The sequence below is a fragment of the Ambystoma mexicanum genome, chromosome 6p (genome assembly GCF_040938575.1).
Source record: "Ambystoma mexicanum isolate Mex_15411 chromosome 6p, UKY_AmexF1_1, whole genome shotgun sequence".
Taxonomy (NCBI): Eukaryota; Metazoa; Chordata; class Amphibia; order Caudata; family Ambystomatidae; genus Ambystoma; species Ambystoma mexicanum.
In genome coordinates this window covers 587,001,148-587,145,326 of record NC_090935.1, presented here as the reverse complement: position 1 = coordinate 587,145,326, position 144,179 = coordinate 587,001,148, and positions in this window count along the sequence as shown.

Genomic DNA, 144,179 nt, shown 5'->3' with positions numbered 1-144,179 from the left:
TTTGAGTGTGGCAGAGGCTAATATTCACAGCTCTATCCTAGTGTGGCACGTGGTAATAATCATAGTTCTCTCTTAGTGAGGCATAGGTCAATATTCACAGTTCAATTTTTGTGTGGGACAGACCAATATCCACAGTTCTACTTTTATGTGGCATAAGCTAATAATCAAAGTTATGTCTTAGTGTGGCATAGGCTTATATTCACAGTTCTCTCTTAGTGAGGCATAGGTCAATATCCACAGTTCTATTTTAGTATGGGGCAAGCTAATATTCATGGTTTTACTTTATTGTGGCACATGCTAATATTCACAGCTCTATCCTAGTGAGGCATAGGCCAATATCCACAGTTCTATTTATATGTGGGCCAGGCTAATATTCACAGTTCTATCCTAATATGGCATAGGCTAATAATCACAGTTCTGTCTTAGTGTGGCATAGGCTAATATTCACAGTTCTCTCTTAGTGAGGCAAAGGCCAATATTCACAGCTCTATCCTTGTGCAGGACAGGCTAATTGTGAGAGAAGGGCCTCAACGACCGGTGGGGGGTGTCTGTACTTCGCTCCCTATATGGTGGAGGAGAGGCACAGGAGACCCCAGCCAAGATTCTCTATTACGGTAGCAATGGTCGAGCAATCAAGGCCTAGCTTCTCAGGAGGTGATGCAGGCTGGTTCTTAAGTACAGTGTAGTCCCCAAGCCCCCACAAAGGAATATCCACACTCTGTATTGGTTAGAACACAGTCTTTATATAATCAATATTCAAGGTTATGTACACTTATCATAATAACTCATTTTGTACTCCGGAAAAATCAACAATGGCAAATATATACAATTCTAAAGTGGTACCACCCTTTGTATTAGATCTCTTTAAAGTGCATGAACAATACTGTACAATGTCACACAGACCAATAGAGTGAAACCAGCAATAGAGAGAGGAGAGAAAATAAGATGATTGAGCAATAGGCAGAATACTGGCCCCTACCACTAGGCACAGTTCTGTGTGGAAACCCCCCACCTGGGCAACCTGTAAAACAAGATATAGCGCACGCCCAGTCCATATATTGCTCTGCAAGTCTTATTCTCTCCTATAATGTTTTTACCCCCCCAATGTACCTGGTGGAGTCGAGCTCCTTGAAGAGGTGTCGACAAACGTCGAGGAACTCGCTGTTCGGCGACGGGGAATCGACGGCCCTTCTTGAATGCCTTCCCTTTCAAGCGGGAGGCACGGGGCGTCGAACGTCCGTCGGCAAACGAGGTAGAACGATGTCGGTGAGGCGGCAGCTTCGCCCGAGCGGTGCTCGTCGGCGTCGGAGCGTCGGCGTCCTGCAAGGCAGAGGCGTGCGGGGCACCTCGGTGACAATAGTTCTGGACCGCAAAGATTGTAGAGACGGAGGCCCAGCAAGGGCGTCGAGTCGGTCGAGTCTTTGGGGTCTTCGGGTGGCGGGAAACCCACCGGCAGGTTTCTCCTCGGCGCGTTGGTCGTCCTCGACTTTCTCCGGCAGGATAAGCGGTCGACGATGCGGTCGAGAGAGTCCTTCGATTGAATGTTCTTAGGCAATGGAGCGGACGGCTCCGGTCGTCGGCGGCACGGCGTCGAGTGGTTCCCACGGCTGGGCAACACAACTTCGACGGGCCTCCAGCGGTTACACAAACCTGCGAACCCTGGTCGACGGCGATGGACTTCGACGGCGGCGATGTCCGGGTGCTTCACTTCGATCTCCTCGGCGGTCCCGTCTCGGGTCGGCAGCCTTTTGAGGGTCTGTCTTCCAGGGCGCTTCGGCGAAGATGGAGCGGTGCTCGATGGTCCCTCGGAGCACGGGAAGAGGGCGCCTTACCAGGTCCTCTCTCGGGTCAGTCTTCGACGATTTCGGCAGCCTTCGGATCGGTCGAAGCAAATGCAACAGCAAGTCTTCTTCTTCCAGCTGGACGTCGAGGATCAGCAGTTCCAGTTACTCTTAGAGTGAAGACTCAGCTTCTGAACGCTTCTGAACACTTTTCCAGTGGTGAGAGGTCCCCAGATATACTATCCTGTCTCTCATCCACACTGCTGGCACACACTCAGCAGCCAATCGTACAGCAGGGCATTCATGCAGTCAGTCAGCCAATCAGGCACACAGTGCATTCAGGCCACACTCCTCCCTTCCAGACACTCACAACAAGAAATGTGGATTGGGACAAGTACCCAGCCATTCAACACTACACACTGCATTCAGGCAAGTTTCGGGCAGGGCTGTCTCAGTCTTTGTCTCTCATGCCAGAAACCAGACAACCACAACAAGAAGTGTATATTGGTCACACATTCCATTCACCCAGGTCCCACCCACAGGAGGTACCCACAACATACAGACACTGGGAAGGCTCCAGTCAGTCTAGCTGGGCCTTCACAACAATACCATATATGGAACTTCCACCCAACAGCCAGTCAGGGGGAAGGGACAGAGACAGGGCTTCCCAGGACTTTGGGAAAACCAGTTACCAGGCAATAGAAAGCAAGAGGCCACAGGGGCCATCTTGTTTCCTATCAGGAATCAACAGATCCCAATGGCAGGGCCTGGGTATCCCAAAATGGAGGACACCCGGAGCACCTGTCAATTTCAGCACGGAGCTGCCACCAGCCCATACCCTGCACTGGGGCCACCCACAGGTGCCCAAAAACATACACTAGGGGCACAGGGTTGTACCCCTACCCATGGGTGCCATAAGGGTATCCCATGGGTCTGTTCACCAAACCAAAAGAGAGAGCTGCACTGCCAGGAGTCCCACATGGACTCCGGGGCAGAAAACATGACAGAACACACGGTAAAAAGCAGTAAAAGGACAAGGATTCAGAGGCCCTGTCCCTCAGATGCATTTCCAGCATCACACTAATATTCACAGTTCTACCTTAGCGTGGTACAGGCTAATATTCACCGCACTATCCCAGTATTCGACAGGCTAATAATCACAGTTCTTTCTTAGTGTGGCATAGGCTAATACTCATAGTTCTATTTCAGTGTGGCACAGGCTAATATTCACAGTTCTATCTTAGTGTGGCCCAGGCAAATATTCACAGTTCTATATTAGTGTGGCACAGGCTAATATTCACAGCTCTATCCTAGTATGGCACAGGCTAATAATCACAGTTCCCTCTTAGTGAGGCATATGCCAATATTCACAGTTCTATTTTAGTGTGGGACAGGCCAATATTCACAGTTCTACCTTAGCGTGGTACAGGCTAATATTCACCGCGCTATCCCAGTATGGCACAGGCTAATAATCACAGTTCTTTCTTAGTGTGGCATAGGCTAATACTCACAGTTCTATTTCAGTGTCGCACAGGCTAATATTCACATTTCTATCTTAGTGTGGCCCAGGCAAATATTCACAGTTCTATATTAGTGTGGCACAGACTAATATTCACAGCTCTATCCTAGTATGGCACAGGCTAATAATCACAGTTCTCTCTTAGTGAGGCATATGCTAATATTCACGGTTCTATTTTAGTGTGCACAGGCTAATAATCACTGTTCTGTCTTAGTGTGGCATAGGCTAATAATCACAGTTCTATTTTAGTTTGGCACAGGCTAATATTCACAGTTCTAACTTAGTGTGGCCCAGGCCAATATTCACAGTTCTATTTTAGTGTGGCACAGGTCAATATTCACAGCTCTATCCTAGTGTGGCACAGGCTAATAATCACAGTTCTCTCTTAGTGAGGCATAGGCCGATATTCACAGTTCTGTTTTAGTGCGGGACAGGCCCATATCCACAGTTCTATTTTAGTGTGGGACAGGCCAATATCCACAGTTCTACCTTAGTGTGGCATAGGCTAATAATCAAAGTTATATCTTAGTGAGGCATAGGCCAATATTCACAGTTCTATTTTTGTGTGGGACAGTCTAATATTCACAGTTCTGTCTTGGTGTGGCACAGGTTAATGATCACAGTCCTCTCTAGATGCGACTCAAGGCAACATTCACATTAAAGGAAAACGTTCTTTCATCAGCAGAATTCTACATAGATTTAAAACCCAAAAAGACTAATATCCAAAGTTTGTTGAAGGGTAACAGTGCTCCTGGGTGTCATTTAGGGGTCGGGTGGGTGACAACTTAGAAAAGTGTATTCTCCCTGGGGAGTGTGGCAGAGTAGGATCCCATCTAGATTGGGGCCTACGCACTGATTAAATGAAGACACAGAGACTGTGGTGTTAAGCAACTCAGTCTCTGCGCTGACTGCAGGCGCAGCAAGGGTGGCTGCCTTTTATTACACCAGCCATGTGACCTAATTCCTCTACTTTCATAAACAAATGATGCAAATGACATTTTCACATAGGACCACAACAGGTGGGAATAAGTAACAAGTGTAACAGGACCTATACAGAATGACCAACTATGTCATACAATCTAACGGTGCATATCATGGACTATCGACTTCAAAGTCCTTCAGATATTCCGGTGGTCTGCAGTTATCTCTTGCAGGGTAGCGCCTTCATCACCCCATATCTTCTTCGCCCGGAGACATGCTGTCTCCTTGATCTGCTAGGCCATTTTTCGTTGTCGATGCACACGGGTTCCTCTATGTCAGACCCCTCGCTCTCAAGTCCTTGCCATGGTGGAGAAACTGTTGTTGGGGGACCAGACATTCTTTCTCCACTTCCTTCCGCTGTCGATCTCCCCATCTTCCGGAATAAACTGGCATTTCGCGTCACTGTGGCCCTACCATCAGCGGTGACCATAGTCCCTCATGTTTTTATCACTTCCATCGGTGTAGGCTCGTAGGTAGGTCTATTTTGCCTTTCGGCATCTGGCGCGTACTAGTTCCTTATCTCTGATCTCTAGATGTCGATCACGCATTCCTCTTCTGATATTTTCCCTTTCATATGCTCGGCTTCTCAGTTCAAGCACCAGTCCTTCATCAACCACCCCAGGGAGGCGACTTGAATGCTCTGGTGGCAGTCCCCTTGGGCATTGCTGGAATAGGGCTTCTGCGGGTCGCACCCGGTCGAGCAGTGGGGAGTAGAGCGGTATTCCGACCAAAATGGGTGAAAAAAAAATTCCCAGTTCTACCTTAGTCTGGCACAGGCTAATAATCACAGTTCTATCAGTGTGGCACAGGCTAATATTCACAGCTCTATTTTAGTGTGGCACAGGTTAATATTCACAGTCCTACCTTAGTGCGCCACAGGCTAATAATCACAGTTCTGTCTTAATGTGGCATAGGCCAATATTCACAGTTCTATTTTAGTGTGGGACAGGCTAATATTCACGGTTCTACTTTAGTGTGGCACAGGCTAATAGTCACAGTTCTGTCGCAGTGTGGCATAAGCTAATTTTCCCAGTTCTGTCTTAGTGTGGCACAGGCTAATGTTCACAGTTCTATCTTAGTGTGGCAGAGGCCAATATTCACAGCTCTATTTTAGTGTGGTACAGGCTAATACTCACAGCTTTCCCCTAGTGTGTCCCAGGCTAATAATCACAGTTCTCTCTCTGTGATGCATAGGCCAATATCCACAGTTCTATTTTAGTACAGGACAGGCTAATATTCACGCTTCTACTTTAGTGTGGCACAGGCTAATATTCACAGTTCTATTTTAGTGTGGGACAGACCAATATACACAGTTCTACTTTAGTGTGGTATAGGCTAATAATCAAAGTTATGTCTTAGTGTGGTATAGGCTAATACTCACAGTTCTGTCTTAGTGTGGCATAGGCTAATATTGGCAGTTCTCTCTTAGTGAGGCATAGGCTAATATTCATAGTTATATTTTAGTGTGGTACAGGCTACTATTCACAGCTCTATCCTAGAGAGGCACAGGCTAATAATCACAGTTCTGTCCTAATGTGGCATAGGCTAATATTCACAGTTCTCTCTTAGTGAGGCATAGGCCAATATTCACTATTCTATTATAGTGTGGGACAGGCTAATATTCACGGTTTAACTTTAGTGTGCCACAAGCTAATATTCACAGTTCTATCTTAGTGTGGCACAGGCCAATATTCCAGTTCTATTTTAGTGTGGGACAGGCTGATATTCACAGTTGTAGCTTAGTGTGGCACAGGCTAATAATCACAGTTCCAACTCAGTGCGGTGCAGGCTAATATTCACAGTTCTATCCTAGAATGGCACAGGCTAATAATCACAGTTCTGTCTTAGTGTGGCATAGGCTGATATTCACAGTTCTCTCTTAGTGAGGCATAGGCCAATATCCACAGTTCTATTTTAATATGGGACAGGCTAATATTTGCGGTTCTACTTTAGTGTGGCAGAGGCTTATAATCACAGTTCTGTCTTAGTGTGGCATAGTCTAATATTTACAGTTCTATTTTAGTGTGGGACAGACCAATCTACACAGTTCTACCTTAGTGTGGTATAGGCTAATAATCAAAGTTATGTCTTAGTGTGGCATAGGCTAATACAGTTCTGGTTTAGTGTGACATAGGATAATATTTGCAGCTCTCTCTTAGTGAGGCATAGGCTAATATTCACAGTTATATCTTAGTGTGGCACAGGCTAATAGTCACAGTTCTGTCGTACTGTGGCATATGCTAATATTCACAGTTCTGTCTTAGTGTGGCACAGGCTAATAGTCACAGTTCTGTCGTTGTGTGGCATATGCTAATATTCACAATTCTATCTTAGTGTGGCAGAGGCCAATATTCAAAGCTCTACTTTAGTGTGGCACATGCTAATATTCACAGCTTTCTCCTAGTGTTTCCCAGGCTAATAATCACAGTTCTCTCTCCGTGAGGCACAGAACAATATTCACAGTTCTATTTTAGTGTGGGACAGGCTGATATTCACAGTTGTACCTTATTGTAGCACATGTTAATAATCACAGATCTACCTCAGTGTGGTACAGGATAATATTCACAGTTCTATCCTAGTATGGCACAGGCTAATAATCACAGTTCTGTCTTAGTTTGGCATAGGCTAATATTCACGGTTCTAATTTAGTGTGGGACGGACCAATATACACAGTTCTACCTTAGTGTGGTATAGGCTAATAATCAACGTTATGGCTTAGTGTGGCATAGGCTAATACTCACACTTCTGTCTTAGTGTGGCATAGGCTAATATTTACAGTTCTCTCTTAGTGAGGCATAGGCTAATATTCACAGTTATATCTTAGTGTGGTACAGGCTACTATTCACAGCTCTATCCTAGCGTGGCACAGGCTAATAATCACAGTACTGTCTTATGTGGCATAGGCTAATATTCACAGTCTCTCTTAGTGAGGCATAGGAAAGGGCTATTGCTGTTTGGACCTGTTCGGACCAGGAGGATCCAGGGTCCGACCCCCTGCTAAGACAACAGGTAAGCATGCACCAACATGTGTTTACACCCTCTGTCCCAACAGGCCATCCCCACCCTCTCTGGTCCCCCCCGTGTTGTTCCCTTGTGCAACCCCCCCTTCCTGCACACAGGAGTCTGTCCTGATACATTCTGGTTTCACCATCACCGTCTTGTGGCCAATGCTGGATTTTACTTTTAGGGACTTCATTGATTCACGGTGCGTCATCCTTTCTCAACTCTCATGCTGGACTTTTTTGCATCTTGTACTCATGGTGGCCCTGAATCATGCATTTCCATCTTCATCTTGTATCCTGGCTTACAACATTATGTGTTACTACTGACGTCTGAAATTGTATTCACCCTCCTCTCTTGCTTCTCCACTCTTTTTGACTGCTTACTCTCTGTTCTCTCCTCCCCTCCCGTCTCCCTTTTCCCATCTCCTACCCTCCTCCCCTAACATTCTTCTATGCACTTACTCTATCAGAATTGTCCCTGGACCTACTATGATAGCAACCTCGTCTGTCGCTCCCCTATCCCCTTACTGTTGCCCCCCTCCCTCCAGCACTATCTGAAACGTTGTCAGGCCTAGTACGATAGTCACTTGTTTTGTTCCTCCCCTCCCTTTCTGCACCCCTCTCCCTCACCTTTTGTTTTTCTCCGGCTCTACCAGAAATGTTGTCAGGACTAGTACGGTAGTCGCCTGTCTGTTTCCATTTCCTTCCCACTCTCCCCCTCCCTTCCTTATCTATGTCTTAGCTCTTGCACTATCTAAAATGTCGTCAGGCCGAGTACGATAGTTAATTTCACATCCTTACTGTTCATGGCCTGTAAGAATGTTGTTGTATTTTCCCTTGTTCCCTTCCTTGCCTTGAAGCGCTTTGAAACACATTGTGTATAGGCGCTATATAAATAAACAATCATATCATATCATATTCAGTGTTCTATTATAGTGTGGGACACGCTAATATTCAAGGTTCTACTTTAGTGTGGCACAGGGTAATATTCACTGTTCTATCTTAGTGTGGCACAGGCCAATATTTGCAGCTCTATTTTAGTGTGGCACAGGCTAATATTCACAGCTCTATGCTATTGTTTCCCAGGCTAATAAGCACAGTTCTCTCTTCGTGGGACATAGAAAAATATTCACAGTTCTATTTTAGTGTGGGACAGGCTGATATTCACAGTTCTACCTTAGTGTTGCGCAGGCTAATAATCACAGTGCTGTCTTAGTGTGGCATAGGCTAATATTCACAGTTCTCTCTTAGAGAGGCATAGGCCAATATTGACAGTTCTATTTTAGTGCGGTACAGGGTAATATTCACAGCTCTATCCTAGTATGGCAGAGGCTAATAATCACAGTTCTGTCTTATTGTGGCATAGGCTAATATTCACCGTTCTCTCTTAGTGAGGCATAGGCCAATGTCCACAGTTCTATTTTAGTATGGGAGAGGCTAATATTCACGGTTCTACTTTAGTGTGGCACTAACTAATAATCACAGTTCTGTCTTAGTGTGGCATAGGCTAATAATCACAGTTCTATCTTAGTGTGGCACATTGTAAGTGATTTCAATCCGGCACTTCACCTAATTCAATGCCTAGCGTGTAATGCACAATTGAAACCCTTATTTATTTATTTGTGTCTAAAAGTTCTTTTATTCTGAACGATGTACCACTTATATCACGCCTCTCTCTTGGAACCCCCCAGTCACACTGAACCAGGAATCAGGCTGGTTTGCAAAGTTAAAATATTTATTTATATATTCACAATATAATCACACTATTTGTAATGGGGATACAATAATCACCAATGGGGTGATGTCACACTAAGCAATCTCTTTAATCACCAGGAGTAATAATGAGCAAAAACAATGCAGCACAGCAATAACACCTTTGTGGGTGTGAGTTCAAATCAAATAGCAATGTGGTTACTCTTTCCCCCTGCACGCCCCTCAACCCCCCAATATGCAATGTAGAGAGATAGGAGGAGAGAGAATAGGTTTCAGGAATGCAGAATTCAAATACAAGGTCAATCCCAATTTCCCCCCAGCAAACACAAGAGAGGAACAGAGTTGATTGGCAAACTGACGAAAATGGTTTTAAAGTTGGCTTTGAATGGAATGGGTAACACTAAAAATGGTTTAAATTACTGAAATGGTTTAAATTCTAATGGGAGCTGCTTTATCTGGTTGCAGACAAACACTAGCAATGATTTGACACTAATAAGCAATGAAAAAGCTTAATTTTGAGGTTGGGTGCAATTGAAAGCTGTTTTACATTTTATAGAAATTTCCTAAGACAAAATTCACGGGTGAACTTATCCGTGTGCAGTAATCGCGATCGCGGGAGAACTATAAGGATTTGAGATGCGGTTTTTGGTTCCATGGAAAGCTTAGGATGTTAGCTACCAGCAGACACTTCAACTTTTGTTTCTAGCATAAAATATGAAGAAGTTATGGACGTTTTCGTGGAGGTCGTTTTTTCAGATAGAGGCAAATTGGAAAACAAGGATGCGCTTTTAAAAGACAAACAGGATTTCTTTACACTAGGGATGGACTATGAAGAAGCAAATACTACACGACAGCACAGCTACCAGACCAGGACGTCTCTGGATCGGGTTTTGCCTGCCGAGACGCTTGCCTTCTTCAGATGAATCATATCAGCGCAAAAATCGGTTTAACACTAGTAGCACAGAAGAAGATAATAGGGATGAGATAGAGAGTTCAAAAATATTATAACAATGCAGTTCTGAGTATGATAAAGGATGGGTTTAGATAGGGATTGCTATGGACAGTACATAGGCTAGTGACAGTCCTATACTAAGGATACTCACTATATAGGTTTGAACAGAACCGTCAGGAATTCTGGTCAGAAATTCTGCTGGGCACACCGGACTGGGACAGGCTGCTGGGCACACCGGACTGGACAGGGTCGGCAATGGCTCTGGTTCACAGCTATCTAGTCCCAGCACGGCGCAGCACGGCTCCACTGGGTTGGGTGTTTGGATTCTGGTGATAATTCTTAGCAGGAAAGCAGTTACAGCACAGCCCGGCTGTTCTTTGGTTCCCCTTAGAGGTCTGGGGTAAATTCTTGTTTCTGGAATTTTAGGGCCTAGCTGAGAATGGTTCAGCTATGGAAATGGGCCCTTCTGCTTGCCAAGTTTCTGGAGTCTGGAGCAAGGAATATTGATGGATCTCCTTTAGGGTGCTTTGCCAGGATCAGGATAGTGGGTGGATCTGTGTGTGTTTCTAAGTCATCAGCTGTCTCTATTTATGCATTTGATAAAGGGGTGTGTATGCTGGATTATCCTAAGCGCGCCCCGTAGGTTGGCTATAGGCTAGAATTTTCCCTCTCCCTTGATTGGAGGAGAAAACAGGGTGTCACCATGATGATGTGGTTTTATGAGTCAGGGAATCCCCCCCTTGCCTTTTGAACATGAAATATACTTTTTGTATAATACTTATTTACAATTTTGCAGACTTTATAACAATAGCATATCTAGATCACATATTTTGTGGAGCAAGTGCTCTTCCAAGCCCCGTCTTTGTAGGATCTTGTGTCGGCTTTTTACAGAATTCTGCCCTTTTGGGCCAGAATACAATATCTGGTTTATCCCCAATTTTGTACAACTGTGCGCATTGCATATGGGTATAAGAGTGCGAAGTTTCATACTTTTGACATGAATACATTTGCTGTAAAACCACAATTTCAACAGTTACTTCCCAGAACATAGCACAGAGTTCTGGCTCCTCTTAAAATGCACAGCCAAAATGTAGGTTTAGAAGTCCAGGGTTTACATATTTTTTTACAATTGTCCACAGTAAATTATCAGTCTTTTTAGAAATATACTTTCTCTCCATTGTGAATCAACAAAAGTTGTCTGTCCGCGCCTCTTTCTCGTGCTTGCAGCTCAGCAACAATCTCCGCCCCTTCCTCTGGCCTAGGCTTTTTACTATCCTTCCTGATTAGCATCTCCTTGCCTGAGAGGAAGTCCAATGTGCCTTTCCCAGAGCAGCCCAAGTGCTCCTCCCCATTAATCAACACATGAATGTGAGTTCCTGGTCAAGAGACCAGAAGGGGGGGCATGGCTCTGTGGGGGAAGGTGTTTGTAGTTTTGGCTTGGAGACAGGCTGAATTTAAATGTCACTTTGTTACATTTTGCTTTGTTTAAAATAAACTTGCAATTTTAAAACAAACAGCTAGAACACTAATCCCAGACTGTAAACCATGAAGTTTAAATAGTTACAACCTAGTTTACTCTTGGTGACAGGTCACTTAGAATTTAGACATTAGATCTTAATGGTACAAGTTTACAGTTTTAAAACAGGCTTTTGAAACAGTCATTCAGGCCACCGCTGGTACTGCGCCCACATGTTGACAGATCCCACAGGCAGGCACCTTTTGCTGTGGGTGTTTAAATGATAATTCAGCTGTCCAGGATATTGCAATTTCACAGTGATTTCTTGAATTCAGTAAAATGTGACACCCAACAAGAAGATTGGATGTTTGTGGGTTTTTTAGACCAGCATTCTGTATTTTCAGCAACCAAGAAAAGATTTAAAAACAAGATTCCGGATTTCTTTCAATAAGGTCTGCTTTTCATCTGTGCTCCATTTTTACATGTTGGGCAGCCCAATGACATGTTTCAGAAGTGCGGTCTCCATTCCACCACTGACAACATGCATGGTAGATTTGGCAGCCATCTTTTCGTGCTTCAAAGCACAATTTCCATGGATGTTGGCGCGCCCAGAGGTTTTGCGGCCATTTTGATAATTCCTGCACCCCCAGGACACAGTGAAATGCGCAAGGCAGAGCAGAAGTGGGTCAATACATCCCACAAGCCCCCCTCACAACCGTCAACGGGAAGTCTGGAGATTGGGATGTCATTCTTTCTGTTTGGTCGAAGTGGAAAAATGTGTCTGCTTCTCCCATCAGTGATGGATCAACAGGTTCTCCTCGCCGGTTCCGGATGAGAGTATGGAGTGATACCCGGGCCCCTTGGGTCTTTCCTTCCGGTCCCCGAGTGGTCCTCCTTGATGCTTAGCATCCATGGTTTCAGTCCTAGGATGACAAAACAGAGCATATTTGTAGACATTTCCCCACCACTATTCATGTAGTGGGACAGACACATACATTTGACATATCATGACAATCTTTCCCGCTTATACTTATTACTGATTATACAGATGGAATAGTTTTTACAGTTGGAATTTTCTAGGGAGCTGGACTGGGTTTCCAGATGAATCCTCTAGTTGCTGCAGAGTGTGCCTAGGATGGCAACACTTTAGCTGGTTGATGTGGACCCACGTATCTTCCCCTTCTGCCAAACTGCCTTTGGGGATATGGATTTTGTAGGCAACTGGTGAGATTATGTCTACAATTTCAAAAGGGCCCCGCCAGTTAGGAAGAAATTTGCGCTGTTAGGCCTGGTTCCTTTGGAAATTGTACAAGTAGAACCGGTCTCCTACTTAGTATTCTTTTCTAGTTGTCTTGAGGTCATAGTGGGTCTTCATACTGTCTGCAGATGTTTCTAGATTCCGCTGAGCATAGGCAAAGCATGTTAAAGGTGTTTTCTCAGATTCTCAACATACTCATGAGTTGTGGAGGCATTTATCAAGGTCTGCTCTTGGGTTCTGTAGAGCAGATGCTGGGGAAGCACCATCCTTCATCCAGTCATCAGCTCAAACAGTGACATTTGAGTTGCAGAAGAAGGGGTCGATCTGATGGCCATCAGGACTAGGGGTAATCGAATGTCCCAACTTGGCCCAGAATCTGCCACAAACCTTTTTAATATGCTCACAATTGTCTTGTTGTATCTCTCAACTCCACCACTAGAGGCTCGCCGGTAGGCAATGTGTAGTTTCCTTTTGACCCCAAGTATCTCCCAGATCTTTGTCATCACTTTGCTAGTGAAGTGACTACCTCGGTCTGACTCGATCCTGTGGGGTAGTCCAAAACGCGAGAAGATGTGGTTGATCATCAGGGTGGCTGCTGTCTCTGCCTTGCAATTTGTGGCCGGGAGACATTCCACCCATTTAGTGAACAAGCATGTCACGGTCAACATGTACTTGTTCCCCCTAGAGGAGCGAATCACGGGCCCGATAAAATCAACTTGTAAATCTGATCAATGCAAGGTCATCCCCCTCTTTTGGAGAGGTGCACGGTGTGTGAGGGATGTTGGCTGAAATTGTGCACACACAAGACACCCCTTCAAGTATTGGTCGAGGTCCTGCCCTATGTGTGGCCAGTATGCAACCTCTCTCAAGATTTCCAGTTTCGTATGAAACCCCCGATGACGGCTGTGGCCGCATTATGGGCGTCACTTAGCATCAGGCTTCGGAATGAGGTAGGGACCACCCACTGGTCATGACAGGCTATGGATCTCCTTACCAACAAACCGTCTTGGATTCGGAACATTTTTGGACATTTCATAAACACTCTGAGGTCCTCTTTCCCTATGTAATCGGTATCCATCAGGGGAAAGTTCTCAGGGTCCTCACTGTGTTGATAAAATTGACCAATTATTGGATCCCCCTTTTGAGCCGTAATCAAATCAGCATCTGTGGTCTCCTTACTCCATTGTGCAGTTGAGAGTTCATTGTGAGCATTTGTCTGTGACCTAGTGATAGCAGTAACCTGGATTTCCCCTAACAGGGACTCGATCTCAAGTAGATCCCCTTGGATGGCTCTGGTTTTGGCCAGCTGATCAGCTAGGTCATTTCCAGTTTTGTCTGGCCCCTCTACTTTAGAATCACCCTTGATCTTTTTCCAGTAGATGGTCATCCCATTCGAGGTGAGCAGATCATCAATATTTTGAATTAATTTTCCATGTTTCAATGGTTTGTTATTAGCACATAGCATGCCTCTGGTTTTCCAGTTAACCAGGTGCTCCACTAACCCATTCTGTACATAATCCGAATCTGTGATTATGACCAGTTTGTGGAGTTGGTGTTGGACAGCAGTGAGGATGGCTTGATGCACAGCCATAAACTCTGCCACTTGACTACTTCGGGGACCGATTTTGTACCCAGTGGAGGGTTCTGGGGCATCATTCACCCATGCATTCCCTACGCTGGCCACAAGTTCTTTTTCCCCGTTGTTGTCAACATGGTAAGAACATCCATCCACATAGACAGTGGGTATTCCCTCACACTTGTCATCTTCAAAGACTTTGTGTGGGGAATTAAGGTATGCCTCCATGTTGTCCTTGATTTTAAGACTTTCGTCCTTGAGACAGTTTTCTCTGGCACAATCACACAAGTCAGCCAGACCTTGTGCGAGGGGACTCTTCTTGTTTTGTCCATATCTGACCTCCACAGGAAAGCCTTGCATTGACAGAATCCAGGAAGTAATTCGGGAATTACTCACATTTCCGGCCCGGATTCTGTCACTTTGGAGGCATTCCAGAGGCTGGTGTGGAGTCTCCACTATGATATGTTCCCCCTGGATAAACGAGCGGTAATTTTTCCATGCCCACACCGTTGCCAGGAGTGCCTTCTCACAATCGTTGAATTTTTCCTCCACAGAGGATAATGTCTTACTCGCATAGGAGATTACTTTATTGACCTTGTCATGCTTTTGATACTGGACTCGACTCCCACTTGACCCCCCCTTCAAAAGATGGATCAGGGGTCTTGTGGTCTCTGCATAGTACTCAATGAACTTTCTACTGTAATTAGTCAGTCCAAGGAGGCTCCTTAGTTCCAGCAGAGTTGTGGTGTCTTTTAATTTCTGGAGTGCTTCCACTTTCTTTTCCTGGGGACAGAGACCCTGAGGAGTAATCTCATGCCCCAAGAAATTTACACGGGTTGTGCACCACTGTGCCTTTTGAAAGGAGAGTTTTGCTCCAGCTGCCCTCAACTGTGTCAGAACATAACGGATCTCCGCTATGTGTTCCTCCACAGTTGAGCTTTTGACTAAAACATCATCTATCTGAAGGGAGTCCAGGTCCATGTGTACTGCTGCCACCTGAAGGTGAAAGCCAGCTTGTATTGGTCCTCCCTACTGCCAAGTACGTCCAGTACCCAAGTAAGTCCAGTACCCATTGGTCAGGTCTATTGCAGTGAATACCTGTGACCCCTGGATCTGGGCCAGCCCTTGGTCAATGTAGGGAAGAGGCCATCGGGAAGTATGGACCTGTTTGCTGAGCTCCCTAAGGTCGGCACAGAGTCTCCACTGGCCTTTTGGTTTCAAAATCCCCAGCACCGGATTATTGAATGTGCTGTGGACTGGATGAATTATCCCACGGGACTCAAGTTTCTTAATTATTTCAGTAAGGGACTCCACTGATGAGAGAGGCAAGCAATATTGCTTCACAAACACTGGAGTCATGCCAGGGTCCGTGGGAATTGTTGTGTGGAACTCGGTGCAACCACAGTCATATGATTCCACCGCAAAGAGATCTTGAAAATCTAAGAACACTTGTTTCAATTTTGGCTTTTGCTCCAGAGTCTCACAGACATCAGCTAGGTTGACTCTCTCTTCAACCATCTGCCTGAAGCCTGGAAAGACTTCCGGTTTTGTTATCTCAGCGGCCTCCTCCAGCTGGGTGGAGAAGTCCCTGGTCAAAGTGCTGATTTGGACTGGTGGCTTCAGGTGGGGAAGGCAGTCCTCGCTGACTTGGAATATCACCTCATCCCTCCTGAAGTCACAGGTCACATCTTCCTTACCATAAGGGCAGGAAGTGTACACCAGGAAATTCCCCCCATGCCGGGTGAAGATCCTGTCTGGTGTTGCGTCATCGTCACTATCGCTGTCAAAACAATCCTTGGGTATTGGTCCTAACAGTTCATTACCTAAATCCATGGACAAATGTCTGTCATCAACCACCATTCCAATAATGGTGCCTGCGGCTAGAGTGATACTCTTTAAGTCGCTGTTATCCACCTCTATTGGAATGGTGTCATGTTCTATGTTGACTAGTGGTGTTGGGTTTACCCCCAACCCTTGCTGTTGGAAGTGAGCTTTAAGATGAATATAGGCGTCAGGGTTTTTAAGTTTCTGTCCTCTTTTAACTTTCACTTCCAGTGAGAATTGTCAGGTCCGTTCTGGGATGGTGACTTCCTCGCCAATCTAGATTTCAACTGCGTAAGGCAGCAATTGAGCTCACCTAAATGCTTTCTCTAGGTCATCAAAGTCCATGGGATTACCCGCTAATCGGGACCAGGCTTTGAAGTTTATTAGGTCCAAAATAATGGCAAAGCGATTGAGAATGTCACTGCCTAAGTAAAATGCGGCAGGGACATCTCGCACGACCCAACAATTATGGACTATGCTCTTGTTGCCTATGGAAATTCTGAGCATACACCTGCTAGGCAGGAGATGTTTGGAATTGGGTGTTTCCAGATCCATTTCCCATTTGTTTATCAGTTTAAATGTGGGAATGGCTGGATCTTTTGGGAGTTTGCGGAACATGGCTTCGCTGTTGAAGCTCTTACCGTTGTTCACACACACTCGGGCGAGAACAGAGTCCTTCCCTTCATTTAACTGAATAGGGGTGCATAACTGCTGTCCAATTTTCTGAATATCAGCCAGGCTTTGAGCTGATTTCACATCTTTTTGGACTATAGGAGTTGGATTTTCTGATTGTGACTTTGTAAAGAATTTCAGAGTGCTTCCTTCCAGTGTGGAATGCCACCTTAGACTGGAAGGAAGGTTGATTTTCAGAAATAGAGAGTACTCCCCATCACCAGTTTGTTGTCCTACCTGCAATTACTGTCATGTCTGGGATTTGATTATTCTGGAAGTGAAATTCTATTTGGTCAGATTTTTGTTCAACCATGTGGCAGATGCCGTTTAAACTAACATGGTTGACACTCTGTTGAAATGTTATTGGTCGGTTAGTCTGGTTCCAGAGGACCTTGTTTATACAATCTATGAGGGGGGACAACCTACGCAGGATGTCATTCCCTAGTAAACAAGGGGTGCCCTCTGGAGTCACAACTATGACCAGGTGCTTCACCTTGTGTCGCCCAATTTTAATGTCCAAATTCGCAGTCCCCTCGATGGGAATTTCCTTCCCGTCGAAGTTCTGAAGTTGTCCAGGAAGAGGGGTGAGAGGAATTTGGTATTTCTCGCCCCTTTCCAAATTCAGTTGATCAAAGGTGCTTTTTGACAGAAGGGTGGCTTGGGATCCAGTGTCCACCAGTGCCAGAATTGTACACTGCCCCTGTATTTGGACCGGGGCATAGAATCTTCCCTCCTTCTCCTCAAGGGGGCACAGATAATTTACATTTTTGGACAACTGGTGGGTTAGTTTCTTGGTTTTGGACACTGACAGGGAGGTGATTTGGGCAGGATTCTGTTTGGAGTCTTGGGAATCTGAAAGAAAAAAGTGACAGCTAGCTATGGGGGAGGTTTTGGGTTCCTCTGGTTCTGATACTGGGCTGCCCCCCCTTTTTGGAGCCAGTCACCAGGATGGGTTTGAACCAGGGGATTTTCGTGCTGGTGATTTTGGGGTTGGATGATGGGCGGTGATAACTCGGTCCCCACATCTACCCAGTCTGGATTTGGATCCTTTGGGACCCATTTTTCTTTGGGAGGAGTTCCCCCATCCCTGAAGGAGAAGTTCCTTTTCCCAGAATCCTCTGAGGACCCCTCTCCTTCAAACTGGAAGATCTGTACCTCCTCCTCAAAATGGGTCTTTTTGGGCTCTTTATTTCTCCCACCCCCCCTCTGCTCCTTGGGTGGCATACTTTCGGGGGCAGGAGATTTTGGTTCCGGTTCCTGGGTTTCCAAAGGCTTTTTACAAGTAGGGAAGGAAGCTACCTCCCTGGGAACCAGTGGATTGTCGGGGTTCTTCCCCCGTCATTGCTCTGGAGCACCAGGTCCTGGATTTGAGGCATTCTGCGCCGCCATGCTCATCTGAGGGTTCTGTTGAGCCCTCAGCATGCGACCCAGATCCTGTGCCATGTTCTGGACCTGGCGCTCTAGTTGGGACGTGGCTGGTACGGGGTCCTCATGTCTCCCCTGGGCTGATCCAAGGAAGGATAGCTATCCCTTCTCCCTAAATACCCCGGATTAGGAAAGTTTGGGTACCCCTCCACCCTTGGCCTCCCCTCTCCTGGACTGGGCTGTCTGGGCTCGGGAAAGTGGAGAAAGAAGGATGGATTGTTTTGGGAGTTAAAAGTTTGTGGGTACCTTGGCAGAAAATTTGTCCAGTATTTAGGGGATTACTGCCCTCCTGGGGCAAGTGAGGAGGGAAGTTCCCTGGGTTAGCTGCTGTCTGGTTGGATCCCCCCTTGGGCTGAAAGAGTCCACACATAACCCAGGATGGGTCTATTGCCCTTGTAGTGTGGGCTGATGTAGTCAGGGGAGTCAGGGGGGTTAGGGGTCCCATTTGTGGGATTACCTCCATGGCTCCCTGTTTGTGATTGGCCCGAGGGCCCTCTGGGTTTGGGGTTGTTTTGATTCTGTACGGGAAGGTTTTTAGGCCCCCCATCTCTAAATCTAAAATGGGGGCAACCTTCACCTCCGCCACTTTAGCAGCAGCAGGGGTGTTGGTTGTTTTGGGACTTTTTGGATTATTTTTGTTTTCCACTGGCTTTTGCACCTCATAAATGCGCGTGGCTTGTTCAATGACCCAGTCTAGTGATCTTTTCTCGTGAAAGTCCCTCACTAGCTGGGTCATGATATATTTAGGGAGAGCATGGAAGAAAGTGTTTACAAACTCTTTGCTGTCAGTGCGCACCCTTCTAGTGGTCTGCGAAAAGGCACATTTTAACTCTTGAACAAACTCTTGGGGAGCCTGGTTTTCCCCACATTTGCAAGTTATAGGCTGCCTTGCGAGCCTCCTGAGGATTCCTGTGAATAGAAACAAGTTTCAAGATGGCCACCCTATAGGTGGACCATCTGGAATTATTCTGATCCTTCAGCCCCGCAAAGAAGCTGGAGTACTCGGGAGAAAATGTCCACTTTACTTATTGAATAAAGCTTTGGCTGTCCTTCAAATGGAAAGTGGCCATCATTTGTTCAAATAGCTCAAGGTGCTCCCAAACCGAATACTTTGCATTCTTGTGATAGGGCGTGATAACGCTCCTAATGGCTTTTATTTTCTTTAGGGGATCCTTGGGCAAGGCCCTCTTGACCTTGTTGGCTTTCTTAGTTTGGGTGACCCTGGTCCACTCATCCTCTGACTCAGAGGCACTGCTACCAGAGCTGCATGTCTGCTCTTCTAGGCTCTCCCGGATTCTGCGAGCTTGGGAATGGCTGGCAGAATGCGGAGGCCTAGTTTCTTGAGTCCTGTGGCGCTCAGAAGAGTCTTCTGATTCTTCCTTGCTCCCAGGATTGGCTGAGTACCCCCCACCCCCACTGCCCTAGCTGGAAAGAGGTTTTCAGGATGCCCTTAGGGGGCCTACTCTCATGGAGTTCCCCACTAAATTTTACCATCTGGTCTCTGGGTAAATTATATTTTTGAGGATCCATTTCTCTGACCCTCCCCTCATTGGAGTCTCCCTGGACAGAGAAAATGGCCCTAGCACTTGGGAACCCATACCCAGATGCCCGCCCATCCATTCCTGGAAGCGCTGATCTATAAGCCGCATATTTCCCATTGGATTGAAGTCTGCCATCCCCGTGGCCCTTGGCTCATGTGCGCCAGTGGACATAGGGGTGGCAGAATCCATGGAGTTGAAGAGACCTCTGGTACCAGGGTTCTTGAGGTTATGCTCAGGCGTTTCCCTCTCCCAGCGGACCTCATCTCTCTCAGGCCCTACTCCCTGTTGCCATGTAAGAATCTGGCCCTTTTGCTCTTCTATCAATGCTTACTAATCTTTATTAGTTGTTCCTGCATAGCCACCTGTCTATGGAGCCTGTCATTTTTCTCACAGAGAGCCTCATTGTCTCTCTGTGCTTCCTGGGTAATTTTATAATATTGGGCCAATCTTTGGTGCAGGAGGGTTTCCACCTGAGTCCTGTCCTTACTGGCCTGGTCCTTCTTTGCTAGAGCATCTTCCACCCTCCTGGCGTGCTCTAACAGTTTTCCGTGGTCTTTTTGGAGTTCACCCACTCCCTGAAGGGCCAGGTGATTTTCTTCCATTTTGGCTTTTAAATAACTGACCTCCTGGCCTAAGGTGTCCCTTTCCTGAATGAGAGTACCCCTCTGTACAGCCTGTAAGAGGATTCAATTCAACACTACAGCTAAATCAATGCCTAGTCTGGGATACTGAATGGAAACGCTTATTGATATATCTTTATGTCCAGTTCATGCATTCTGGATGACTACCCCTATATAACACCCCTCTCTTGGAATCCCCCTGACCCCACTGAGCCAAGAAGTAGTTCTGTTTTGCAAGTTTAAAAGGTTTATTTGATAATTTAAACAATAGATATATATATCACACTTTATGCTGAAATCCTATCAAGTTATTTTCTGTACTGCATTTCCTTCCACATTGCATCCATTTGAAACCATAAAAGTATTGTTGCTATCGTATCCATCCTATAACCACTCATCATTGATTATAAAGAAGTGTGCTAGTGCTGGACTATCCATTATTGATTACTGCTCAGATTAAGTGTGATATTCAATTATTAATTTATTATAAAGTGTGATATATATATATATATATATTGTTTAAATTATCAAATAAACCATTTAAACTTGCAAAACAGAACTACTTCGTGGCTCAGGGGGATTCCAAGAGAGGGGTGTTATATAGGGGTAGTCATCCAGAACGCATGAATTGGACGTAAAGATATATCAATAAGGGTTTCCATTCAGTATCCCAGACTAGGCATTGACTTAGCTGTAGTGTTGAATTGAATCCTCTTACAAATTGGGGGCTCAAACCGGACGTTTGGATTAGATCTATCACTTGTGCAGATTAATACAGCGTGCCAGCGGACCACATACACATATCCGGTCGGATCACCACGCTGTGTTACGCTGTAAAGCACTCCTCAAAGGAACGCTCTAAGGAAAAGGTCTGTTTTGCAAAAATAAAATACAAACTTCTGTAAGTCAGGACAGAGACCAATCTCTAGAATGACGACCTTGGTAGATATGAAAATAGCCAGAGAACACTTCTTACATAAGCTATTTGTGAGAGGTGAGTGGACTCATCAGGACCAAACGGTCTGGTTGCAGGCAATCGCGCAACAGGTCACTGAAACAGGGTCAGATATATGGGGAGATCAGGGTCCCCTACATGTGGCCCTGAGTGAACTATACATGGCCCAGAAGGCCAAGGATGAGCACCACAAGATTGCCAGGGTAGCGGCATATTTATATTTACATATGGGAGCCATGCAGGACAAATGTGCTGAAGGCAAAGATCTGGCGATTAGGCAACTGCTGGCATTACAGAAGGCCCAATCTGATCTGGACTCTTCTGAGCAGAGGCTGCTCAGGAGCCAGGAGTCAGAAAATGACAGCAGACGGTACATCACTAAAATAAAGGAGGATATGGATGTGCTGCAACAGGAAAAGGCGGACCAGGTTACCAGATTTCTGGCCTTGCAGAAGGAGTACCAAGAAGGTTTGGACTCCCTACTGCAGAGCCAGAAAAACTGGAGCAACAGTTAGACTTCAATAGGGCATGTGCTGAGCAGGTAGTCACCCTGCAAAGCCACCTAGATAGGGAGAAGGCAGAGAGCAATAAACTGATTTTGAAAGACCTGGATACCCAGGCAGAGTTTGACCAGGAGCGCCAGAAAACTGGTGCCTTCCAAAGGCAAAGGGACGACCTGGCGGCACAGATGCAGGCTCTTAGTCAGGAAAGGGATACCTTAGGCCAGGAAGTCTGCCACTTAAAAAGGAAAATGGAAGAAAATCACCTGGCCCTCCAGGGACTGGGTGACCTCCAAAAAGAACACCATAACTTGTTAGAGCACACCAGGAAGGTGGAGGATGCTCTGGCAAGAAAGGAGCAGGCCAATAGGGACACAGCTCAGGAGGTAACCCTCCTGCAGCAAAGACTGGCCCAGTGCTCCAGGACCAATCAGGAAACGCAGAGAGAGAATGAGGCTCTCTGCCAGCACAATGATAGGCTCCAACAACAGGTAGCGATGCAGGAGAGACTGATAGAGTCTAGTAAGGCCTTAACTGAGGAACTGAAGGCGCAGGCTCTTGCATTGCAACAGGGAGCAGGGGCGGATAGGGACCAGGTTCGCTGGGAAAGGGAAACTCCTGAGCATAACCTCAGGAGCCCTAGTACCAGAGGCATTTATCTCTCTCAGTCCCTGGACTCTGCCACCCCCCTGTCCCCTGGCGCACATGAGCACTGGGCCACAGGGATGGCAGATTACTATCCAGCCAGAAGCATGGGGCTCATAGGCCAGTACCTCCCAGGAATGGATGGGCGGGCATCCGGGTATGGGCACCCAAGCACAGTGCAATTTAGTGGGGAACCCCAGGAGAATAGGCCCATTAAGGGCATCCTGAAAACTTCTGCCCAGTTAGGTCAGTGGGGGGGGTACCCATCAAATCCTGGCAGCAAGGAGGAATCTGAAGACTCCTCTGAACGGCGCAGGACACAGGAGACCAGGTCCCCACATTCTGCCAGCCATTCCCAGGCTCGCAGAATCCGGGAAAACCTGGAAGATCAGACAGGAACCTCTGGGAGCAGTGCCTCTGAGTTAGAGGATGAATGGACAAGGGTTACCCGAACCAAAAAGGCCAATAAGGCAAAAAGGGCCTTGCTTAAGGACCCATTGAAACAGATTAAGGCAATCAGGAGTGTCATCACGCCTTATCATAAGAACGCCAAGTACTCTGTTTGGGAACACTTGGAGCTCTATGAGCAAATGATGGAGACTTTCCATTTGAAGGACAGCAGTAGCTGCATCCAGTACGTCAAATGGACATTCTCCCCAGAATACTCCAGTTTCATTGCGGGGCTGGAGGACCAAAATCATTTAAGATGGTCCACCTATAAGGCGGCCATCTTGAAACATTTTTCTGTTCACAGAAATCTTCAAGAGGCTCGCAAGGCAGCCTACAATTTGCAATGTGGGGAGGATCAGGCCCCACAAGAATTCGTGCAAGAACTGAAACGTGCCTTTGCGCAGACCACCAGAAGGGTGCGCACAGACAGCAGAGAATTTGTCAATACATTTTTCCATGCCTTGCCCAAATATATAATGACCCAGCTTGTGAGAGATTTTTATGAGAAAAGATCTTTAGACTGGGTCATTGAACAGGCTACCCGGATCTATGAGGTGCAGAAGCCCATAGAAAATAAAAGCAATAACCAGAAAAATCCCAAAACCAACAGCACCCCTGCTGCTGCCAAGGTGGCAGAGGTAAAGGTCACCCCCGTTTTGGATTTGGAGATGGGGGGGCCTAAAAACCTACCTGCACCTAATAATGCTAGGCCCAGAAGGTCCTCGGGCCAGTCACAGACAGGGAGTGAAAGAGGTAGTCCCACAAATGAGGTCCCTCGCTCTCCTGACTATGTAAGTCCCCGTTACAAGGGAAACAGACCAATCCTGGGTTATGTGTGGACTCCTCCAGCCCAAGGGGGGGGGATCCAGCCAAGCACCTGACCCGGGGAACTTCCCTCCTAACTTCCCCAAGGAGGGCAGAAATTCTCCAAATCCTGGGCAGAACTTTTTCCCCAGGTATCCACCCAATTTCCAGCCCCAAAATCATCCGTCCTTATTTCCCCAATTCCCTGAGCCCAGACAACCTAATCCGGGAGAGGGGAGGCCAAGGGTGGAGGGGTACCAAAATCTTCCCAACCAGGGGTACTACCAGAGAAGGGATAGCTACCCTTCCCGGGATCAGCCCAGGGGAGAAAATAGAGCCCCGTATCAGCCTGAGCGGGTTTCCCAGTTAGAGCGCCAGGTCCAAAATATGGCACGGGATCTGGGTCACATACTGAGGGCTCAACAGAACCCTCAGATGAGCATGCCACCGCAGAATGCCCCAAACTCTGGACCTGGTGCTCCAGAACAATGACGGGGGCAGCACCCCGATAACACACCGGTTCCCAGGGAGGAGGCACAAGGGGAAGGGGGGTGTAAAGCCTTGGAGGAAGCTTCCTTCCCAACTTGTAACCAGCCACTGGAATACAAGGAACCGGAAACAAAATCTCCTGTCCCTGAAAGCCCGCCTCCCAAGGAGCAGAGGGGGGGTAGGAGAAACAAAGGATCCAAACAGACCCACTTTGTGGAGGAGGTACAGGTCTTCCAATTTGAGGGAGAGGGATCCTCAGAGGATCCTGGGGAAAGGACCTTCTCCTTCAGAGATGGGGGAACTCCTCCCAAGGAAAAATGGGTCCCAAGGGATGCCAATTCAGACTGGGGAGATATGGAGACTGAGCTACCGCCGCCCATCATCTCATCCCAGAACCCACAATACCGAAATCACCTGGTTCAAACCCATCCTGATGACTGCCATGTTAGTTTAAACGGCACATGCCACATGGTTGAACAAAATTCTGACCAAGTAGAATTCCACTTCCAGAATAACCAAATTCCAGACGTGACAGTAATAGCAGTAGGACAACAGACTGGTGATGGGGGGTCCTCTCTATTTCTGAAAATCAACCTTCCTTCCAGTCTAAAGTGGTATTCCATGCTGGAAGGAAACACTCTGAAATTCTATACTAATCCACAATCAGAAACTCCCACTCCTATAGTCCAGAAAGATGTGAAATCGGCATCTTTCTGGACTCAGAGCCTGGCTGATATTCAGCAAATTGGAGAGCAGTTGTTCATCCCTGTTCAGTTAAACGATGGGAAGGACTCTGTTCTCGCCCGAGTGTGTGTGAGCAACGGTAAGAGCTTCATCAGCGAAGCCATGTTCCGCCAACTCCCAAAAGATCCAGCCATTCCCACATTCAAACTGATAGACAAATGGGAAATGGACCTGGAAGAGCCTAATTCCAAACATCTCCTGCCAAGCAGGTGTATGCTCAAAATCTCCATTGGCAACAAGAGCATAGTCCATAATTGTTGGGTCGTGCGAGACGTCACTGCCGCCTTTTACTTAGGCAGTGACATTCTCAATCGCTTTGCCATTAGTTTGGACCTAATAAACTTCAAAGCTTGGTCCCGATTAGTGGATAATCCCATGGGCTTTGATGATCCAGAAAAAGCATTTAGGTCAGCTCAATTGCTACCTTATGCAGTTGAAATTCAGATTAAAGAGGAAGTCACCATCCCAGAAAGGACCCGACAATTCTCCCTGGAAGTGAAAGTTAAAAGAGGACAACATTTGAAAAACCCTGATGCTTACATACATCTAAACGCTTCTCTCCAACAGCAAGGGTTGGGGGTAAACCCAACTCCATTAGTCAACATAGAACATGACACCATTCTAATAGAGGTGGCTAACAGCGACTTAAAGAGTATTACTCTAGCCGCAGGCACCATTATTGGAATGGCGGTTGATGACCGACATTTTTCCATCGATTTAGGAAATGAACTATTAGGACCAATCCCCAAGGACTGTTTTGACAGTGACAGTGAGGACAATACAACACCAGACAGGATTTTTACCCGGCATGGGGGGAACTTCCTGGTGTACACTTCCTGCCCTCATGGTAAGGAAGATGTGACTTGTGACTTCAGGAGGGATGAGGTGATTTTCCAGGTCCATGAGGGTTGCCTTTCCCACCTGAAGCCTCCAGTCCAAATCAGCACTCTGACCAGGGACTTCTCCACCCAGCTGGAGGAGGCCGCTGAAATAGCCAAACCAGAAGTCTTTCCAGGCTTCAGGCAGATGGTGGAAGAGAGAGTCAACCTAGCTGATGCCTGTGTGACTCTGGAACAAAAGCAAAAGTTGAAACAAGTTTTCCTGGATTTCCAAGATCTCTTTGCGGTAGACTCATATGACTGTGGTCGCACTAACATCCACACAACAACAATCCCCACGGACCCTGGCATGACTCCAGTGTTTGTGAAGCAATATCGCTTGCCTCTCGCATCAATGGAGTCCCTTACTGAAATAATTAAGAACCTTGAGTCCCGGGGAATAATCCGTCCAATACACAGCACCTTCAACAATCCGGTGCTGGGAATATTAAAGCCAAATGGCCAGGGAGACTCTGCGCCGACCTTAGGGAGCTCAACAAACGGGTCCATACTTCCCGATGGCCTCTGCCCTACATTGACCAAGGGCTGGCCCAGATCCAGGGGTCACAGGTATTTACTGCAATAGACCTGACCAATGGATACTGGACCGTGCCTGTCAGTAGGGAGGACCAATACAAGCTGGCTTTTACCTTTGGGGGCCAGCAGTACACATGGACCCGGACTCCCTTCGGATACCTCAACTCTGGCAATGAATTCAACATTTTCCTACACAAGGCCATGCCCGACCTGGGTGCAAGGGGTAACCTGGCTTATGTAGATGATGTCCTCATCAAAAGTTCATCTGTGGAGGAACACATAGCGGAGATCCGTTATGTTCTGACCCAGTTGAGGGCCGCCGGAGCAAAACTTTCCTTTCAGAAAGCACAGTGGTGTAGAACCCGTGTTAATTTCCTGGGGCATGAGATTACTCCTCAGGGTCTCTGTCCCCAGGAAAAGAAAGTGGAAGCACTTCAGAAACTGAAAGACCCCACAACTCTGCGGGAACTAAGGAGCCTCCTTGGACTGACTAATTACAGCAGAAAGTTAATTGAGGGCTACGCAGAGATCACCAGACCCCTGATTCATCTCCTGAAGGGGGGGGTCAAGTGGGAATGGGGTCCAGAACAAGCCGAGGCAGTAAGACAACTCAAAAGAAGCCTCTCACAAGCGCCCTGCCTAGCTTACCCTGTCAGAAACAAGGAGTTCTTCCTGGAGACGGGGTTCTCTAATACGTGCTTGACGGCAGTATTATACCAAAAGCATGACAAGGTCAATAAAGTAATCTCCTATGCGAGCAAAACTTTATCCTCTGTGGAGGAAAAATTCAACGATTGTGAGAAGGCACTCCTGGCAACGGTGTGGGCATTGAAGAATTACCGCCCTTTTATCCAGGGGGAACACATCATAGTGGAGACTCCACACCAGCCTCTGCAATATCTCCAAAGTGATAGAATCCGGGCCAGAAATGTGAGTAACTCCCGAATTACTTCCTGGATTCTGTCAATGCAAGGCTTTCCTGTGGAGGTCAGATATGGCCAAAACAAGAAGAGTCCCCTCGCGCAAGGTCTGGCTGACTTGCATGATTGTGCCAGAGAAAACTGTCTCGAGGACGAAAGTCTAAAAATCAAGGACAACATGGAGGCATACCTTAATTCCCCACACAAAGTCTTTGAAGAGGACAGGTGTGAGGGAATGCCCACTGTCTATGTGGATGGATGCTCTTACCATGTTGACAACAACAGGGAGAAAGAACTGGTGGCCGGTGTAGGGAATGCATGGGTGAATGAGTCCCCAGAACCCTCCGCTGGATACAAAATTGGTCCCCAAAGTAGTCAGGTGGCAGAATTGATGGCTGTGCATCAGGCCATCCTCACTGCTGTCCAGCATCAACTCCACGAACTGGTCATAATCACAGATTCGGATTATGTACGGAACGGGTTCGTGGAGCACCTGGTTAATTGGAAAACCAGAGGCATGTTATGTGCTAATAACAAACCCCTAAAACATGGGAAGTTGATCCAAAACATTGATGATCTGGTCACCTCGAATGAGATGACCATCTATTGGAAAAAGATCAAGGGTCATTCCAAAATAGAGGGACCAGACAAAACTGGAAATGACTTAGCTGATCAGCTGGCCAAAACCGGGGCCATCCAAGGGGATCTAATTGAGATTGAGTCCCTGTTGGGGGAAATCCAGGTCACTGCTATCACTAGGTCCCAGACAAATGCTCACAATGATCTTTCAACTGCCCAATGGAGCAAGGAGACCCCTGATGCTGATTTGATTACAGCTCAGAAGGGGGATCCAATTATTGGTAAGTTTTACCAACACCTTGAGGACCCTGAGAACTTTCCCCTGACGGATACCGATTACATTGGGAAAGAGGACCTAAGAGTGTTGATGAAATGTCCAAAAATGTTCCGGATCCAAGAGGGTTTGCTGGTAAGGAAATCCAAAGCTGGCCACGATCAGTGGGTGGTTCCTACCTCATTCCGAAGCCTGATGTTAAGTCACGCCCATGATGCGGCCACCGCCGGTCATAGGGGGTTTCACACAACACTGGAAATCTTAAGAGAGGTTGCATACTGGCCACACATGGGGCAGGACCTTGACCAATACTTGAAGGGGTGTCTTGTGTGTGCACAATTTCAGCCATCATCCCTCACGCACCGTGCGCCCCTCCAAAAGAGGGGGATGACACTGCCATGGTCAGATTTGCAAATCGACTTTGTAGGCCCTGTGATTCGCTCGTCTAGAGGAAACAAGTACATATTGACCGTTACATGCTTGTTTACAAAGTGGGTGGAATGTCTCCCAGCCCCAAATTGCAAGGCAGAAACAGCAGCTGCCCTGATGATTAACCACATCTTTTCCCGTTTTGGTCTACCTCAAAGGATTGAGTCAGACAGGGGTAGCCACTTCACCAGTGAAGTAATGACAAAGATGTGGGAGATACTGGGGGTTAAAAGGAAGCTACACATTGCTTACAGGCCAGCTTCTTCTGCAGCAGTGGAGAGATACAACCGAACCATTGTGAGCATATTAAAGAAGTTTGTGGCAGATTCTGGGCCAAGTTGGGATATCCGATTACCTCTGGTCCTAATGGCCATCAGATCTACCCCTTCATCTGCAACCAAAATGTCACCATTTGAGTTGATGACTGGACGCAAGATGGTGCTTCCTCAGCATTTGCTCTACAGGACCCAAGAGCAGACACTAATAAATGCCTCCACAACTCATGAGTATGTGGAGAATTTAAGGAAACACCTTCAACATGCTTTTGCCTATGCTCAGCGGAATCTAGAAAGATCAGCTGAGAGTATGAAGACCCACTAGGACCTGAAAACTTCCAGGAAGGAATATCAGGTGGGGGACCGGGTCTATCTATACAATTTCCAAAGGAACCAGGGCAAACAGCGAAAATTTTTGCCTACATGGAAGGGACCCTTTGAGATTATAGACAAGATCTCCCCTGTGGCCTACAAGATCCGCATCCCCAAAGGCGGTTTGGCAGAGGGGGAAGACAAGTGGGTACATATAAATCAGCTAAAGTGTTGCCATCCCAGGCACACTCTGCAACAACTGGAGGAATCCTCTGGAATCCTAGAGGGTACTGTCTCAGATTAATTCAGTTCTAACTTAAAATATCCTACATATCGCCTATCAAATTCTGAGTTTCTCAATGTGGGTGTTTTCGTTTTTGAATGCAAAAAGAAATGTGCATGTTCATATGTTTTGACTATAAATTTATATGCCACCCCACTTTATCAATGGTGGGGGAAAAATGTCTATGAATAGGTATTGCCGCTCTTCCTTTGTCGTCCTAGGAGAAAGAAAACCTTGAGACTGGCCAGGGAGGATGATCCGGAGACCGGGAGCAGAGACGCGAGGGGCCCAGGGTACCGCCCAATATTCCCATCAGGACCGGCGAGGAGAACCAATCGATCAGTACCGGATGGAGGAAAAGATGCTGAACTGTGCCATTTGCAGAATTTGAAGAAGATTATGCGGACAGACCAGTGCGTGGGTCAAAACCCTTGTGCACCCGACTCCCCATCGACTCAAATTCCAAGTGCAGTCGGGCGGGGGGGTTTGTTGGGTGTTCTGACCCACGTTTGGACTATTATGCTACAACATTTGGTGCTGTGGGCTTAGGAAATCCAAGATGGCCGAAAAAGCCCACATGTGCGCCAGAATCTATGAAAACCGCGCAGTTTGTGCGCACACCAAAATGGTCGCCTGACTTGCCACCCCCCGGTGCGGGTGTGCTGGGTCAGAAGAGCCATGAGTGAAATGGGGTGCCAAAGAGAAAAACAGCAGTGCCTGTTCGCTAGAAAGCACTTTAAAAATCACCCTTTGTTTATCTGAAGGCAAGCTCAGAATGCCCATTTCAAACATTGCAGAATATCCAACAATCTCACTGAACACCAGCAGACATTTGACAGAATAAAGTCTTGTGGGCATACAAAATCTGGAAAGAGGATGAGCCTCAAATAATGTTCATAGCAAAACTGGCTGAGCTGAGGATTTCAGCAGTTTAAGTACATTTGGACTGAAAGACACTAAAAATCTAAATGTTTAAAAGAAATGAGTGACCTACTTTTGAGTGTCACATAGGTTTCAATTGTTTAAATGTCATAGTTTTAAACTTAGAATCAGCATTCTAGCTGCATGTGTAAAAATTGTTAGTTTATTTGAATGCAGAAAACTAGGTAACTAGAAGTGACATTAGCTGGGGCCTGGCTTAAGGAACTGAATTCTGCCTGACATCTACCCCCACAGGAGTTAAAACCTTCTCAGCCACTCTTCCCCTTGCCAAAAGGAGTTGTCACCTCTCTGATTAGATTAGGGGTGGAGCAGCTACAGGGAGTTGAACAAAGGCCTGTCCTGGGCCCAGGCAGATGGTTTATTAGGGTAGTCGTAAATGGCTTCCTTTTGAACAATGGGCCTTCCAGGGCCCAGGCAGATGGTTTATTAGGGGGACCATAAAATAGCTTCCTCTTGGCAGAAGCTGGGAGGGGCAGGGTCTCTGAGCTTGGCAGAAACTGGATAAACTGGTTTCTACACCATGTGACCTGGGAACCACACCCCTTTGGGGCCAGAACATAAATCTAAAAAGATGATCATTCATAGAGCGGACTTGTGAAAATTTTATAAGTGATATCATTATTCTTGTGATTTTTCTGTGCACATTTGAAGACGTGTTAGGACCCGGTGGTATGTTCAGGGCTGTTTTTATTTTAGCGGAAAAGAGGATATTACTCTAAATGTATGTATGTTAAAAATCTGACACTCCACCACCTAATGCCCACATGCTTTGCGAACATTTGTGTAAATGCGAGGACAAATCCAATATTGGTAACCCGACCAAAAAGTGAAATATGTTGCCATTTTTGAACCCAAGCCCCCAGGGAGAGCAGAGTTTGAACAGGGTATACCTCATGTGATATGTGATGGGTGCATGTAATTTCAAACCACTGTGTATCTATGAAATATGGCTTTAGGTCAAATATAGATTGTGTGTAATTTGACAGGGGAGTGTCCTTTCTGCAAGCCATTAAATGACATCGCTCTGACACTCCACTTCTTTTCCCCAATCAAGAGAGAAAGGAAAGCTTGACCAATGGGCAGTTGAGAGAGGGGCTGGCTAGTGATGCTGCACACACACCCACTTTCAAAAGACATAAAAAGAGCCACTGGAAGCTAGAGAGGGGATTCTATTCCACCTGCTGCGGGACGCTCTGCCGGGAAAATCCATACTTTACCTCCATCAACCTCCAGAGAGCCAACATAGAGACTTCAATCTAACCGCCTTCAGAGACCAAGACTTTGCTTCAGTATTTGTAGCAGAGAGGTCAACTACAAGCTAAATCCCTCTTTAGCAGGCCTCAAATCATTGCCACTATTCACAGCCAGGCGAGCTGTTTGAATTCTTTGCAAGAGCTCTTGCCATTTGCCAGAGAGCAGTGTTGTATCCAGAGAGAGACCAGCTGAACCGGAGACCGCTGTATCCGGACCCACAGACCTGATCAGAACCAGAGACCCAGACCAGACCAGCAGAGTAGAGCTGACCCAGACGCTGTGTGCAGAAACCGTCCATGGCGAGTGAATAAAACCTGTTGACCAGATCCGTGGCGAGGCCCATTCCTTTTAAAATGATATTGTGAGTACCTAGCAGAACTGTGCAGAACCAATCTCTTAGTTAAAATAATATAATTCAATCTATTTTAATCTAACCAGAACTGCCTCCTAACTGTCACCTGTCATTTGCAAAGCTGTCACTTGTCATTTTCTAGCTGCAAGCTGTAACCTATCGCTTTGAACTTTTAAAATTTCAAATCCGAAAAACTACCTTTATTTAATCGTCCGTATCTCTGGAACCGTTTGGGAACTTGGTTTAACTTTCCTCTGAAGGCTTAGAATCTCAGCTTTTCAACAAGCCTAGAACCGACTTCCTACTCCTCATACTTTTGCCGTAATCACGATTCTCGCACTCGCGAATTTTACCGCGATTTGCAATTTGGTTAAAAATCCAGCCACGTGTGAAAACAGCAGCTTCATTGCTTTCCTTTGCCAAAAATTTGTTTAACCTGCTAGTTACTCCTAGATCCTTGCTAAAGTGAGCCTGAACTCATCCCAAGTATATTTCACTCACCCTGAACCTCCTAAAGGGAATTAAAACCATTTTCAGCATATTTCTCACTGCATTGTCACCATATTCAAAGCATTTTGCCTGTGTTTCAAAACTCCTATCTGTTGTATAAGCTGCTGGGGGGGAATTGAACTGAATTCTATTTGATTGCATTCCTAAGAACTGTCATCTTCATCTCCTTACAGTGCATAAAAGGGGGGGTGAATTGTCCAAGAAAGTGATTACATTGTCTTTTGCTGAAATCCTATCAAGTTATTTTCTGTACTGCATTTCCTTCCACATTGCATCCATTTGAAACCATAAAAGTATTGTTGCTATCGTATCCATCCTATAACCACTCATCATTGATTATAAAGAAGTGTGCTAGTGCCGTACTATCCATTATTGATTACTGCTCAGAATAAGTGTGATATTCAATTATTAATTTATTATAAAGTGTGATATATATATATATATTGTTTAAATTATCAAATAAACCGTTTAAACTTGCACAACAGAACTACTTCGTGGCTCAGTGGGGTCAGGGGGATTCCAAGAGAGGGGTGTTATATAGGGGTAGTCATCCAGAACGCATGAACTGGACGTAAAGATATATCAATAAGGGTTTCCATTCAGTATCCCAGACTAGGCATTGATTTAGCTGTAGTGTTGAATTGAATCCTCTTACAGGGGGTAGATGTCAGGCAGAATTCAGTTCCTTAAGCCAGGCCCCAGCTAATGTCACTTCTAGTTACCCAGTTTTCTGCATTCAAATAAACTAACAATTTTTACACATGCAGCTAGAATGCTGATTCTAAGTTTAAAACTATGACATTTAAACAATTGAAACCTATGTGACACTCAAAAGTAGGTCACTCATTTCTTTTAAACATTTAGATTTTTAGTGTCTTTCAGTCCAAATTTACTTAAACTGCTGAAATCCACAGCTCAGCCAGTTTTGCTATGAACATTATTTTAGGCTCATCCTCTTTCTAGATTTTGTATGCCCACAAGACTTTATTCTGTCAAATGTCTGCTGGTGTTCAGTGAGATTGTTGGATATTCTGCAATGTTTGAAATGGGCATTCTGAGCTTGCCTTCAGAGAAACAAAGGGTGATTTTTAAAGTGCTTTCTAGCGAACAGGGACTGCTTTTTTTCTCTTTGGCACCCCATTTCACTCATGGCTCTTCTGACCCAGCACACCCGCACCGGGAGGTGGCAAGTCAGGCGACCATTTTGGTGTGCGCACAAACTGTGCGGTTTTCATAGATTCTGGCGCACATGTGGGCTTTTTCGGCCATCTTGGATTTCCTAAGCCCACAGCACCAAATGTTGTAGCATAATAGTCCAAACGTGGGTCAGAACACCCAACAAACCCCCCCGCCCGACTGCACTTGGATTGAGTCGAGGGGATGTCGGGTGCTAAGGATGTTGACCCACGTGCTCGGAGGTCCGCATCATCTTCTTCCAATTCCGCAGATGACAAAGTTCAGCATCCTTTCCTCCATCAGGGGTGGATCAGTCGGTTCTCCTCGCCGGTCCTGATGGGAGTATTGGGCGGTACACTGGGCCCCTTGCGTCTCTGCTCCCGGTCTCCGGATCGTCCTCCTTGGCCAGTCTCCAGGTTTTCTTTCTCCTAGGACAACAAAGGAAGAGCGGCAATACCTATTCATGGACATTTCTCCCCCACCATTGATATAGTGGGGTGGCATATATATTTTAGAACTCAACAGATATGAACATGCACATTTTTTTTAAATTAAGAGACAGGAACACATAAACTTGAGAAACACAGAATTTGATAGGCTATAGGTAGGATCTTCTAGGGTTGGAATTGAATTACTCTGGAGCGGGACCCTCTGGGATTACCGAGGACTCCTCCAGTTGCTGCAAAGTGTGCCTGGGATGGCAACACTTCAACTGGTTTATGTGGACCCACTTGTCTTCCCCCTCTGCCAAACCGCCTTTGGGGATGCGGATCTTGTAGGCCACAGGGGAGATCTTGTCTATAATCTCATAGGGTCCCTTCCATGTAGGCAAAAATGTTCCCTGCTTGGCCTGGTTCCTTTGGAAATTGTATAGATAGACCCGGTCCCCCACCTGATATTCCTTCCTGGAAGTTTTCAGGTCATAGTGGGTCTTCATACTCTTAGCTGATCTTTCTAGATTCCGCTGAGCATAGGCAAAAGCATGCTGAAGGTGTTTCCTTAAATTCTCCACATACTCATGAGTTGTGGAGGCATTTATCAACGTTTGCTCTTGGGTTCTGTAGAGCAAATGCTGAGGAAGCACCATCTTGCGTCCAGTCATCAACTCAAATGGTGACATTTTGGTTGCAGATGAAGGGGTAGATCTGATGGCCATTAGGACCAGAGGTAATCGGATATCCCAACTTGGCCCAGAATCTGCCACAAACTTCTTTAATATGCTCACAATGGTTCGGTTGTATCTCTCCACTGCTCCAGAAGAAGCTGGCCTGTAAGCAATGTGTAGCTTTCTCTTGACCCCCAGTATCTCCCACATCTTTGTCATTACTTCACTGGTGAAGTGGCTACCTCTGTCTGGCTCAATCCTTTGAGGTAGACCAAAACGGGAAAAGATGTGGTTAATCATAAGGGCAGCTGCTGTTTCTGCCTTGCAATTTGGGGCTGGGAGACATTCCACCCACTTGGTAAACAAGCATGTCACAGTCAACATGTACTTATTTCCTCAAGACGAGCGAATCACAGGGCCTACAAAGTCGATTTGTAAATCTGACCATGGCAGTGTCATTCCCCTCTTTTGGAGAGGCGCCCGGTGTGTGAGGGATGTTGGCTGAAATTGTGCACACACAAGACAACCCTTCAAGTATTGGTTGAGGTCCTGGCCCATGTGTGGCCAGTATGCAACCTCTCTTAAGATTTCCAGTGTTGTGTGAAACCCCCTATGACCGGCGATGGCCGCATCATGGGCGTGACTTAACATCAGGCTTCGGAATGAGGTAGGAACCACCCACTGATCGTGGCCAGCTTTGGATTTCCTTACAAACAAACCGTCTTGGATCCGGAACATTTTTGGACATTCTCATGCCCCAAGAAATTAACACGGGTTCTACACCACTGTGCTTTCTGAAAGGAAAGTTTTGCTCCGGCGGCCCTCAACTGGGTCAGAACATAACGGATCTCCGCTATGTGTTCCTCCACAGATGAACTTTTGATGAGGACATCATCTACATAAGCCAGGTTACCCCTCGCACCCAGGTCGGGCATGGCCTTATGTAGGAAAATGTTGAATTAATTGCCGGAGTTGAGGTATCCGAAGGGAGTCCGGGTCCATGTATACTGCTGGCCCCCAAAGGTAAAAGCCAGCTTGTATTGGTCCTCCCTACTGACCGGCACGGTCCAGTATCCATTGGTCAGGTCTATTGCAGTGAATACCTGTGACCCCTGAATCTGGGCCAGCCCTTGGTCAATGTAGGGAAGAGGCCATCGGGAAGTATGTACCCGTTTGTTGAGCTCCCTAAGGTCAGCGCAGAGTCTCCACTGGCCATTTGGCTTTAATATTCCCAGCACCGGATTATTGAAGGTGCTGTGGACGGGACGGATTATTCCCCTGGACTCAAGGTTCTTAATTATTTCAGTAAGGGACTCCATTGATGCGAGAGGCAAGCGATATTGCTTCACAAACACTGGAGTCATGCCAGGGTCCGTGGGGATTGTTGTTGTGTGGATGTCGGTGTGACCACAGTCATATGAGTCTACCGCAAAGAGATCTTGGAAATCCAAGAAGACTTGTTTCAACTTTTGCTTCTGTTCCAGAGTCACACAGGCATCAGCTAGGTTGACTCTCTCTTCCACCATCTGCCTGAAGCCTGGAAAGACTTCTGGTTTGGCTATCTCAGCGGCCTCCTCCAGCTGGGTGGAGAAGTCCCTGGTCAGAGTGCTGATTTGGACTGGAGGCTTCAGGTGGGAAAGGCAGCCCTCATGGACCTGGAAAATCACCTCATCCCTCCTGAAGTCACAAGTCACATCTTCCTTACCATAAGGGCAAGAAGTGTACACCAGGAAGTTCCCCCCATGGCGGGTAAAAATCCTGTCTGGTGTTGTATTGTCCTCACTGTCACTGTCAAAACAGTCCTTGGGGATTGGTCCTAACAGTTCATTTCCTAAATCGATGGAAAAATGTCGGTCATCAACCGCCATTCCAATAATGGTGCCTGCGGCTAGAGTAATACTCTTTAAGTCGCTGTTATCCACCTCTATTAGAATGGTGTCATGTTCTATGTTGACTAATGGAGTTGGGTTTACCCCCAACCCTTGCTGTTGGAGAGAAGCATTTAGGTGTATATAAGCATCAGGGTTTTTCAAATGTTGTCCTCTTTTAACTTTCACTTCCAGGGAGAATTGTCGGGTCCTTTCTGGGATGGTGACTTCCTCTTTGATCTGAATCTCAACTGCATAAGGTAGCAATTGAGCTGACCTAAATGCTTTTTCTGGATCATCAAAGCCCATGGGATTATCCGCTAATCGGGACCAAGCTTTGAAGTTTATTAGGTCCAAACTAATGGCAAAGCGATTTGAGAATGTCACTGCCTAAGTAAAAAGCGGCAGTGACGTCTCGCACGACCCAACAATTGTGGACTATGCTCTTGTTGCCAATGGAGATTTTGAGCATACACCTGCTTGGCAGGAGATGTTTGGAATTGGGTGCTTCCAGGTCCATTTCCCATTTGTCTATCAGTTTGGATGTGGGAATGGCTGGATCTTTTGGGAGTTGGCGGAACATGGCTTCGCTGATGAAGCTCTTACCGTTGTTCACACACACTCGAGCGAGAACAGAGTCCTTCCCATCATTTAACTGAACAGGGATGAACAACTGCTCTCCAATTTGCTGAATATCAGCCAGGCTCTGAGCTGATTTCACATCTTTCTGGACTATAGGAGTGGGAGTTTCTGATTGTGGATTAGTAAAGAATTTCAGGGTGTTTCCTTCCAGTGTAGAATACCACCTTAAACTGGAAGGGAGGTTGATTTTCAGAAATAGAGAGGACCCCCCATCACCAGTCTGTTGTCCTACTGCTATTACTGTCACGTCTGGAATTTGGTTATTCTGGAAGTGGAATTCTACTTGGTCAGATTTTTGTTCAACCATGTGGCATGTGCCGTTTAAACTAACATGGTTGACACTCTGTTTTAATTTTATGGGTCGGCTAGTCTGGGTCCAGAGGACCTTGCTTATGCAATCTATTAGGGGTGACAACCTTCTCAGGAGGTCATTCCCTAGTAAACAAGGGGTGCCCTCTGGAGTCACAACTATGACCGGATGTTTCAACTTGTGTCGCCCAATTTTAATGTCCAAATCTGCCGTCCCCTCGACAGGAATTTCCTTCTCGTCAAAGTTCTGGAGTTGTCCAGGAAGTGAGGTGAGAGGAATTTGGTAATTCCCTCCCCTTCCTGCATTCAGTTCATCAAAGGCCCTTCTGGACAGAAGGGTAGCTTGAGATCCCGTGTCCACCAGCGCTGAAATCGTACCCTGCCCCTGTACTTGTACCGGGGCATAATATTTTCCCTCCTTCTCCTCAAGGGGACACAGATAATGCACATTTTTGGACAACTGGTGGGCTAACTTTCTGGTTTTGGACATTGCAAGAGAAGAAATTTGGGCAGAATTCTGTGGAGAGCCTTGGGAATCTGAAAGAAAAAGTTGGCAACTGGAGATCAGAGCCATTGTGGGTTCCACTGGTTCCGGTTCTGGGCTGCCCCCCCCTTTTTGGAGGCAGTCATCAGGATGGGTTTGAACCAGGGGATTTTGGTATTGTGGGTTCTGGGATGAGACGATGGGCGGCGGTAGCTCAGTCTCCATATCTCCCCAGTCTGAATTGGCATCCCTTGGGACCCATTTTTCCTTGGGAGGAGTTCCCCCATCTCTGAAGGAGAAGGTCCTTTCCCCAGGATCCTCTGAGGATCCCTCTCCCTCAAATTGGAAGACCTGTACCTCCTCCACAAAGTGGGTCTGTTTGGGTCCTTTGTTTCTCCTACCCCCCCTCTGCTCCTTGGGAGGCGGGCTTTCAGGGGCAGGAGATTTTGTTTCCGGTTCCTGGTTTTCCAGGGGCTGTTTACAAGTTGGGAAGGAAGCTTCCTCCAAGGCTTTACACCCCCCTTCCCCTTGTGCCTCCTCCCTGGGAACAGGTGTGTTATCGGGGTGCTGCCCCCATCATTGTTCTGGAGCACCAGGTCCAGAGTTTGGGGCATTCTGCGGTGGCATGCTCATCTGAGGGTTCTGTTGAGCCCTCAGTATGTGACCCAGATCCCGTGCCATATTTTGGACCTGGCGCTCTAACTGGGAAACCAGCTCAGGCTGATACGGGGCTCTATTTTCTCCCCTGGGCTGATCCCGGGAAGGGTAGCTATCCCTTCTCTGGTAGTATCTCTGGTTGGGAAGATTTTGGTACCCCTCCACCCTTGGCCTCCCCTCTCCCGGATTAGGTTGTCTGGGCTCAGGGAATTGGGGAAAGAAGGATGGATGATTTTGGGGCTGGAAATTGGGTGGATACCTGGGGAAAAAGTTCTGCCCAGGATTTGGAGAATTTCTGCCCTCCTTGGGGAAGTTAGGAAGGAAGTTCCCCGGGTCAGGTGCTTGGCTGGATCCCCCCCCTTGGGCTGGAGGAGTCCACAAATAACCCAGGATGGGTCGATTTCCCTTGTAACAGGGACTTACATAATCAGGAGAGCGAGGGACCCCATTTGTGGGGCTGCCTCCTTGGCTCCCTGTCTGTGACTGGCCCGAGGACCTTCTGGGCCTAGCATTATTAGGTGCAGGTAGGTTTTTAGGCCCCCCCATCTCCAAATCCAAAACGGGGGCAACCTTTACCTCTGCCACCTTGGCAGCAGCAGGGGTGCTGTTGGTTTTGGGGTTTTTGGGCTGGTTTTTGTTTTCCACCGGTTTCTGCACCTCGTAGATGCAGGTGGCTTGTTCAATGACCCATTCTAAAGATCTTTTCTCATGAAAATCTCTCACGAGCTGGGTCATTATGTATTTGGGCAAGGAATGGAAAAAAGTATTAACAAATTCTCTGCTGTCTGTGCGCACCCTTCTGGTGGTCTGCGCAAAGGCACGTTTCAGTTCTTGCACGAATTCCTGTGGGGCCTGATCCTCCCCACATTGCAAATTGTAGGCTGCCTTGCGAGCCTCTTGAGGATTTCTGTGAACAGAAAAATGTTTCAAGATGGCCGCCTTATAGGTGGACCATCTTAAATGATTTTGGTCCTCCAGCCCCGCAAAGAAACTGGAGTATTCTGGTGAGAAGGTCCACTTTACATATTGGATACAGCTTTGGCTGTCCTTCAAATGAAAAGTCTCCATCATTTGCTCATAGAGCTCCAAGTGTTCCCAAACAGAGTACTTGGCGTTCTTATGATAAGGCGTGATGACACTCCTGATTGCCTTAATCTGTTTCAATGGGTCCTTAAGCAAGGCCCTTTTTGCCTTATTGGCCTTTTTGGTTCGGGTAACCCTGGTCCATTCATCCTCTGGCTCAGAGGCACTGCTCCCAGAGGTTCCTGTCTGCTCTTCCAGGTTTTCCCGGATTCTGCGAGCCTGGGAGTGGCTGGCAGAATGTGGGGACCTGGTCTCCTGTGTCCTGCGCCGTTCAGAGGAGTCTTCAGATTCCTCCTTGCTGCCAGGATTTGATGGGTACCCCCCCCACTGACCTAACTGGGCAGAAGTTTTCAGGATGCCCTTAATGGGCCTATTCTCCTGGGGTTCCCCACTAAATTGCACTGTGCTTGGGTGCCCATACCCGGATGCCCGCCTATCCATTCCTGGGAGGTACTGGCCTATGAGCCCCATGCTTCTGGCTGGATAGTACTCTGCCATCCCTGTGGCCCGGTGCTCATGTGCGCCAGAGAACAGGGGGGTGGCAGAGTCCAGGACTGAGAGAGATAAATGCCTCTGGTACTAGGGCTCCTGAGGTTATGCTCAGGAGTTTCCCTTTCCCAGCGAACCTGGTCTCTATCCGCCCCTGCTCCCTGTTGCAATGCAAGAGCCTGCGCCTTCAGTTTCTCAGTTAAGGCCTTACTAGACTCTATCAGTCTCTCCTGCATCGCTACCTGTTGTTGGAGCCTATCATTGTGCTGGCAGAGAGCCTCATTCTCTCTCTGCGTTTCCTGATTGGTCCTGGAGCACTGGGCCAGTCTTTGCTGCAGGAGGGTTACCTCCTGAGCTGTGTCCCTATTGGCCTGCTCCTTTCTTGCCAGAGCATCCTCCACCTTCCTGGTGTGCTCTAACAAGTTATGGTGTTCTTTTTGGAGGTCACCCAGTCCCTGGAGGGCCAGGTGATTTTCTTCCATTTTCCTTTTTAAGTGGCAGACTTCCTGGCCTAAGGTATCCCTTTCCTGACTAAGAGCCTGCATCTGTGCCGCCAGGTCGTCCCTTTGCCTTTGGAAGGCACCAGTTTTCTGGCGCTCCTGGTCAAACTCTGCCTGGGTATCCTGGTCTTTCAAAATCAGTTTATAGCTCTCTGCCTTCTCCCTATCTAGGTGGCTTTGCAGGGTGACTACTCTGCTCAGCACATGCCCTATTGAAGTCTAACTGTTGCTCCAGCTTTTTCTGGCTCTGCAGTAGGGAGTCCAAACCTTCTTGGTGCTCCTTCTGCAAGGCCAGAATTCTGGTATCCTGGTCCGCCTTTTCCTGTTGCAGCACATCCATATCCTCCTTTATTTTAGTGATGTATCGTCTGCTGTCATTTTCTGACTCCTGGCTCCTGAGCAGCCTCTGCTCAGAAGAGTCCAGATCAGATTGGGCCTTCTGTAGTGCCAGCAGTTGCCTACTCGCCAGATCTTGGCCTTCAGCACATTTGTCCTGCATGGCTCCCATATGTAAATATAAATATGCCGCTACCCTGGCAATCTTGTGGTGCTCATCCTTGGCCTTCGGGGCCATGTATAGTTCACTCAGGGCCACATGTAGGGGACCCTGATCTCCCCATATATCTGACCCTGTTTCAGTGACCTGTTGCGCGATTGCCTGCAACCAGACCGTTTGGTCCTGATGATTCCACTCACCTCTCACAAATAGCTTATGTAAGAAGTGTTCTCTGGCTATTTTCATATCTACCAAGGTCGTCATTCTGGAATTTGAGTTCCTTCCCGACTTACAGAAGTTTATATTTTATTTTTGCAAAACAGACCTTTTCCTTAGAGCGTTCCTTTGAGGAGTGCTTTACAGCGTAACACAGCGTGGTGATCCGACCGGATATGTGTATCTGGTCAGCTGGCACACTGTATTAATCTGCACAAGTGATAGATCTAACCCAAACGTCCGGCTCGAGCCCCCAATTTGTAAGAGGATTCAATTCAACACTACAGCTAAATCAATGCCTAGTCTGGGATACTGAATGGAAACCCTTATTGATATATCTTTATGTCCAGTCCTATATAACACCCCTCTCTTGGAATCCCCCTGCCCCACTGAGCCAAGAAGTAGTTCTGTTTTGCAAGTTTAAAAGGTTTATTTGACATTTAAACAATAGATATATATATCACACTTTATAATAAATTAATAATTGAATATCGCACTTAATCTGAGCAGTAATCAATAATAGATAGTCCGGCACTAGCACACTTCTTTATAATCAATGATGAGTGGTTATAGGATGGATAAGATAGCAACAATACTTTTATGGTTTCAATGGATGCAATGTGGAATGAAATGCAGTACAGAAAATAACTTGATAGGATTTCAGCAAAAGACAATGTAATCACTTTCTTGGACAATTCACCCCCCCTTTTATGCACTGTAAGGAGATGAAGATGACACAGTTCTTAGGAATGCAATCAAATAGAATTCAGTTCAATTCCCCCCCAGCAGCTTATACAACAGATAGGAGTTTTGAAACACAGGCAAAATGCTTTGAATATGGTGACAATGCAGTGAGAAATATGCTGAAAATGGTTTTAATTCCCTTTAGGAGGTTCAGGGTGAGTGAAATATACTTGGGATGAGTTCAGGCTCACTTTAGCAAGGATCTAGGAGTAACTAGCAGGTTAAACACATTTTTGACAAAGGAAAGCAATGAAGCTGCTGTTTTCACACGTGGCTGGATTTTTAACCAAATTGCAAATCACGGTAAAATTCGCGAGTGCGAGAATCGTGATTACGGCAAAAGTATGAGGAATAGGAAGTCGGTTCTAGGCTTGTTGAAAAGCTGAGATTCTAAGCTTTCAGAGGAAAGTTAAACCAAGTTCCCAAACGGTTCCAGAGATACGGACGATTAAATAAAGGTAGTTTTTCGGATTTGAAATTTTAAAAGTTCAAAGCGACAGGTTACAGCTTGCAGCTAGAAAATGACAAGTGACAGCTTTGCAAATGACAGGTGACAGTTAGGAGGCAGTTCTGGTTAGATTAAAATAGATTGAATTATATTATTTTAACTAAGAGATTGGTTCTGCACAGTTCTGCTAGGTACTCACAATATAATTTTAAAAGGAATGGGCCTCGCCACGGATCTGGTCAACAGGGTTTCTTCACTCGCCACGGACGGTTTCTGCGCACAGCGTCTGGGTCAGCTCTACTCTGCTGGTCTGGTCTGGGTCTCTGGTTCTGATCAGGTCTGTGGGTCCGGATACAGCGGTCTCCGGTTCAGCTGGTCTCTCTCTGGATACAACACTGCTCTCTGGCAAATGGCAAGAGTTCTTGCAAAGAATTCAAACAGCTCGTCTGGCTGTGAATAGTGGCAATGATTTGAGGCCTGCTAAAGACGGATTTAGCTTGTAGTTGACCTCTCTGCTATAAATTCTGAAGTAAAGTCTTGGTCTCTGAAGGTGGATAGATTGAAGTCTCTATGTTGGCTCTCTGGAGGTTGATGGAGGTAAAGTATGGATTTTCCCGGCAGAGCGTCCCGCAGCAGGTGGAATAGAATGTCCTCTCTAGCTTCCAATGGCTCTTTTTATGTCTTTTGAAAGTGGGTGTGTGTGCAGCATCACTAGCCAGCCCCTCTCTCAACTGCCCATTGGTCAAGCTTTCCTTTCTCTCTTGATTGGGGAAAAGAAGTGGAGTGTCAGAGCGATGTCATTTAATGGCTTGCAGAAAGGACACTCCCCTGTCAAATTACACACAATCTATATTTGACCTAAAGACATATTTCATAGATACACAATGGTTTGAAATTGCATGCACCCATCACATATCACATGAGGTATACCCTGTTCAAACTCTGCTCTTCCTGGGGGCTTGGGTTCAAAAATGGCAACCTATTTCACTTTTTGGTCGGGTTACCAATATTGCATTTGTCCCCGCATTTACACAAATGTTCGCAAAGCATGTGGGCATTAGGTGGTGGAGTGTCAGATTTTTAACATACATACATTTAGAGTACTATCCTCTTTTCCGCTAAAACCCCCCCTGAACATACCACCGGGTCCTAACACGTCTTCAAATGTGCACAGAAAAATCACAAGAATAATGATATCACTTATAAAATTTTCACAAGTCCGCTCTATGAATGATCCATCTTTTTAGATTTATGTTCTGGCCCCAAAGGGGTGTGGTTTCCCAGGTCACATGGTGTAGAAACCAGTTTATCCAGTTTCTGCCAAGCTCAGAGACCCTGCCCCTCCCAGCTTCTGCCAAGAGGAAGCTATTTTACGGTCCCCCTAATAAACCATCTGCCTGGGCCCTGGAAGGCCCATTGTTCAAAAGGAAGCCATTTACGACTACCCTAATAAACCATCTGCCTGGGCCCAGGACAGGCCTTTGTTGAACTCCCTGTAGCTGCTCCACCCCTAATCTAATCAGAGAGGTGACAACTCCTTTTGGCAAGGGGAAGAGTGGCTGAGCAGGTTTTAACTCCTGTGGGGGTAGATGTCAGGCAGAATTCAGTTCCTTAAGCCAGGCCCCAGCTAATGTCACTTCTAGTTACCCAGTTTTCTGCATTCAAATAAACTAACAATGTTTACACATGCAGCTAGAATGCTGATTCTAAGTTTAAAACTATGACATTTAAACAATTGAAACCTATGTGACACTCAAAAGTAGGTCACTCATTTCTTTTAAACATTTAGATTTTTAGTGTCTTTCAGTCCAAATTTACTTAAACTGCTGAAATCCACAGCTCAGCCAGTTTTGCTATGAACATTATTTTAGGCTCATCCTCTTTCCAGATTTTGTATGCCCACAAGACTTTATTCTGTCAAATGTCTGCTGGTGTTCAGTGAGATTGTTGGATATTCTGCAATGTTTGAAATGGACATTCTGAGCTTGCCTTCAGAGAAACAAAGGGTGATTTTTAAAGTGCTTTCTAGCGAACAGGCACTGCTGTTTTTCTCTTTGGCACCCCATTTCACTCATGGCTCTTCTGACCCAGCACACCCGCACCGGGGGGTGGCAAGTCAGGCGACCATTTTGGTGTGCGCACAAACTGCGCGGTTTTCATAGATTCTGGCGCACATGTGGGCTTTTTCGGCCATCTTGGATTTCCTAAACCCACAGCACCAAATGTTGTAGCATAATAGTCCAAACGTGGGTCAGAACACCCAACAAGCCAGGTCGTCCCTTTGTTTTTGGACTGCACCAGCTTTCTGGCACTCTTCATCAAATTCTGTCTGGGTGTCAAGGTCTTTGAGAATTAATGTATTATTTTCTTCTTTTTCTTGGTCTAGGCGGTTTTGAAGGGTGGCTATCTGCTCTGCACATACTCTATTATAGTTCAATTGATGCTCCAGCTTTTGTTGGCTCCGTAGTAGTGAGTCCAAACTTTCTTGGCACTCTTTTTGCAGCACCAGTACTTTGGTATCCTGCTCTACCTTTTCCTGCTGCAGGATATCCAGATCTCCTTTTATTTTTATCGGTTACTGCCTGGTTTCATTTTCTGATTCTGGGCTCTTTTGTAGACTTTGCTCTGCAGAGTCCAGATCAGTTTGGGTTTTTTCTAATGATTGTACCCGCCTATTTGCCAGATCTAGGTTTTCGGCATATTTTTCCTGTATTGCTCCAATATGGAGGTACAGATGTGCCGCTATTCTGCCAATTTTACTTTGTTCTTCTTTTACCTTAGAGGCCATGTACATTTCACTCAGTGCCATGTGTAATGGACCCTGATCCTGCCATATGTCTAATCCTCTGGCAGTGGCCTGTTCTTTAATTTCCTGCAACCAAACATTCTGATCCTGTTCTGTCCATTCATCCCTGACCAATAATTTGTGCAGTAGGTGTTCCCTTGCCACATTCATTTCTACTAGGGTCGCCATTCCGGAAATATTAATTTCCTTTCTGACTTACAGGAATATTTGTTTTGCAAAACAGACCAAATTCCTTAGAGTATTTCCATTGAAGGGTGTTTTTCACAGTGTAGCACAGTGTGGTAGCCCACCAGGGTTTATGTACCCCGTCAGTTAGCACGCTGTATTAGACTGTCACAAGTGGTATGTCTAATTCAGAAATCTCGTGACGAGCCCCCAATCTGTAAGTGATTTCAATCTGGCACTTCACCTAAGTCAATGCCTAGCGTGTAATGCACAACTGAAACCCTTATTTATTTATTTGTGTCTAAAAGTTCTTTTATTCTGAACGATGTACCACTTATATCACGCCCCTCTCTTGGAACCCCCCCCCCCGGTCACACTGAATCAGGAATCAGGCTGGTTTGCAAAGTTAAAATATTTATTTATATATTCATAATATAATCACACTATTTTTAATGGCGATACAATAATCACCAATGGGGTGATGTCACACTAAGCAATCTCTTTAATCACCAGGAGTAATAATGAGCAAAAACAATGCAGCACAGCAATAATACTTTTGTGGGTGTGAGTTCAAATCAAATAGCAATGTGGTTACTCTTTCCCCCTGCACGTCCCTCAACCCCCCAATATGCAATGTAGAGAGATAGGAGGAGCGAGAACAGGTTTCAGGAATGCAGAATTGAAATACAAGGTTGATCCCAATTTCCCCACAGGAAACACAAGAGAGAAAAAGAGTTAATTGGCAAACTGACAAAAATGGTTTTAAAGTTGGCTTTGAATGGAATGGGTAACACTAAAAATGTTAAATTACTGAAATGGTTTAAATTGTAATGGGAGCCACTTTATCTGGTTGCAGACAAACACTAGCAATGATTTGACACTAATAAGCAATGTAAAAACTTAATTTTGAGGTCGGGTGAAATTGAAAGCTGTTTTACACGTTATAGAAATGTCCTAAGACAAAATTCGCGAAAAACCTTTCTGCGTGCGGTAATCGCAATAGCGGGAGAACTATAAGGATTTGAGATGCGGTTTTTGGTTCTATGGAAAGCTTAGGATGTTAGCTACCAGCAGCCACTTCAACCTTTGTTTCTAGCATAACATTTGAAGAAGTTATGGACGTTTTCGTGGAGGTCGCTTTTTCAGATAGAGGCAAATTGGAAAACAAGGATGCCCTTTTAAAAGACAAACAGAATTTCTTTACACTAGGGATGGACTATGAAGAAGCAAATACTACACGACAGCACAGTCACCAGACTAGGACATCTCTTGATCAGGTTTTGCCTGCCGAGACGCTTGCCTTTTTCAGATGAATTATATCAGCGCAAAAATCGGTATAACACTACGAGCACAGAAGACGATAATAGGGATGAGATAGAGAGTTCAGGCAGTTCAAAAATATTCTAACAATGCAGTTCTGAGTATAATAGAGGATGGGTTTAGATAGGGATTGCTATGGACAGTACATAGGCTAGTGACAGTCCTATACTAAGGATACTCACTATATAGGTTTGAACAGAACCGTCAGGATTTCTGGTCAGAAATTCTGCTGGGCACACCGGACTGGACAGGGTCGGCAATGGCTCTGGGTCAGAACTATCTGGTCACAGCATGGTGCAGCACGGCTCTACTGGGTTGGGTCTTCGGATTCTGGTGATAATTCTTAGCAGGAAGCAGTTACAGCACAGCCCGGCTGTTCTTTGGTTCCCCTTAGAGGTCTGGGGTAAATTCTGGTTTCTGGAATTTTAGGGCCTAGCTGAGAATGATTCAGCTATGGAAATGGGCCCTTCTGCTTGCCAAGTTTCTGGAGTCTGGAGCAAGGAATATTGATGGATCTCCTTCAGGGTGCTTCGCCAGGATCAGGATAGTGGGTCGATCTGTGTGTGTTTCTAAGTCCTCAGCTGTCTCTATTTATGCATTTGCCAAAGGGGTGTGTATGCTGGATTATCCTAAGTGCGCCTTCTACGTTGGCTATAGGCTAGAATCTTCCCTCGCCCTTGATTGGAGGAGAAAACAGGGTGTCACCATGATGATGTGGTTTTATGAGTCTGGGAATCCTCCCCTTGCCTTTTGAACATGAAATCTACTTTTCTTACAATACATATTTATAATTTTGCAGACTTTATAACAATAGCATATCTAGATCACATATTTTGTGGAGCAAGTGCTCTTCCAAGCCCTGTCTTTGTAGGATCTTGTGTCGGCTTTTGACAGAATTCTGCCCTTTTGGGCCAGAACACAATATCTGGTTTATCCCCAATTTTGTACAACTGTGCGCATAGCATATGGGCATAAATGTGTGAAGTTTCATACTTTTGACATGAATACATTTGCTGTAAAACCACAATTTCTACAGTTACTTCCCAGAACATAGCACAGAGTTCTGGCTCCTCTTAAAATGTACAGCCAAAATTTAGGTTTAGAAGTCCAGGGTTTACATATTTTTCTACAATTGTCCACAGTAAATTATCAGTCTTTTTAGAAATATACTTTCTGTCCATTGTGAATCAACAAAAGTTGGCTGTCCCCGCCTCCTTCTCCTGCTTGCAGCTCAGCAGCAATCTCCGCCCCCTTCCTCTGGCCGAGGCCTTTTACGATCCTTCCTGATTAGCATCTCCTTGCCTGAGAGGAAGTCCATTGTGCCTTTCCCAGAGCAGCCCAAGTGCTCCTCCCCTCTTAATCAACATATGAATGTGAGTTCCTGGTCTAGAGAGCAGAAGGGGGGTGCCTGGCTCTGTGGGGGAATTTGTTTGTAGTTTTGGCTTGGAGACAGGCTGAATTTAAATGTCACTTTGTTACATTTTTCTTTGTTTAAAATAAACTTACAATTTTAAAACAAACAGCTAGAACACTGATTCCAGACTCTAAACCATGAAGTTTAAATAGTTACAACCTAGTTTACTCTTGATGACAGGTCACTTAGATTTTAGACATTAGATCTTAATGGTACAAGTTTACAGTTTTAAAACAGGCTTTTGAAACAGTCATTCAGGCCGCCGCTGGTACTGCGCCCACATTTTGACAGATCCCACAGGCAGGCACCTTTTGCTGTGGGCGTTTAAATGATAATTCAGCTTTCCAGGATATTGCAATTTCACAGTGATTTCTTGAATTCAGTAAAATGTTACACCCAACAAGAAGATTGGATGTTTGTGGGTGCTTTAGACCAGCATTCTGTATTTTCAGCAACCAAGAAAAGATTTAAAAACAAGATTCAGGATTTATTTCAATAAGGACTGCTTTTCATCTGTGCTCCATTTTTACATGTTGGGCAGCCCAATGACATGTTTCAGAAGTGTGGTCTCCATTCCACCACTGACAACATGCATGGTAGATTTGGCAGCCATCTTTTCGTGCTTCAAAGCACAATTTCCATGGATTTTAGCACGCCCAGAGGTTTTGCGGCCATTTTTATAATTCCTGCACCCTCAGGATACAGGGAAGTCGCAGGGCAGAGCAGAAGTGGGTCAATACATCCCACAGCATGTCAATATTCACAGTTCTATTTTAGTGTGGCACAGGCTAATAGTCACAGTTCTACTTTAGTGTGCAGTTCTACTTCAGTGTGGTATAGGGTAATAATCAAAGTTATGTCTTATTGTGGCATAGGTTAATACTCACAGTTCTGTCTTAGTGTGGCATAGGCTAATATTCACAGTTCTCTCTTAGTGAGGCATAGCCCAATATTCACAGTTCTATTTTTGTGTGGGCCAGCTAATATTCACAGTTCTACCATAGTGTGGCACAGGTTAAAGATCACAGTCCTCTCTAGATGCGACTCAAGGCAACATTCACATTAAAGGAAAATGTTCTTTCATCAGCAGGATTCTACATAGATTTAAAACCCAGAAAGACTAATATCCAAAGTTTGTTAAAGGGTAACAGTCATCCTGGGTGTCATTTAGGGGTGAGGTGGGTGACAACTTAGAAAAGTGTGTTCTCCCTGGGGAGTGTGGATGTGTAAGATCCCATCTAGATTGGGGCCTAACCACCGATTAAATGAAGACACAGAGACTTTGGTGTTTAGCAACTTGGTCCCCGCGCTGACTGCCGGCGCAGCAAGGGTGGCCACCTTTTATTACATCAGCCCTGTGACCTGATTCCTCCAGTAAGTCTGCTTGATAGGGTCGATTTGAGTCTTCATGCAGGCTTTATCGCACTGCAAAAGGAAATAGGGCGCACAAGCACTCTAGTTTGGGAGCTGCAACCCTTATTTTGTGGTCCTCCTGGTCAGATAGTGCACTCATCCACTTGTGCTGCCTTTTGATAGATGTGCCATAATTTTTATTTTACTCTGACACTCACCAGGTCCAGCGACCGTGTGGGAGATTGGAGCGAGGCTCTTAACGATATTGCCTTGCAGGCAAACTGGAAATAGTGAGGACTTTGCCTGTACTCACCGTTGCTGTGCAGCAAACCTCAAGCCCTGACAGAATTGCTCCGATGGCAAACGGCTTGCGTGTGCAGTGAGTGAGGAGGTACTCTGCTTCCATCGGAGCAAAAGCGGGCTCACAACCATGTGGGCAATCCTAGTACGGCAACCGCCTCGTCCCCAGTGTGGTGGGGTAGGATCACATCTAGATTGTGGCCTAGCCACCAATTTAAATGAAGACATGGATACAGTGGTGTTTAGCAAATCAAGCCCCACACTGACTGCCTGCGCAGCACGAGTGGCCGCCTTTTATTACACCAGCCTTGGGACCTAACGCGTCGTGAGTGCTTAAAGAGGCACACACTACAGGGACCTCTAGGCCTGCTTATAAAATAATATCACTGATACCAGTAGATGTGGTTGCAGTATAAACATTATTAGTACTACTAACAGCATCAGAGATAGCATTACTACTACAAGTAGCTGTATTAGCACTACTCGCAGTATTGATTATGAATAATGCTAGCAGAAACTCTAGTAGCTAGTAGTACCAATACCACTACTGGATATAGTACCTGTAGTAGTACTATAGTAGAGGTTCAGGTATCAGTATTACCTTTGCTTCTTCTAGTAGTGATACAAGTGACATTAGTACTGGTAGTAGTACTAGTAGCCATAGTAACAGTAATATTACTGTCAGTAGTGTTAGTACTGGAAGTAGTGCCACTTCTATGGCTGCCAGAAGTTCCTGCTACTACTACTATTACTACTAATACTGCTGGTAGTAGAGGTACTATTACATCTGTCAGGAGTATCAGTGGCACTGCTGGTACTACTGTTGGTAGTAGGACTAGTTACTATTACTTCTGGTACTACTTCTGCGACTAAGCTCAACCCAGCCAAAACGGAAGTCATGATCTGCAGTGTGACGCCACCTAACCACTCACCACTCCCCTGGCTGGTTGGGATGGCCCCTGCCCTCTTCAGCTGGGAGGGACCTGAGAATCACAACGGGCAGTGACCCCGCACTAGAACTAAAGCAAAAGTCATTATAAGGACTTGTTTCTTCCAACTATGCACTTTCCAGTGCATTGTCCCCTACTTCAACGTCACGCAAAGGCCAATGACAGCTATCTCACTGGCCCTATTGAGAGTTGTCTACGCCAACAGCCTGTACTATGGACTCTCAGGATATCTACCTAACAGATCATAAGGAGCAGAAAATGTGACTGCCAGATTACTTCTAAGGGCAGAAATATTCAAACACATTGCCACACATTTCCACATACTTTGCTGGCTCTCAATCGAAACCAGGACCCACTTCAAAACCCTGTGCGCATCACTTCCTGTATATACAATAGAGGGTGCCTAGAATAAATCACAAGGTCATTTCTACACTACTTGCCATCAAGGTCAATCCGATTCAGCAACAACAGACTACTGATACCAAACTCCCATTGGAAATGGCATGGAGAGTCCTCTGTCTCCCTCTGAGGAGCCAGACTCTGGATCACTGTGCCCAAACACCTCCATAAAGAAGACAACTGTCTAAGCTTCTGAAAACAGCTAAAAACCTGGATATTCACCTAATTCCAAGACAAGACCAGCATCAGACCCTCCCCAACTACACACCTACTCGCCTGAACTTCAATCCAACAGACATCACTCATTAAATTATAGAAGTGCCTGGAACCCACATGCAACCTGCCGACAAAGAAATAACAGAAAACACACTCCTCCGGGTCATATCTCTCACAACCAAAACGGAAACAATCTAATACTACTACAAATAGCTAACAAACCATACCAACCAATTCTCCAGATGGTTTACACAGCCTCACAAATGCGGGGCACCCAAAGCTTTCTTATTCGCCACATCTCTTACCACATGTTTTTCTACTCTCCTCTTCTTGCCAACTGACTGGCTCCACAAATCTCCTAGAACACTAAGGGTAAATCTACTTGAACCTTAAACAAGGTTTCATTTCAATTCTTACCGAGAATTACAAAATCATTGTCACACTCAATCACGGTCTATAGAGGAAGTGATTTTTCAAAACACATTTTAATATGTATAAACATTTCATCAGGCTATTATAGCAGTAAAAAAGTTGTTCAGTATGTCAATGGTTCTTTCCAAAATCAGAGAAAAGTTCCACTTATTCACTTCCAACAATTAAAAATCAGTACCAAGTGTATAAATAAGAGCTGAAAAAACACATAAGGCATTTTACATTAGATAATGCCAATGTACTTGGAGTTTTCTAGTGCTATATCTGCAAACCAGTGTATGAATATTTAATGGCCACTAGGGTGTCAGCAACTAGAAAAATCCAACCACTTGTACCGATAACACACGAAGCTTGGATTGTAAAGACACCTCAATGGAAGGGTCCTTTTTTAGCATCTAAAAACTTGTATAGACAAAAGACACAATATAATGTCAAAATGTGTAACACCCTCTATGTAGGCAATTCTATACACAGATCTAAAAAAACACATGAGACCAGCTCATGCTGTATCAAGGTCGACCGGTTTCATAACCATATCTTATTCTGGTCATCTTCATCAGGACTTTGTTTTGTAAGGTCTTGACTCCCTGTCTGGGATCGCTGTCTTGCACCCTTACGTGTGTATTTCTATTCCTATAGGGTATGAATCAAAGAGCAACAGAAAGTGGAATGGTCACATTGTGTTCCATCCAAACTGCTACTGGTGTATACTACTATGCCTCTATTGCTTATCATAGGTGTATCTAAGGATATCACTAGGCTTACTTGCTATGGTGAACAAATTAATGTGTCCAAAGTAGTGCCTATTATTACATAAAACATAGGGGGGACATGGGTAAGGGGGGGGGTGGTTGTGTACATACATGCACGGAGGGACTCCAGAGTCTAAACCACCTTGCCTACAGGTTTAAAGGAAGTGGAATAACCTTATAGCCCCTTCAAGACTGTGCGTGATCTTACCGCACTGTACTGAGAAACGTCACTGCTCAGAAATGTCTGGGAACAGAGCGCACTAAGGCGCTGTGGATACTGAATATCACGCTGTCAACTTGAGCGTTGGCTGGTATAAAGTCTATAAACAATGGACAAACCAGCAGTCAAAAAAATGCGAGTGAGTCAAGAAGCGTTCATTATTTCTACAAACACAGCAGTTAATGTTATAAAGCTGTATTAGCAGCTTGAAAACAGCTCTTACCTAACTTGCTGTTATGGTGCATGGGACAGAGCATCAATGCGTCTGCGCGGTGCCTCAAAGCCTTGGAAATGCTTTCACTACTAAGCGCCATCCTGCTATGATGCCTATAAAGAAAAAAGTGCTTTCAGGAAGCACGGAAAAAACTCTGTTTGTTCGGCCATCTTTGCTCTGGTAACGTTTTCAGCCATCTTGGATCAGGCTGCGGGCGTGTGTATATATATACATCAGGCATGTATAAATTCGAAATGTCCTCTGATCTAAAAAAGGGGGGGTCGCCGGGGGGCACACTACTAAGTGATCCATGATTTATAAATAATTAAATCATTACATAAATTGTATCACAGACACAGTCAGGGCTAATGGTGTGTCGTGTCCTAAGTCGAGTGGTAACTAATTCGAATAAATAATTAAATCATTAAATAAATTGAATCACAGACACAGTCAGGGCTAATGGTGTGCCGTGTCCTAAGTCGAGTGGTAAATAATTTGAATTCAGGCATTCAAGAGTGGCGTAGATCGGCAAGGTGCTACGTGAGCCATACAAACTGCAAAAGCAGGAACAATCATCTATGCCCGTGTGTGAGCCTAACTATTCCTAATTCTTAATGTCCATGAATGATGACACATGCACTATTTTTGCTGTGCTTATGTTTATACATTGGTGTAGGGGCCAGCTTTTACTGCTATATTATTTTCTCAGTGAACGCACGAGGGACAATTCAACATTGGAAAAAAAGTTTTTCAAAAAATATATTTTAAAAAATATATTTTAAAAGGAATTTTGCATTTTTCTTATCAAAAACCCAATTATTAAACTGACGAAATCTTTATATATACATATGTATATAAAATTAAATAAATTACCACTTCCACGAAATCTGTTTTTACAAACTGCTGCAGCATTGTGGTTAATGATGGCAATACATATCATACATAGTAGTTACACAGAGAGAGAAGGCGAGGCTGTATTATATAAAAGACAAAGGATACCCAGGCTGAATAACAGACTTAGGCTAGATGGTACATCATAATCCTAAACAAGTACATACATGCATTGTATTTATTACATCATCTATTAATTAAGATCATACCTCAGGTGCATCCCCTTCCCCCTATTTATGTATGTAACCTCAATTCAGGAAAGCATTATTAGGGCTTATACACATGTACGGAAGGGTAAATATATGCGTTAGTCCCCTAGTTCTGTCATGCTACAGTGAGCTTATGCACTGTGTGGTGTTTTTAGGTAGGGAGAACGGCTAACTCGTTCCATTGAATAAATTCATTAAGCCCTTTCTTGTGTGTATTAAGCCTAAATATCCAGTTTTGTTCTCTCCTAAAGAGTATATTCTGGAAATTGCCACCTCGTTTAGGAATGTTAATTTTTTCAATTATTGTCCATTTGAATGCTTCTGGACTATGTCCTTTCATGATGAAGTGGTTTACCGTGGGTGCTGTCAGCTTTTTTGTCCTTAGACACGAACAGTGTTCAATCATCCGTTTCTTTATGGGTCTCATGGTCATCCCTACATATTTGAGATTGCAAGGGTATTTGATCAGATAGATCACTCCTGCAGTATTACAGTTGGTAAGTTGCCGTTGTATCCAGAGGGTACGAAGCCCCAAGTCTATTTCTTTTGTGCGCTCAGTTTGTGAGCACATGGAGCAGGATCCACATGGTGAGTGTCCTGTAGGGGCAGTACTTTGCCAAATAGTTGCAGGATTGTTGTCTCTTTTTTCTCTGAGAGTTTTAACTAGCTTGTCCTGGATATTGCTCCTCCTTTTAATGGCAAATTTAGGCTCCTCCAGGTGATGTTGTCCAGTATTTAGAATCGGCCATTGATACTTGATTTCCTTTTTCAACTTATTCAGCATAGGGGAATAACTCATAACTGCCATTATATTGTCTTGAGCAGGTGGTTTCGGGTGTTGTTGCAGAGTAACACTTCTAGGAATGTTTCGGGCTCTCCTGTATGTAGAATCAATTATCCTCTTCGGGTACCCTCTATGAGCCAGTTGTTTCTTGAGCGCTTTTCCTTGTTCTTCATAATCTGAAGTCTGGGTGCAGATTCTTCTATGTCGAAGGAATTGCCCGAATGGGAGATTATCTTTCAATGCCTGTGGGTGGTAACTCGAATATGTCAGGAGTGAATTCCTGTCAGTGGCCTTCTTATATACTCTTGAACATAATTTATCTTGTACCACCATGATGTTGAGGTCCAGAAAATGTATAGCTTTTTTATCAAAATCTAAGGTGAATTTCAGAAAAGGATTTAATGAATTGAGCCACGTATGGAATGTGTGTATTTCCGCTTCTGTGCCTCTGAAGATCATAAAAACATCATCTATATACCTCTTCCAAAGTTTTATTTGGTCCAGGAAGGGATTCGAGGAAGGGTAGATAGCATCACATTCAAAAGCATTGACAAAAAGATTAGCCAGACTCGGGGCAAAGGTGGCCCCCATAGCAGTCCCAGATATCTGTTGGTAAAAGATGTCATTACTGATGAAATAGTTTCTGGTAAGAGCTATTTCAGTGATTTGTATGATCAAACCAGGGGGGGTATTGTGTAGATCAATGCCTGATTCCAGGAGATGTTGCACCATGGAGAGTGTGGCTTGTTGTGGTATTTTCGTATACAGCGACTCTATGTCCATGGTGACTAGCCATTCTGTCTCTTGATTGAAGCTAATGGAATCCAAAAGGTTAAGCATTGCTGTAGAGTCCTTTACATATGCACGCATCTTCTGAACTTCATCTTTGATAAAGAAATCAACAAATTGTGAGAGAGGTTCTAAAACTGACTGAATGCCCGATACTATGGGTCTGCCGGGCGGTGGAGTTATGCCTTTAGGGATTTTCGGAGTGGCGTAAAAAGCTGGTATTCGAGGCTGCAATGGTGTTAGAAAGGCTGCTTCTTTTGCGCTTATATATCCCTCTGCCTCTGCTTCTTCAATTATAGTGTTGATTTGGTTTTGCAGTTGGTTGGTAGGATTGCCCGGAAGAATGCGGTAGCTGGTGCGGTCTTGTAAAAGCACCTGAACCATGTTGTCATAATCTATCTTATCCATCACAACAGTTGCTCCCCCCTTATCCGCCGGCTTAATGACGATGGATTCATTATCTGCCAGAGTTTTTAATGCTGCTGTTTGTTCTTTCGTACAATTAGAATGTGTAAAAGGAATATTTTCTTCTAATTTGCTAATTCTCTTGATCAAGGCTTGTTCAACAGTCGTGGACTTAACTGTGTTAGAAGCATAAGGAGGATGAAATTGAGATGATGGCTTCAAGCCTGTAGCATCTTGTATGCCTGGTGTACTTTCATCAAAAAATTGTTTCAATCTGATCTTTCTCATCAGTTGATTGACCTCTATTCTTGTTTGGAATGGGTCATAATATGCTGTTGGTACAAAGGACAGGCCTTTTTGCAAGACCTCATCTTCTGATTTCGTAAGTGTGTATGTAGATAAATTGACCACTAGCGAGACATTGGCTGTTGAAGGTCTCTTCGTCTGCTGCGGGTGACTACCGTAGGTTGTCCTTGCCACCACTGGTTGCCTCTGTTGCCTCCGCGTTGACCTAAAAAAGGAACATTAGTGGGAGCTACCGGGGCCTGATTTGAATTGAATCTAACTCTGGGATTGCCTGAACTGTTAGATGAACCAGATGAAGAGCCTGATCTGTTTCTGTTGTTTCCTCTCTGCATATTTTGGAATCTGAGCTGCGCTGCATCTCGTCTTGCCTGTATTGCATCATCTGAAAAGTAATCAACTCCCACATATGGATACATTTTTTCATGGGAAAATGCTGCCAGGTTTTGTCAATTTTTTATTCAGATTAAAGTCTTTAAACTCTTTTAAAGATGTTTCTAACGCCAACAGTTTAGCATTGTAAATGTCCAGGGAGATCTTGAGTTTCGTAGCGTCACTTTTATCATTAAGTTCTTTCATCAATTGTTCAGTGACTTTCTTGGCCGTGTTGATTATAAGAATTAGCCAGTCTCTGGTACACTTGTTCGCTATATATGACCAATCTTTTCTGAATGCTAAATTGTCCAAAAAAATCTGTGGTTCTATGTGTATAATGAGACCATTCGGGGCTGCATGAGCTCTTAGATATTCAATCATTAATGCCCCGTGTAATTCTGTGCGGATAATTTTCTTTCTAATGATTTCCATCTCATTCCATTCATCTGAGTTTGGGATGACATGGATAGCTAAATCTGCACTCAATAGAGATGGATTTGATAAGATGCCTTCAGCTAATTCTTCCGCATATGCGAGGTAGTTGTTTTCAGCCATTCTTTTATATGTGTATAGGACAAAGCCAAATGACTCGTCTAAAAAGTGACAACGAAAGTAGCTACAGGCTTTTTTTGAACCAATAGACAGATTGATGGCGCATTTCCCACATGCACTAACAAACAGGACTAGACAAAACACTTAAGCAATTTCTTTACTATGCTTCCTACAAATGAGGGTTATTTATTTATACACTTGGTACTGATTTTTAATTGTTGGAAGTGAATAAGTGGAACTTTTCTCTGATTTTGGAAAGAACCATTGACATACTGAATAACTTTTTTACTGCTATAATAGCCTGATGAAATGTTTATACATATTAAAATGTGTTTTGAAAAATCACTTCCTCTATAGACCGTGATTGAGTGTGACGTCCACAAATCTCCTACCATCTTACGTTACAAAGACAAATCCCCCAGAGACAGATGCCACAGGCCTAAACTGCTAACACATGATAATCAAGCTTTGTCTCCCCTACCTTGCCCTTTTACACACCCCATACCAGCGGGTAACAATACCCAAAGCCTTTTAGCCTTCAGATCTTGGGTCCTCCCATTCAGATAATATATCCCCAAGTACCTCCACCAAACCCATAGAATACACAGGACCCTGGCATTTCCAAACTGCATCTATCAACACAACAAGTTGCTCTGCCTCCCTTGCTATCCCAGTCACATCCCCCTCTTTCTTACAGAACCATGAACAATGAGGCCAACTAAAATGGTAGAAGGGCGGAGGCCACCAAGGGGCACGGACAAGATGGCAACCATCTGATCAAGCTCATCTGCCCCCTCCACTTACTTTGACGATAGTGGCATTATCTCGCCTTCCTGGCCCACATGCTTGAATAGGGAGCCTCACAAGGAGACCAGCTGATCACCCCAGTGTATGCGGACCAAACAGAAACATTGCCCTGGAATCGCAGGTGGCTTGGTTGGGGAACATGGGCCCACCGGGCTTGCCTCAGGCCCAGATGTATGGTGAGAGGAGGAGCAAGTAAAGGGTGCCTGGGGGAGGTCCCCCTGGCTGGGTCTTCCCGTTAGAGGTGTTCCTCAACATCCAAACCACATACATGGGCATGCATGTCCTGCAGTTGTTTGCCTCATACCTCTCCAATGGAGACCATCTTTTTCAGATGGGACCCCACAAATCATAGCACTGCTCATTAACCTGCAAAGTTCAACGAGGCTCCATCCAGTACCCTGTCATCTTCACCCTGTACATGTAACCTCCGGGATCTCCTCACCAACACTGACATTAAGATACACCAGCTGGAAGATGGCACACAGCTTTACCTAAAGATCAATTGCATTGTCAAACTGGATATTAAATTATGCCTCCTAGCATAAACAATTGTATGTATATTGGCCTACGCCAAGTCGCATAAAACTGTACGCGAATAACTCTCTATGGCACGGTCTTGACCTTAGAAATTGATGTAAGTCGCCATCTTGAATCAAACCGCCATTTTAGGTTCTCTTGCTGTTTAGAAGTCAACCTGAACATCAAAATGGTGGACAATGCCATTCCGAACAGAATCTGGTCGGCATGACCTCCGTACAGCTAATGTATAACTTGCCTGCAGGCCACTTGTTAGGGTCGTGAACTGAGACCTTGTCCTTCTGTTGACCTGCATGTAAATGGATTGCCTGTATCAACGGAACGGATCTATGCACATACAAATGAATAAATTAGAGTTGACCTGGCAGAGACCCTAGACCTGTTACACATTCATGGAATGGTTAACCCGTGAAGGGGTTGGACAACAGGCTGGAGAAATATATAAAAGCCTGAATGTCCCAATGTACAGTCTCTCACTGAATACATCGAACCCCGTTGAAGTTCGTTGTGTTGCACTGAGGGCCGATAGCTATCTGACCGTCATTTGACTTTGTTATTGCTTGACCTTAAAATAAAGTACTTTGTATGTTCCTTTGTAACCGGTGTTTGGTGTGTTTCCTTTGGGTTTCCCGGCCTCATATTATTTTTCTCTTTTCACAGCATCAATGTCATCCATCGGCTCTAGCACTGCATGTCCCTCATCGAAGCGTAGATGTCAAGTGTGTAACTGAAGCGCGACCTACAAAGACCGAATCTATTCTCCTAGGAAACCCCAACCCCACCAAGTAAACTGAGGTCGAGAATAGGGTGACTGACATGAATATCAATGGGTTCATGCCTCAACACCCACCATGTGCAAAATATTTCGGCCTTACCATAGACAGTGAACTCACATTCAAAGCACACATCACTAAGAAGACCCAAGCAGCATGGTAAGAGATTGCACTCCTCCGCAATGTCAAGACTTTCATCAGGTAGGTTGACAACTTCCTTCATTGTGATGCAGCAGGTAAGTAGCAGAAGAAGGCAAGTTCATGAGTGACAGTCAATAATCATGTCCTCCTCTAGCCAGCCTTTACCCCATCTGACCCAACTAACAAGGATGCACATCCATCAACATTCCACTGCTGGCATGCATGCATAAGATGTCACACACCCATCTTACCATAGGCGAGTAATACAAAATACCGCAAGGAGACAAACACTTTGCAGAATGAAAACGGTGCATGCTGGGATACCGAGCCTAACCCTCAGAGTGAATTAATATAAACCATTTGGTCAGTGAAAGTGTATTATATGCTGAATATAGGAGTCCCCTACTCCTCAAGCATCTGAGAAAGAGTCACTTGACAACCATATCGCATAGTGAATATGGGAGTCCCCTACTCAAGCAGCCGAGCATGAGACACTGTACTAGCATAGAGCACACACTGCATGCTGACTTCAGAAGTCACAATACCAAATACATATGAGTGATGACACGACCATGAAGACAGGGACCAACTTTGTCCCCTTCTCTCTACCCCTGCCTCCCCAAGAAATGTTCAAAATAAAGCTTTCTTTCGCTTGGTCTTTGGAGTCTGTCTTTTATGTCACTGAGTCGATCACATCTAGGTGAAGCAAATAAGTCTGAAGGAGCAGATCCTAAAGAGCAACAGCGTCATCATGTAAGTACTAAGGAGCAGGTGGAAGGGTTGAGACTAGGCAGAGGCTGCAGGTAATGGGTTTAGGCTATCAGGAGAATGGTAAGAATATTACCTAGGAGTAATCAGGAGTAAAGGAGGACCCTACCTTGAACTTCCAGGTCATTAGCCCATGTCACTAAGCCGTTCGGGGTGCTAATCAAATGTGCCCTATGGATCATGGAGGATGAGGATCCCAGTGCAATTGCGTCTGCTTATATTGTTGAGTTGGTTCAAGATTAAAGATGATTTAGTGCCTGGCACGAGTGAGAAACCTGCCACTGTGTTTCAAAATAGTTTAGGTTGATTGCAGGCAAAGTGCTCTGACAGGATAAGGGGGTGTGGATATTGGCTTCTACCTTGCTTGGTCTTCTTCTGTAGCAAAGCTTGACTATGCCTGTCTTGAGGAAAGTACTCCAAATAAAATGAGTGTCCAAAGCGTGACTATGCCTGTCTTGAGGAAAGTACTCCAAAGAAAATGAGTGTCCATGGCTTCAGGGATCAATCTAAGGAGATCCTACAAGGTAGACAGGGGATGTGAGTCCTGAGCGAAGACAGGTCTTCTGCTCAACTTGACCAGCTCTTTTAGTTGATGCTGCTCAATCGGTTAAAAGGAGATGAGCGTGGGATTCCGGCTGTCTTTGGGCAAGAGTACAGGGTTGGGTGCTCTGGAGTTGGTGCCGCTCAGTTGCACAATCTTTATGAGCATGGATAGTCATTGTTTTGGTGGGGAAGTGATATGCCAGATGTCTCTGTAGTAATCGGAATGGGATAGGGTAATATTGCATAGCATTGGGTTCTAGCTTGGGGTCGACAGAAAAACAATGAGGTGTTATGTGAGATGGGGAATTTCTGGAGGATGGACAGTCTGTTGTGGAGAAGTTTGGAAAACGATTAGCTGATATATATTTTTTTTAATAGGAGAGCAATGCTACCTGCATCACCCAGTCATCTGAGAGCCAGATTTCATGTAGGAATAGGATGCCAATGGTTCCTGGAAAAAGGTAATTGCACATGTCTGGGTGGTGTTTAGAGGCTGGGGCAGCAACTGTTAAGGTGCACATGGCGTATTTAGAAGTCTATACCTCTGACATGCTAAAAGCTGGTGAACCATTGTGTTTAAGTGATGGGCGGTGTATCGGTTCTGTTATTGGCTGTTGCCGTCTAGGGGAGTGATGCAGAGCTGTGCCTTTCAGATTGCGGTTAGAGGTTGTGCTCTTCCCTGAGTGCAACAGGGCATCTGATTGGTGCAGATGAGGGAGGTGGTAGTGGTGCGGCGTGTGTGCGGTAGATAAGGGGGGATGTCATTTATAGTGTTATGTATCAGAGAGCAAAGTCATTCTTGTATTTTGAACGGTTGCAGAGGCTGTGGTTAAGCTTGCCAGTGCAAGGAGGATGGGAAGCAATGAGGAGATATGGGGGTGGGTAACCAGGTCCCATAATGGAAATGTGCGAAGGTGGAAGGGTAACAGTGTTGGTTAACAGAGCTATTTGGTGAACAGTAGCTTTAAACGTGACTTAATTGGTAATAACATGATGATGGTAGGTGAAAATGGGCAATGGAGGGACAGGTTTGTGGGGCAGTGAGGACGGGGCATGGTCCTCCGACAGTGTTTGTGAGGGTAGCGGGCAGTGCCAGAAAGCTAAAACAGATTTTATTGATGCATAGGAAGGAGTGTGTAAGCACCAAGTCTGGTGGACGTTCAACATGATCCTTAAAAAAGTATCCAATCCACATATTGGGCATGTGTTAAAGTTAAAATGGTTAAGTCTAGCACAAATGTGTGAGCTGCAAAGCCATGGTAAGGAAAACCTTGCAGTGGCATTAGAGCTCACACATGTTTGTACTAATGGTAACCATTTTGATGCTTACACATATGAAAGCAAACCTTCCAAATAATCCTCCTTTCCGAATCAAATAGAAATGTACACGAGTGCAAATAACTCCTGTTTATGCATCATGACATGATAGCTAGATGTGCTTCACCTGATAAGTTCTTTTTAAGCTAAACGACCATCTGGTCGAAATGTAGGTATGCTATTTCCCCCCAAAAATTTTTTAGTCATTTTGTCAAGATAGAGGGTAACATATAAATAATAATAAACAACCACCCCTGTCCCTTCCGCCTGAATCCCCCTTCACTCCCACTTCCCTAATACAGCATCAAGAGGTCTCTTGGTAATACACCATGTCTATATTTGGCTAGTCAATGTTCAATCATTTTAGTCTTGCTGGGCACAATGGAATTTTGAAATCACCCTTCAGGAATGATAAAACTGGTCCCCGGGTTGTCCAGAGACCTGTTTTAGTGAGTTTGTCACCCACCCTAGTGCTTCCATATCCCATGATGAAAATTGGGGACTTCACCATCGTTGGGCAATCAACAGTAAAGCGTATGGTTAATGCTTCCCTAACTACTCTATCTGGTGGACTGGGTCCTCCCTCTGGCAACAACAGGCAGCCTGCACTGAAGAGTGGGAACACAGTGAAGTCTTTGTAGAAACCAGGAACAGATCTATTACAGGAAGAAGAGTAAACACATTGCTAGCAGGACAAATCAGACACACTAGACACAGGTGATGGCCTACACTGGGATGCGGGCACAAGGCAGGGATTTGATGACAGACACGCTAGCTAGGCACACCAGCTGGCATGGAACTTGTGGGCATGAGGAGTACCCTTGGATGCACAGGGGAGTAGAGACCTAAAGGGAAGGGTTGAAGAGTACGTGGGAGCAGGGGGTTGGTAGAGACAGAGGGCTGAGAGATGGAGGGCAAAAGAAAAAGGAAGCAAGAGAGAGGGGCGCCCAATGAGAAAGGGAGTGCCAAGTGAGAGTGTGCACACAGGGAGAAAGAGAGAAGGAGAAAGAGAAAGAGAGACACACATGGAGACACACACAGACACAGAGAAAGTGTGTAAGGAAATCAAAATATTGGGGGTGTTTTTCATTAATTACGCTGATGATTTCCAGTTTACCATGGAACTTAGTGGAATTTATGGTGACAATCAGGAAAAGCTAAACGAAATTCGTATGGCCATTAAAAAAGGGATGTCCAGTAACTGGTTATGCCTAAATGCCAGCAAAGCAGAGCTCATGGAATATGGGTCTAAGCATACCCGTGAGAGGTTACGACAGGGATTTTCAAGTTTCCATATTGATGGAGGCTTTGTCCCGGTGGCTGGTAAGGTCAGAACACTTGGTACTTTCAATGAGGCCTAGCTTAGTGCAGATGCCCATGTGTATTATATAGTCAGGAACTCTAAATACTATCTTAGAGTCTTGAGACTGATCTGTCCTATGATCATGAGGGACGCCCACGAGAAATTGGTGTGAGGCATTATTTTACTGTGACTTGACTATTGCAACTCCCTGCTAGGGGGAGGTAGCATGGAATGCATTTACAAACTGCAGAAGCTTCAAAATGAAGAAGTACACAAAACCTGCATTAGTACCCGGCACGCGCGGCTGAACAGGAATACTGTGTGATGATTGGCTCATTTGCCAGCCATACCACACGGTATTCCTGTCCATGCCGTGCGTGCCGGCTACTCTGTTCCCGGCGAGGGCCATGGCAGCCCCTCAGCCAATGAGGAGGCTCGAAACGGGGCAATCCCCGCTCCGAGCCTGCCCAGGTCTGGAGGCTTCCTTCGTCCCCCGCCGGGGACGCAGGTAAGATTTATTTCCTCCCTCCTCCCTTCCCACCCCACTTACCTTCTATCCCGCGGTCTCCGGTGGGGGACGATGGAAACCTCGAGCCGTGTGGAGACTCGGAGCGGGGCCATCCCCGCTCCAAGCCTCCACACGGCTGGAGGCTTCCATCGCCCCCCGCCGGAGACCGCGGTACATGTTTTTTTTTTCTTCCTCCCCATCCCCTCCCTTCCGCCCTCCCGACCCCACTTACCTTCTTTTTTCTTCTGGTCGTGGAAGCGAACGCGCTGCAAACACTTCTGTTCCCAGCGCGTCCACCACCGATGGCCGCCATGGAAAGGGAAAACGGACTACGTTTACCCTTTCCATGGCGGCGGCCATTTTTGTAAAAAAGAAATTCTGTTCCGAAACGTGTTTCGGAACAGAAAAAAAAGCAATTAGTACCCCGGTCTAATGGGCCGGGGTACTAATGGCAGTAAGCCACTCGGTGGTGGGCCAATACCGCCCCAGGTAATGCCCCCGTGGCATTACCTGGGGCGGTATTGGCCCGCCACCGAGTGGCTTATTGCCACAATATTGCACGCAGAGACTCAGCAACTATGGCCCGTAGAGAACTTCACTGGCTCCCGGTGGCAGTCAGATTTCTCTTAAAGATGTTGACGCTGGGACACAAATGTCTTTTTGGGATTGCTCCTCGATATCTAAAGGGGAAATTGGAGATTTACAAACCAAGTAGGAGTTTGTGCTCAACAGAGGCGTATATCCTCAAGGTTAACCGGTTCAAAAGAGTTTGTGGGAACGGTTGTTCCTTCCCTGTCCGGGTGGCACCGGCTTGGAATGAGCACCCTGAGTCACTAAAGAAAGAGAAAAAACACTCTACCTTCAGGAAACTCCTGAAGACCAGGCTGTGTGCTTAGATAGAATAAGCTCATCTGTTTTAGAATTTTGTCTTTGTCATGTTTTCTGTCTTCTATGTAGTGCCTGGATGACCAAGGGCTTTGGCGCTCTATAAATACATAGAAATAGAGATACACACACACACACACACACAGACACACGCACAGAGACACGCACACATAGAGACACACACACAGAAACACACACACACAGACACACGCACAGAGAGAGAGAGAGGTAGGGGGGAAGGATGCAGAGGGAAGACAAGGATACCTGTGGAAGGGGCCATCTGGGCTCTGGTGCCCCCTGTTAGATGGATTTCTGAACTCTGACCTGGTGGGCAGAGGTTCAGAAGGCCAGCCTAGTTTCTTGGAACAGGGTAACCTTCTGGACAAGGCAGACCAATCGAGGTAGCTTGGCGGTGGTCAAGACTAAGTTTCAGGAGTGGTGAGGGTGACTGAACGATCTCAACGAGAACACAGAGTAAAGGACACTTACAAATCACTCCAAGTCAGGTGTATATATATATATATATATATATATATTAAAAATACAAATACATTTATTTCAAGGCCTTTGAGTTTCAACACACAAATAAAATCAAAGTAATACTTTTAAGCCAACACAATCCTATCTAAATACATATATACAAGACCAATGGGGTCTAAAGGGTTAATGCACGAAATGGGTCCACAACCTACAAGGGGAAGGAAACGGGCAGTGCAAATAGTCTTTAGTCCCTTCTGCATCCAACACACTCCTAACTAAGAGGCAGTCCAATCCCTAAGAAGAGTGGAGCCTATTGCTCAAATGTACTTGCACTGCTGGCGCACATGGTAGTTCAACTGGGCAAAACGGGGTCTCTTCAAGGGTCTGTAGCAGCCCAGGAAGGTGGGTGAGGTGATGAAAAATAGGTTCCCACTATTTGACGAGCGTCTCCACTTGAAGGCAGAGTCGATTCCAAGAGTTGGGAATAGTTTGCTAGTTTGCACTAGCAGTGGAAAGGAGAGGGGACCTTAGGGGCCACTTGTGTGTAAAAATGGCTGGATGCGCTAGGGGCCACCAGTTAGGTTGCGATTACTCACCGAAACCCAGCGCACTCCGGACCAAACTTCGTCAGTCAAGTCCACTTTGGTTGCAGGTTCAAATGGGACAATCTCGCGGCTCTGCTGCTTTCAGCAACAAAGTTACAGCATTGATTCCCCTACGGGACCGTGGCGATTTCTCCACTCCTGGTGGATGAATCAGGCCAGTTCCCCTGCAGCAGGCTTCAGGGCACAGAGGACCACAACTACAATGAACCTGCAAAGTTTGTCACCACGGCTGGGTGACACAGCAACCACGTAAACTCCGGTTCGGGCGCACTCACTTTGCTCCAGATCTGGGAACGCCAAGTGTACGAAATTTGGTGTGAGATTGCAGTGAAAAGAGAGCTTTGCGATGTGCCAAGTTTCAAGGACCTCCCCGAAATGGCGGCAGTATCAGAGCCCAACGTCTGCCCAAGCTGGTCAGTCCACTGGATGGCCCAGGGACACTTCCGAAAAGGCTTACTTACAGGTTAAGATGAAGGTGCCGAGAATAGTTGGTCCCACTATTCGAATGGGTCGAAGCACCTTCGCAGACCTTCTAGGACAATCAGATGCAGAGGGGTCCAGCGGGATGACAGCAGGCTCAGGGTGCCAAAACCTTTCAGCGGGTCACCAGCGGTTCCTCGACTCGGCTTCTTAGTTTCAGGATATTTGAATCCTATCCTTCGTTCAGTGAGAACTCCAGAGATCGACATGGTATGGGTGTTTGGGGCCTTCTCTTATACAGAATCGCCTTCGCGCCAAAACGAAGAGGACCCAATGGGAGATCTGCTCACATACAGGCATACCATACGATGACCAATCATGGACAACAGTGGTCCCAGGCATTCACAGCACTCCAGACTCTCTGGCACCCAGGATGTGTATTGGGACCAGACGTTCCAGCCCACATACTGGAGGCACACACACAAGGCATGCAGAAGCCCGCGAGAGCTTGGCGCTTCACGGGAAAATGCATGCCCAAATAAGGACTGACCCTGGTCGGCTCGACCTGGGGAAGGTGAAGGGGCAAGATGGCCAAAGGACAGGACAAAAAACCTCGTGGCATAGCCATTTTGGAGCCAGGCCACCTAACCGTGCCAAAAGCGGTAATCGCGGTTTACCTGGCAAGAAAGGGTTAAAAATATGGGAAATGATAAGCTGCCACCAGCCCTGTCCAAGGCACATCTGCACTTCTCCTAAAAAATCATTCAAGAGTATCTAGGCCCTTTGGAAATGACTAGACCCAAGTGTACTGTACTGTAAGGTACATTGTACACTTGTTACATGTTGCAGAAAAGTTGCAAAATTGGAAAGGACTAAGGGAAACAAAGTCTCCCAGTACTGACGGTCTTAAGGGCATGCCAGTTTCCCCATGAAAAGTTAGCGAAAAGCCCAGGGGAGTGCAGCAGAAGGCTGTGCTCCTCTGGTAAATTCAGACTATGGTGTTCAGAAAATTACACATACATGGGAATCTTTCCTAAAACCCCCCCCATTAGCACACAACTGCCAGCAACCAAAGAGAGAAGAGTAAGTCCCCAGTCCTTTCTCCACAGGCTTATATAAGGCTGTGGCTCCACCCACTGCAGGGCCAGCCTCTCACCCAGGCAAGTGTTTGTTTGGGCATTGCCAGGATATGTTTTGTCGCTCCACCCCTTCCAGTCCAGCCTTCCTCACCCAGGCAAGTGTTTGTTTGGGCATTGCCAGGATATGTTTTGTCGCTCCACCCCCTCCAGACCAACCTTCCTCACCCAGGCAAGTGTTTGGGCATTGCCAGGATATGTTTTGTCGCTCCACCCCCTCCAGACCAGCCTTCCTCACCCAGGAAAGTGTTTGTTTGGGCACTGCCAGGATATGTTTTGTCGCTCCACCCCCTCCAGACCAGCCTTCCTCACCCAGGCAAGTGTTTGTTTGGGCATTGCCAGGATATGTTTTGTCGCTCCACCCCCTCCAGACCAGCCTTCCTCACACAGGAAAGTGTTTGTTTGGGCACTGCCAGGATATGTTTTGTCGCTCCACCCCCTCCAGACCAGCCTTCCTCACCCAGGCAAGTGTTTGTTTGGGCACTGCCAGGATATGTTTTGTCGCTCCACCCCCTCCAGACCAGCCTTCCTCACCCAGGAAAGTGTTTGTTTGGGCACTGCCAGGATATGCTTTGTCGCTCCACCCCCTCCAGACCAGCCTTCCTCACCCAGGCAAGTGTTTGTTTGGGCACTGCCAGGATATGTTTTGTCGCTCCACCGCCACCAGACCAGCCTTCCTCACCCAGGCAAATGTTTGTTTGTGCACTGCCAGGATATGTTTTGTCGCTCCACCCCCTCCAGACCAGCCTTCCTCACCCATGCAAGTGTTTGTTTGGGCATTGCCAGGATATGTTTTGTCGCTCCACCCCCTCCAGACCAGCCTTCCTCACCCAGGCAAGTGTTTGTTTGGGCATTGCCAGGATATGTTTTGTCGCTCCACCCCCTCCAGACCAGCCTTCCTCACACAGGGAAGTGTTTGTTTGGGCATTGCCAGGATATGTTTTGTCGCTCCACCCCCTCCAGACCAGCCTTCCTCACCCAGGCAAGTGTTTGTTTGGGCAAGTGTTGCCAGAGTCCTTTCCAGAGGCGATGGGATGCAGAGTGGGACACACACTTTCAGGTGTTCTGTGTGATTCCCAGGACAGGGGAGTTGGCATTTTGAGCCCAGAGGGGATGTTAATTGTAGGGCATAGGGAGAGTAAATTATACAGTGCAGGGCAGTTGGGGCCAAAGGGCACGCTAATTGTTGGGTGGGGAATTTATGTTCCCAGCAGGAGCTAGGTTGGTGACTTGCAGAGGGCAGGCCAACTATCACTGGTCAGTGGAGGAGGGTCGCATGGAAGGGGAGAAAAGATTCAGCCCTAGACGGCAGATTACACTGGGGCTGGTTTCTGGCTCAAGGAAGCTGCCGAACAGGTTTTCCGACACAGGGGTTGGCTAGGCCTTTGGGAGGAATGTGATTCCTTGGTTACTGGGTGTAGGCTGGTTGCTTGGGAGTGGAGTCTGCAAGTGAATAATGTCCAGTGGCCCAGAAACAAGCAACTATAGGGATTATGAAGGTACAAAGTATAATGATCAGGTAATGTTGGGGAACATGCAAGCACTTGACAGAAATAAACAGTTAGCATACACAGTGCAGTGAATATACAGTCATATGCAGTGCAAGGTGGAAAATACATTTGGGAAACATGAAAGTCACGCAATACATTGTAAAATGAAAACCCACAGTAAGCAAGTGACATATGAATAGTGCCATTTACACAGCAGAATCCCTGTATTTTCGGGTGACTCCACCAAATATGCATCCATAGCCCCCTCTCGCCACACCCTCTCCAACATCTTTCTGATGTATGTGGGTATACATCATGTAATTTCACTGGGGAATAATGCCATTTGATAATAATTTTATAACACAGTTCCCCGATTTTAATGGCTTGCGTCTGCTTGGGAATGCTCCTCCAAAGCCCTTCCCAGTGCTCTCGAGGGATGCCCTGGTTGAGATCCTTCCCCCCTTTTACCAATAATGTCCATTCTTCCCTAGGCTTCTGTTATAGGAATTTATTTTGAGCGCTGCTATTAATCCTTTGAATCCGAACGAGTTGTTAAGAACATTTCAAAGGGGGTCAAAGCCCTGGGCGTTGACTCCTTAATATTGGGATTGGATACCCAATGTCTCAGCTGAAAGTATTGCATTCACCCCTTTTCACTTAAACGAAGCCCTGTTTACATTTTATGAATGATCTGATAGCGATCCTTCCAATAGGTCCCTCGTTCTACAACATGCAGCACCTTGCCAACTAGCGAAAGCTCTTCCTTCCATTCCTTGGGAGAATTGTGATTTCCTGAACAGTGGAAGGTGGTCACACCATATTTCCTGCATACTGAGTCCCATATGCCCCTTACCAGCCATGCCACTTGACTTTTATGCATATTTCGGTTATGTGTGATCTTACCGAACACAATTACAGAGAGGTACATTTCATAGCGGACAAAAGACTGACTGAATACTTTTTTTAAAATTTGCCCCCCTGTTTTTTACCCTTAGTACGCCACCCCAACCCCATCCAGACCCATTTTAACCCCTTTTCCCCACTACCCTTTATTTATTTAATTAATGTTTGCTGTGTTTTTCGGTATTATGGTCCACTCTGAAATTTACCACCCTGTAATGTTTTAGATATATTGACTGGGTACCCATATTTCTTGGTCTGTCACCTTTAGGGAGCCATGGTACCTCATCTTGCCTACCACTGCTCTGTCCATCCTGGTACAGATATTTATATTATCATCCTTAACGAACCATTCCTTAATGATTCAGATCTGTGCAGCTTTGTAGTATGCCATAAAATCTGGGAAGGCTAGGCCCCCATATCGACTCTTGTGCGATACTCTCAGTTTCTTGCCTTTCCAGACAAATGTGAGTGCTATGCAAGAAATAGTTTTAAAAAAGTGTCTGGGAATTGGAACCGACAGTGTGTGGAATAAAAATAGCACCATCAGTAGGATTGCAATGACCCTACCTAACCAGGAGATCATAATTTGGGACCATCTAGAGACATCGGGCCTCTTTACACGGTAGGCGCTAAGGGATTACCGTCACCGGTAAAGTCCCCGGTAATCCCTTAGCGCCCTACTACGAGGTCCCTCAGCGGGTCCCGTCCTTAATGCCTGGTCTGACCAGGCGTTAAGGACGGGACCGCTGAGGGACTTCAGAGCTAATAACGGTACCGCAAATTGCGGTACCGTTATTAGCTCCTTCCCCATTCCCATTGAGCCCCCTGGGGGCTCAAATGGGAATGGGGAATGGTATTTGGAATGGGGACTTACCGGGTCCTACAGGGTCGGAATGACACGGTAAGTCCCCATACCGCCTACCCGGACCTGGTATGCGGTAAGGGAGTAGCCATGCCCTAATAGCGGCATGGTTACCTCCTACCGTGTAATGAGGCCCATCCTCTTTTATCTTTATTGGTATGACTGGGATGTTTGCGTCGTACAATTTTTCGATCGTCTTAGTGAGCATTTGTCAATGTGACTTCAAATAGAGTAATATTAGTGCATGCACAATGGATTGACCTGTTCAGAAGCAACAATACAGTGAAGAAATTAAGAATTTCCCCGCAATCTCTACCGACCCTTAATGTAAAAGCGTGGACAGAAAAAGCAGGGAAATCCTCTGGGAGGAAAAAACCCTGTTCTTGTCCGTTGGGAATGTGTTGTGGTTCTGGGCGTGTAGGCAGGCAATCTGCGGTAGGAATTAGCAATGAGAGCTGGGTAGACCCACTGGTATCTTGGCTCACAGCACTAGCCGGCTGCAGAGACAATGAGCAGGACAAGGTTCTGTGCCGCGTTTGCATGCCGATTCCGTTCCCGGAATGAATGGCAGAGTTACCTTCTGCTGGAGTTAGCGTTTCGGGAACCGGGAAAGTAGACATTCTTGAGGCATTCACGCTCTGGGTTTTCACACTGAGACTAGGAAACAGTAATGAGAATAGGGTCAAGGAAGGACAGGGAGGTATAGCAAGGAACAGAAAATAGGAGAAGAATAATTAACTTTTGAGCGTTAGTGCTGAGAAAGTAGCAACACGCTTTCTCTCCGGTTTCTTCTTGATGCCGGCGTAGCTGGGATTGCACACGGGTCCACCTCTTTCAGTAAGACTAGAGCTCCACTTGGCACTTTAGCCACCATGTTGGTTGGACTAAGAAATACTGCACCAATCCGCCTCCACCGGCTCAGAAACCAATACGGACAGCATTACCCCAAGATATGTTATACCTCTGGTCATCCACTCAAAGGGAGAGTTTGTCTTTTCAGTCTGTTCCTCTTTTTCTTGCAGTTTCAACTTGGGGATCTCTGATTTATCTAAATTTACTATCAGTCCTGCTACCTCTTGGAATGTAACTAACTCCCTCTGCACCATTGACAGAGATCTATTGTCACCAGCAAATGCAGACACTTTATGGTCCCCTCCACTAAAGGGAACCCCTTAAAAGTCATCTGTATTTTTCAAATGAAGCAGAAAGGGTTTGAGATGAACCTCACATGAAAGGTGGATTGGGCGGAAGCCTTGTTTGGTGCCCCTGTACAAACTTGTTTTATTGGATAGGCCCTCATGGACTGATTGAGGGGAAACATAGTTGGCCTGCACCATACATACGACTTCTTCCAATAAAATCCCATACCGTTTTAACGGAGGCAAAAATAAAGACCCATTGCACTCAATCGAATGCTTTCTCAAAATTCAATGAAAGCAAAATCACTCGAATGTTATTCCTCTTCACTTTTTCTATTTTATTCTTCACACATTGTCAAACATTTGGCAGTCCCATACAAATCCAGACTGATCTGGTGGAATCGTGGCCAGGATCAGAGGGCCCAATCTGTTGGCTAAATGTTTTGTATATATGCTTGCATCTATATTAATTAGTGCAATCGGTCGGTATGACCCACATTTAGAAGGATCTTTATTTGGATTTGGGATAAGTACTACCTTTGCCTTTTCCATTGTTGCTGTTATCATTAGTAGGTCTTTGGATTTCTTATAGTAAAGGGCCGGGCAGCTATCTGGCACAGGTGATTTGTTACTTGGTAGTTACTGTATGACTTCCCAAACTTTGTCTTACGTTATCACTGCCTGCAACCTTTCCCTGTCTTCAGAGCCAACCAGTGGCATAGGCACTGTCTTCAGATACTCCCTCTGTAACTCAGATCCTGGCACGTCGGATGCATATCCTGTTTCATACAACTTGGCCAATTCTCCAGCTATAGCTTCTGTGCAGGTAACTTTACCTCCTCTCTCGTTTGTCACCCACTTAATCATCTTGGCACCCCTCTGTCCTCTCAGAATCTTGGGCAAAATACTGTCTGCCTTATTCGCCTTCATATATTATTTCTGCTTAGTTTATAGTAACGCCCTCTCAGTGCTTCTAGTTGACCTGCAATGACCCTAACTGTTCCAGCAGTTTCTTTTGTTCCCGCAGTGCGTCTTCTAAGTCTCTATGAATCCCTCCCCTTATCTTCTAGTTTAGTTTAGTTTAGTTTATTTGCTAATATAGCGTGCTGAACCCAGGGGTATCTAGGTGCTTTTACTTAGGTGTACAACAAAAATTATTACATCTTTACAGGAACACACAGTGTTCTCATACAATCAAGAAACAGATTACAGAAGCTATAATATACCGAGGTTGGCCTTAGCCGTATGTTGCAAGACAAAATCACATGAGCTATGCAAAAATATAGAGATATATACAGTGTTGTATACATAGGTGAATATAGGTTTAGGCCGATTACTGCTAGAGGATATCGCTTAGTGTTATAGATCAAGACGAGGATCCTAGAAGGAGCATGTGGGGTCAGTCGTTAGGGTCCTGCATTAACTAAGCAGGGAGAAGAGCCATGATTTTACCTTGCTTCTGAAGGCCAGAAAGGATGGTTCAGCTCTGAGGGCAGGGCATAGAGAGTTCCAGGTCTTGGCAGACAGTACTGGGAAGCTTGCCCCGCTTGCTCTCTGCAGTTTGAATTTAGGGATGTTGAGGCAGTGTATGTAGTTGGTTCTGGTGGGTCTGGAGGACATCTTTCTAGAGAACTTGTCGGCTAGGTAATTGGGAGCCGAATTTGACAGACATTCATGTGTGATCATAAGGGAGTCAATCAAAATTACTTTCATAAGGGAAAGTAATTTTATTTTGTATTGGGAGCCAATTGGTTTTGCGTCTCACTTGTGATATATGATTAGATCGAGGTATGTTAAGAGCCACTGTGATGGCATTGTTTTGCAACACTTGCAGTTTATTTAGGTTACGTTTACAGCTGTCTAAATATATGGTCTTGCTGTAGTCCAATTTGGAAAGTATGAGTGCTCTAGCCAGCGTGACACAGCTGGTGGTGGACAGGAAGGGTCTGCATGCGTTTATTAATTTGGCGGTGTAGGCAATAGCTGAGGCTGTTGTGTTTACTTGTCTAGAAAGGGAGAGAGTTGAATCCAGATAGTATTGGTATCCTTGGATACTTGTTACTTCCACCAATGTTAAAGGGGGTGTAAAGGGGGTATAGTTTGTTGAGGCTTTGGCTAGAGCCTATAAGCAATAGCTCAGTCTTGTCATCATTTAGACAACAACCATGCTTGGCCATCCAGGCTTGTATTCTGAGGTAGATCACGTTAAGGAAGGCAGAGTCTTTGTCATATGACCCTGAGAGAGTGATGAGTATCTGAGAATCATCAGCGTAATTTGTATAGGATAGACCCGCTCAGTCAGAACCTTGTCTTTAAGGAGGTCCACATGGAAGTTCCATTTCCATAACTTCCTCTCTGTGGTAAGATAACCTTTATCATGAGCGGGGCATGGTCCGAGAGGGCCATTGTTCCTATTGCAACCTTCTGAACTCTGCCTAATAAAGTGTCTGAGACTCATATGTAGTATATTCATGCGTGTGTCTGATGGACGACAGTGAAGAAAGTACATTACTGCTCCTGTCCCCTTAACTGCCTCCAGATATCTCTGTTTCATCCCCTCCATTGCCTTTTTTAGTGCTCTGGGTTCTGCTCAACTCCCCTGTGCTCTACCTTGACTCCTGTCTAGATTTGGAGACCATACCAGGTTAAAGTCCCACATCATGATTATCTCACTTGCATTGCTATTAGATCTCTCCATGCCTTCTTCAGGGCTCTGGCATGATAAATCTGGATGCAATGTTTAAACTTCGCTTTATTTTTTTCATGTCTGAGAAGGTGGGTCTCCTGCAAGGCTATTATATCTGGCTTTTGGTGTCTCGAAGGAGGAGGTCCACCTTTTTCCTCTTAAATAGGGGGTTCAGACCTCTAATATTTAGAGTTAAGATCATGAATTGTCTTTGTTTGTTGGTGCCTTGTCTCTCCACTTTGTCCTTGGTAAAGCCAAATGAATGTGTCCTTTCCCCCTTGTCTTTGCTGTGCCTCTGATCCCTGCCCTCATTTTCATTAAAAACCCTAGAAACCATTAACAAAAAAACAAATAACCTTGAACGCCAAGGATCTGGTCATAATACCATGAAAGGCCTCTGAGCACACTAAAGCTCATGCAATGACCCAAATCTTGGTAGGGCACTCTAGGGCCTTTAGTGTGAAATCACAGAGTATCCACTGAAACCCCATAGCCCCCGGCTCATAGTTTGTCAGCTACCCTATATTCTGGAGTGTTACACACAATGTCTTATTATGCTCACTTTTAAGTTCAGTAGCTTTCCCCAACCCTCCCCAATTCATCTCATCTCTTGTCTGTCGACTCAGGCATCGGCCAGAATGTCATGCAAGAGCCAGCCATGAGGAGGAGGCCCTTCCTGTTTGGATTTGTTGATGTTGCCAACCATTCCCAATTTCTGCTCTTCCACACGGATCCACTGCTGAAGTCTCTCCCACCTTCGTCCTCCTCCACTCCTCCAGGCCAAATGTAAAGGTCCAGCTATATCTAATTGTTCTCCCCACAAGCTCCCTCACCAATGGGTCCATCTCTCTGCGCTTAGTGCCATGTCTCGGTACAGTTGGATTTCCTTACTATTAATTCGGAAGGTAGTCACCCTTTTTTGCTTCTGCCAGAATGTTTTCCTTTTGTGTATAGGAAGAGGATATCTCTTGGAGTGGGCTTGGTACCACTTTTACCTGGAGCAGTATGATGGACTTCATCTGGGGAGGTATCCCCTAGGCTCTTGCATGTCTTGAGGTCCTTGTCGGTCTCTACTTCTGGCAAGTTCCTAATGAATGCAGATGTTGGAATGCCTTGATTGATTATTCAAATCCTTGACTTTCATTTCCAGGTTGTGGGAAAGTCTGTGTATGTGTTGCAAGAGTTCAATGTTGGTGCGTGCGTCTCCTGCCAGGTCTTGCAGGCCTTTCTCATTGGTGTCCGTTCTCTCCTGAGCTTAGCCATTGCCCCTTGATCTCTGCTAGCAATCGTGTTAGGTCAGTTTTGAGGGAGTGAAATGTTAATGGAAGGAGGCCATAAATGTGCCCTGGAAGGATTTCAGGAATTGTTGAAGACCGTTTTTTGAGATGTTGTTGCTATTGGACAAAAGGTTTTCAAATCACGTAACATATGGTACTGAATCCATCATAAAACAGCATAAAAACAGACAATCAATATAGAATATGTACAGATAAAGTGCATGACAACCATTTAGGCTCCCTGCAATGCAGGATGAGTACAAAGTGCAATGTGCAATAGCCCCCCAGGGGGAAAGGAAAGAGAAGACCAATCTAGCGGGGAGGATCAGAGCAATTTGAAAAGGGGCAGTCCTAATACTGACCCAATCTCGAAATGCATGCACAGTCCAAAAGTTAATTCTGAAGCTAGCTGCAACTATTCCAACAATTAAGAATAGAAAATAAGGAAATGCAAAAATTACAAAATTATGACACCTCTCCAGTATCATATTCTAAAGTGACAAAAATTATTTGTACATCTTGATGGATGAGCTTGCAGTGCAAGATATGTAAGGAGTGCCACCTGCAACGCTTGTCACCATTTCGACCTAAACAGTCACTGCAGTGATCCCGCTGGAGGTTTCTCTCGCAGGTCTGGTGGAGGAGGCACTCCATTGGAATTGCCCTTCGGCATCCGATACTACTGCTTGCAGTGCTTGACACTGATGGTGAGTTGCTTCTGTACGGACTCCCAATAGAGTTACAATTACCTGAGGCAGTTATTGATTATGTAGGTCAGCAGGTGGGGGGGCATTGGGGGAAGTTATCCCAACCCCCATCTTTCTTGTGTTGTACACTTAGTTGTTATCATTGAAGTGGTGTATTTTACCAGGACCCATGAGAGTGCTGCTCTCGTACCCCTCACTGCAGATGATTTGTCCAATATGCCTCCATCACTTCAGCCCGATGAACCAGGGGTACTCCTCCTTGTCCCCTGCCCGATGTCACTCTAGATTAGGGGATATGCGCTGGTGTAGGGGAGACCAGGATTCGGGCCTCCTTATTTATTTGATCAGATACTCCCTCCTCCCTCTGTCTGAGAGCACCTCTCACATCATCCCTGATCACCCTCCACATACCGTAGCAGCTCAATCTCCCCCCTACATCATGAGGGTCTCGCCTTCAGCTTCAGGTGTCTAGTCTCAGTCCGGCTCTGGCCACCACCTTATTAATGCCTGGGCATTTCAATACATTTTTCAGCTTCTCCACGCTACAAATGTTTGCTAGGTATGATGGAAGGAGACGAGCCAGGAAGGATGTATTCGCCCGCCGCTCAGGCAGTCACATGTTTCGGCGGGTTGCACTCCTTTATTGGTTAGCCAGGTGGAGGAGCATTTAGCAAGTCTGCTCTGGGCGCGGCGCTATCTTGGATCCAAGTACGCTGTTATGAAGTGGTAAATGAAACTGGTTATAACGGGTGTTTTTTGGTCTTTGACTCCACACACAGGCCCATCTGGCAGTGTTTGCACTCTGAGGAATTGCTTTGTGCTGTCTTAGTGCGGCTGGCAGACGGAACCCCTCTGTCTGGGATTTATCACTTGTGATCCCAACAAATGCAGTGGAAACACTAGAGTTGTACACCTTACCTTCTGACTTGCTGGATTATGGAGTGAACAAACGTACCCGGAGAGAGGCACTGACAGTGACAGAGGATAAGATGCATGCAAGTAGGGCTCTGCAGAACTACAGGAACCCAGCTGTGAACCAGCTCAGCTTTACCAATAAGTAAACATGGCATTAAATACAAGCAGTGACACAAAACCACTGATCTGACTGGGCTTCAGCCCTCTGCTCCCCTCCCCCCAAAATGTTGGACTATGTTGACTCGACCGGGCTGACCTACAGAGCCGTTGCCGGACAGGACAGGACACAGATGTTAAACGGCACCTGGGTTTTGCTGTTAAAAAAGGCCCAGCAATTACTAACGTAAAGCATTTCACTGTTAGAACTTGCATTCAAATGCATACTTTTTTAGGCAATTGAAATCGTGATGTGGGTTTAGTACTTGCGTGCCAGGGGAGTGATTGGAAGGGTAGATGGAACAGGAGACCGCTTATTCTCAAAGCAGTCCATAAGTGGGTGCTTTCAGATTTAAATGCTTGTAACATTGAAGCTGCACTAAAATAGTTTCATTATAATGCGTAAAGAAATTAGATGACCCCACACAAATCAGTTTGCCCCTCTCCAACCACCCATGAAGTTAGTGCCTCTCCAAACATTTGAAGGGTAAGACTCCCCTGAAATGTAGGTGTCGTTGCACCCCTGAACACAAGCACACACACCATTCACCATACACACACACGCACACCCAGCCACCCATACATGTAAATGTGTACCCTTTCACCATACAGGCACACCAAGGCAGCCATCCATTCATTTAGGTGTGCAGTCCTTCACCATGCAGGTACACCCAGGCACCCACCCGTACATTTAAGTGTGCACCCTTTCACCATACACTCACACACGCACACCCAGCCAGATCCCAAGGGAGCAGATGGTGAAGACTGGATGGTGCTTGTGGTCCTAGGTTTAATCGACCTAACAGAGAGGATAATAGGCAGCAATTAGATAATAGGAGGTTTTCATGGGGAGCCACCAATTACTACTGTTTTGGGATTTCAAATGTAGAACATTTGGTGAGGGAAGGGTTCTCATGTAGGCCAGGAGAAACTTGAGCTGTGTAGACGAGGCAGCCAAGCCAACCAGATTTGCCTGTGGGTGGACCATCTGACCACGAGATATTCCTTTACATAGTGTGAAACAGCCTGGGTGTCTGTCGGAGTGGGAGAGGAGTCAGTTACCACTTGTGTTACTAGTGTTGAAAGTGATTGTACATAGATGGGAATATCAAGGATTATTGCACAATCATGGCTACAGTTTCTCCTGTACTGGGTCTTCATCCCTTATGGCAGAGTGCTGCAAGCAGCTAGACTTTATGATTGTGTACTTGCCACACTCCTGTCATCTTTCCACAAATGGGTGCTCCTGAGAGCCCCCCCAGACTCCTACCATCAGCAGCCTAAGCCTCGGATCTGTACACGTGCTGTGGTAGGGATCACAAGCGTCCAGGATTATTCTGAGTGTTGCTCCATTCACTAACTCTTAGATATTTTAAGCCAGAATGGAGCATTCTGAGCATATGAAATCTGCTCTTCAGAGGGTGCTAAATGTTCCTGGGCTATACAAGACACCTGGTAATTGACCTTCCAGATAATTACAGAGACAAACATCAACCCATAGTCTGTTACAGTTTATGCAGCATGTCCTTCCCTCAATCAATGCAAAGATCAGGTTTAGTAGGTGGAGCCCCTAGTGTCTTTATAAACCCTTTCTGGACCTCAGTGTCATAGCAACATGTCATTTCTTCCAGATCCTGGCTGCACTGAACCAGGGCTTTTTTTTGGTTCTGTGCTTTAGTCGGTTGGTACACTTGGCTGGTTTGTTCCTAATTAGAATGGCCTTTTTTTCAGGTTTCCTGTTTCTAACCTAAAGCATGCTTGCAAGATTTCGGCTGGTTGTTCCTTGATGCAATTTCTATAAGACCAAAAGTTTGGACTGAGCAAGCTGACGAGCAGGGGAGGAACTTTCCCCAAGCAGCACCTCTTTACCCTGGGGACCGTGTATACGTAAAGAAATATGTCAGGAAGTGGAAAGACCACCGATTCATTCCATTCACCATTGTCTACGCAGCTCCAACCACTGTTAAACTAGAGGGTCGCTGAGGATGGGTCCATCTCACTGATGCACGCAGGGACAAGAGCACTGGCTCCCCCGGAGAAGAGGGGCAGAGCGCAACGTGATGGGAAGTATACACCAACTTTCATTTACTTTTCTTTCAACAACAAGGTTTTATAGACGACCAACAAAGACGACCAACAAATGAGGATGGAGAAAGCAGTGTGCAGAAAAGATTTCTTATCAACAGACAACAAAAGATGTATGCCTTTTGGAGCGTGATCATATTAATATGCATTAGTATTGGACTGATATTAGTGTCAAGCTTTTTTAGAGAAAAAGGTAATTTACATGCAAATGTGGGTGTGAAAAGGGGGAAAAGAAATGTGCTAAATGAAGAAGAATTCCATCATGACACTGAACAAGGGCAGGGTACATCATCAGGGAACATCTGGTACGATTAAATGTTGCGGGTGGGAAGCGAAAGATCAAACAGCACATGTTACATGTGTTCTCTCATACCACACGTAAAAGGGGCACACAAGCTTTTCCTGCCACAGGCTGTACCATATGAAGAGGCAGGGTGCTTAATGCACTTGTCGCTCTGTAAGACTAGGGGTCTCTTTCAAGGAATAAGTGTCTCTGTCCCATGGGTGGATGAAGGGGAAGAGGTATACACTGATAATTATGTGCAAATGGACAGCATGGTGAAAAAAAAAGAAACAAAAAATATGGTAGTAGAAGATATAACAAATAGCTCTAAAAGGGGGGAGCATATAATAAGTGCAAACAACTTCAGTGCATAGAAAGAAGTGCACAGCATTCCCTGGTGTCACACAAGACCATTAATGAGAATGAAATAAGCAGTGCAGTACGGTGGCCAATGGGAGGGGGGAAATGCAATGTCGTGCTGAATGTTTGGTGGGGTTCGAACAAAAGGTGGTGTCAAAATTGAACGAAAGCTGCATGGCAGTGTGGGGAAAATATGTACATGCACTGACCTGGATAAGTGAAACTCATCAACCAGTTGACATAAAGAGCTTTATACGATTCCCTTTGTTTTTCAGGACCAGTGGGTCAATTAATTTGGGAACTAACACTGGCCATGGTGATGAAGAGTGAGGTGAGGTGCTGACACAGAGGACAACAGTCATTATGGATTAGTAGATCGAAGGCCTACGCCCAGCTTCCTCCAGATTGGAGTGGGGTTTGTGCAATCATTACACTGCACATCCCTGCCCTAGTTGTACCCCGAAACTGCAGCAACATTGGGCCCTTGTTAAAGGAGCAGTATACCGTGCTGAAGGAAAGGGGGGGTGCAACAAAGCAAGGAGAAAACACTGCCGAATAGAAAGAGAAGATCAATTAATTACTGGTCAAAACAATGTGCCGAAAATGTGGCTGCAATCCCGGATGAGTTCCGATTGTTCTCCAAGGCTGCTACCTTTTTCACATCTCTATTGCTTCCAAATGTGCAGGTTGCAGCTAATGCAAAGTGGTTGCAGTTGACATGCTATGAGTTACTGCAGCTGGCCAACTCAACAGCAACAGACCTGAATGCAGTAAAGGAAGAGTTAAGAGCCCTGTGTTTAGTGGCTCTTCAAAACAGATACGTTTTGGACTTTCTAAACGCTATTGAAGGAGGGGTATGTGCAAAGTTTGGCAGCAGTTGCTGCACCATCGTGCCCAATGGGGAAGCTTCAAATGGACCTTTCAAAGGAGCAATACGTGAAATACAAATACTTAACGAGAAGATGACAAATGAAGTTAGTGGGGTGCAGTCAAACAACTGGCTGGACATCATTTTCACTTTGGTGCCCTCTTGCCAGAGTATTTAGAGTGACTGTCCCCACGTTGTTCCTCATGCTCATCACCTTCTGCATTGCCAAAATCCTGTTTGGACTCTGTACTAAAAGGCAAAAACCTAAAAACCTACATATTAACCAAGGACGAAAAGATTGATTATGATGCTGACTGGGTAACAACACAACCTAAGGATCTATACAATTACACTGCATCCTGGATTTCATGCTATAAGGATGGACGGGGGTGTATAATAATAGAGGGACCCTTGAAAAACTGTGAAGATGATGGGGGTAGAGAAGACCAAACCAAAAAGCAGTGTGGATACCCAAAATGTGCGTTAGCTGAATGGGGACCGGTGGGAGAAGAAGAGTTAATTATTGATGGAGCAATATAATGGTGGAATAAAGTAGTGGGAATGCAGGTTCTGCACAGTAAAAAGGTGCAAACCTATCAGCTGCAGGAGTAGCCCACTCAAAGGGAAGGAGGACTTTAGTGATTGCCGCATAGGGTTATGCATCAGGCTGGAGATTGCCCCTCTTGATAGTGTTTTACTAAATAATGTATAGATAATAAGGCTCGAATTACAGGTGAGTATGTGGGACATTACGATAGATTTAGGCATTGCAAATAGGCCTGGGTGCTCACTATCACTAGAAAATAAATTCACATTTTTATCAATCTGCCTAAGCAGTGGTAGAAGCTGGCAGCGCATTGCAAATCACACATTCCCAGGCTTGTGCAGGCAGAACTAAACAACTCTTGATACATTTGAGGTCAGGAAGTGAAGCTCATGAATGCCAGGGGAAGGCAGAAACTGTACAATCGGTTTATGATTCAGCATGTTAGCTCTGGAAAATGGTCTACTGAAGGTTTCAAAATGCCCATGGTGGTTTCAAATCACCCCTTAGCACATTTAAGCCTGGGATGTGGATCAAAAAGTTCCTAAGCTGCAACATTAAGTCCATAACTTGTTAACATTTCATGGCTCTTGTAGTGTCATGATCGGTTGTGTTCTAATGGGAAGCAGGTGGAGAAGTCCAGTGGCCGATGAAGAAAGATCTGCCAGTCATCTCAGATGTCTCAATGCTTCGGCACCATGTTGTGGGAACTGTGGGTTGGACTGTGACATCACTGCAGGAGTTGAAGGTGGTGTGGTAAAATTTGCAGAACCAAATAATCTGTGGATAATGTATGTCCCGCTATAGTGGAATAACATAGTCCTGCAACTTAGCTTGATTTGAGGGATTGCCTTATTGTTGCAATGTGTTTTGATGCTAAATCGGTTTTGCTATTATAAAAGTTTTCATTTTCGGGGCGTAACTTTGACAGTGCTTTTCATGTATCTCTGTTCCGCATTGTGTTTGAAGTTCGCTTTCCCAGCTGTAAATGCGCCCAGAATAAATTGTGTTACTTCTTTCCTTGCGTACTCTCCTTGTTTGATTACCTTTGTAATTTTATCGGTGAGTTCCCAGGCAACCCGCAGTACACTTGTTTGCAGGACCTCCTCCTCTTACTTACTGTTAAGGATCATTTATACTGTGCACTATCACCACCGCATTGGTCCCCTGGCGTTCTGGCAGATCTGAAAGGAAAGAGTTTCGGGTGGGTTAATAGGGTATAACGGGAAGAGGTAGAGCGAGAGTTGTGATGTTCTGTTCACAGCTTCAGTTCGTTAGGAACCGTTCACCGAGTTTAGGTGCGATTTACTGCTCGGGAGACTCCCACCTACTGTTGGGCGGGACTATGGGCATCATTACGGCTTTGGCAATAGCCATGCCCTTAATAAGGGCATGGCTGCCACCAAAACCGGGTCTGGGTTCCCTGAATGGGGAATTACCGGGCCATTCCGAGTTTGGAGGGCTCAGTAATTCCTCCTACAGGGAACCCGGGCCCGGACCTTCCCCATTCCCATTTGAGCCCCCATAGGGCTCAAGGGGAATCGGATTGGGAGCTAACAACAGGCCGATTACGACCGGCCCGTTGTTAGCTCCCTGGTCCCCTCGCGGGACCCGGTAAGGACGTCTGGTAAAACCAGACATCCACATTGGGTCCGCGAGGGGACCTCGTAATGAGGCGGAATGGGTTTAACGGGTCTGCATCCATTAGCAGCACCCGTTAACCCATTCCACCAAGATTGTAATGAGGCCCAATGTCTTTGTGAAGGCAGAGTGACTACAAAAAGAAACTTTCTTTTTGAAGGCTGAGGGCTCCCCCCACCCCATGACATGGAAGACCCCAGTCTGGAGGCCTCCATGTCATGGGGTGGGGAAGCCCTATGACTTCAAAAAGAAATAGTTTATTTTTGAAGTCACTCTGCCTTCATAACAAAATTATTTCCGTTATGGTTTGGTCCTTAACGGAAATCATTTTTTTATGAAGTCAGAGTGATTACAAAAAGAAACAATGGGCCTCATTACGACCTTGGCAGTAGCCAGGCCGCTATTGGCGGCATGGCTGCTGCCGAAATCGTGTCTGGGTTCACAGAATGGGGAATTACCGGGCCATTCCGAGTTTGGAGGGCCCGGTAATTCCTCCCTCCAGGAACCCTGGTCCGGACCTTCCCCATTCCCATTTCAGCCCCCATAGGGCTGAATGGGAATGGGAGAGGGAGCAAACAACAGGCCGATTATGAGTGGCCCGTTGTTTGCTCCCTCTTCCCCTCGCGGGACCCGGTAAGGACGCCTGGTTGTACCAGGCGTCCTTACCGGGTCCCGCGAGGGGACCTCGTAATGTGGCAGAACAGGTTTAACGGGTCCGCCTCCTTTTGCGGAGCCCGTTAACCTGTTCCGCCAGGGTCGTAATGAGGCCCAATTTCTTTTTGCAGTATTAGGGTTCCCCTCAACCCCATGACGTGTGCGTGTGTGAGTGTATTGTGAAAGGGTCTACACTTAAATGTGTAGGTGGCTGCCTGTGTGAGTGTATGGTGAAAAGGTGCACACAAATGTATGGGTGACTCGGTGTGTGTGTGCGTTTACGGTGAAAGGGTGCACATTTAAATGCGCGAGTGGCTGCCTGGGTGTGCCTGTATGGTAAAAGGGTGACACTTAAATGTATGGATGGCTGGGTGTGCGTGTATATGGTGAATGGTGTTTGTGCTTGTGTTCAGGGGCTCAACAAAGCCTACATTTCGGGGGGCTGATCCTTCAAATGTTGGGAGAGGCGCTCACTTCACGGGCAGTGGGGGAGGTGCAAACTTATTGGTGTGGGGGCATCCAACTTCTTTATGCATTTTAATGAGACTATTCTAGCGCAGCTTCAATGTTACAAGCAGTTAACTCTCTCCTTTAAGTGTGAACGCACCCACTTATGAACTGCTGCGAAAATGAATGGTCTCCTGTTCCCTTTCTACCCTTTCAATCACTTCCCTGGCATGAAAGTACTAAACCCACATCACAATTTAAATTGCCTTAAACATTTGGCATTTGAATGCAGGTGCTAACAGTGAAATGCTTTACGTTAGTCATTGCTGGGCCCTTGTTAACAGCGAAACCCAGGTGATGTTTTACTTCTGTGTCCTGTTCTGTTTGGCAACTGCTCTGAAGGTCAGCCAGGTTGAGTCAACATAGCCCATCATTTATGGGGGTGAGTGCTGCAGCCCAGTCAACTCAATATTGCCCCTACTTGTGTTTAATGCCTTAATTACTTATTGGTAATCATCATTACTCCTAGCCCTATTCTTCCTTGTCCCAGTACTTGTGTATGAGGCAGTACTTCTGTATGAGGCACTATGCCTCATACACAAGTACTGGGATGAGGTAGAGGTACATGGAGGTAATGCCTGACTTAGCTACCTGTATCATCATTACTCCTAATTCCACTCTTCCTCATCCCAGTACTTGCCTATGAGGCAAGGAGCCTCAAACGTAAGCTCGGGGACAAGGAAGAGGGACATGAAGGTAATTCTGGGCCATGGAGCTGATTTTGGAGGTTGGGGTAGTGCATCGGCGGAAGAGGGGATGTGTGGGGGGTCGAGATTGTGCAATAAATCATAATAGTTCTCCATGTCCAGGCTAAACAGGCATGCTATGTGGTATTAGTGGCTACAGAGGCATTTTGGTGCAGCCATTCTAGTTATTCCTAAGTTTGGTATGACATTTTGTTAACTGTACATTTCTGATAAAGTAGTCCTGCTAAGTGTAATTACCTGGCTAGATTGGCATTTGGGTGCTGCCACTCTAGCCGTTTCTTACTGCAGCACTGTACATTTTTTTGGGCATCTGTGATAAAATGATATGATATAAGTCTATCATAACACATCTGTACACAAGTGTTTCTAGGCGCGACAAGCAAGGGAGGGAAGATAGAGGGAGGACAAGACAAATGATCTTACTAGGCCCTGTGTCATTCAGATAGTGCAAATGCGAGAATGAGAAATGCAAGGGGAAAGGAAGGCGGGAAGTATAAGGAAGAAGGGAGGGGAAAAAAGGGCAGAAATGTTCTGAGTAAGTGCAGCCAGGGCAGTGCGGCTCTGGGTATTGCAAGGCGAACAAGGGACTGTAAGGTTACAGTTACAGCCCCGAAGTGCGTGATAGGCCGGAGGCAGTGGAGGGTGACTGATCAAGAAAGAGCCTGGATTCAGTGAGACTCTGAGGGTAGCCAAGCAACCAGTCGGTACATCAGACAGGTAGGTCAGGTAGGTCAGCATAGGTGGGAGAGAGAGCAAAAGCAGAGGAGAAGAGGAAAGTTTAAAGCTGCTTCTGGAACATCAGGTGGTCTGCTAAAGTTTGAGAGGGGCAGGGAGGCCATTCCAGGGGGAGGCATCTGCAGAGGAGAGAGATCTTCCCCCCAATCTCTGCCTGCAGAAGCGTCTAGCCCTTAGAGAGTTGGAGGTAGCTGGGGGAAGGACTCGAGAAAGAAGGTATTTTGGAAGAGAGCATTGGATTTAGTGTGGGCCCAACCCCAGAAAGCCTTGTGGACAATGCAAAGGGTCTTGAGCTTGATTTGTGCAACCACCGGGAGCCAGTGGAGGGATTTCAGGCTCGCGAGATATGATCCCTGGGCTTGTGGCCAAGGATAAGTCTTGTAGTCCTGTTCTGGATTAGTTGCAGAGGGCGGATAGTAAAGGAAAGCGGCTTGAGAAAGAGGCTGTTGCAGTAGTCTAGCCTAGAGAAAAACAGGGCTCTGGAGAAAGTGAGCCTCTAGGGGAAAGTGAGAAAGGGAAGAGCACCTTTGAGGAGGAGCAGCTAGTAGGTATTGGGACTTCTTGGCAATTTCCAAGATGCAAGGAGAGAAATAGAGAGTGGCGTGGAAGATGACACAAAGGGTTTTTTACCTCGCAGGAAGGCGAAGAAAGAGGGGCCCAAGGTGGGTGGCTGTCATGACCCTTGCCCCTGGCCCTCACTGGCAAGTCAGCCTTCCAGTTAGGGCCAGGTCAAAGGCCTTAAAACCTCACCCAAATGAAGACCAACATTAGAATGGGACTATTTACTTGGAACTTGGGACTATTTAACTTGGGGGGGTTCAGCCAATATGGAGGCACACACACAGCTCAGTTACAAGGAACTGAGCTATGCGGTCTAGTCTTTTGGGTGTGACAGGCCCGGGACTACTCTACCTGGACTAATTTGGGTGTGGCAGGCCTGGGACTATTTTACCTGGACTACTTTACCTGAGACTATTTAAACCGCACCCAAACAGCAGAACATGCTTTGCGTTATTCTGCTGTGGGCAGCGTAACGCTCACCGTGTCCAGTTCTTTGATGCCAGTTTACCTGAAACCAAGGACCTGCAGAGAGAGAAAGAACACTACGAAACTTACCTGGAACAGTATCCTGTCCTCAATCCATCGCCGACTTCAGTTCCACTCACCTGAAGGTACGAACTCCATCATCCGGCACCACATGCATCCTGGAATACCATAACCTGGAAAGAGGAGAAAGAAAGACAGCATTAGTAAGCGTTTACTCACGTTTCCTCCCGAATGAAGAAAGCCACACAATTCTTACCTGGGTAGTCATCTCCTGGTAAGTATCATTGCTGGAACATTACGGCGCTCGGTGAGGAACATCGCAACCTGCAAGGAGAGAAAAGACACAGGTTAGCAATATAAAATGCGAAACAGCGCAGCGCATCGCGCATTACTCACTGGACAGCATCGCGCACATTGCGCTTTCGCCTACCGGCCCATGCTCATCTTCAAACTGCATGACAACACCAAAATACCTTTCCATACCTAAAAGGAAAGGAGCAAGACATTATTATTCGAACTAAGAGGAACATAAGAACTGCATATGAAGACCGTAAAGCAGCAAACCTACAGAGTCGCAGCAGGCCTGGATTCCCATAGGGGGGCTTGCACCAGTGAAGTAACTTAGTCAATGCTCGCCCCCCACATCTACACGCCCCTGACACGAGGAGCAGACGGAGAATCCACCTTTTACAATATTAAGGTGAGGAGAAGGCCCAAGGGGGAGGAAGGAGTTGAGGCCAATGGAGGTGGGAAAACATAAAGACAATCTGGTATTGAATCCAGCTCACCTATATTGCAGACCCATCTTTAACCAGAGGCCTTCCCAAGGGACGGGGAGAGGGTTTGAGAGTGCAAATCATCCAACCAGGGCTCGGTGGCGTCCCCGTGGATACCAGGTGAGCGTAACAGAATGCAAAGCCTCAATAATATTATCCACCTGGACGTCATGACGACTTCAGAGACTGACCAGTTAGTTCAGTTGTTGGGACAATTACGCGCTGAAGTACACTCAGCCAGGCAAGAAACCAACGCTCTTAGCAGGGATTTGATTGTTACTAAGGATTTTACCGACAAAATAAATAGACAATTGCTCCAATCATAGGCAGGCCAGACCCCATTGCCTGGTAACATTCCGCCAGCACCTGTACCAACTTCTTCCACCAATCCAGTACAAATAACCCTTCCTGGGGCAGTTCCTTTAGCTCCACCTGAGCGATTTACAGGGGACCCCAAGAAGTACGCAGCATTCATAAACCAGTGTCGTCTTCATTTCCTTTGCAGACCTGGGGCTTTTCCTAACGACCAAGCGCGGGTTGCTTTTGTCTTGTCATATCTGAGTGGCAGTGATGCAGATTGGTCGGTACCATTGGTAAGTCAGGATAACCCGTTGTTCCAAGACTTTGGGGGTTTCCAGATGGAAATGGAAAAACTCTTTGCTTGTCATACCCAAGGCCAAGCAATTGACAACAAACTTTTGTCACTTCGTCAAGGAAGTCAAGACTTGCTTACATATATAGCAACATTTAACATACTAGTCGTTGAAGCTGGGTGGCCTGAGGAAAAAAGGACCACACTATTTCATCGGGGTCTACGAGGGGAACTAAAGGATTGACTGATATTTTATTTCTATCGCGCTCGTACACAAGTGTCCTTGCTCAAGTGGTTAACCCACCTAAAGACTGTGGACAATTCATCCACCTTGTCATGCAATTAGATCACAGATTACAAGACCAAAAAAGCGGACCGGATGAGGTTAGACACTCGAGCTGTGTATGTCCAGTAAAAGTATAATGTTCCACGTACATTGGAAAACACGGTAGAACCCATGCAAATCGGAGGTGTACGGCCCCCTTTAACTAAAACTGAAAGAGACAAAAGAAGGCAACAGCAATTATGCTTATATTGCGGAAAATCAGACCACGCCCTCAAAGAATGTCCAGTGAAACCACCAAGGAGAACTGTTGGAGCCACAGAGAAGGAAGATAATAACAAGGAGTCAGAAAACTACCAAGCCCGGCAAGCGTAGAAGTCTGCTTGTTGAGCGAGAAGGATGAGCCACAGACCTCACACTTTGCATTACCAGTAATTTTGATCAATCACCAACAACTGTCTCGGATGCATGCTGTCGAAGCATACATAGACAGCGGAGCAGTTGGGAATTATGTAGACCAAGATCTGGAAGCAGAGATGCTCTAAATCAACTACTGAAAAAGTTACTACTGTTGATGGGACAGAAATAGCTTACTGAACAGTAACCCAATGTACAGCAGCACTAACCCTACTGTGCCAGGATGGACACTGAGAATCTATTGCATTCGATCTCATCAAAGCTCCTCAGTTGCGACTAATCTTAGGGATGCAATGGTTGGTAGCTCACAACCCTCTAATAGATTGGCGTGCAAAGAAGTCGGCCGTTTCCGATGATTGTGCTTGCACCTGTTTTTACCATGAAAAGGGGAAAACAGACTTATGTACATCTGCTACTCCCAGTACGGCAGCGATTGTACTAGGTGTGACTAGTACTCTACCAAATGAATACCAAGATTTTCAAGGCATGTTCCAGAAAGAACAAGCCAATACTCTACCACCGCACAGGCCCTACGATTGTCAGATCGACCTCATACCTGGTGCGCAAATTCCTTGTGGTCGAATCTATGCACTTACTGAACCAGAAAACCTCCATTTGAAATCTTATCTTGATCAGTACCTGGCAAATGGATTTATCCGCCCATCTAAATCACCGGCAGCCAGTCCCTTATTCTTCCTAACAAAGTAGGAAGGAGATTTGAGGACTTGCATCGACTATCGCGCATTAAACCAGATCACAGTAAAAAAACGTTATTCACTGCCCCTTACTCCCGAATTATTGGATCAAGTCAAAGACGCCCAAATCTATACCAAACTGGACCTTAGGGGGGCGTACCTTCTTGTTCGAGTGAAGAAAGGAGACAAATGGAAAACCGCCTTTCGTACCAAATACGGCTTGTATGAATACCAGGTAATGCCTTTTGGACTTTGAAACGCTCCTGCTGCATTCCAGTACTTTATGAATTATGTTTTGAGGGAGTTAATCGACGTTTGCGCCCTGGTTTACATTGATGACATCTTAGTGTATTCTGATACAAAAGAAGACCATGTCAGGCATGTGCGGTCTGTCCTTACTAAACTCTGCCAACATAAACTGTATGCTAAACCCGCAAAATGCTCTTTTCATGTCATCGAAGTGGAGTGCCTCGGTTTTATCCTCAGACCAAAGGTATCAGAATGGATAGGCACAAGGTAGATGCCATTCTTAACTGGCCGTCACCAACTTCATTTAAGGGAATCCAGAGTATGTTGGGCTTTGCAAACTTTTACCGCCGATTCATCCCAGATTTTTCCCAAATAGTGCATCCAATTACATCATTATTGAGAAAAAAACAATAAAAAGTTCCATTGGACCTAAGAAATGGAGAACCTAAGAAGCAGCGAAGGCCTTTCAAGAACTTAAGAGAAAAATCACTTCTGCTCCAGTTCTACGGCATCCTCGCCCAGACCTCCGTTATATAGTTGGGTAGTCATCGCCTGGTCAGTATCATTGCTGGGACATTATGGCGCTCGGCGAGGAACAACGCAACCTGCAAGGAGAGAAAAGACAAAGGTTAGCAACATAAAAGGCGAAACAGCGCCGCACATCGCGCATTATTCACCAGACAGCATCGCGCACACCGCGCTTTCGCCTACCGTCCCATGCTCATCTTCAAACTGCATGACAACACCAAAATACCTTTCCATACCTAAGAGGAAAGAAGCAAGACATTATTATTCGAACTAAGAGGAACATAAGAACTGCATATAAAGACTGTAAAGCAGCAAACCTACGGAGTTGCAGCAGGCCTGGATTCCCAAAGGGTGATTTGCACCAGTAAAGTGACTTGGTCGCTGCTCGCCCCCCACATCTACGCACCCCTGCCACGAGGAGCAGGACGGAGAATCCACCTTTTACAATATTAAGGTGAGGAGAAGGCCCAAGTGGGAGGAAGGAGTTGAGGCCAAGGGAGGTGGGAAAACATAAAGACAATCTGGTATTGAATCCAGCTCTCCTATATTGCAGACCCATCTTTAACCAGAGGCCTTCCCAAGGGACCGGGAGAGGGTTTGAGAGTGCAAATCATCCAACCAGGGCTGGGTGGCGTCCCCGTGGATACCAGGTGAGCATAATAGCGGCCAGAGTGAGAGAGGGAAAGCAGGGGCAGGGAATACCAATGAGACGGATCTCCATCTTGATGGCATTAAGGCAGAGAATGTTGAAGGCGCACCAATCCTGAATCACGGTTAGACAGTCAGGAATGAGCGAGAGATGAGTGGAGCCTCAAGGAAAGCGGAGTGCCATCCGCATAACACTGAAAGTTAGAGGAGAAGGTAGAGATCAGGTGGGCCAAAGGGGCCAAGAAGAGGTTGAAAAACCACAGTGAGAGGACAGAGCCCCGGGGAATGCCACAGGTAGAGAGAGAGGTGGCGTAGAGAAAGGGACCAAGTTGGACCTGGGAGGGCCAGTCCAAGAGAAAGGAGGTCAGCCACTCCCGGGCCTGATCTGTGATGCCCAGGTTCTCACATTGTCGATTGATCAGGATGGCGTGGTTACCGTGTCGAAAGTAGAGGAAAGATCAAGGAGGGCTACGACAGAAGGAATGCTGGAATCAAGGTCAGGGAGCAGATCTTCGCGGGTGTTCAGGAGAGCAGTTTCCGCGCCTTTGGCAGCTATGAAGCCAGACCGATGGTCATGGAGACAACCAAGAGATTCAATGATGAGAGTAAGCTGGGAGATGGCCAGCTTTTTTCCAAGAGTTTGCCCAGGAAAGGGGTGATGGAGATTGGGCAATAGTTTGCTAGACAGGTAGGATCAGCAGACGGCTTCTTGAGGAGTGGGTGCACAAGGGAGTGCTTAAGGGGTGAGGGGAACGTTCCAGTGGTGAAAGAGTGATAACAGAAATCGGCCAAGGCTGCAGCGAGGGTATCAATATAGTCCTTGATGGTTCTGGAGGAGCAGGGGAGCACCTGTTTGGATGACACTTTCATGGATCGGACTTGTCTAGAAACCTTGTCAGGTGTTGTCAGAGAGAAAGAGGAGAAAGGAGGAGGAGAGGTAGAGATGGCCAAAGGGGGGCCGAGAGAGGAAGAGGGAGAAGAAGAGGAGATATTGGACAGGATGTCCTGAGTTTTAACGGAGAAGTGAGAGGCCAGAGCCATTCAGAGGGCCTGGGAGGGAACAGTGGAGGTGGAGACCGCAACAGGATTTACCAGTTCCATGCAGATTTTAAAGAGTTTTGCTGTGTTGTTAGAGGACGCAGAGACCCAGGCTTCAATGTGTGCTCTCTTCTTGATGAGTGTTATTGCTTCAACTGGCCTTTTTGTGCAACCAGTCTAGGTATGTCTAAATGTGGCCTGGCATGCTTTCCTGTAATATGTTAATACGTGGCTACACTGGTCTACATTGTGCAGCCAGTGGGACAAGTTTTTCAATGTGGCATGGCATTTTTAACAGCAAAGCTTTAATGTTCCTGTGGACTGTTGGTGACTTGCATGTATTGGATTGGTGTTACCCTACAAAACAATTGCAAACACTCTGGCTTTTTAGCCAATTTTTCTCAGAAAGTGTGCTGTATATTGCATTAAAACACATATTTAATTCTTTCTCATAGTACAGTGTGTGGCATACCCCTTCAGCAGCATGTTCATACGTATTGTGCAAGCGTGATAATCAAGGTCGGCCCAGAGTGTACCACAACCCATGATTTGTTGCTGAGTTGGGGGGTCCCTCAGCATGGCTCGCAGGGGGGCCCCCACATTTTGTGTTACGTCACTGAGCCTGTCTCTGTGGCACAAGCAACTAATGCATACAGCTGGTCCCTGGGAGGTTGGGGGTTCGAACCCAACTTTGGATGACAACATTCTGAAAATAATAAAGTTTCTAAATTAAAAATACTTCTCTGGAGGACACAGGGCCCGAGCTACAACTTTGACAGCCATCACTCACGTTGGCATCAGACATATCACGAAGACTGTGTAAGCCCTTCTTGGAAAATAAAAATATGCAACCAAATAAGTAGCATATAAGTTGTAACAATGGGCAACCCTACGAATTGTCTGCTTTAATGGAAAAACTGGCAGTACTTCCGATTACTGCCTGTGCTCACTCTGAGTGCGTTCCTGCTTGCGGAAATCCCGCGTGTGGAGTGCTTTTAATTAAACAAGGCAGTGTTTGAACAAACCGCCCATGCGAATACTACCAGATGCTATGAATGGGAAAACACACACGCAATAAATAACACACGATTCAGGTTTAATGTCAATAAAACACCAACATTTATTTCCTGCTAAAAGTAGGTATTATACCCCTCAAAAGAAAACGTCTCCGAAACGTATGTGTGCCAAAAATGCAATTGGTCTTTAACTTGATTATGTAACAGATTGGAAGAAAACATTCTAACAAAATAATATGGAACCACAGCAGCTGCGATACCCACCGTGATTCAGTCACGTTTCCCCTAACCTGGAATATGTTCAGTGGGAGGAAACTCGCCCTTTAGTGCACAGTTTCAGAGGTAAACCCCAAGCCCGGTGTGTAGGCCCGCAGTATCCTGTTGAGTTGGGTCGTGTTTTTTGGCGGAACGTCAATAAAATGCCCCTCCTCAGTAGTCCTGCGCGGTTTTCTGGGCCTGTGCGAGTAGCCTGAATTCGGCAATCAATGTTGCCATTCCGCGCTGCTCCCTGCCCTTGCTCTAATGGCCGAGTTTACGCTCCATGATTGATGTCGGAGCCCGTGTCTCTATGACCCCCATTTATCTTCACTTCAAACGCACCTCCTCTTTAAACTCAGCTTTACTTCAAAGAGTGAACCGACGTCAAGGTTTAGGAGCTGGGAAAGCGGTGACGCAGGGCATATTCGCGAGCTTGAGCGTGTAACATGATGCCGAAGTGACGCAACAACGAAGCACTTTCACTTGAGAAAGTCGGCCTGACGAGGATAATCAAAAAGCGGAAAGATGACACAGATAGGTTTGAAAATTGAGAGGAAAACATATCCCCCAAAAAAGTATTGCCTTTTACCATTGAAATGTCTCCATTTCGCAATTTTGCTTTACTCTTCTGTGGATTTTTGATATAAAGGAGAGGGGTGCATAGCTCCCCCTAGGTTCTCCCTGTTTCACTATACTTGACTACGAGGCACGTTTGAACTTGCTTCAATAACTGCAATCCTGTCTGCTCCACCTGCACACACACCATCCTGCAACACCACCACACTTAGGCAAGAGGCAGCATGCGCCCAGCGGAAAACAACCTCACTGCCTCTCACTGGGCCCTCCTCTGAACCAAATGAATGGAACAAAGCCACTTCTTCTGATTGGCTGTTGCCAAGGCTTGGTGCAGCTGCGGTGTGCAGTCGTTCTGAGGCGATAGTCTGCCTTGGCTCTTTGTTGCTGGAAGGGGAGTGTTTTCCTACATTACCTAGGACACATCGCGGAGCGCGCTGAGGAGCTGTGCAGCTGAGGTGTACAGTCGTTGCAGTTTGTGCAGGCTGGGAAGCTGGGGGAAAGCCTGACAGACCGCATGCTCGCTATAACTAGGTTTTCTATTTGCAAGTTGAACCTCGGCCTAAGGTAACAACCGACGGAACAAGGATACGTCAGAAACATTTGAACTAAGCTTGTATGCCATTTTGCCTTTAGTGTTCTTGGCATCCACCCCCGCCCCCCCGAGTCTTCCCAAGTGGGTGAAGCAATATGCTACCGGCTGACCCCTATACGAGACAGCAGGGGAAGTTAAGGGAGGAGACGCTAAATGGCCTAATAGGCTCTGCCACCGAACACCAAACTAAATGAACCAAATTAACTGAATGAACTGTTATCCCATGAAAATCAGCAAGAAAATCAGCAAAATGGCGGCGAGGGAGATCAGGGGGAAATTGTCCAACATGACTCACTATCGGACCAAAAGGCTGCTGTGGGGGGCCCGGACACAAGATCTCCCCAAAAGGGAAGAGGATGGGGTTGCTTTGAGAATACAGACTCCATGCCCCCAGGTGCCGCCAATTATGTCACTTCTAATCAATCCTCAGAGTTTGGGATCCCATCCCCATTCACATCCCCTGACTCCCTCACTATTCCCTCCATGAACCTCACAGGATAACCCAGAGGCTGGGGCGGATCATACAAGAAACGTGGCCTTGGAGGACTACGACTACGAGGAAGATTCGTCTTATTTAGAGGTAGTATTCAACCGCACAGATCCCAGAGTATGCCGTGCTGCGGCCACACTGAGATTATATCGAAGCCCCCGCCCTTGGCTTTTTCTTTTTTGTAGCCAGACACTCTGGAGCGGCAGCACTCGGCTCTGGCGGTGTGGTTAGCCCAGGACATCGCTGAGCTTAACTCCAGAAGAATAAACCAACAAACACTCAGTGACTTGGTTAATACCACCTGCTCTACCTCGATCTCCATTGAACTCCCACATGAGGGGCAGCACATTATTAAAACCTCAATGCTAAGGCACAAACCAGCAAATGACCTAGTAAGGGGTAATACGGAGGTGACAGATTTTAATAATATTTCAAAATTGACCCTGTTTCAAGATTTGCCAAATTTAAGTATGGATAATTAATCTCTTTTATCCTCCTCATCCTCCCTTGAATCCTAAGGGAGCATAACCCCTAGGAGAAATGGACTGGTTAATATGCAGCAAGTGTTGCCTGTCGGAGGCATAGACCACATCCAACTCCAGAACCTGGTGATGACAGTCTTGAATGTGACAATTAATGCCTTTGTAAAACTGTACGATACTGAATGGAACACTAAAGGACCAGGCTAATATGTTAGCTATGATTCATACTAAATTCATCTTACTGGAAGCATTTTCAGGATCAGTACAGTGAAGGCTGGATAAGGAAGCAGAATTGTCAGAGCACTGGCAAGCCGACTTTTTGATCTAACTAGAGGCGAGGAGGCAGAGAAAAGCACTTTAATTACCTCTTGGAAATATTGAAATGGTCAAGACATCAGAAGGGAGTCCATGAAAGTGTGACGAACGTTTGATACTGGTTGTGCAGCAACCAAAAAAATAAAAAAAACTAGCAGTTGTCCAAAAAAGTTAAATCTAACAGCTCCAGAGCATTTACGAGAAAGCTTAATCTTCCGAGACCTCTGAACTCGGATAAGCATATCCCTGATAGCTCCAGGAAAGCAACCATGGCCCAGGTTGTGCCTCAAGAAAATACGGACATATGTAATGTAATGGATGAGAATACCCTCCTGTTGATGAATCTATCAACCTATTCAGAGGAGACGATTGAGGAGGTTGAAGACAGGAATGATCTAACATTTGAATTGGACCATAAGGTCTATGTCAGCGCAAAGGACCGGTTTAACTCAAGCCACATCTGCGAACCCTCGGCCCTGGTCAGTCAATCGGTTAAAACTGATGGTAGTGGGGGCACCCCTATCAAATGTTCGAACAAAAGAGACAAGCATTGATGGAGGGAAAAGAGTGAGCTATCCCATCTTCATCTATCATTATTGGGCAAAGAGATTAGGGCAACTCGAGGGGGTCGTCGAGTTTTCAGGCTCCAGTGCTAGAACAAGTTTCGATTGAGAGGCCGATCCCAGAGAGAGATGGCCTAATCATGAACAGGAAACATTTTCTAAAACAACTACATTGTGTGCCTAAACTCAGATTCATTCGCCCAGATGACATCAAGATTGTGGCATTTTTAAACGAAAGCCGCCTAGATTGGATGATCCAGCATCTTAACTGAATATTGGTGAGAAGCGCTCTTCTGGAAGCGTCTTTGGACTTCCTTCCTCTGGGGTTCGAGCTATCTGATGGCTCCCAGCTCAAGTCTCGGGTCTCTAGAAAGCCAGATGGTAGCCAAAGGAAAGGCTCGCTGAGAGATACTCTTGTAAACAAGCTAGATGTAAGTACTAGTGATGGCTCAAAAGTTCCCCATTTAAGATCAAGGAGGGATTCCAAAGACACAGGGTTGGCAGGGGATGTGGTAACAACCTTCAAGGTCACCTTTGATCGAGCTATAGGTCGAGACAGATCAGTGATGATGTCCGAGGAAAGATGTAGGCATACAGGGTCTCCGGCCAACTGGTCTTGGCTTGAAGGCTCATTGGCCCAAGCCCTGGGTCTATAACTATCAGAGCTGCAGGAAGATGTCTCCCTACGCTTGGCCTCATGGAACACTAGAGGTTTCATGCATCTCTTCAGCGAGGAAGCACTGGACTTCACAACCTATGACATATTATGCATGCAGGAAACCTGGTTGTCTTCTAGGCCGATTTCTGAGGGCTTCGAAGTTTGTCTCAACCCTGCCCAGACAAGACCAGCGGGAAGAACTTCGGTTGGCCTTTTGACACTGGTGAAACTGGGGCGCAACCTTAAGATCTTGGAAACGAGGTACCCAAATCCATTTGTTCAGATGGTGATATTGCACTGGGAGAGGGTGTTGGGTAAAAGCGCATGGTTATTAATATTGTTCATCCTGTATTGGAACCCTGCAGGGATAGGGGAAGATGAATTTGTGGGGACCATTACTCAACTTATAGAGGACTGTTGGGTGGAGATGAAGAACCCCCCTACAGTGATCTGTGGGGATCTTAATATAAGGTGTATGTACAAAACGGGGGCGAGATTGCCAAAGACCTCCTTATCTAAAAAAGCAGCGCTATGGGTATCAGAGTTAAAAGAGTGTGGCATTTGTATGGTGAATGGCCGACTTAAAGGTGATATTCCGTGTAGTGCTACATGGTCCCGTGGCCCCTAAAAAGCTCACCTCGACTACTACTTTGTATCAGGTGGTCTTTTCAATTGTCTACAGTCTTTAATGATTAAACCAATGGTAAATAGCGACTAGTATGTCTTAAGTCTTACCGTCAAAGGTTTGGAATGGGAAAGCAGTGATCTGAAGGGAAACAAATTGCACATAAATCAGGGTGGCAACCGCCCACGTATACCCCCAAGGGAGGTCCATAAGGTTACAGCGGTAGAATAAGTTATTCTCTCACTTAAGCCTTCTAACTTCCAGGGCGACCTCTGCCCAGCCCAGCTTATAAAGGATGCCGCAAGAGAACTTGCCCCTTTATTCCCCAAACTTATGAATGCCTCATTTGCATCCGGCACCATCCCCACTGACCTCAAACAATCATGGGTGCTCCCACTGCTAAAAAGGTCAAACCCTCGACCCACTCATAACAACTAACTACCGTCCTATTACGACAGTACCTTTTCTGTTAAAAATACTTTTCTCAGGCTTCCTCCACAGCCTATACCTGCAAATTAATCAGGGCCTGCAGACCCTACTTGTCCAAAACCAATTGTATCACACTAGCCAATGCCTTAGTAATGTCCAACTTGGACTACTGCAACGCTCTATATGCGGGCGCTAATAAAACTGTCACAAACAAATTGCAAATATTACAGAATAATGCTCTTAGAGCAGCCTTGGACATACCCCGTAGAGCACACATATCCAACATCAGGAAAGACCATTGGTTAAAAATCAGTGACAGTGTTCTCCTTAAAACGCTATGGCTCACACACAAAGGACTGAACAACACTGCGCCACCATACATCTCGGCTAGGCTGACCAGAAAATCCTCTACCCACCATACTAGAGCCTCTAACCGCTCCCTACTTCAAATTCCCAGATTTAGACCAACTAAAGCGGGTGGAGCAAGCTTCCCTGTTAGAGCTGCCCGTGCCTGGAATGCTCTCCCCACTGCACTGAGAGCTAATCTACCTTTCTCCAGATTCAGATGCAATGTGAAAGGTTGGCTTTGGAGCAATGACATCTAACTACTTTGACCCTCCCAACACCTGACTACAAACTATCTCATTGCCCTCAAGATGTGAGGGACACACATCTTGTACCTCTTGTATATTTGTATTGTATATATGTTAATAACACATATAATGCATCTTCTGTATGTATCCTCGGTATGTATGTAACCTAAGCTTAAGTATTCTTGTGATTGCTGCGCCCGGCTACCCCTGGGTTTGGAGCGCATTATCAAATAATAAACTAAACTAAACTTGACAAGGTTGCTTACCTTTAAATCTAATAATATCTGGAACTTCACCAACTCTTAGGAGCTCGACAATCAGGCTTCTGTCCCCAACACGGAACAGAGACTGCCCTTATCGACCTGAAGACCCAAGTCGATGAGCTAAGAGACAAGGGGAAAACAGCCCTCTTTCTCCTGCTTGACCTCTCGGCTGCATTCGACCTCGTGGACCACAAGGTCTTATGCAGCTACCTAGACTCAGCCACCCACTTCTCCAAAGAGGCCATAGTCTGGATTGAGTCTTTCCTAAGTGACAGGACCATGAGGGTCTTCTCCCCCTCAGCAGCGGCAGACCCCATCCCTATCACCTGCGGGGTGCCCTAGGGCTCCTGTGTCTCCCCCACATTGTACAATATATTCACTAAGCCCCTTTTCGACGATCTGGACCATCTTGGTATCACCTACACTGATTGTGCAGATGATACTCAGATTCTCCTCCCACTTTCTGGGGATTACGGTAAGGATTTGGCCTTGGTGAATAGAGTGTACCTCATCATCCAGGCATGAATAGCGACCCACGGTCTGGGCCTGAATGTTGACAAAACTGAGCTCATTATCCTGGGTACTTACACCAACCTCAATAAATTAGGCCAGGATTACTCATCCTTCATAATCAATGGTAACCTCATTAAAGTGGCCAAGGAGGTAAAGACTCTTGGTTTCTACCTCGATTTCACTCTCTCCTTTACCAAACAAGTGAACTCCATGGCCTCTGCTACCGCCTACACTTGTAAGCTTATTAGAACCGGCAAACCCTTTCTCTCTGACAACAGCTGCATTACCCTTGCCTAAGCCCTCCTCCTCAAAAAGGCTAGACTATTGTAACACCCTCTACATTGGTGCCAACAAATCGATTATCCAGAGGATACAAATCCTCCAAAATAATGCCCTCATAGCGGCCCTCGTTGTGGCTAGAAGGTCCCACATATCTGAGCTCAGGCGCCAAAGTAATTGGCTCTTGACCCATAACAAAATCCAGCTAAAAACGGCACCCCTTACCTATAAAGCACTGAACAACGCTGCCCCCAGCTATCTCACGGATAGATTCTGCAGAAGAAGATCCGTCAGACCCATGAGACTAGTCGACAGCAACTGCCTCACCATCCTCAGGTTTAGGCTTTCAAAAGTCGGTGGCTGCAGCTTCCCCGTCAAAGCAGACCAACTTTGGAACTCCCTGCCACCTTCAATCAGAAAAGATCAACCCTATCTGAACTTTAGACTTAACTACATCAACTGGCTCAAGTCTACCGATCATTAAGTCTACCGATTATTAAGGCCCGCTCGTCCCTCTTCCTGCTATACCGACTAGCCAATTTACCAACGGCTAATACACAGTTTGCCGATTTTCTGTTTGTTCCTCAGTGCATTCACTGATTTATAATTATGTACCGTACCTGTATATGCTCTTCATTGTATTTATTGACTCATACTTGTTTTGTACCTGTACTTCCTACTACTGTTCATCATGTGTAACTTCTTGTAATCTAAGCCATGCATATCCTTGTAACGTCTGCGCCCTGATACCTCTGAGTCTGGCACACATTACAAATTAATAAACAAACAAACAATCAAACAGCCCAGTATAAAAGCACCCTGGAATCTAGAAACTTGGGGATATACTACTGCAGTGTTTTTCCGAGCTTCCGTATGAAATCCAACACGGGTGGGAAACAAGAACTCAAGAGATTGCATTATCCAAATAAAGATCGGAGAGAGGTGAAGAAAATCTTTAGAACCGATCAACATAGAATAGATAATCTACAGATTGGTGACAAAATTGCCCTAAAAAAGTAAAGAAAGCAGCAATATAAGAATTGGCTGATGGCTACTAAAGCCCAATGCTTCCAAGTGGATGTGGAAATAATGAGGATAGTCTCTAATAAGAACACACAAGACCTCTGGGCACTGCTGAATAATAATGCAACATTCCAATTGGCTACAGTTATTCCAGCAGTCTCTGAGAAGGCATGGATTAGATTTTTCACCGATCTGTTTGCCTTCTAACCTCCAGCAGGCCCTGGCAGTCTGGGAAAAGGTTGGCATCCCATGGTCCATTGAGTTTGATCAACAGGACATAGAAACTGGACTTCTAGAGCTGCTGGTCTGAACAACACTGTGCTTAAGCGGAACATGGAGGACTGGGCTGATTTCTGCTGGGTCTGTTAAACCAAATTCTTCGTACCAGCGAGATCCCTCCCTCATGGAGGGGGCATTGATTGTACCTATCTTAAAGAAGGGCGATAAAGAAACCCCCCAAAATTATAGGCGCATCACCCTATTAGATACCCTTGGGAAGATCTTTCTGTCCATTTTGTTGAGACATCTAAAAAAGTGCCCAATTTGATAGAAAGCTAGTCAGGTTTTTCTCAGGGGTGGGTACTAACCTCAACCTATTTCTGCTAAACACTTTGAAGCTGAGGGCGATTAAGACCAAACAGAAATTATATCTAGCATTTATCGATCTGTAGTAAGCATTCGATAGTGTTAGCAGAAATAGGCTGTGGGAGAAATTGACGAACTGTCAGTGCCTGCGGGACCTGATGGAGGCAATTAAGGCCCTCCATTCGTCCACCACAGTCCAAATATGTCTGTCTGTCAAGGGTACATTCACAATAGCAATCCAAGCATTTAAGGGTTTGAAATAGGGTTGCCCTTTGGACCCCGAATTATTCAACCTCTGTATGTTAGATATGAAATCTAGTCAAGTGGGAGCTAATGCTTTCCCCCCTAAGCTAGTCAATCAAGCAATCCTGTGGGTTTTATACGCAGACGATTTGGTCCTGATTGACCAAACGCTGATAGGGCTACAACAGAGATTAAAGCAACTAGAAATATATCTAAAAGCAAATGAGTTGAGAATAAACATGGGAAAAAACAAAATTATGGTGCTCTCGAATGCTGATAGGAAAAAGAAACCCAAATTCACCTGGGTGGTGGGCTCCGTGAAGATAGAGTCTGTAGAATCTATTGTGTACTTAGGAGCCCCATTTAACTGTATCCTGAATGAGAAACCTTGGATGGAGTAGTTAGCAAAAAAAGAGATGGGAGGGTGGAGGAAGATGGCGCTGCAGGTCAGGGGAGGCAGCCGGTGGGTTCTGTGAAATGCAGGCTGAGATCAGAGGTTTCAGCACGCAATCTGTGTAACCTGATTGGCGGCATCCCCAGCCCCGGGTGCTAATGGAAATAAGCACAGAGTGAAAGCAAGTTTCAGGCTATGTTTATTTCTCAGTCACTGATGTCGACAGCAGAGTCCCCTAAAAGGGACACGTTGCGACAACTATGGCTGTTAAACAGAGAACAAAAAACGTAAGGGAGAGAAACAAACTGGAAAAGGGGTGAGAGGAGGTGAAAGAGCAGAGTATGATAAAAGTGAAGGGACAGAGGCAATGTATATGAATCAGGAGCACATACAAAGCTGAAGGGAGAAACAGAACCAAAAAGTTGAAATCCGACAGCCACATACATGTAAGGGGCGAAGGACAGGGGAGAGAGAAATTGAGACTGAGGGAACAGAGACAGGAAGAAAGGTCAAGGGAAACAGAGAGCCAGACTGAGAAATCGGTGAGCACTGGCATAACGGGCTCCCCAGCAGCCCCCGCACAACGGGGGGCCCCACCACCAGATGCCCAGGGAGGCAGGTTCCCCTGGACTGTAAAACAATAATAAAAAATATATATATATATTTTTCTTTTTGTAGTCACTCTGCCTTTTAAAGAAATTATTTCTGTGTAAAAGGACAATTTCTTTATGAAGGCAGAGTGACTACAAAAATAAACTATTTCTTTTTTAAATCTGATGACTCCCCCCACCCAATGACATAGAAACCTCTAGGCCTGAGATCTTCATTTCATGGGGTGATGGGAGCTCTATGACTTCAAAAAGAAACAATTTCTTTTTGAAGTCACTCTGCCTTCAGAAAGAAATTATTTCCATTATGGTTCGGTCCTTAACGGAAATGATTTCTTTATTAAGCCGGTGTGACTTCAAAAAGAAACCATTTCTTTTTTAAGTAATAGGGCGCCCCTCTACCCCATGACTTGTGCATGTGATATGATAGGTTATTTATAATGCGCTTAATACCCAGAGGTTTCTAAGCACGGACCCGGGGATCGAACCTGTGTTGCTCCGTGTCATCTTGCTGCCAAGGCGAACACGTTGCCGCTGAACTATCCTCCCGAGAGTGTATGGTGAGTGTATGGTGAAAGGGTGCACATATAAATTTATGGGTGGCTGCCTGGGTGTACCTGTATGGTGAAAGGCACGCACTTAAATGTATGGGTGGCTGTCTGGGTGTGCCTGTATGGTGAAAGGGTGCACACTTAAATGTATGGGTGGCTGCCTGGGTGTGCCTGTATGGTGAAAGGGTACACACTTAAATGCAGGCCTCCAGATAAGGTGCGTAAAGGCCTTTTTACGTATGGAAATCTTGTAAATACGACAGTTTTATTATTTCCCTGTGTACATTTACACACAGGTTTAGAGCAGAGGGCAGTGCAAAGGTCAGGCTACTTGACAGAAACCAGAAGGCTTCTTTGATTGTTATTTACATGGATGTATTTGCAAGCCACCTCTGAAACAGAATGTATTTCCTTGAAGCCTTTCAAAAAAAGAAACTGCACACTGATAAAAGGAGTGGTTTCTTTCCATTCAGCTTCTGTGTTGATGCTCATGGAGCAGACAGAAGCACTGTGCATATTTATTTTCCTAGAATTTTAGGATTGCATAATTAATAAGATGGAAAACTAAGTGGCAATTCTGAACTAATATTTTGTAACAAATTAAGCTTTTCCTCCAGTGAAAGCAAACCAGTATTGCACAATTGTATTTTTCAGAGTTTCGGTGCTGTGTGCATAATCATGCGGAGGCACATCATTTTTACACTTGTAATTTAATTTGTACTCTAATTATAAAAACAGTGTGTACAATGACGAGTATGCACAGTCTAGTTTACATCCATCCAACCTTGCAGTCAATGGGGTACATTACTGGAAATGGTCAGTGGCAGCAGAGTCTTTGCTCAAGGGTGAGTGATTGCCATTACACCAATTACAGTTATTCTAGCCTCTCAAATCTTCAAGACTACAATTAAAACATCCAAAACCTGACTCTCCAGGAAGTGCAAGCGCTGTTCAAAAATAAGCAAATGAAAGTTACATTGGTAATTGAAATAGAAACTCAGCAAAACCTGTCCCTGTGATAATCCAGATAGGTATTTAACTTTATGTAGCGCTTCATAAATGGTTCGTCCAACATCTAGGTACTGTGATTATTATACCTCAGTCGATACTCAGTTAATCGACCTCTGACGGATGTTAGCCAATTAGATAGCTCAACCGGTTGAGCACTCGTTGCTGCAATATGTGCCTGATCTGTAGGTTTCAGGTTCTAATCCTGGCAAGGCCAACGTAGCCTTTCATCCTTTCGATGTCGATAAAGGAGTACCGACTTTGGTTTGGTAATAATTGTGATAAAAATGTTCTATTTACAGCGCTTTGCCAAAAGGGCTATATATTCGACCATTAGATTAGATATAGAATTTAGAACGGTGACCTTGCCTCTCTGCACTTTCGTATCATAACATTGGCATACCATTAGGTAGCATGAGCTTCAGGAAATGAGGACTCATTAAACATCAAAAGACAATTCTGCTATCGAACCTCACAACACACAATACAATTCATGCTTGCTTTACTATGTAATTGGCTAGGTTTTTGTGATTTCAACATTTAAACATATACAGGAGACATCGAATGGCTAGACCTTAGAGAAATAATGAAAGGTGTATTCTGTGACAATGCAGAAAGCTGCCGCATAGTAATGATTTCCATACAGTGTTTGCGCATATCCGCTGGATGTCATACATTTTACTCTCTTGCAAAGGAGAAAAGTCACTTTTACTCTCTTAAAATCACATTTACTCTCAAAGTTTAAAAATAAGGAGTAAAATACTCCTACCTCAAAATCTTATCTGGAACACTGCTTAAATATATGGGTGGCTGGGTGTGTGTGTGTGTGTATGGTGAATGGTGTGTGTGCTTGTGTTCAGCAGTGCATCAAAACCTACATTTCGGGGGGCTAACACTTAAAATGTTGGGAGAGGTGCTAACCAACCTATTTGTGTGGGGGCATCTAACTTCTTTATGTATTCTAATGAGACTATTGAGACTATTCTAGTGCAGATTCAATGTTACAAGCAGTTAACTATCTCCTTTAAGTCTGAAAGCACCCACTTATGGACGGCTGTGAGAATAAGCGGCCTCCTGTCCCCTCTCTACCCTTCCAATCACTTCCATGGCATGCAAGTACTAAACCCACATCAAAATTTCAATTGCCTAAAATATTACGCATTTGAATGCAGGTACTTACAGTGTAATGCCTTACGTTAGTTATTGCCGGACCTTTGTTAAAAGCGAAACCCAGGTGCCGTTTAAAATCTGTGTCCTGTTCTGTCCGGCAAAGGCTCTGTAGGTCAGACAGGTTGAATCAGCATAACCCAAAATTTCTGAAGCCCAGTCAGCTCAATGGTGTTGCGCCACTACTTGTGTTTAATCACTTGGTTTCTTATTGGTAATCTTCATTACTCAAAGCCCTATTCTTCCTCTTCACTTTGCCTCATACCAAAGTACTAGGATGAGGTAGAGGGACATGGAGGTAATGCCTCGCTAAATTACCTGTAATCCTCATTACTCCTATCTCCACTCTTCCTCATCCCAGTACTTACCTATGAGGCAAGGAGCTTCATACGTAAGCACTGGGACAAGGAAAAAGGATATGGAGGTAATTCTGGGGAGGCGAGAAGCTGATTTTGGGGGTTAGGGTAGGGGGTGGGAGGGAGAGGGGATGTGTGGTGGGTGGGGTGGGACAGGGATTGTGTGATAAATCGTAATGGTCATACATGTCCAGGCTAAGCAGACATGACACGTGGTATTAGTGGCATTTTGGGGCAAACAGTCTAGTCATTTCTTAGTTTGGCTTGACTTTTACTGGTTACCTCTGATAAAGCAGTGCTGCTAAGTGGAATTACCTGGCTAGACTGGCATTTGAGTGCTGCCAATCTAGCCGTTTCTTACTGCAGCATTGTATATTTTTCTGGGCAGCTGTGATAAAATAACCTTATTAAGGGTTATTGCTTCGACTGGCAATTTGGTGCAACCAGTCTAGGTATGTCTAAATGTGGCCTGGCATGCTTTACTGTAATATGTTATTGCGTGTCTAGACTGGTCTACATTGTGCAGTAAGTTGGACATGTTTTCATTGTGGCATTAATTAAAGCATTAATGTTCCTGTGCACTGTTGGTGACGTGCATGTATTGGATTTTTGGATTGGTGTTACCCTACAAAACAATTGCAAACGCTCTGGGCTTTTAGACAATTTTTCTCAGAAAGTGTGCTGTATAATGCATTAAAAGACATATTTATATCTTTCTCCTGGTGCAGTGTGCGGCGTACCCCTGCAACAGCATGTTTGTGCGTATTGAGCAAGCGTGGTAATCTAGGTCGGCCCGAGTCTTATGTGACCTGTGAATTGTTGCTGAGTTGGGGGGGTGGCTCGGCATGACTCGCAAGGGGGCCCCCACTTTTTGTGTTACGCCACTGGCAGTGAGAGACAGAGAGAGAGCGGCACATAGAGAGAGAGAGATGAGATTAAAGTGAAAAGGTGGAATTAAGAATGATAGAGGATATATGAGTAAAAGTGAGCACAAAGCAAGAGAATGCGAGTGTGAGGGAAGCAAGAGATTGAATGAGTGAGGCAGAGGAAAAGGGGCAGATAGAGGGGAAGGGAAAGTGAGAGAGAGAAATAGGTATTTAGCAGGATGGATAGTTAGAGAGGGAGAGAGAGAAAGAGGGAGAGAGAGAGACAGACACAGATCTATAGAATTTGCCCATGAGGTATATATATAACAGGGTCATCCAGTGCAGGCTTTATTCTTTGCATACTGGGCTTGCTGGGAAGGAGACACCAGGACTGAATGGCCTACTCATGGATGGCATGGGGCAACTTCAATGCTCAGGAGAAGGGGAGTAAGAGAGACAAAATACAAAATGGAAGGTGAAAATAGAGCATACCAAAAAGAGGCGAAAGGAGAGACAGAATGGTAGGAAGAGAAGAGGGAACAAAAGGGAGTAAAAGAGAAAGAACATGAGCAAGGGTAAGAAATGGAATGCAAAGGAGGACAATCCAATCGACTGAACGCAACAAAGAGTGAGTGAGGAGACAGAATGGAAGTGAGGGAGAACCAGGAGACTGCAGGAGAGGGAGAGCTAAGAGAATAGAAGGCATACAGGGAAGAAACTAAACAAAATGTAAAGTCAGGATGGGAGGAAAGGAAGAGATACAGAAGGAACAGAAAGGAGTGACAAAGACAAAGGACACTAAATTGTAAGGGAATGAAGGAGAACATTGATCAAGAATGCAAGAGGGAATATGAGAACACAAAAGGGAGTGTGAAAGAGTAAGAGTACAGACCAGACATCCAAAGGAGGGAGAGTGTGAATGGGTCTTTGTGAGGAATTCAAGCATCCACACGGGGAGTGTGCACTCGTCTGGGATTTTTTGATTTTTTGATAAATGAAAAGGAATGATGGGAGATCAACCTCTGAGAAATGTGTGAGGCCATTCTGCACACTTTTTGTCTGCTCACCGCATGAACTGCATAGTCACGTGTACTCTAGGAAGACACAGCTGTAACTCTCACCTGATATCCACGGGGATGCCACTCAGCCTGACTGGACCACTTGCGATCTCAAACCTCTCCCTTGGAATCTGTTCGGCTGAGGATTGGGCCTGAAATACAGGAATTTCAGATTTAATCTTACTGTCTCTTGTTGCTTAGTACCCACGTCCCTTGAGGACCAAACTTTCCCCTTAAATCCTCTCCTCACCTTGCTTTCTTGTATGATGCGCTCTCCGTCCTGCTTCTCGGTGCAGTGGTGCGTTGTTGATGTGGGCGTGCCGCAACCTAGTTGCTTCACTGGTGCTGGCCCTTAGAGTCCAGACGTGCAGTAACTCCAGTCCTTCAAGGTAAGTTTGTTGGTTTTGCAGTTTTGATGCCTTGCCCTTTTCTTTTTCAATTGCCCCTGTTAATGTCTCTTCTTCTTCCTCTAGGTGCAGGAAGAGGTCATTAGTGATGTTGTGCTGCTTGGGGATGAGCACGAGACGGTGAGTGAAAGCGCGATGTGCAGCGCTATTTGCCTTTACTTGTGCTGACCTGTCTCTCTCTTTTTCTTGCAGGCCGCTGCAATGTCCCAGAATGGATGCTGGCTGAGAGAGTATTAAGTGGTGAGTAATGCGCAGTACGTGGTGCCTTCTTGACTTTTCGGGTGCTAACCTGTGTTTCCTCTCTTTTGTAGGTCGTTGTTATGTCCCGGAACGGATGTTGACCAAGAGCAGCTCGAACCCAGGTAAGCGTTTGATTGTTCTTGCTATTTTTGGAATTGGAATATGAAGGCTTACTAATGCTGTTTTCGTTCTCTTCTTCCCAGGTTGCAGCGTTTACGAAGATGGAGGAGCAGTCGCTGAGATGCTGTTTTCTGGACCAAAGGAGCGATGGATGGCGAACAGGTTTCCACTCACAGGTAAGTGTTTGTGCTGATGATGTTCTTGTTTTTTCAGGTATGCGGTTGCGGGAAGGCAGGCGAAGATCCGAGCAGAACGTGGTGAGCGTCACGCTGCCGAGCGCAGAGTAACGCAAAGTGTGTTTCTCTGCCCAGCCTTGGCTTATATAGCCACCAGGTATCCCAGGTATCCCTAGGCCTGACCACACCCAAAACACTAGACCGCATAGCACGGTTCGTAGAACTGAGCTATACGGGGGCATCCATATTGCACAAACGTTCATTACCAAGACCAGTTCTCAAGTCTTCCTCACATTATGTATGAGCCTGGCACCAAAGGTGCCACGACTGACTCCAGGAGAGTCTCAGAAGAGATGGGAAGGCCTTTAAGGCCATTATGGAGGATCGTAGCCTGGCTCCAGTGCCTTGCCGATGAGGGTTGGGGCAGGGGTCATGACAGCACTCCCCCTCCCAAGGCTCCTCTCAGGGTAGTTCTTCTGTCTGGTCCTGGTTTGGTTGGATGATTTTAATGGAACCGCCTTATCAAACATGGTGCATGGATTTATGTCCATGCATCGCAAGGTTCCCATGTTCTGTCCTGCGGACCATACCCTTTCCAGTCTACTAGATAATATAGTTTACATCTGACATACTTTGAGTCCAAAATGTCCTTAACCTCAAAGTCCGGTTCTCCATTAATCATTACTAGTTTTGGTGGTGTGTTGTAACACGAGTTCCAGGTTGGACAGGTTTCAGAAGAGATACGTGGAACACAGGGTGAATTTGCATGTTGGATGGTAAGTCCATCTTAACAGCTACTGGATATATTACAGATTCAATGGTAAAAGGACCTAAATATCGTGGGCGAAATGTCGAGGTTCCTTTTATAGGCACGTGTTTCGATGCCAGCCAGACTTCGTCTCCAACCCGGTAATTGGGAGCCTTTCCACGACGCTGGTCATCGAATTTCTTTTGACGGTTCTTAGCTTGGAGTAAATGTTCGACTGCCTTTTGGAAGGTTTGAGAAATAATCATGTGTAAGGTCTTAATTGCTGGCATTTCCAGGGTAGTAGGAACATCTAGTTTGGAAGTGCGTGGATGTCTGCCGTATATTGTATAAAAAGGAGTCTGCCCCGTACTGGTGCGTAAAGAATTATTATAGGCATATTCAGCTATCCATAGCAAGTCCTTCCAACTTTCTTCCACTTGATGTAGCATACAGCGTAGGTATTGCTCGAGTGTTTGGTTCGTTCTTTCTGTTTGGCCATCCGTTTGGGGATGGTGGCTAGTGGATAGTCGGATATCGATTTGGGCCATAGAACAGCACTTCCTCTAGAAGTTGGACACGAATTGGGTACCTCGGTCTGAGATCAGTACCGAAGGAAACCCAAGGAGCCGTACGATATGTTTAAGAAAAACCTTTGCCAGGCTGGATGCATTTGGGAGACCTTTAAAAGGAAGGAAGTGTGCCATTTTTGAAAATAAGTCTACGACCACTAGAATGGTGTTGAATCCTTGACTGGGTGGTAAATCGGTGATGAAATCGAGAGATAATGTATGCCAGGCAGCCGGTGGAATTTCTAATGGTCGAAGGAGTCCAGCTGGTTTTTGCTTTGATGGTTTATTTTGCGCACAAACTCCGCAGGATAGGATGAATTGAATAACGTCCTTACGCCAAGTGGGCCACCAGTAGTTTCGTTTTACCTTGGCTAGAGTCTTAGCAATTCCAGGGTGACCCTCAATTAAAGAGTCGTGATAGCCAGAGATGACTTGTTCTTGTAATTCCTTACTTGGCAGGAATAAACGATTCCTGAAATATGGTAGTTGGTCTCTAATTGTATGGTGTTCTCCTTGTGTATTCCACTCTTGTAACAGCTCAGGACTCATCAAGCGTTGAATCTCTTCTTGTAGTTCATTCTGAGTCATTGTTGCTGTAATGCCCAGGAGCTTGTCACTAGGAATAATGGCCACTGGATCGGGTGTCGTGTATACCTGCTCATCAATACCCATACGGGAAAGGGCATCAGCCTTTCCGTTTCTGACTCCTGGTCGAAATGTGATCATGTAATCATATTCCGCGAAGAAAAGGGCCCAGCGTAGTTGTCGTGAAGATTGAGCCTTCGCTGTTTTTAGGTATTGTAGGTTTCAATGGTCAGTTATTACGGTGATTGTATGCCTGGCACCTAGGAGATAATGTCGCCAGGCCTTCAAGGCTGACTTGATGGCTAGGAGTTCTTTATCTGTGATAGCGTAGTTGAGTTCAGGTGGTGAGAATTTACGTGACCAGAAGGCTACAGGGTGCAATTGACCAGTTTCTGGGTCCCTTTGCGAGAGAACAGCTCCCATTGCCATGCTTGAGGCGTCCGTTTCCACCACGTAAGGAAGATCTGGGCGAGGATGTCGTAGGATCGGAGCGGAAGTGAACCTCACCTTGAGTTCTTGGAAGGCTTTCTCTGCTTCTTCTGTCCATTGGAATTTCTTATTGCTTATTCTTAATAGTGATGTGATCGGATGCACGATTTGAGAAAACCCTGGGTTTAATCGGCGGTAGAGGTTTGCAAAACCCAACATGCTCTGGATTCCCTTGAACGAATTTGGCGACGGCCAATTTTGAATGGCATCTACCTTGTGCACATCCATTCGGATTCCTTTTGGGTTGAGGGCGAAACCGAGGAACTCCACTTCAGTGACATGAAATGAGAATTTTTCAAGTTTGGCATAGAGCTGATGTTGGCAGAGTTTTGCAAGAATGGAGCGAACATGCTTGACGTGGTCCTGTTTTGAAGCTGAATATACTAGGATATCATCAATATAGACTAGGGCACAGACGTCGATTAGTTCTCTCAAGACATCGTTCATGAAGTACTGGAATGCAGTGGCAGCGTTGCAAAGCCGAAAGGGCATTACCTGGTATTCGTATAGGCCATATTTGGTACGAAAGGCGGTTTTCCATTTGTCACCCTTTTTCACTCAAACGAGATGGTACGCTCCTCTGAGGTACAATTTAGTGTAGATTTGGGCGTCTTTAACTTGATCTAAAAGTTCCGGAATAAGCGGTAGGGGGTAGCGATTCTTTATGGTTATTTGGTTTAAAGCGCGGTTGTCGATGCAAGTCCTCAAATCTCCTTCCTTCTTCGGCACGAAGAATAGAGGAGAGGCTGCTGGTGACTTCGAAAGGTGGATGAAACCCTCTGCCAGTTATTGATCTAAATAGGACTTCAAATGCTGGTTTTCTGGTTCTGTGAGTGCATAGATTCGACCACAAGGGATTTGTGCACCGGGTACCAGGTCGATCTGGCAATCATATGGCCTGTGCGGCGGTAAGGTATTAGCTTGTTCTTTCTGAAATACATCTTGAGAGTCCTGGTATTCACTTTGTAGGGTACCAGGTACACCCAGAATTATTGCCGCTGTTCCATGAGCAGAAGTACTTGTATCTGTTGGCTGCTTTTCTTTGTGGTAATAAGTGCGACATACTGGACCGGAAGCTATTTCTGTACCATCAACGGTGGTGACTGTTTCAGTGGTCAATTTAGGGCATAAAGGAAGCCCCATCTTTGCTGTGAGATCCTGGTCCATATAGTTTCCCACTGCTCCACTGTCTATGTATGCTTCTACGGTATGCATCCGAGATTGTTGCTGGTGGTTGATCAAGATCACTGGCAACGCAAAATGGGAGGTCTGTAGTTCACTTTCTTCGCTCGACAAATGGACCCCTACACTTGCCGGGCTTGGTAGTTTTCCGACTCTTCGTTCGCATCTTCTTTGTCAGTTGCTCCTATGGTTCACCTCAGCGGTTTCACTGGACACTCTTTAAGGAAATGGCCTGATTTTCTGCAATATAAACATAACTGCTGCTGCCTTCTCTTGTCCCTTTCAGCCTTGGTTAAAGGGCCCCTTACCGCTCCGATCTGCATTGGTTCCACCAAACTTTCTGTTGCTCGTGGGGTATTGTCCTTTGATCGTACGTACATACATAGGGCGGGTGTCCAGTCTGATCCGATCTGCTCTTCAGTCTTGCAACCTATGATCTAGCTGAACAACAAGACTAATGAACTCTGCACAGTCTTTTGGTGGATCGACCACTTGAGCAAGAACATCTTTTAGCTCCCATCGTAGGCCCCGATGGAATATCGTGGTTCTTTTCTCCTCAGGCCACCCTGCTTTGACCACGAGCCTGTTGAAGGTTGCAATATATGTTAATAAGTCTTGGTTTCCTTGACAAAGGGACAAAAGTTCGTTGTCTAATGCCTGTCCATGGGTATGACGAGCGAAGAGCTTCTCCATCTCCTGCTGAAAAACCTTGAAGTCATGTAGCAGAGGATCATCCTGACTAACAAAGGGTACAGACCAGTCTGCAGCACTGCCACTCAAATATGATAGCACAAAAGCAACCCGTGACTGATCGTTAGGGAAGGCCCCAGGCCTACAAAGGAAATGAAGGCGACATTGGTTCATAAATGTTGCATACTTCTTGGGATCTCCCGTGAATCGTTCAGGTGGGGCCAAAGGAACTGCCCCAGGAAGGGTTATTTGTACCGGATTGGCTGATGGTGTTGGCACTGATGAGACGTTACCAGGTAGTGGAGCTTGTCCCACCTGTGACTGGAGAAGTTACCTGCTGAAATCGTCATTGCGTTCTTTAGCGACTATCAATTCCCTCCTCAGGGCGTTGGTCTCCTGCCTGGCTGAATGTACCTCAGCACGTAACTGCCCCAGCATTTCAGCTCACTGGTCGATTTATGACATTTCCATGACGTCCAGGTGGATTATGGTATTAACTGCTTTGCATTCTGTAACGCTCACCTGATATCCACGGGGACGCCACTCAGCCTGACTGGACCACTTGCGATCTCGACCCCCTCCCTTGGAATCTGTTCGGCTGAGGATTGGACATGAAATACAGGAATTTCAGATTTAATCTTACTGTCTCTTTTTGCTTGGTTCCCACCTCCCTTGAGGACCAAACGTTCCTCTTAAGTCCTCTCCTCACCTTGCTTTCTTGCATGATGCGCCCTCCGTCCTGCTTCTTGGTGCAGGGGTGCGTTGTTGCTGTAGGTGCGCTGCGACCTAGTTGCTTCACTGGTGCGGGCCCTAAGAGTCCAGACCTGCTGTAACTCCAGTCCGTCAAGGTATGTTTGTTGGTTTTGCAGTTTTGATGCCTTGTCCTTTTCTTTTTCAATTGCCCCTGTTAATGTCTCTTCTTCTTCCTCTAGGTGCAGGAAGAGGTCATTAGTGATGTCGTGCTGCTTGGGGCTGAGCACGAGACGGTGAGTGAAAGCACGATGCGCAGCGCTATTTGCCTTTTCTTGTGCTGACCTGTCTCTCTCTTTTTCTTGCAGGCCGCTGCAATGTCCTAGAATGGATGCTGGCTGAGAGAGTATTAGGCGGTGAGTAATGCGCAGTATGCGGCGCCTTCTTGACTTTTTGTGTGCTAACCTGTGTTTCCTCTCTTTTGTAGGTCGTCGTTATGTCCCGGAACGGATGTTGACCAAGAGCGGCTCAAACCCAGGTAAGCTTGTGATTGTTCTTGCTATTTTCGGAATTGGAATATGAACGCTTACTAATGCTGTTTTCGTTCTCTTCTTCCCAGGTTGCGATGTTCCCAAAGATGGAGGAGGAGTCGCCGAGATGCTGTATTCTCTGGACCAAAGGAGCGATGGATGACGAACAGGATTCCACTCACAGGTAAGTGTTGTGCTGATGATGTTCTTGTTCTTTCAGGTACGCGGTTCTGGGAAGGCAGGCGAAGATATGAACAGAACGTGGTGAGCATCACGCTGCAGAGTGCAGAGTAACGCAAAGCGTGTTTCTCTGCCCGGGCGTGGCTTATATAGCCCCCAGGTATCCCTAGGCCTGACCACACCCAAAACACTAGGCCACATTGCACGGTTTGTAGAATTGAGCTATGCGGGGGCATCCATATTGCACAAAAGTTCATTACCAACACCACTTCTCAAGTCTTCCTCACATTATGTATGAGCCTGGCACCAAAGGCGCCAGGAATGACTCCAGGAGAGTCTCAGATGAGATGGGAAGGCCTTTAAGGTCATTATGGAGGATCGTAGCCTGGCTCCAGTGCCTTGCCTATGGGGGTTAGGGGCAGGGGTCATGTCAACAGCCTACAGGCGCCATCTTCCCCTGTCATATTCAGCTGGAATGTGACAGCCATGGGTACATCAACGCATCTCAAGACGGGGGAAGGCACACCTTCCTCTAGCCATGGGCAGCCTAATTTTAATACCAAAAGCTCCATGGATCTGCTTTCCCTTCGTCTAATCGGGCTGGTGGCAGTGCATACTATTGAGAGATAATTGAGGGAAGCCTTGAAGTGGCTTGGTTGCTGGAACAGGCAACAAGAAAAACGGGACTGACACCCCTTTGATATACAATGTGTCAACTTGAAGCTAGTTCCCACCCCTCTGTATGAAAGGCAGTGAAATGCATGTCTGGGTCCACTATTTACTGTAGGCAAACCCCTGCAGAGCTGACCCCTTTAAGAGGGGAGAATTATGTGATTTGGCGGAGACAGCAAGTCTGCTCTCACCACATACTTCAGGGGAGACCTGCACAGAGGGCTTAGTTAACCAGAGAGACACTTTGATCTACAACAGACAGGAAGATGGGTGGTCTTAGGTATGTGTTGTCACCCCTTACCTTTTCCTGTTGCAGAGCACTGGGCTCCTGACTACATGCAGAACAGAAGACTGTTGGTGGGGACCCAGGATTGGTTCATTAAGGTAGGCCTAGCCTGCACCAATCACTGGGGCCAGTTTGGCTTTAAAAGAGGGCTGAACCGCCCACTTAGCATATCATACGATGACTTTGAAAGGAGGAAGAAGAAGGACTCATTTGGTCCCAGGCTGAAGGTACAGTCTACCTTACATCTTTCACCAGTGAAGAAAGGCCAGGAGTTCCGAGAGGGAGGCAAGATCCCTCCCCTAAACATCTCCCAGGGAACAGAGGGAGATATCGGACTCAGAGGACCCGGCCAGCAGCTCCAGAACCGGTACCCAGCCAGCACACAGCGTGCCCTGCTAGGTTCTGCCAGCAAGCTCACTAGGTGGGAAGTGCCGGAGGGTATCTGAACTAAGGACAAGGACAAGGCTGTTGCCTGCAAACACTCTCCTAAGCTTGGGGCCATCTGCCTTGAAAGGATGCCATGAGCCCTGTGAAGAAGCTAGGAGGAGTGCCACACAAGCATCAACCAGCGTCCATGTTTTAAGGACATTTTCGAGACAGTTGAATCCTCGAACCGCAACCGGCTGCACCGCTGACCGGTGTCACGCTGCAGTCGCCATAGCTGTCTGAGACGCCACGACCAGCGCCCCAGATCCGCCAACCAGCACAGAGACAAAGATTCTTGACCCCGAACCGCTATGTAGGCCAACCTGCAGCTATCTACCCAGCCTCGCTTGCCGAACTGCCTGCCGCCTGATACCTAGCACACAAAGGGGAGTCCCCCAAATGAACCACTTAGGAAACTGATTCATTAGCCTGGCTTTTGTATAAACCTGGCCATATTTAATGGGCTTTATTTGGGGGACTCCCCTTTGGGTGCTAGGTTTATTACTCATTCGTCCCCTGGATGCCTTTTGAGTGTTTATCCCATGTGTGTAACATGCCGTCTGATACCTGCAGCTGTCCAGAACCATCGAAGAAGAGATTAACCTTCAAGTTCTGGCCTACATGGACATGCTGTAACTAAAAGAATGGCGAAAGCAAGTGATGTCATCCCACTTCAGACACATCTAGATGCACTAGACACGAAGCAGATAATTCATCACGAAGTTACACGAACATAAGATCAACCTGCATTTATACATGAAGAATATACATTGCACTCAATAGACACTTGAAAACATGTACTCAAATATATCCACTGAACCACAAGATGCATGAGAATACACATAATGCTTGCCTAATGCAGTAGAGCAGCAGTGAAAAGCAGACATTTTGGATAAAAATGGATGGCACTGCCATGCTTAAATGAATGGGAAAGATTGAAGGCGCTTTGAAGATGCAGGAAAAGCAAATCTGCTGAATTAGCTAAAAGGCACAGAGATCAACAAGCCGAACAGTAGCTGGACAGTGCACCAAGTTTTTTTAAGGAAAGGGAGGATTGGGCTGTCACAGAGGAGATGAACAGATCCCAAGCATAAGAAATATTTTTCTTAGATTAAATAAAGAAACAGACAACAATCAAGGACCAGCTGCTCATTAATTAAGACTAATACCAGGAGAAAAGTAGTTTGAACAAGCCTCCAGTGGACAGAGAGGGTAACAGCACCCATAGTAAAATAGGGTGAAATCCTGATAAAAGTAAAGCATAATCATTCAAAATACGGTCTCCTCACACGTGACTTAGGGTTGGAGGACAAGGGCCTCATTACGAGGTTGCCGCCAACCCCATAACACCGAATCCAGCACCTGTCTTCCTGGTGCCACCGGACATTACAAGTCCCGGCGGCGCCGGAAGTCAGGTGCCTGATTTTGTAACTCCCCATTCCCATAGACTCCGGAGTGGGGAGACGGTGGCAGTGCTTCCTGTGAAAAGTCTGCCTAATGGGGCTTTTGCGCCCAGCAGGTCAGACCAGTCGGGCGCGACGGCCACAGCAGGCAAACTCGTAGTGTGGCGGTCCAGAAACAAGGGTGCAGGTAAGCTTACCGGTACCCTTGTTTCCGGACTACCACACTTGTAATGAGGCCACTCCCTCCGAATTCTCAGAATAAAAAATACAAGATAGATCCCAGTTCAAAGCTGATGCCCTGGCTCGTGGCCTAGGAAATCAGAGATGGTGGGTTATAATTGGGAAAGGTGGCACCTGGATGTCATCCCACTGCCATAAAATGTTGCTCATGTGCTGATGTCTTGCCAAGTAACCAAGGTTGGGGAAGCCAATGCCAACCAATCATTGCTCTCAACATGGTGTCGTTGTGCAACAGTTGCATGAACCAATCCAAAGGTTTAAAGATGACATGCAGCTACCATTATCAATTGAGAGGTGGTCCCAAGTGGCGCCATCAGATAGAGCAAAACCAATCAGAATGGTGACTCTTATAGATTATATACTTATATGCTACAATTAACCCAATCCCACCTTCCCATAGGTTTTACTAACCCAGATATTGTTGTGGCTTTGTAAGTGACTTATTTTTGGCTTTTCATCCGTTGTTTTGCATTATGAAATTAGAGAGCTTTGGCACTTGTGCACTTAACTGCTTCCCCTGTTTTACAATTGTTGAATAAAAGAGGCCTTTGTCATTTACACTGCCTCTTCCATTTTTGTGCCCAGGATTTCCCGGCCAACCTGGTCTGCGTGGGGCTGGGATTTCCCACCGTGCCATTGAACCTCCTTATCCGCCTTAGATTTACCCTCACTAAAGGTAACATTTCTCCCAATCATAATGCCCACCCCCTTATTCTTCTTAGCGGGCGTAAAGAATTGGTCCGGGAAGTGCTTAGACTTGAACCTCCCATTATCCTTCCTTAAGTGCTTCTCCTGGAAGCATGTAACATCCACCTGCTTCCTCCTTAGCCCAGAGGGTAACTTCCATTTCTGTCCCCTTACATAATATGACAGTGCCTTAAATGGCCACTCCCATGTTTATCCAGCTCCTAAAAAATAGCACTGGACCATCCCCTCCTCTGGGGACTGCCCCCCTCCTCCCTTTGATTCCATATACTTATGGCCTCTCCCGGTGTCAGGACTCCAAATGGCAATCTTTGTGGATGAACAATATGAACTCCCCTAACTGCATAACAAACCCAGCCAACTGAACTTCCGTTCCCTCCACCCTACCAGATAGGCGTGTAAGAGAGGTCCAACCCACCCTCCTCCGAACAGACCAGAACCCAGTCAGAGTGGATCAACGCCCTTTCATTTGGTCCCATAGGGAGCAACCGCGCCCCCTCATTCACCAGTATTAGGTCAAATGACCTTTAAAAAATAAACAAAAAACAAAGATTTAGAAAGACCGCTCTGTGACCGCACAGAGCAGCCTTTCTAAATCGAACTGTCAGCCCCTGCGATGCACACGAGTGTGCGCAGGGGCTGACAGGCAGGGCCAGGACCCAGAAGTGGCCACGAGGGAGAACGGGTACATTGATGTGTGCGTGTGTGTTTGTGTGTGTGTGTTGGGTGTACGTGTTTGTGGTTTTTCTTTTGTGTGTGTAACGGTGCAGGGGAGTCTTGGGAGGGGCGAGATGGGGCAGGGCTTGAGGAAGTGGGGTACAGGGGAGAAACTCCCAGATTTATAACAAGAGGGTGGGGTGTAGGGAGGGGGGTGGTGTTGAGGGTCGAAGAAATTTCCTTTTTTCTATTTTTGTATGCTGCCTAAAATCGGTTGGGAAAAGAAGGTCTTTTGGTTAGGCGACCTACAAAAATTGAATTAATTACATAGAGCCCATTCACCAAAGCCCATGAAATACCCTTATTAATGTTGTATGCTGTCACTGTTGTTCCGACTCTGTTTCGGAACCCTTTGTTCCTTTGGGTTTCCTCCGACCTGGTACTCTTGCCAAAAGTCTGCTTCCTGAGTCTACAGAGTCATCTGCCTACTGAATCCCCAGTATCTGCGCAGATTCTTCTGGGGATGTGCATCTCATTTCCTTTCCATTCCAACTGGACACCAGGCCAAAAGGAAATGTCGACCTATATCGCACAGCTTCCTTCTGGAGCTTTTCAGTGATCTGACAAAAGGCCTGATGTTTCGGCAATGTTAGCACTGCTATATCTTGGAATATCAGGAGTGACTGACCTTGAAAGGAGATGGGACCCAAGCCCTTAGAAGCTTGAAGGATCTCTTCTTTGGTCGTGTAGGAGTACGATTTCATGATAATATCCCTTGGCTGGGATTTCGCCCCCCTCCTCAGCTGACCCACTCTGTGGACCCTGTCAATACTATTGCCAGCTTTGCTACCTCGGGAAATGCAGAGGAAAACACTTGTTGCACCCAGCGCCTTAATTCTGTTCCTTCCACGCCCTCCTAGGCCGCTCTGATTTGCAGATTATTGTGGCGATGCCTGTTTTCAAAATCTTCCATTGTCGATACCAGCAATGACATATTGTTTTGGGCATTTGTGAGCTCATCCTGCCTGCAGATGCATCACATCATCCTGAAGAGACTGCACTGATGTTTCGATATCTTCCAGCCTACTATTCGACTGCTTAATGTCTTTATTCAGTTCCGCTATGGACCCCTGAAACTCCTCTATGGCCGACTGGATTTCTGCCCTGATCAATTGAGTGATTTCCTCTTTCAAGGACTGTAGACACTCCTTCAGATTACTCTTAGTGAAACCCAGGGATGATTCTGGGGGGCTTGTGGCACCGGACTTGACTCGGGTCTCCTCCCCCCTCATGGCCCTATGCTCCATTGTTGTTAGATGTTGTCGGGTTGGGGACCACAAGGAGCTGAAAGTCTTACTTCGGAACATTGGTTTGCATCTCGGCATCCGTCTCCGGCACCCTCCAAAACAGCCCCTTGCCTCTTCACCAGCAAAATCTTCCTCTCCAGGGGCATGTAAAAGTGCTTTATTTACACCTTGCTCCCCCTGCCTGGCCCCTAGCAATCAGTGCTGTAGGGCTCTACGTAGTGTGAGACACCTGAGGGCGTCCTCACATCTACTCCCCATGGGTCCTCTTCTCAGGTGGTATGGGAAAGGCCATCACTTTTGGATCCTGGGGGGGGGAAGAGAAGTGAGGGAGGATCACCTGGGTAGAGGATCTTGGGGATTGGGGAAGGACATCCCTGGGGGAGATAAGGTAATTTCCCTTCCTATTACATGATGAACCTGTAATCCCAGGCAAATTTATGGGTTATTATTAACCCTTTCCCTCTAGCCCAGATAACATCAGAGGACATTATCAATTTAGAAGTCACAGAATGAGGATGTAAAGGAGGGGGCTTAATAGTGGGACGTGGTATCCCCCTTTCCCTTATGAGAACCAATCTAACCCTCTCCCGGCCTTTATGAGCTATTGCAAGACATCTCCCCTCATTTCCCCTCATTCAACTATAGTACTGGGACCAACCTACTATGGTACTGGGATGAGGAAGATGGGACTAGGAGTATTGAACACTACTAAGTCATTTCACCACTCTAGTACTGAGACGAAGAAGAGGCCTGCAGAGTGTTGCAAAGGTCAGGCATGTCTCAAGTTCTCCTCTAATTGCAACCCTTGGCAATTACACTTGGGAACTCACACCTGCAACCTGTGAAGTGGTTTGCAGGTGTATAAGAAGGGATGAGACCAACAGCAAACGGACCAGCAGGAGCTCCTGTGTACAATGAAGCAGCTGTGGTGGGTCCTGCAGGAGAGCCAGGATTCCGGCAGATGACCTCAGAGAACTGTGGTGCCCAGGGCCACGCGGGCCTCTAGATGACCACAGGTGAGGGAGCCTCCATGGTCAGAGATACGCAGCCGGGGTTGTGGGCAAGGAAAAGGAAGCAAAGTGACAGACAGCTTCAGTGGAGAGGAAGCAGAGCTGCTGGCGAGAACAGGCGACAAACCAAAGTGCGAGCAGGGCTCTCGGGTGAAGGAAAACCAGCAGGCGGAGCAGACAAGCGAAGGGACAGCTGCCCAGAAATAACGCCATGGACCAGTGAGTGAAGAGAGAATGTCACTCTAGCCACGGAGCTCCCGGGGGCTGTGGGGAAGCAAGGTGAATGCCGAATGAATGAAGCAACATGTGCATGATGAAATAAACCAGATGCCAGGGGTTGGGAGCAAATTAAGGGAAATGTAATGTGCAAGCGGCAAAGTAAATAATTACAAACATTGAATACCAAACTGAATAAGATCTTTTTGGCAAAGCTACGATCTGATAACAAATGAATGTGAAATGTGAATTTCACGTGTGAATGTGAAATTCAGATATTGCCTAATTGAAAGCAAAGTACGAAACAAGAGAGCAAGTATGGAGGATTGCGGGAGAGCATGATAGCAAGGTGGTGGAGGAACAGAGCCACCACGAAGTGAACTATATGTACGAATACAGTGTTGCAAGGCCAAAGACTGGCAAAAGATATGTGATACATTGTGGCAAAGCCACGAGGCTGACAAAGAGAAGCCAAGTGAGAGCAAACTTTCACATAAAGCCAAGAGGCTGACAAGGAGAAGCCAAGTGCGTGTGACCATTCACACAGGGGCAGATACAGAAGAACCTGTGTCTGCTAGAAAGCCTAGGGTTCCTGGTTGCACAGTCTGTAATGGGTGGACCGTGTAGTCTGACAACTTTGACTAGACCAGGGAACCCTCAATTGTGAAAACCAGACATTGCTGGAGTGAACTAAGAAGAAGCAATCTGAATGAACTGTTAACCAAATCCAGAGAGAGTGTAAAGTTGGCCAAAAGACTGAGAGTAAGTGCAGGTTGACTGTCTTGAACTTGGGGAAGCGAACCCTGAGGATTTGTGGAACTGTCTTGAACTTGGGGAAGGGAACCCCGAGGATTTTTGGAACTGTCTTGAACTTGGGGAAGGGAAGCCCGAGGATTTGTGGAACTGTCTTGAACTTGGGAAAGGTAATCCCGAGACTTTAGTGGAACTTTCTTGAACTTGGGGAAGGTTAGCTGAAAAGTAAGCTAGAAGCTGGAACTTTATTTCGATCACTATTTCTGTTGTTACTGACAGCCCTACACATTGTTTAGCTTCAGTTTTGAGGGCAAGACTTTTAAGTTGAACTTTCTGACTCAGGCTTTCCTTAGTTTCTTTAAGGTAGGGAAATCCCACCTTAGTATTGGGCAAGTTTGGTCTTCATCCATCCTGACATTTGATTTAATTTAGCAATTCTGTTGGGACTTTGAATCTGTTGTCTGTGTCTTGCTTCATGATGCCTTCACAGTAGGCACTTGCCATCCACCATCACCATTCTTTTCACTACCTTACCATCAAAGTTCCTGTCCCTATAGCAAGGCTCCGCTGAGGTTTATTATCCTTTTGTTTTTTGTTTGCTTTTTTGCTATAATGACAGCACTACATCTCACGCTCCAGCCTCTCTTCTTCACTTATGTGGACCGCTCTCTGACTCTCCTCCTCCCCTGGGGACCTGCGCTCCTAAGCAATCCAGGCAGTATTGTCCCTGCTGGCAACAAGTCTTCCCAGCTGTCTGCCTCAGGGATGGACCCGCTGGCCTTCTTGCTCCAATCTAAGCTGCTTGTTATCCAGATAGGGACACCGCTGCAGCTGACGTAGCTCAGGCAGTTAACCAGTGAGGGCCCAAGCATCAGACCCATCTGCGTCCAAGCAGCATCAGAAGTCGGCTGTTTCTTCATGCTCGCACCATAACACTACTCCCTTCCACCCACTGCGTTCCACTATCCAGACATTCATTATTGATGTGCCCCTCGTCACGTGGGCTGTGGCTTCACTCTCAACACTGCCATCCCGCTGAGTCCGCCCGCCTCACCAAACGCTCCCCAGGGGGAGCCTTTGATCAGGCCCCACACAGGCCACCCCCCGGCAGCAATCAGGAGGAACTTTCTCCTGCTCTGCTCCTCAGATCCAGGGCACCATCCACTCCAAGCATGCTCCGGTGAAGCCTCAGTCATCCCTCTTCGCCTTGTGGATTCGATTTGGGTACAAGTGCAGCAGTCTATCCGCATTGCTCTCCTAGGGCCCAGGCAGGCCTCCTCCATGCGCGCTCCAGCTTGCGGCAACAGTTCTCTACCAGACCTGCACAAACCAACCTCCGGGTGCTCCACTCCTCACATCTCGTTGGGGGACTCATACGGGCGCTCCGAAACCTGTGCTCGGGCTGTTTCTTTCCAGGGCTGGTGAAGCTGCCAATTCAAGCAGCCATGTTGGGCGCCGGTGGCCACGTCTCCATCTTGTCCCTTTTTAACCATCCTCGAATGCTCTGCCGAAACACCATCCCTACAATCCCAATATGAACTGGCTGATCACGTGGTGTAAAGGTCCTGTTGATAGTACAGGTAATTATGCTGGGGTTCAGCACTTCTCTGGGGCTCTGTAAGTGGTGCTGCCGACAGTGCTCTGCTTGCATGTTCTTGTTACTGATACGCTTTGCTCTTGCTGTTATAAATGCTTCAGCCTAGTAGCAGCTTCACATTCTCATAGGATTTGCTCCTGCTTTGGTGTTGTTCCTAATGAGGCACAAATCTGCACCTTCTTAGTTGTGATGTGGAGCCTGCAATTTTGAGTCAGTGCATATGCATGCGTGTCGTGGCCTCTAGAGATTGGTTAGTCAATTTGTTTTGCTTCTTTTAGTCTACCTAGCACAATGTGTTCCCCACAGGTTTCAAATACTTTGGTATAACATAACGTAACCTGCCAACTCGTGCTGTATTGAGATTGGGCATTCCAGAGGCCACATGTGACAATAGTTGATGGAGAGGATGGTCCGGTATGCGGGAGAGGTTCTGAAGGAGAGAAAGGAGTGGTTGTTAACATGGCAAGGTGTCTATTTATATTCCATTATCACTCAGATGACTTGACTTTCATAGAAAATCGATCAGCCCACTGGCTTTCATTGCCTTTGTGCCTAGAGTGTAATCCTACATCATGAAACACGTGTTCATGGTTTGTCTGCTGAACACTCCTCCCCTGCCAGGTGACTGCATGGCATCGAAGAGATCATGCTTCCAGTCATGGTGTTCCATTTAATTCCTTAATGCATTATGGGATTTGCATTTTTGGTTGAGATCAATGGAACCAAGTGGACTAGACTGTGGTTTTTATTAGCAGATACATGGATGGTAATGGGAATATTCAGGAGATATCAGGCCACATAAACTATAGCCTGACCATATTCTTCACTATCACAGACCTTTTGGGGGTATCCCGTCAAAATATCTGAAACAAAACAGAGTGGTAAATTTCAGAGTGGACATAAACACAAGAAAGACACTGTGACCATTAATTAAATAAATAAATAAAGGGTAGTCAGGTAAATGGGTTAAAATGGGTTGGGATGGGGTTGGGGTGGCAGGTTAAGGATTTTAAAAAAACAGGTGGTTTGTGGGATCCACCAAATGAAAAAGACTAAAAACAAAAAAGTGGCGTGCAGCTGCTCGCCATGCTGATACTTGCATACCTTGTGTGAACTACATCATCTAGGATACTGGCGCATAGTACAGGGAAGGGATTACGATGGGGAAGGGCAGGAAAAGAGCAGTAGAGAAGTGACAGGCTGTGACAAACTTGGAATCCCCATGGGAAAGAAAGAGAGAAAACTGTGAGAGCAGGGGAGTATCCAGCATTGCAAGAGTGGTGGGGCAACCAACAAATAAAGTCCTGCTACTTTCGCCTCAAATGCAGTGCGCGCAATTCCATATGGTCTCATTCGCACCCACAAACCGCCCACCCCCGCCCCAATCTACTTTTGTTGGTGACATTAGTGGCAGATGGCATTTTAACACAACAAAAAATAAAACTGCAGAATCATTACAGGTGCAGGGAACTCATCTATTGGAGCTCTGTCCAGGCTCTGTGGGGGCAAAATACATACAAACGTTCTAATTTGCATATAGACTGCACCAACATAAATGACGTCACAGAATAGGACATTGCAAGAAGCATCATCAGTCTTTGATACTTGGAGGCACCATGGAGGTGACTTAGAATACGTTTCCATAAGTAAGCCAAATGGCAAATAACTGTGATGCAACATACTTAAATTGCACTATTGTTATATATCGATCAACACTATAGTCAGGCTTTTTAAAACAAATAACAGTATGATACATTTACATAAGCGCTGAAGTGAATCACTTACAGAGCTGCAGATACGACACAGTGTGATTAAATGATTTTCCTAGGATCGCACACTTTGGTTAAATGGTGAAACAGGGATGTGGGATGTGGACAATTTAAGCAACTGAGCATCTCTTCAAAGGTTTAGTTGATATAGATATTTATTAAGGATTCCCTTTGCATTTCATGAGCTCAAATAATATTGGCGATGCCTTGGAAGCAAAGCACATTACATAATAAATGACCCATTCATAATTAACTTAACACTATATACATCATCATAGAAATATGTTTAGCAATAAGAGGATGGTTTTCGTTTTATTCTCCCCATCCTGCGTGCAAAGTCATAATAGCATCATGCAGATTAAGGTGAGCCTAACAACTCCCCTTGGGTAAAGCCATAGTCATTACTTCAAGCATGCAGCTTTATGCACCCTTTTCACTGTGGACCACTCTCTCCCATGCACATTTCTAAAGGGAAAACAAAGAGGTGATGGCTGGAAGGTTTAGACTTAATCTTAACCACTGGCAATGCTCTGGGCAACCCTCCAGACCACCGTTCTTCGCCTGCCAAGCCATTACAGAAGGGAAAGACCATATGCAAATCAGGCTTGGCCCCACCCCAAAAGGGGCAGTCCAGCCCGAACTGCTAGGCCACATCCCTTCTGCACGAGACCACAAGCATCCCCAAACATGTTTTGCCCTTGTTGGGGCTCATCAGTGAGGAGTAGCTTGGGTCTCTAGGCCCAGCAGGCACGGGACCCACGTCTGGGCATACCCGTCCCACTCGGGGTGACATAGCAAAAACAAAGAGGTGATGGCTGGAAGGTTTAGACTTAATCTTAACCACTGGCAATGCTCTGGGCAACCCTCCAGACCACCGTTCTTCGCCTGCCATGCCATTACAGAAGGGAAAGACCATATGCAAATCAGGCTTGGCCCCACCCCAAAAGGGGCAGTCCAGCCCGAACTGCTAGGCCGCATCCCTTCTGCACGAGACCACAAGCATCCCCAAACATGTTTCGCCCTTGTTGGGGCTCATCAGTGAGGAGTAGCTTGGGTCTCTAGGCCCAGCAGGCACGGGACCCACGTCTGGGCATACCCGTCCCACTCGGGGTGACATAGCAAAAACAAAGAGGTGATGGCTGGAAGGTTTAGACTTAATCTTAACCACTGGCAATGCTCTGGGCAACCCTCCAGACCACCGTTCTTCGCCTGCCATGCCATTACAGAAGGGAAAGACCATATGCAAATCAGGCTTGGCCCCACCCCAAAAGGGGCAGTCCAGCCCGAACTGCTAGGCCGCATCCCTTCTGCACGAGACCACAAGCATCCCCAAACATGTTTCGCCCTTGTTGGGGCTCATCAGTGAGGAGTAGCTTGGGTCTCTAGGCCCAGCAGGCACGGGACCCACGTCTGGGCATACCCGTCCCACTCGGGGTGACATAGCAAAAACAAAGAGGTGATGGCTGGAAGGTTTAGACTTAATCTTAACCACTGGCAATGCTCTGGGCAACCCTCCAGACCACCGTTCTTCGCCTGCCAAGCCATTACAGAAGGGAAAGACCATATGCAAATCAGGCTTGGCCCCACCCCAAAAGGGGCAGTCCAGCCCGAACTGCTAGGCCACATCCCTTCTGCACGAGACCACAAGCATACCCAAACATGTTTCGCCCTTGTTGGGGCTCATCAGTGAGGAGTAGCTTGGGTCTCTAGGCCCAGCAGGCACGGGACCCACGTCTGGGCATACCCGTCCCACTCGGGGTGACATAGCAAAAACAAAGAGGTGATGGCTGGAAGGTTTAGACTTAATCTTAACCACTGGCAATGCTCTGGGCAACCCTCCAGACCACTGTTCTTCGCCTGCCAAGCCATTACAGAAGGGAAAGACCATATGCAAATCAGGCTTGGCCCCACCCCAAAAGGGGCAGTCCAGCCCGAACTGCTAGGCCACATCCCTTCTGCACGAGACCACAAGCATCCCCAAACATGTTTCGCCCTTGTTGGGGCTCATCAGTGAGGAGTAGCTTGGGTCTCTAGGCCCAGCAGGCACGGGACCCACGTCTGGGCATACCCGTCCCACTCGGGGTGACATAGCAAAAACAAAGAGGTGATAGCTGGAAGGTTTAGACTTAATCTTAATGCTGTTGGTACTCTTGTTCAGAGGAGAATTGCCTAGCATTTCGGTGCTGGACTGCCCCAGGGCAGGACAAAGACTGATATGTTTGGGATATTTCTTCTCTGTGAAAGATAGTGAGCTAAAGACCCTGGGTAAGTCTCTCGTACCCAGGACTAATGTCTGGCAGAGAGACTCCCAGGACCGCCCTTGTCAATTTGCATATTTAAGTAACTTTGGGTCTCACCCTAAGTTACTAGGGGAATCCAGACGTGGACCCCTTGCTCACTATTCTTAGAGAGGCACAGCTCCTCCCTACTGATGAGGTCCAACCAGACCGAAACACGTGTCTGGGGATGCTGTTGGTACTCTTGTTCAGAGGAGAATTGCCTAGCATTTCGGTGCCGGACTGCCCCAGGGCAGGACAAAGACTGATATGTTTGGGATATTTCTTCTCTGTGAAAGATAGTGAGCTAAAGACCCTGGGTAAGTCTCTCGTACCCAGGACTAATGTCTGGCAGAGAGACTCCCAGGACCCCCCTTGTCAATTTGCATATTTAAGTAACTTTGGGTCTCACCCTAAGTTACTAGGGGAATCCAGACGTGGACCCCTTGCTCACTATTCTTAGAGAGGCACAGCTCCTCCCTACTGATGAGGTCCAACCAGACCGAAACACTTGTCTGGGGATGCTGTTGGTACTCTTGTTCAGAGGAGAATTGCCTAGCATTTCGGTGCTGGACTGCCCCAGGGCAGGACAAAGACTGATATGTTTGGGATATTTCTTCTCTGTGAAAGATAGTGAGCTAAAGACCCTGGGTAAGTCTCTCGTACCCAGGACTAATGTCTGGCAGAGAGACTCCCAGGACCCCCCTTGTCAATTTGCATATTTAAGTAACTTTGGGTCTCACCCTAAGTTACTAGGGGAATCCAGACGTGGACCCCTTGCTCACTATTCTTAGAGAGGCACAGCTCCTCCCTACTGATGAGGTCCAACCAGACCGAAACACGTGTCTGGGGATGCTGTTGGTACTCTTGTTCATAGGAGAATTGCCTAGCATTTCGGTGCTGGACTGCCCCAGGGCAGGACAAAGACTGATATGTTTGGGATATTTCTCCTCTGTGAAAGATAGTGAGCTAAAGACCCTGGGTAAGTCTCTCGTACCCAGGACTAATGTCTGGCAGAGAGACTCCCAGGTCCCCCCTTGTCAATTTGCATATTTAAGTAACTTTGGGTCTCACCCTAAGTTACTAGGGGAATCCAGACGTGGACCCCTTGCTCACTATTCTTAGGCACAGCTCCTCCCTACTGATGAGGTCCAACCAGACCGAAACACGTGTCTGGGGATGCTGTTGGTACTCTTGTTCAGAGGAGAATTGCCTAGCATTTCGGTGCTGGACTGCCCCAGGGCAGGACAAAGACTGATATGTTTGGGATATTTCTTCTCTGTGAAAGATAGTGAGCTAAAGACCCTGGGTAAGTCTCTCGTACCCAGGACTAATGTCTGGCAGAGAGACTCCCAGGACCCCCCTTGTCAATTTGCATATTTAAGTAACTTTGGGTCTCACCCTAAGTTACTAGGGGAATCCAGACGTGGACCCCTTGCTCACTATTCTTAGAGAGGCACAGCTCCTCCCTACTGATGAGGTCCAACCAGACCGAAACACGTGTCTGGGGATGCTGTTGGTACTCTTGTTCAGAGGAGAATTGCCTAGCATTTCGGTGCTGGACTGCCCCAGGGCAGGACAAAGACTGATATGTTTGGGATATTTCTTCTCTGTGAAAGATAGTGAGCTAAAGACCCAGGGTAAGTCTCTCGTACCCAGGACTAATGTCTGGCAGAGAGACTCCCAGGACCCCCCTTGTCAATTTGCATATTTAAGTAACTTTGGGTCTCACCCTAAGTTACTAGGGGAATCCAGATGTGGACCCCTTGCTCACTATTCTTAGAGAGGCACAGCTCCTCCCTACTGATGAGGTCCAACCAGACCGAAACACGTGTCTGGGGATGCTGTTGGTACTCTTGTTCATAGGAGAATTGCCTAGCATTTAGGTGCTGGACTGCCCCAGGGCAGGACAAAGACTGATATGTTTGGGATATTTCTCCTCTGTGAAAGATAGTGAGCTAAAGACCCTGGGTAAGTCTCTCGTACCCAGGACTAATGTCTGGCAGAGAGACTCCCAGGTCCCCCCTTGTCAATTTGCATATTTAAGTAACTTTGGGTCTCACCATAAGTTACTAGGGGAATCCAGACGTGGACCCCTTGCTCACTATTCTTAGAGAGGCACAGCTCCTCCCTACTGATGAGGTCCAACCAGACCGAAACACGTGTCTGGGGATGCTGTTGGTACTCTTGTTCAGAGGAGAATTGTCTAGCATTTCGGTGCTGGACTGCCCCAGGGCAGGACAAAGACTGATATGTTTGGGATATTTCTTCTCTGTGAAAGATAGTGAGATAAAGACCCTGGGTAAGTTTCTCGTACCCAGGACTAATGTCTGGCAGAGAGACTCCCAGGACCCCCCTTGTCAATTTGCATATTTAAGTAACTTTGGGTCTCACCCTAAGTTACTAGGGGAATCCAGACGTGGACCCCTTGCTCACTATTCTTAGAGAGGCACAGCTCCTCCCTACTGATGAGGTCCAACCAGACCGAAACACGTGTCTGGGGATGCTGTTGGTACTCTTGTTCAGAGGAGAATTGCCTAGCGTTTCGGTGCTGGACTGCCCCAGGGCAGGACAAAGACTGATATGTTTGGGATATTTCTTCTCTGTGAAAGATAGTGAGCTAAAGACCCTGGGTAAGTCTCTCGTACCCAGGACTAATGTCTGGCAGAGAGACTCCCAGGACCCCCCTTGTCAATTTGCATATTTAAGTAACTTTGGGTCTCACCCTAAGTTACTAGGGGAATCCAGACGTGGACCCCTTGCTCACTATTCTTAGAGAGGCACAGCTCCTCCCTACTGATGAGGTCCAACCAGACCGAAACACGTGTCTGGGGATGCTGTTGGTAGTCTTGTTCAGAGGAGAATTGCCTAGCATTTCGGTGCTGGACTGCCCCAGGGCAGGACAAAGACTGATATGTTTGGGATATTTCTTCTCTGTGAAAGATAGTGAGCTAAAGACCCTGGGTAAGTCTCTCGTACCCAGGACTAATGTCTGGCAGAGAGACTCCCAGGACCCCCCTTGTCAATTTACATTTCTAAAGGGACAAAAGTCCCTGCTAATAGTCCCACCTCCCTCCCATCAGTGCCTAATGGCTCACATTGAAATGCTCTCTTGACACTGCAACATGAGAGCCCCTCTGCTGCCCGGAGCTCCTTGGGACATTGTCCTGGCAGCTGAACAACTCTCCCGTTCGGAAAGGGCAAGGTGTCCTGCTGCCAGGACAATGAGGGTGCTGAGCAGGAATTGCTCAGCACACATTGCACTGCCAGCAGGACACCTTTCCTGTTGGACACCCTCATTGAGGTGCTTAACGGGAGATGTGTGCCACTGAAAAGTCCTGGTCAGGCTCTCAAGAGAGCCTGTGGGGTTGGGGGGCAGCATGCCCCCCCCCCGACCCACCCGCTTGGAATGCCACTGTGTGACAGTGTGTAAGCGCATGGTGAGGATCAAGTCGGACTGGTGTGTGAAATGCAGGAAAGCCTGAGGAGTGCAGTTTGCAAGAGGTGATGTCCAGCGCCTCAATGCTAGGTTTGTAGAATGGTCAAGGGTCACGGTCTACTGGGTGACTACAGAGGCGGCATGCATGCACAGTAGGCCACTAGTGCCCAAATGTGAAGAATAGGTAGATAATGACCAATAATTGTCCACAGTAGGACAGTAGTGCTCATATGTAAATTCTACGTTAATAGTGACCAACAGTAGATGCACAGTAAGCTGGTTGGTAGCGACCTGGGAACGAATTACCGAAAAATGACAGCGCACAAATGCATAATGCTCATGTGCAAATAGCATTTGCACATGCACACTTACATCAGCACTAGTGCAAATGCTATCATTCTATCACTAATGCAAATGCTCATGCACAAAAGCCATTTGCTTATTTGCAAAATGCAATTGTTCTCTGTGTTTTGTTCCGTACTTTGACCGCAAAGTTAACTAAAAGGTCAGTATGGACAATCAACAGTTGCACATTTGGCTCTTAGTGATCAAATGTAAATAATAGGTTAATACCAATCAACACAATAGCTGAGTAGTGAGGCACTCATGCCCACTTATATAGGCTTACCTTTTATCTTGAATTTCTGCCACTGGGATAGAGGCTGACCAGCCCCTGCAGGGGGCGCTAGAGGGACAGCCTACATAGCGGGCTGTCCCCTCTGGCCACCTCCTACCGGGAGTTGGGCTAGCCTCTACTCTTCGTCCTCCATCTAGGCGGAAGAGGCGTCCTCCTGGACCTGGCTTCTGGTCGGGTTCCCGGGGGACACATAAGGTGGGAGCAGTGGGCAATCAGTCTCTTTGCCCAGCAGCTCCCGCCGTGTTTCCCGCCAGGCGTACGGGTTATGATATGAGCAGAGTTATGGTAAGTTCAAGAGTGTAACCGCTTGTTTGCATGGTGTCAAACAGAATGCTGAGGAACAGGTACGTGTGTTTGTGGTTTGGGCACACAAAGAAGGCAAGTCAAAAAGCTGGGCTGCATCACATCTAGCGGGGGTAGCCTTCCACTTTAAACTGGAGGGAAAAAGTGATCCCACAAAAGGGTTTTTGGTGCGCACCACTCTGAAAGGCTGGGCCCGTTCGGAGCTCAAAACTAAGGATATGCACAAGCCCATTTACTTTGGGTTACTAGTAAAGTTGTTATCCACACTGTCAAGTGTGTGCTTCAATGAGTATGAAATATCACTATTCAGGCTAGCATTCGCATGGGCTTTTTTCGGGGCGTTTAGGATTAGTGAGCTTGTTTCTGCATCCAAGAATGACGTATCGGGGAAGGCCATTGCCTTGGGAGATGTTCTCTGTTCTGCAAGGACACAGGAGAAGGGGTCAGAATCCTGTTAAGAAGAAACAGACCAGCAGGGGAAAGGTTTTAGCATTGTATTGCATGGGGCCCCCCTCAGAGAGTGCTGCCGGTTCACCTCCTCAAGCTCTTCCTAAAGATCAGAGCATTGAATGCTGGCTCCATGCTAACTCATGCCGACGCATCCCCCCTTTCTGTTTTTCAATTCCGTAAGGTGCTGGTTATGTCCTTCGGGGTGTTGGGCATCCAAGGGGAAGGCTGGTCCACTCACAGCTTTAGAATTGGTGCGGCTACCACAGCCTTCCAGCAAGGCATGTCTCCCCGGGCTATCATGAAGTTGGGTAGGTGGGAGTCTGGCCATTATCGGCACTATGTATGCCCGCAGCCCAGTGCATTCCCGGAAGAATATTAGATGCCCATCTCTCACAGGTCCAGGTGCAAGGCGGCTGGGCAAGGGGATCTGTTTTTTTTTATCGTGGCCGACTTATAATATGCAATTTTTCCCACAGATGATGCAGTGTGGCTGATCGGCCACTCATTTGTGACGCGGGCGGATAAAAGGGCTAGGCAGTGGACAATCGGCTCCAACCTAGGATTCAAGGGTACTGAGTGTGTATGGTTGGGCACACCTGGAATGAGGTGGCACTCTTTGCTGCCCGCCATTCACTGGCAACTCCGGTGGAGGCAGGCACCAAGGATGATGTTGATTCATTTGGGGGGCAACGATTTGGCCAAGTTGGGTCGGGGCCGCTTGCTGGCCCAGATACAGGTGGCTTTGCGCATAATAGCACACAAATTACTAGGCACTGAAATCTTTTGGTCTGAGATGGTGGAAAGACAGGTTTGGAGGGAAGCCATTTCAGTGGCTGGCATGGAGAAATCCAGGAAGTGCCTCAACAGAAGTGTTAAAAATTCACAAAGGCAGAGGGCCTGGGGTACGTAGGGCATTGCTGCTTCAGCTCCGTGCCTTCCCATTTCCACGCAGACGGGGTTCACCTATCTGACAAAGGCAATGACGTTTTCTTGACTGCTATACTGGGGGCACTAAGAAGGGCCGGTTGCAGATAATCTTAGGGTGAGTATGGTCTTAAGGTTATGTTTGTTATGATGAATACGGTCCTAAGGTTTGGGGGCATTGATGGCAGCGTAAGCCACCACTAAAGCGTGGCGGAGTATCGGGTGGTCCTAGCCAATGAGGGACTTCACGCTGCAGCTTTGGCGGCAGCGGCTCAGGATTGGCCGGGCTCGAGCCGATCCCTCGGACGGGCACTGACTTCCCTTCCTTAGGGCTCTAGGCCAACAACCTCCTGGTCAGCGCCCCTGAGTGTCCTGCTGGTAGTAACCAGTGTTAGCTGGTAGTAACCAGAAGCTTGTCAGTTTTTGCCGGTGGGAAATAGGATGACATGGTTCACCCGTAACCTGACTGTAATATTATGTGGCTGGGACCGTCCCAAGTTTATTGCCTTGCTCCTAAAAACTGTGACCTTGTACTTTCCAAAAAGAACCGTACAAAGTTGTCTGTGTTATTTATTCTTATGTCTATTACACTGGCCAAAGGAGGTGGGGTTGTCCAATGGGGATCTCCCTGCTATGTGTTTTGACTGCTCTGTGCTGCGGGGACTACTGGCACCAGAGCCCTGTGCTGTGACTGCTAGGCCGTGTTTGTTGATACCCACCCACCCACACCAGATAGGATTGGAAGACAGAGGGCGACATGATAAGAAGTCATACGACATGTGAGTTGTGCATAAAGCTGTGTAGATATTTTTTAATGTGCAAACAATAGTTGGAAGGATCATGGTGAGGCGTTCGTATCACCGACCAAAAATTCATGTAGAAATCGTAGTAATGACTTAAATGTAGAGATAGGATAATGGTATTGTGTTGTGTGAGTTGTGTCTAATTTTCTTCTTTTATTACAGGCTAAGCGCGTCACTGTCATGCCGCCAGACACAGAGTTGGCAGATAAGGCCATAAGCAAGGCAGGTTTTCTGCCGAAAGAACCGGCTGCTGGGACGGATTGGAGTGGTGAGTGATGTCACTGTTGGGCACTGCATGTCTGTCCATAATTATGAGTTGAGAAATGCTTTCAAAGGGTCGCCGGTAGCTCTGCAATTTACTGTGGCTAAGGAAATAAAAAATATATTAGGTTGACAATGGCAAACAAAATTATACAGTAGGCCGGTGGCTATCAAATTGAAGTAAAACGCCTGGGGCAACAATGTTTAAATTATATTCACACCCAAGGAAGGGCACTCAGCCAATCAGGTGGCTGGAATAGCAGGCGAGAATACACAATGCCCGCCCGCTGTTCCCAGGCGGCGCCTTTTCTTCCTTTTTTATATTTTTCCGGCAGGAGATGGGTTCCCACAGAGCTGATCTCCCATCGGATGAAAAAAATATAAACGCTACCCGCACCCCGGGAAAAGCTTTCATGCGCTCAGTGAGGGGCGTACATGAGCTTTAACGGACCGCAGCCCGAGCTGAGGACCTCAATCCGATAAGGCCTACCAAAGCTCGAGCTGCCGGGCCGTAAAAGCCCATGTGAGCCCCCCAGCCAGGGCTTGAAAGCTATAGAATGATAGCAACCAAAATAATTGCTTAGCAGGCTGGAAACAACCATATTTAAATAAAAGGCTAATAGCGACCAACAATACCCTTCCTGTATAATCTTTATTTAAAGCTCAATGCAATCATCAGCAAAGTGCTATTTGATGGTAAGATTCAAATTAAAATGTGTAAGTAAGTGGTGGATGAACAAGCAAGGCTTCCCTAGAGGCCTAATCCTTAGGCTAACTTTTTTTTAAAAAGTTGATTTTGGAAGAGTAATAACTGTGCCCCAAGGGTAAGAACACCTCTAATGCCAAGTACCCATTTAAGTAGGCCTCATGTTCAAGACAGCCGGTATCACCTACAAGTAGCCACAACCAAAACACCACTCTACTAGGCTGCACCCTCCACCTTACTCTTCAGGAAGGACCATAAGATCCTACTCTTCAAACAACATCTTGCCAGTTGCTGATTTCTCCACTCAACCCTACTCCTCCTCCGGATCTCTGCCATCCGCTGCTCCCCTAATCATTCCAACTACAAAACGCCCCCAAAAAATATAGCCCACTTTCAATTCTTTTAAGTGAAGTTCTGTTTAAGAGGTGAGAGTTTACAGGGGGCCAATAATACCAAACCACATTAAAGCACCTTTACCAAATATTTGTTCCTACATATCGCAAAAATGTGGATAGATCAGCACCGAACATCGACCATTATGTGATATCAAGGTCAACTTGAAATCCTTTTTTGGTACGACTAAAATCCATCCAGTTGTTTATAAAGAGGGTCACATGTATTAATAATTGTGCTGTATGGTCCTTGTACAGTCTCCAGACTCTCCAGGCTCAAATGTGACCTTCATGCACAGGTAGTTCCAGCGCATCTTAACGGAAGCCTACACTAATGTAATGCAATTTTTTGGTCTCAACCTAGTTACGTACTGCATCGGTTGCAGGTTCTGCAATACGCAGCAGTTCCTCTGGTGTAAGGTATCCCTTTCGGACGGCATGTCTCCAGTGCTCGGCGGGAGCGTCACTGGTTGCCCATTCAGGCCCGAATCCTTTTTGAAGTTCTGTGTATTATTCATCGGGCTCTGAATGAACTGGGTTGTTTAGCCCTGCAGGAAAAAATTAAACGGTACTGTCCAGGCCATGCACTTCGTTCAGCAGGGGCAGGACTTTTGGAAATACCCGCCTATCGGCGGGAAAGGATAGACGGCCGCGCTTTCTCCATCTCAGGCCTTAAACTGTGAAATGCACTTCCAGCAGGGATCCGCTGTCTACAGGAATTCGGACTCTTCAAATGGAGTCTGAAGACCCATTTATTTTGCTATACTGTGTATTTTCCCCTGCCCACGTTTCTAGACCGTGCTGTTTAGATTAGCCATCAGCTGACAGGTTAACGCTGACAGGCTGATGTCATTCCTTCTGAATGCCAAACGTTACACACCTCCCCATCATTACTCTGTTGAGATGTGTTGCATGACACTGTGCTCCAGAATGTAAATAATTAAAATGCTGTGCCTTTGGAGGATAGCTAAGGGGCAACACGCTCTTCTTGGAAGCAAGACGACATGGAGTAACACGGGTTCGATCCCACAGTCTGTGCTTAGAAACCTCAGGGTATTACGTGCATTATAAATAACCAACTATAACTTGCAGTCTTTAGTTGCATTTCTATGAATGTAGTGGCACTCCTATCGAAATTAAAGATGTGTCAGCCTGTCAAATCTCTGAATTAGTCATCACAAGCTGTAGGGTTATTATTCCAACCCATCCAACTGTCTTTAGGGTGTGGATGGCTTTCGTGTATGCAGTAAGGCGTAAGGGGGTTCATGATTTGTGCCACTGGTGAAGGAGAAATCACATGACAGCAGCTGGGGATTCTGAAGGGCAATCCAGGGCTGTGAGTGAAAGGTAGAATAAAGCTAAGTGCAAGTTGAAGTGATCAAAGGTCTGTTTGATGGCAGAGTCCTGAGGAAGGGGCAGAGCTAGGAAGGAGGACCCGACCTGGACCAGTGAGGGATCCAGAATGTCACATTTGTACTTGCACTGGGAGGCAGAAGGGGACGGCGAGAGGGAGACAGGAAGAAGCACAGAGCAGTACAAGGGAATAGGAGGGTGGTCCAATGGAAAGGGGTACATTGAGATAAGGGGGGATAGGAACACTAGTGGAAGAGAGTTTTCATGGTCGTAGGTTGGTTATAAATGAAGTTCAGAATATGATCCGATGAGAGTTAGTCAAGTTCAAGTTGGTGGAGGCAAGAGATCTCTAAGTGGTTAAAAACTCCAAAAAAGACTAATAGGGGCTTCAGTGGAAAGGAAATCGAGATGGAGATCACGAGTAAAATAATGTTTTAATGTTGGCCCCCGGGAACACTGGCCGGCTTACGGATGGCTCCAGCAATTATTGATATAGTGCATTCCTCTTTACAGATACTTTACCAGCCCCAGGATAAAGGGCTGTCTGCAGTTGTTGGACAGCTGTCATTTTACAGCACACTCTGACACCACTTCAGAGACAGTTCAGGCACCCAGTGCAAAACCCAGGGATGTCATTTAGGGGCTGCCAGGGGTAGAAACTGCTACCCCTGGCTCCCCACTCTGCTACGCCTAGACCTGTCCGTGCAACCCCTCGGCCACTGGACAAAGAGGCAGTGCCAAGAGCAGCTACCTGTGTTGTACCTGAAATGGGCGGTTGAAAATGCAGCTAAACATGCACCGTTTCTTTCACCTGGAATCTAGATCTCGTTAGGTGGAGAAATTACAGGGATGCAGGAAAAACCATGAAGCCGCCATCACTAACAGGTTGGCAGTCCACTAGTGAAGAATTCCTAAATGGTTGGGTTCAGAGGCGGGGATGTCTGTGCAGCTCATACCCAGTACTGTGACAACAGGAAGGGTACTGGGGGATAGGCCTAGCTAGCTGGGAATGGGTAAGAGCAGCCTGCAGTAGTCAGTGACAGCACAGCATGAACGCAAATCTCATCAGTGTTTCTCGTTGTCTGCTTTACATATCCAGTGGGTTCTGTCACAAATCCTGAATGGGCACTGTGTGACCTAACCCAGATCTGCCAGACCTGCATCACAGGCACACTGTAGATAGATACAAGGTGAGATAATTAATTTGAATGATTTTGCACTCCGCCTTTGAAGTAAACCATCTGTTGCTTCCTCAAGCAAAAAATATATATATTTGGAAGGATAGCTCAGGATAGCTCGGGGGCAATGGGCTCGCTTTGGGAACAAGAGGATGCAGTACAACATGGGTTCAGTTCTTGTTCCAGTGCTTAGAAGCTGGAGGAGGCTGGCATTAAGCAATTATACAGGAACAAAGAAAATAATAAAATGGGCCTTTTCTAGGGCTGATATCATGGAGCTGCTGCTGTTGTAACCTGAAACACATCCTTCCCATCTATCTCCCATCTAACAAAAAAGCTGGGTTACCTACCAAATAAGCAAAACAGACACAAGTGGCACAGCCTTGGGCAACCCTCCAGACCATTGTTTTCAGCCTGCCCAGCTGCTACAGAAGGAAGGGGATAGACCGCAAATCATGGTTTGTCCTACCCCAAAAGGGGCAGTCCAGATCAAACAGCTAGGTCACATCCCTTTTGCACAAGACCCCAAGCATCCCCAGACATGTTCCAGTCTCATTGGGTGTTATGAGTGAGGAGAGGCCTATGTCTCTAGGCCCAGCAGGCTTTTCTACGGGTGATGTTGTGGAGCTGCTGCTTGCATTTTAAAATAAAAAAAAACCTGCAATTAGTGTGACCTGCAACACGTCCTCCAATGTCTCCTCTGTTTCCCATCTAACAAAAAGAAATGTGGGCTACTTACCAAATAAGCAAAACAAAAAGATGATAGCTGGAAGCTATAAAATCATTCATAATCACTGGCACACCTCTGGCCAACCCTCCAAACCATAGTTTCTCAGCCTGCCAAGCTACTACAGGAGAACAGCCCCAGACATGTTTGAGCCTCATTGAGTGTCATCATTGAGGAGTAGCCTAGGTCTGTAGGTGCAGCAGGCTTTTCTAGGGTTGATATCATGGAGCTGCTGCTGCTGTTTACATTTTAAAATAAAAAACCCTACTCCTCCAACACATCCTTCCCCTCTATCTCCCATCTAACAAAAAACACTGTGAGTTACTTACCAAATAAGCAAAATAGAAGGTGATGGCTGGAAGGTTTATCATAGCCACTGACACAGCTCTGGGCAACCCTCCAGACCATTGTTTCTCTGGTTGGACTTGTGTTGGTCAGTTGCTGTTTCCAGTCTGTGGCCAGATTCTTGGCAGGCACTGGATGTCTGCGCTTTGGGGTTTAGGCTTCTTTGAGATTCTCTGTTTACAGTTTAGCCTCAGTGATGTGGTTTGGACGTCTGCTTACATTCACAGTAATTGGGTAATATGGGACTATAAACACTGATATTAACACTAAATATGGTGATCCATTCTTGCATGAACCAAGTGTACTGAGGAACAATGCTATGTGATGCCACTTCCTGTTTTGTCTTGGGGTGAAATGGCATGTGCCATCACTTCCTGTGATGTCACTTGGGGTGGGGACATATTACAACACTTCCTGTGATGTCATCAAGAGGTCAAGGGTTGTGTGCTGTCACTTCCACTATCCCTGGCCTTTTGGTGAAATGACGTCCTCTTCAGCAATGGGTGGACATCTTTCACAGATTCCCAAGCAATATGTTTGCTGGGGTTTGTTTGAAAGTACACCTACTGCAGATGTAGAGCACAAAGTACAAGTAATCTCCTCTGGGGAACTCTTAATTCTGCTGCAAATCGGAGAACTTTCGATTCTGATTTGGAGAGCACCTACGCTCTCGGGTCACAGTGTTCCGACCTTAAGGTAACATCTACCCGTAGAGTTAATTAGAGGTTAATTGACTCTCCTATACACAAGCGCACAGAGATACTGGAGCTGAGAACAATACCCTTGCTGGAGGACCTGGATTGAAAGAGTGTTGTGAGTCCCACGACACAAAGCTGCCAGTACACAGCTGGGTCGATCTCACCCCAATTGCTCTCACTTCCTGCCTAATGCCAGTGTTCTTCTACCCTCTGGTCGTCTTGCAATACCACGTGTTGGAAGGCGGGGTCCATAAAAATGATCACAACTGCAATGGAGTGATCCATTAGAGGAAATAAGTATATTCTAGCTCTTCCTAGCATTTCATATCCCAATCTCTTTCTCTCTATTTCACTCTCACTCGGCACTCTCTCTGCCCTCTGTCTCCCTCTGATTCACTCTGTATCTTTCTATGTGGGTGAGAGTTGTGTTGTCATATGTGTGTTTGTTTGAGTCACCCTGATAGCTACGTTGCCAGTACCAATATATATATCTTCAGTGAATGGGGCTGTGTTTTTTTGAAAAAGCAGCTATTAAAAAAAACAACAACAAAAATAAAATAATAAAAAGGGAAACTAACTGTATTAACATTGTAAACTGTCTTTTCAAAATGTTACAATGTTAATTTCTAATGTTCGCCTTCAGTATTCATTTTAGTCTTAACTACAGTACACATGAATTACTGAGCAGAGCGCATTGTCAAAACCCAGGTTAACCATATACATTATGGACTGTTAGCAGGCTAGCATTCCCAGGTGGACAGTTCGGTACTCTTTAGAATCACCAATATGAGAATGGGAAATGGGAAACTAACACTGCCGAAGGTTCCAGTCTGTTTTGCATAACACCAAACAGCATTTTGGGGAAAAAACGAATAACCGCAGATCTTTATATTTGACAAATTTGTCTTTGATAAAAGAGTTGTATACTTGAACCACTCATTACATAATGCTCACTGGGCTAAGTGTTAATTTCGTTGTTCACAGCACTCACCCTAACATCACAATGTTGGTAACATGGTTTACCCATATTTACTGATTTAGACAACCTGCAAGTTCACAGGCAGGGAAATAATAGATAGCTGTGACACCAATCACTCCATTAGGATCCAAGAGCCAAAAGTACATTTCCCTTTCCCCCACCAAATTTAACCGGTCTCAGATCAAGGAAGGCAGTGCACATGCTCAGTTCCAAATGCACGGGCATCCTCAGAGATCTAAATATCCTGAATTTACGGGACATCTATACATTCATAAAAATATTATTACACTCCTGTTTAACCAGTTTACATTCTGATATTGTTATCTCATCAGCAGAACTGAATCCATTTAATGTGTACAGGATTGTACACATGTATTGCTGTAATATAACAGTAATAGCCAATGTTCCTAGTAATTACTTTTTTGTAAGGGCAGAAATTGTTTCTTGTGTGTGCATATTATTTTCCAGTCTGTGCAATCAATGATGCAAGCCATTTTTTGGCATGCACGCTCTGTGAGCTATCATTGCGGAAGGTAGGGAATTGCACCCTCCCCAGCCACTGCAATTCTTTACAAATCAGTATAAAACGTGCAACTTGCAGCACTTTCCAAAACATATCGGCTAAAAAGATATCTTTTATGGGTAGTTCTTAGAGAGCAGTTAAAACAATCCATGAACTGCATAGTACTAGCAAAAGTACTCGTTTGCAGTGAAACATGCATGGATGCGCCAAAAGAAAGCGCTGTATGTTCGGTATAAATAATGGGTCTAGCTGTGGTTATTCATTTGTGGACTGGAAAACAATGCTCAGAGGAAATGCAGACATGTTTTATGCAAATGGGAAAAATAAAAAGCTAAACTAAAAATGTTTTACAAAGAACAGTCATCGTTTATCATTACTCAATGTGATGCAACAAATCCAAAGAATACATTATTTGTGACACTGACTATTGGCAACCAAACAGAGTGTGCCAGAAAACATGCAATATGAGCTCAACTGCCACTATATTTAAGTAACCGAAGGGTCAGGGTGATCATGAGATCCTTCTGGAAACTAAATGCATCAAAGTTGCTGCACCACTGCTTATGATAGTCAGAATACCTGTGCCAATGCTCACCATCAATGTTACAATACCATGACAACAGAGCAGTGACAGCACTTACTCCTTTCCAGCTTTACAGATAAGCCAATGACAAGCCACTTGTATGACCTAAAGACAGGACACCCCACCTAAAACAAAAACAAGGAGTAAAAACATATCCAGCAAAAATGTGAAATAATGGGCTTACAGATCCCTACTCGACTGCTTCCCCCCAAAAAGTTGCACTGGTATTTTGGGATAAGTAGTACCAGCAGAGCTCTGGAAGAGGCCAGAACTCTAGTAATATTGTTGTCTGGGTATGAAGAGGAACTTCAAGGTAAAAAATATCTTTTCAATTTGCATGAATTACCACACAAACAAATCTATGGATTTTGTAAAGATATCTGTAAGAGAGGTCATATATGTTTCCACTTGCATAAAAATCACACTCACTGGAAATTAAAGTTCTTCTTACTCCATAAAAAAACATTTTACAATAATACACAGATCTTTTTTGAGTGACAAGTTAGACAAATATTGCCCAAAAGAACATATAGTTGGATGAATACAATGTTAAATGCACTACATTTTGGTGCTCAGCTTTTCTAAAAGTCCACATTGCCTTATGTACAATGTCTTATTTTTGTGACACGAACTTACACATTTTGCTTGACTTACTGCTAGGTTTGGTGGTTGTCTGGGGATGATGCATAACTGTTCTTGTCCCGTCGGTTTTGCTTGCAAAGACTTCTTTATTTTGCAGAATGTGGCAAAATACTTGTCCTGAATGACTTTACTCCAAAGTTCAATAGATAGGTAAAGGTAGGTAAAAGTAGGTAAAAGTAAAATACTCCCACTTAAAAATCTTACCTGGAGCAATTTGTGTAACCATTTCGTGGAAAGTTAAATGACTGGGCACAGAATCGGGCCTTCAGTTGTTTTGCCAACCCTTCCCGATACCACCCGGATCACATAAGAACCTCACTCAGGTACCCCACGATTGTGCCTAAAAACGTCAGATAGATTTGGTTTATACGTTGAAAGCTGCACTGTTTAGTAAATTGCAGCAGTGCCCTCTCCTGTTAACTGGGGTCCTGCTTCAATTCACACTTAATACACATGATGCCATGGATGCCAAAGACTCTATGCACATAGTGCATGACTATGTTAAAAAGCTTTAGCAGTTGAGCACACAAAAAAGCAGAAGGTGCAGCTTCCTAGACTCTTTCTAGAGGTTGCTGCCCTTCAGTGATAACAGCAACACATTTCCTTCACCTCAGTGCACTGCACCGCAAAAACATCTGATGTGAAAGTGGCTTGTTTTTCCCCTCAACCCTCAAGGAATGTGCTCCTGTGTCACTAAATTATTATAGATTTAGAGAGCTAGCATATAGGTTGATAATACACATTTTAAAACATAAATCAAGAAGTGGGTCCTGTACCTTTCATTGCCAGGTGTCAATTTAATGTGAAGTAGTGTCATAACATTGCATGTCATGTGCAACAGGTCAGTGCAACGGCAGAATTGACTGATGTGCCATTGCATTTTAATACAGATATCTAGACAGGGTTATTGTGGATATTATTGAGCCATGGCATTAAATGAATGGTTGCCCTTTTAATTTATTAGGATAATCATTTCATTGGCTTCTAATATTTTGTGTGGAAATAAATGTAACATTGTTTAGGGATGTGATGGTTTCATCATAGAAGTCTTGAAATTATAACCAATCACAGATTTGATGACATGTCAAATATACCATGCTCAGTTTCGAAACAGCCTACTCCCTGGCAAGGGTTTATGCACCTCAGGGCAGGGCTGTGGCAAGTTTCAAGGATTTCCCAAGGGAATATGTGACAGAATCAGTAGTGGAATAAACGTATGGATACGCATGGTGGTAGTGAGAGAGGTGAGCTGAGAAAACTGATCCACCT